The following is a 109,785-nucleotide window of genomic DNA, read 5'->3' as shown; positions in this document are numbered from 1 at the left end:
TATATTTTTTTAATAAAAATAAAATAAAATAGGCTAGGCATGGTGGCTCACTGAGCGAGACTCCATCTCAAAAAAAACCAAATAAATAAAACAAATAAATAAATAAATAAAATAAAGGAAAATAACAAGTGTTGTTGGTGGCCAGGTGTGGTGGCTCACCCCCGTAATCCTAGCACTTTGGGAGGCCAAGGCAGGTGGATCACGAGGTCAGGAGTTCAAGACCAGCCTGGCCAACACGGTGAAACACCATCTCTGCTAAACATACAAAAAATTAGCTGGGTGTGGTGGCATGCGCCTGTAATACCAGCTACTTGGGAGGCTGAGGCAGGAGAATTGCTTGAACCCAGGAGGCGGAGGTTGCAGTGAGCTGAGATTGCATCATTGCACTGGGCAACAGAGACTCTGTCTTGAAAAAAAAGAAAATGCAAGTGTTGTTGGCAAGGATGTAGATAAATTGGAACTCTCATACATTGTTGGAGGTAATGCAAAACGGTCCAGGTGCTATGGCAAAACAGTTTGGTGGTTCCTCAAAGGTAAAGAATTAGCATATTCCACTTCCAGTATATACCCAAAATTGGAAACAGGTACTCAAACAAGCACATATGCATTCATGTTCATAGCAACATTATTTGAAACAGTCCAAAAGGTAGAAACAGCCTACATGTCCATCAACAGATGAATGGATAAATTATAGTGCATACATACAATAGAATATTCATCCATAAACAGGAATAAAGTATTGATACATGCTGCAACATGGAGAAACTCCAAAACATTATGCTAAAGCAAATAAACCAGACACGAAAAGTCACAATTGTATGCAATTGTATGATTCTTTTTTTTTTTTTTGAGACAGAGTTTCACTCTTGTTGCCCAGGCTGGAGTGCAATGGCGCGATCTCGGCTCACTGGAACCTCCGCCTCCTGGGTTCAAGCGATTCTCCTGCTTCAGCCTCCCGAGTAGCTGGGATTACAGGTATGCGCCACCATGCCCAGCTAATTTTGTATTTTTAGTAAAGACAGGGTTTCTCCATGTTGGTCAGGCTGGTCTCGAACTCCCGACCTCGGGTGATCCACCCGCCTCAGTCTCCCAAAGTGCTGGGATTACAGGCTTGAGCCACCGTGCCTGGCTAATTTTTTTTTTTTTTTTTTTTTGAGATGGGGTCTCCCTTTGTCACCCAGGCTGGAGTGCAGTGGCACAGTCATGGCTGCCTGCAGCCTCAACCTCCTGGGCTCAAGCAATTCTCCCACCTCAGCCTCCTGAGTAGCTGGGACTGTAGGCATGCACCACCACACCAGGGTAATTTTTTTTTATTATTTTTAGTAGAAACAAAGTCTTGCTATGTTACCCAGGCTGATCTTAAACTCCTGAGCTCAAGCAATCCTCCTGCCTCGGTCTCCCAAAGTACTGGGATTGCAGGCATGAACCACCTTGCCCAGCCATAAAATGGTTGCTTTTAAGTTATATTAATTTCACCTAAATAAATTATTTTTTGAAAAAGAATGTGAAAAGATAACCCACAGAACGAGATAAAATATTTTCAAATCATATCTGATAATAAACTTGTATTCAGAATATAAAAATAACTCTTGCAACTCAATAATAAAAGACAAATAACCAAATTTAAAAATGGGCAAAGGAACTGAACAGACATTTCTCTGAAGAAGATATATAATCGGTCAATAAGTACATAAGAGATGCTCACCATCATTAACCATCAGGAAAATGCAAGTGGAAACCACAATGAGAGATACGATTTCACACCTACTAGGATGACTACAATTGCACAAAAGAAACCAAAACAGAAAAAAACACAAATGTTAGCGAGATTGCAGAGAAATTGGAACCCTTATACATTGCTGGTAGAAATATAAAATGGTACAGTCACTGTGGAAAACAGATGGGCAATTCCTCAAGAAACTAAACAGAGGCCAAGTGCCTGTAATCCCAGCACTTCAGAAGCTCAAGGCAAGAGAATTGCTTGAAGTCAGAAGTTTGAAACCCGCCTAGGCAACAAAGTGAGACTTCATTGCTACCGAAAAATTTTAAAATTAGCAGAGTGCAGTGTCGTGTGCCTGTAGTCCCATCTACTCGGGAGACAGAGGTGGGAGGATCACTTAAGCCCCAGGAGTTTAAGGATGCAGTGAGATATGACTGTGCCACTGCACTCCGGCCTGGGTGACAGAGCAAGACCCTGTCTCTGGGGAAAAAAAAAAGGTTAAACAGCTGGGAGCCATGGCTTGTAATCCCAGCTACTCGGGAGGCTGAGGCAGGAGAATCGCTTGAACCCAGGAGGCGGAGGTTCCAGTGAGCCGAGATCGTGCCATTGCGCTCCAGCCTGGGCAGCAAGAGTGAAACTCTGTCTCAAAAAAAAAAAAAAAAAAAAGAATCATACAATTGCATAAAATTGTGACTTTTTGTGTCTGGTTTATTTGCTTTAGCATAATGTTTTGGAGTTTCTCCACGTTGCAGCATGTATCAATACTTTATTCCTGTTTATGGATGAATATTCCATTGTACGTATGCAATACAATTTATCCATTCATGCCTATGCCGAGGCAGGAGGATTGCTGTGCCCAAGTTTCAGACAAGCCTAGGCAACATAGTGAGACCCTGTCTCTACAAACAAATTTTAAAATTAGCCAAGTGTGGTGGCACACACCTGTAGTCCCAGTTACTTGGGAGGCTGAGGTGGGAGGACGGCTGGAGCCCGGAAGGTTGAGGCTGCAGTGAGCTATGATCATGCCACTGCATTCCAGTCTGGGCAACAGAGTGAGACCCTGTCTCAAAAAAAAAAAAAAAAAAAAAAAGTATTGATACATGTTACAACATGAATCAACAGTGAAAACCTTTATGTTAAGTGAAAGAAGCCAGACACAAAGGCAACATATTATGTAGTTCTATTTATATGAAATGTACAGAATAGGCCATCCTGGCTAACATGGTGAAACCCCATCTCTACTAAAAATACAAAAAATTAGCCGGGCATGGTGGCGGGCTCCTGTAGTCCCAGCTGCTGAGGAGGATGGGGCAGGAGAATGGCGTAAACCTGGGAGGCAGAGCTTGCAGTGAGCCGAGATTGTGCCACTGCACTCCAGCCTGGGCGACAGAGGGAGACTCCGTCTCAAAAAGAAAAGAAAAGAAAAGAAAAGAAATGTACAGAATGGGGAAATCCATAGAGACAGAAAGTGGATTAGTGGTTGTTGCCAGAGGATGTGGGTTGGCAGGGGAGGGGAATGGAGACTGCATTACTTAGCATGATGAAGATGTTCTAAAATAAATTGTGGTGATAGTTGCACAACTCTGTGACTAGACTAAAATCTATTGAATTGTACACTTTAAATAAATGAATTGTATAATAGGTGTATTATATCTTAATAAAGCTGTTAAAGAAAGGTAGAGAGAGAAAGAGAGAAATAGAGGAATATTCCTGCTCTTCTTACACTTGACTGCCTTCCTAGGGTTCCCTGTAAACGCCTCCTGCTCGAATGGGAGCTCTAAGAAATGAGGGACCAGCTGAAGTTTCCACCAAAACCTATATGTCAGCATCCCCCACACAAAAAGCAGACCCTGGGTCAGGTAATTCGATGAAAAGGCACAGGCTCTGCAGTGGCAGAAATGGTAGTTTGGCACTCAACATTCTTTCCTCCTCCTAGCGTGGCTTCCTGGACTGCACAGATGGAAAGTGAAAAACTACGTTTCCCAGACTCCCTTGCAGCTAGGGCTCTGGATGTGAATGTGGATCTGCTAATCTAGATACATTAGGGTGAGATTTGGAAGGTGGAAGAAAAGAGGTTAAAGGCTTTGGATCAAAGCCATTTCTGCAGCAGTGTCAGCAGAAGTCTTAGGGTAAGGATTTGAAGCAACTTTTTTTTTTCTTGTTTTTGAGATGGAGTCTCACTCTGTTGCCCAGGCTGGAGTGCAATGGCGCGATCTTAAATCACGGCAACCTCTGCCTCCCGGGTTCAAGCGATTCTCCTGCCTCAGCCTCCCGAGTAGCTGGGATTACAGGTATCCACCACTACGTCTGGCTAATAAAGTTGTTTTTAAAAGTTGCTTCAGCCTGTGTGCAGTGGCTCATGCCTGTAATCCCAGCACTTTGGGAGGCTGAGGCGGGCAGATCACCTGAGGTCAGGAGTTCGAGACTAGCCTGGCCAACATGGCGAAACCCCATCTCTACTAAAAATACAAAAATTAGCCGGACGTGGTGGAGGGAACCTGTAATCCCAGTTACTCGGGAGGTTGAGGCAGGAGAATCACTTGAACCCTAGAGGCAGAGGTTGCAGTGAGCAGAGATCGCACCACTGCACTCCAGCCTGGGCGACAAGAGCAAGATTCCATCTCAAAAAAACAAAACAAAACAAAACTTTAATGGAATATAATAGATATACAAAAAACTGCTCATATTTAATGTGTACAGCTTGATGGGTATGGACATATGCATATATTTGCAAAACCATCACTACTTTCAAGGTAATAAACATATTCGTCACCTCCACAGGCTTCCTCGTGCTGTTGTTGTTGTTGTTTTGTGGTAAGAACACATAACATAAGATCTAGCCTCCTAACAAAAAAAATTTCTTTTTGAGACAGAATCTCACTCTGTCTCCCAGGCTGGAGTGCAGTGGCACAATCATGGCTCACTGAAGCCTCGACCTCTTGGGCTCAAGCGATCCTCCCACCTCAGCCTCCCTAGTAACTGGGACTACAGGCATGTGTCACCATGCCCAGTGGATTTTTTTTTCTTTTTTGAGATGGAGTTTCACTCTTGTCACCCAGGCTGCAGTGCAATGGCCCAATCTTGGCTCACTGCAACCTGCCACCTCTGCCTCCCGGGTTCAAGTGATTTTCCTGTCTCAGCCTCCCCAGTAGCTGGGATTACAGGCACCTGCCACCACACCCAGCTAATTTTGGTATTTTTAGTAGAGACGGGGTTTCATCACGTTCGCCAGGCTGATCTCGAACTTCTGACCTCAGGTGGTTGACCCGCCTCAGCCTCCCAAGTGCTGGGATTATAGGCGTGAGTCACCGCAGTGATGCAATCATAACTCACTGTAACCTTGACCTCCTAGGCTCAAACCGATCCTCCCACTTCAGCCTCCCACAGTGCTAAGATTACAGGTGTGAGCCACTGTGCCAGACAGAGAATGGATTTGAAGCCACATTGGTCTGATTCCAGAGCATGAGCCCTTTTATCAGTTCTCTGTACTTGGGCTTGTTACTTTTAACCCATGATTCATTTTCCTTTCAGCTTGGGGAAAGAGTTGGCATCCTCCTTTCAATGAGAAAGCATCTCAATGAGCAACCCCCTGGATTGGATGGGCCACCACCCCAGAAAACTGGGGCAATTTGGGTACCACAAGGAGGGACTGGAAGGCAGCAGGTCCTTTGCCAGGATGGGGCCATCATCTGCCAATCCTCATTGCTCACCCAAGAAGTCAGGAGAGAAAGATCCGTTTATTTGACTGACATTGACCAAAAACAAGAGGTGTGGTTGGTGCCACGGGGCTGCAGGAGGAACCGGGCCCAGAGCCTTCTTAAAGAAGCATGTGATCAACGGTGGGACACGGTGGCTTACGCCTGTAATTTCAGCACTTTGGGAGGCCAAGGCGGGTGGATCACCTGAGGTCAGGAGTTCAAGACGAACCTGGGCAACATGGTGAAACACCATCTCGACTAAAAATACAAAAAAATTAGCCGCCATGGTGGCACACGCCTGTAATCCCAGTTACTCGGGAGGCTGAGGCAGGAAAATCGCTTGAACCCAGGAGGTGGAGGTTGCAGTGAGCTGAGATTGCACTCCAGCCTGGGCAACAAGAGTGAAAGTCTGTTTCAAAAGAAAAAGAAGCACGTGATCTAGCAAGGAGTCAGGACCATGAATCCACCCTCTCCTGTCCATCAGCCAGCTGCAGAGCATTCCAAGGACACTCTCCCAGGGCCTCAGGGTTTTCATACCCTTGGAGAGGATCCCCAATCCCCATCTCATCAACGACCTCAAATTTAAGGTTCACTGGGCAACTTCCTCCCTGTAAAAGCCTCTTAGACCCCAATTCAGCAAGCTATCCTACCTCTGAGGGTCCCCAGCCCTTAGTGGAGACAGACACCTCCTCAGGTCTATTCCACTTTATGTCATGATGACAGGGGGAAGGGTATGAGGCCTGGATGACTTCTAAGCCCCATCATCAGCCACAGCCTACCTTGGGCAAGTTATTGAGCCTCTATGAACCTCTTTCTGCACCTGTGAAATAGGGTTGCTAATGCCCACCTTGTTGGAGAGGTCACCCACATAACGAATTTACTCAGGGCCTAACTACTATTCAACAGATGGCTATTTTCCCCTCCTGTCCCCTCTCCTGCCATTTCCTTCCAGATTATAGCGTCCTACAGGGCAGAAAAAGAGCCTGAGCATTTATTTACCCACATCCACACCCCCACACAGTCTCACATACATGGGTGCTGTCTGACAAAACCTGTGCAATGAATGAGTCAACAACCAGAAGCCCACAGCCGAAATCCCTCCATTCATTTTGTCGATTTGTATGGTGAATAAATGTGTCCTAAGTCTCAAACAGGTGCCGGGCCCCATGCTGGGGGCAAAGGATATAAAGGAGAGGGAAACAGGGTCCTTGCCCCCAAGGGGCCCCTGAACTGTGATGAAAGAGACAAGTCAGTCATGCATTACAGTCCAGTGCCATGGCTGGGCCATGGGTTTGGAAAATCCTGGATTCCTGGTGAAGGGACCATTGGGATTGCAGAAAGAAGACGCCGGACAGAACTGGGAGATTTGGATTCTAGCCTCATTCTGTCACTAGCTTTCTCTGGAAGTGTCTTCAAGTCACTTCCTTAGTTTCCACATCTTAAAATGAGTGCAAGGAAGAGGGGCACCTGCTTGCTGTTCAATGTCCCCTCAGAGACAGACTCTTGGGCAGAGGATTCTATGGGCCTGGGGCTGCTTTTGTAACACCAGAGCCTCCTGCTCCTGCACCCTTACCTTGTGCCCACTTGGGTTTGCCAAGCAGGGACCTTGTTCCCCACCACTGTCTACCCCTGGTGTTCCCTGACCAGTTGGGGGACTCAGCCTCTGGTCTTGCGGTTTCCCTCGAGCTAGCTGTCACAGCAGCTGTGTGTGCCAGTGAGGGGTCAGGCTTGGAGAGGGTAGTGGGCAAGGGGAAGGTATCACCTTCCAAAGTAACCTCTGAGGGGGAGGCTGGTGACCACTTTGAAGCAGACTGTCACCACCACCACCCTGTTCCCAGGAAACCCCCACAGGCTGAGGGAAGGAGGGGCTTTGAAGAAACATAGCCTGGTACAAGGCCTCCTGCAAAGAGGAGGACAACCTCAGGGCCTGAAGGGCCAGCCAGTTTTGGAGGGGCATCTGGGAGCAGAATGAGGAGGATGGGGCAGGGTTAGTGATTCTTTGTTTTGTTTTGTTTTGTTTTGTTTTGAGACAGGGTCTTGCTCTGTCATCCAGGTTGGAGTACAGTGATGCAATCACAGCACACTGCAACCTCAACCTCCCAGGCTCAAGCAATCCTCCCACCTCAGCCTCCTGCATAGCTGGGGCTGCAGGTACGTACCACCACTCCCAGCCAAAGTTAGCATTGAGAAGGTCAGGGGATCAGATTCTCAGAAAAAGCAGGTTCTGTGTCCTCCCCATCTGACCAGGGGTTCCCTTGGTTGAGTCCTGGTCTCACCTTGAGATAAGGAGGCCCCCACAGGGTGGGCTCTGTGCCTTCTATTAATATTAGATTCACCAGGCGTGGTGGCTCATGCCTGTAATCCCAGTATTTTGGGAGGCTAACGCAGGTGGATCACTTAAGATCAAGAGTTCAAGACCAGCCTGGCCAACATGGTAAAACCCTGCCTCTACTAAAAATACAAAAATTAGCCGGGCGTGGTAGCAGGCACCTATAATCCCAGCTACTTGGGAGGCTGAGGCAGGAGAATCACTTGAACCTGGGGGGACGGAGGTTGCTGTGAGCTGAGATTGTGCAACTTCCCTCCAGCCTAGGTGAAAAAGCGAAACTCCATATCAAAAAAAAAAAAAAAAAAAAAAAGGCAGGGCGCGGTGGCTCATGTCTGTAATCCCAGCACTTTGGGAGGCCGAAGCGGGCAGATCATGAGGTCAGGATATCGAGACCATCCTGGCTAACATGGTCAAACCCCGTCTCTACTAAAAATACAAAAAATTAGCCGGGCATGGTGGTGGGCGCCTGTAGTCCCAGCTACTCGGGAGGCCGAGGTAGGATAATGGCGTGAACCCAGGAGGTGGAGCTTGCAGTGAGCCGAGATCGTGCCACTGCACTCCAGCCTGGACAACAGAGTCAGACTCCATCTCAAAAAAATAAATAAATAAAAAAATCATTTGCACACATTACTTAACTCTTCCCAAGGAGAAGCCCTGAAGCTTAAGCTAAATCTACCTCTGTTCCACTCATTTCTGGAAGACAAGTTTTGAGTTTGATTACTTTGGAAAGGCCTCAGAGGTCTGCTGGCTCTCTGTCCTTGCCTTCTCTTTAAAAAAAAAAAAAAAAAAAGTGATTACCAGGAAAATTGCGCCTTGGGAAATGGAGGCCCCAGCTGTGTGTGTGCACGTGTGTGTGTGTGTCCACACGCGTGCATTCTATAATTTAAACGGTTAAACCTCCAACCAAAGCTGAATCCAGCTGTGCACAGGTTTCTCTGTTCATCCCTCTAAAGGGACCTTGATCTTTTCTGCTTCAAGGTCTGTATAAATTGTTCCCTCTGCCTGAAACACACTCTTAACACATACACACACATACAAATGCCCCCCCTTTACGTCTTTTCCACATTTTCTTTGGTCAAGATTTAGGCATCTGTTAAGTCTCTGTTTCAAAGTCAGTTTCTTAAGAAAGCTTTTTTCTGATCTCCTTTCCCTTAAATTAAATCACTATAACTGTTTGTTCACTATAATCCTGCCCTGCTGGTGCCACAAGGCCTGGAACCTCATTTGTCTGTGTATCTATCTTGTTCATACCTGTATTTTTCCAGTCTGTGGCATGGTGTCTGGCACAGAGTGGCACTCAAACAACGTTTCAATGTATGAATGAATGAATGAACAAAGGAACTTAGTGATGGTGGATGAGGAAAGGGGTCATGTGGGGTAAGGGTGTCCCCTGCTGGACATTGAGAGTACCCAGGTCATCTTCTCTGAGCTGGGAAGAATGACTTCTGGTCGTAAATTTCCTCCTTGAGAGGCAGCATTGGGGAACCTCACCTTATGCCCAGACTCCTGATGCGTGCCTTCTTCTTACCTCTATCAGCCCCCACACCACTCTCCTCCCAGCCTTCAGAGCATCCGTCCCCACCCCCAGTGCCCTGACCCATCCTCCCCGATGCTGCAGACCACGTCAGCTAAGCTGAGGAGCGCCACAGTGACTTCTGCATCCTCTCCACAATGAATATCCACCCCCTCTTGAACCTTTTGCTTTGAATAAGAATAGGCCCAGAGTCCTCCATCGATCCTCTTTCCCCCTCCTCCCAAATCAATCAATCAGTAGTGATTGGCTGGGGCACTGAGGTGGAGGTGGATGAGGAATGATGGGTGAAGAGTACAGAAAGTTGGTGGGGTGGGGTTGGGGTAGGTGAGTGTGTTTCTGAAACAGGGTCCCGCTAAAAGTATGGCAGAACAGTGGATTTCTCTGGAGGGGAATAGTTGGTGAGAAGACATCTGGGATGAGGTATTCAGAAAAAGGTGAATGAGGAATTCCTGACTACTGTCTTTTTTTTTTTTTTTTTTTTTTTAGATGGAGTCTTGCTCTTGTTGCCGAGGCTAGAGTGCAATGGCGCAACCTTGGCTCAACCACCTCCGCCTCCCGGGCTCAAGTGATTCTCCTGCCTCAGTCTCCCAAATAGCTGGGAATACAGGTGCCTGCCACCACGCCCAGCTAATTTTTTGTATTTTTAGTAGAGATGGGGTTTCACCATGGTAGCCAGACTGGTCTCGAGCTCCTGACCTCTGGTGATCCACCCGCCTCGGCTTCCCAAAGTGCTGGAATTATAGGAGTGAGCCACCACACCCAGCCTCTGACTACTGTCTTGGCTGACAAAAGGGTAAAATACCTCCAGTTTATATAAAGTGTGAGCACAATGGGAGGAGAGGGGGTTCATAAAAGATTGGACTAAGAGGAACATGGTGAGGAGCACGGGGGTTCTGTGAGGGGAGTCAGGGCTCAGTGCTAAGGACATGGACGGAGTAGAGAGGGCAAGAGGAAGCCTCTTGGCCGAGGGTAAAAAGGAGAAGTGGGTGGGGGTCAAGGAGAGATAGGGGTCACTTCTCTTCCAGTGAGGATGGGAAGAACCAGACCACACCTGTGACTCTCCACATGGTTCCCATCCCTGGCCCCTCCCCAAGCCATGCCCCAAAGTGGGGCTGGGGAAGAGCGACAGTTACTTAATGACCCTGAGTCCCACTAGCTCTTCTGGGCAGCCTATGGTCACTAGCGGGCCAAAGGGGACTGAAGCCGAAGTCCAAGTTATTGATCTCTGGCCCCAAAGGTCAGCTTCAGGGGCAGAGGGAGTGGTGTTGCCATGGTGGGAGACTCGAGGGACCCCACAACAGAGGGGCTGTGCTGCAGCCCAGTTTTCATGGTGCCCCATGATCCTATACACACACAAACACACACACACTCCCACACCCCTCTAACCTGTCTTGCTTGAAATTTCTGCCTGATGGGATGTCTCAGAATAGACTCTTGGGTGTCTAGCCTTTGGGGTGTCTAGGGAGTATAAAAGGAGAGCCTTAGATGGAATTATTTATTTACTACTACTCCTGTCCCCAAGACAAAGCCCTGGGAGTCCATGAACTCATTGGTGAATCCCATTTAAAAAAACACCAATCTGGTTGTCAAGAAGAAAGGATTGAAACAATTTTTGCTGTGTGGCCTGGACAAAGCATTTACCTTCTATGAGTCTTAGTTCTCTTATCTATAAATGAAGGGATTGAATCAGATGAGCTCTAAGTTCCCTTCTGGATAAGTGACCTAAGATTCTAAGGAATTAGAGGAGACAGGGCTGACAGTAGGGGTTAGGAGTAAGAACTAGGTTAGGTTCAGGAGATGGTAAAAACAAATTCTTGGACTTGGAAATAAAATCTGCATTCTAATTTTGGCCATTATTAACTGTGGAAACTGGGGCAAGTCATGCATTTATTAATTCAACAAATATTTAATAAGCAATTATGTTATCCCAAGCTTTGTGCTGCATACTGACACAATGAACAAAACGTAGTCCCTGGCTTATGGGGTTTACATTGTAGTGGCCAGTGAGAAAGAAAGACAAATAAGCAAATATATATAATACAGAGGGACAAATGCTCTGTCTTAGATGTGTAGAGTACTATAAAAAATGAGAAAGGGGGCCGGGGGCTGGGACTCACACCTGTAATCCCAGCAATTTTGGGAGGCCAAGGTCGGGGGGATCACCTGAGGTCAGGAGTTCGAGACCAGCCTGACCAACATGGTGAAACCTCGTCTCTACTAAAAATACAAAAATTAGCCAGTCATGGTGGCAGGCACCTGTAATCCCAGCTACTTGGGAGGCTGAGGAAGGAGAATTGCTTGAATCCAGGAGGCAGAGGTTGCAGTGAGCTGGTATCACACCACCGCACTCCAGCCTGGGCAACAGAGCTAGACTTCATCTCAAAAAAAACTGAAAAAAAAAAAAAAATAGGAAAGGGACTGGGAGCCATGGCTCACACCTATAATCCCAGTGCTTTGGGAGGCAGGAGGATTGGTTGAGGCCAGCAATTCAAGGCCAACCTGGGCAACATAAGGAGACCTCATCTTTATAAAAACATGTTTTTAATTTAAAAAACAGAGAATGGGGCCAGGCACGGTGGCTCACGCCTGTAATCCCAGCACTTTGGGAGGCCGAGGCAGGCGGATCACAACGTCAAGAGTTTGAGACCAGCCTGGCAAACATGGTGAAACCCCATCTCTACTAAAAATACAAAAATTAGCCAGGTGTGGTGGCGCTTGCCTGTAATCCCAGCTACTCAGGTGGCTGAGGTGGGAGGATTGCTTGAACCCAGGAGTCAGAGGCTGCAGTGAGCCGTGATCGCACCACTGCCCTCCAGCCCGGGAGACAGAGCAAGACTCTGTCTCAAAAATAAAAATGAAAGAGAATTAATAGTGATCAGCAAAGTGAAAGCAAGGGAAATGGTGCTTCAGGCAGGGGGTAATCATGGAGAAACCCTAGGGAGAAAGAGAGTCAAGCTATTGGAGGCCCTAGAGCGTGCATTGTGACAGAAGTGAGAAGGGGAAGGACAAGGAGTACAGTTGGCAGTAAGGCTGGTACTGGGCGCAGAGATCTGCCTCATCTGCAAAAATGCAATAACAATGTGCCCACCTTATCTCCCTCTTTTTCTGGCCGCCTTGTTTTCCAGGGTCTGGTGATATAATGAATGGGAAAATACTTTGGGGTCTGAAAAGCACTGTACAAAGTAGTACACAGACACTAGAAAAGAGCTGTGGATCACTGAGGATCAAGCTGGGTAAATCTGGCTTTGGGCTAACTTCCAGAAAAACAGTGGAAAATTAACCAAGATTGAGACATTGAGCCTTTAAAAACCTTAGGTCACAAAACTAGAGAAGATGAGGACTGGAGTTTGAACATAAAACATGACCCCAGAGTCTTTGCAAAAGAGGAAGGGGACTTGTTCTAAGGACTCCAGTGGATAGAAGCTATAGAGACTAGGTTGAATTCAATGGAAGAAATAACTTCTTATTTTTATTTATTTATTTTTTGAGGTGGAGTCTCGCTCTGCTGCCCAGGCTGGAGGGCAGTGGAATGATCTTGGCTCACTGCAACCTCCGCCTCCTGGGTTCAAGCAATTCTCCTGCCTCAGCCTCCCCAGTAGCTGGGATTACAGGCATGAGCCACCACGCTTGGATAATTTTATTTTTATTTTTATTTTTATTTATTTATTTATTTATTTATTTGTATTTTTAGTAGAGATGGGATTTCACCATGTTGCCCAGGCTGGTCTCGAATTCCTGACCTCAGGCGACCCTCCCGCCTCGGCCTCTCCAAGTGCTGGGATTACAGGTGTGAACCACTGCACCCGGGCAGAAGAAAGAACTTTCTAACAATCCCAACTATCTGTGGATGGGCAAGGCATTCACAACAGTAAGTTCCTTGTTGCTGGAAGTTTGCAAGCTGATCTGGACAATGGTTGGTGTCAAGCTTGGAGTATGGGAGAGGGTCAGCTGATCTGCAAGGTCTATTTGAGAGTCTTGGAATCAAGGATCTTGGAATGTCCATTCCCTTTATTCCATTCCCTCTCCTTTAATAGAACAGGAGTGGAGGCTCTTTTCAGAACTTCATGATGCTGCTTGCATTCAGGAGAGCCTGGAATGGAAAATGGACAGCTCCATGCATCTGTCTTTCTGTCATCCTTCCTCCACGATGGCTGAACCACAGGGACCCAGTGATAAGGAGAGGGAAGGGACAGACTCCTATCATTTGGAGGCCTTAAGTCTGGCATGGCTTTTTTTTTTTTTTTTTTTTTTTTTTTTTTGAGACTGTGGCCCAGGCTGGAGTGCAGTGGCACGATCTCGGCTCACTGCCACCTCCACCTCCCGGGTTCTTACCATTCTCCTGCCTCAGCCTCCCGAGTAGCTGGGACTACAGGCTCCCGCCACCACGCCTGGCTAATTTTTTGTATTTTTAGTAGAGACGGGGTTTCACCGTGTTAGCCAGGATGGTCTTGATCTCCTGACCTCGTGATCCGCCCGCCTTGGCCTCCCAAAGTGCTGGGATTACAAGCATGAGCCACCGCACCTTGCCATTCACAGAGCCCATTTTATAATAAAGTGTTGACTATCTCACTTAACTTATTGAATACTGGACTGAAAGTGCAAAACAGAATGATTGTATGGGTACTCAAAGTACAGTTTCTACTGAATATGTATCATTTTTGCTCCATCATAAAGTCAAAAAATGGCAGATTAAACCATCGTAAGTCAGGGACTATCTGTATTTTATTGTTGTCACTTGCTGGGGAAATTTGAAGAAGTTATTCAAACACTCTGAACTTCAATTTTCTCTTCTGTTAAATGGGGAGAGTAACACCTAACTCACAGGATAGTTGGAGGAAGCTGTGTCCAACACATAGCAGAAGTTGGCAGATGTTATCTTCTATGCTATTTATTTATTTGAGACAGGGTCTCTCTTTGTCACCCAGGCTGGAGTGCAGTGGTGCCATCTCAGCTCACTGCAACCTTCACCCCCCTGGGCTCAAGAGATCCTCCCACCTCAGCCTCCCGAGTAGCAGGGACTGTAGGCATGTGCCACCACACCTGGCTAATTTTTAAATTTTTTGTAAAGACAAGGTTTCACCATCTTGCCCGGGCTGGTCTCAAACTCCTGGGCTCAAGTGATCTGCCTGCCTGGGCCTCGCAAAGTGTTGGGATCTCAGGCGTGAGCCACTGCAGCCAGCCCACAAATGTTCTTTTCTTTTTTTTTTTTTGAGACAGAGTCTCGCTCTGTGGCCCAGGCTGGAGTGCAGTGGTGCAATCTCAGCTCACTTCAAGCTCTGCCTCCTGGGTTCACGCCATTCTCCTGCCTCAGCCTCCCAAGTAGCTGAGATTACAGGTGCCTGCCACCACAGCCGGCTAATTTTTTTTTGTCTATTTTAAGTAGAGACGAGGTTTCACCGTGTTAGTCAGGATGGTCCTGATCTGACCTCATGATCTGCCCTCCTTGGCCTCCCAAAGTGCTGGGATTACAGGTGTGAGCCACCATGCCCAGCCACAAATGTTATTTTCAATCTTTACACTAAAAGAAGAAAGTATGGGGGTGTGGGGGGCTGGGGGAGGGATAGCATTAGGAGAAATACCTAATGTAAATGACGAGTTGATGGGTGCAGCAAACCAACATGGCACATATATACCTATGTAACAAACCTGCACGTTGTGCACATGTACCCTAGAACTTAAAGTATAATAAAAAATTTAAAAAAAGAAGAAAGGATGGGAATCAGGGGTACTTCGACACCTTTTGTCCTATTCTCCATCTGTAAATGTCACAAACGCAGTGAGTACCAAGAGAGTGTAGAGATCATATATCCATTCTTCCGTTTGACAGATGGGAAACTGACACCCAGAGAGGAAGAGATTTGCTCAAGGCCCCACACAGTGAGTTAGTGACAAAGCTGGGATTGGAAACCAGAACTTTCTTACCATACCATACCATTCTATCTCTATTATTGACAAAATGTTGAATGAATGTATCATTGAAGATTGAATGAATGAAGTGAAGGTCTCTATATATGTTCCCAGGGACGTGGAGGATTTGCTGATATGGGAACCAACCTTTGCAGCAGTTGTTCCTCAGACAAGCTGTTCTGGTGCAATCCCTACTCACTGTATCCTCGACCTCCCAGACTCAGGTGACCCTCCCACCTTAGCCTCCTGAGTAGCTGGGACTACAAGCACATGCCACCATGCCCAGCTAATTTTTGTATTTTTTGTAGGGATGGGATTTCGCCATGTTGCCCAGGCTGATCTGGAACTCCTGGGCTCAAGTGATCCACCTGCCTCAGCCTCCCAAATTGCTAGGATTACAGGTGTGAGCCACCAAGCCTGGCCACAAGCTATTTTTTTTTTTTTTTTTTTTTTTTTTTTTTTTTTTTTGAGATAGCGTCTTGCTCTGTCGCCCAGGCTGGAGTGCAATGGCGTGATCTCGGCTCACGGCAACCTCCACCTCCCGGGTTCACGCCATTCTCCTGCCTCAGCCTCCCGAGTAGCTGGGACTACAGGCGCACACCACCACGCCCGGCTAATTTTTGTTGTATTTTTTAGCAGAGACAGGGTTTCACCATGTTAGCCAGGATGATCTCCACCTCCTGACCTCGTGATCCACCCGCCTTGGCCTCCCAAAGTGCTGGGATTACAGGCGTAAGCCACTGCGCCCGGCCCACAGGCTGTTCTTTTAAGCCTCTCTGCTTTTGTTTCAACTGTTCCTTTACTCTGGAATGCCCTGCCCACTCTGGCTTTCAAAATCGTATACAAGGTCTAACCCAATGCCACCTCATCTATGAAGCCTCCCATAACATATCCCATGTGTTAGCTTTCACTGGTTCCATAGTACGCTGTTATGTCCCAGCCACAATCTGATGCATTTGTCTAGTTATATATCTGTCTTCTCCACTAGTTTTCTCCCCACCAAACAGACAGGGGAGAGATGTGAATTTTTTAATTTTTAATTTTATTATTATTATTTTATAGAGACAAGGTCCCCCTGTGTTGCCCAGGCTGGTCTTGAACTCCTAGGCTCAAGGGATCCTCCTGCCTCATCCTCCCAAAGTGCTACGATTACAAGTGTGAGCCACCACGCCCCGCCAGAAATGTCAATTTGAACCTATATTCTCTGATTGAAAGGAGTATACAAGGAGGCCAGAAACCTAGTTATTGTTATTTACTAGCTATGGGAACTTGAACAAGTTATTTGGATTTTAGATCTTGTTCTCACATTTACAAAATGGAATGGATGAAAGACAAGGTCTGAAAATAGTAACTCCTAAGCCTCTTTTTCTTTTTTCTTTTTTTTTTTTGAGACAGAATCTCGCTCTGTCACCCAGGCTGGACAGGCTGGAGTGCAGTGGCACAATCTCGGCTCACTGCAAGCTCCACCTCCCAGGTTCACGCCATTCTCCTGCCTCAGCCTCACGAGTAGCTGGGACTACAGGCGCCCGCCACCACGCCCAGCTAATTTTTTGTATTTTTAGTAGAGACAGGGTTTCACCATGTTGGCCAGGATGGTCTTGATCTCCTGACCTTGTGATCCGCCCGCCTCGGCCTCCCAAAGTGCTGGGATTACAGGCGTGAGCCACCGTGCCCGGCCACCTCTTTTTCTTTCTCTCTCTCTCTTTTTTTTTTTTAAACAGACAAGGTCTCACTGTGTTGCCTAGGCTAGAATGCATCACACCTCACTATAACCTCAAATTCCTGGCCTCAAGGGATCCCCCCACTCCCACGTTGACCCCCTAAGTGCTGTGATGACAGGCATGAGCCACCCACTCAGCCTACCTACGCGGCTTTTTTTTTTTTTTTTTGAGACAGGGTCTCACTCTGTTGCCCAGGCTGGGGTGCAGTGGTGCAATCTCGGCTCACTGCAACCTCTGCCTCCCAAGTTGAAGCGATTCTCTTGCATCAGCTTCCTGAGTAGCTGGGACTACAGGTGTGCGCCACTACGCCCGGCTAATTTTTGTATTTGTAGTAGAGACAGGGTTTCATCATGTCGGCCAGGCTGGTCTCAAACTCCTGACCTCAGGTGATCCACCTGCCTCGGCCTCCCAAAGTGCTGGGATTACAGGCGTGAGCCGCCGTGCCTGGCCACCTAAACCTCTTCTAATGGAAGTGTAGATTATTGACTCTGAATGTTCATTCTAGAGTCAACCTACCAGACTTTGAATCCTGACTGTCACTTACTCTGTGAGTTTGAGTAAGCTACTTAACCCCTCTGTGCCTGTAAAATAAGAATAATAACAAAACCTGTCTCATAAGAGTTGTCAGGATTTGAACAGATAATTTATATATAAAGCACTTAGCACAGTACCTGGTGCACATGGTGAGCCTTTGAAAAGAGTAAGCTACCATTATTTTTTATTATTTTTATTCTACTAACTCTGGGTTCACAGCTCCAACTTTAATGTCCTCAGAGCAATGTGAGAGTCTGTCTTCATTCTAGGAGGGGCCTGCAGAGCAGAGTGATAAAGAGCATGGATCTGAAACCATCCAAAAGTAGGGGCAAAGTAACAACATGCTCAGAAATGTGGGATCCAGGAAATTGCACTCCCATTCACCCTTTCCTGGGCAGTTACTTGAAGATGTGCTTCTCAAGTGTGAAAAAAGAAATATGTTGACATGAGATCCAGAAAACACCGTCTCCAACCTGGAAAGCAGTGAGAAGGAGGCCCTAATGTGACCGCTGGAGGCAAGCCAGAATGGAGGGGGCTCTGGGAAAAAGGACTTAATGTAAAAGATAATATGATGGAGGCTTTGAAAACAACTGAGGGAGGCCAGGCATGGTGGCTCATACCTGTAATCTCAGCATTTGGGAGGCTGAGGCAGGTGGATCACCTGAGGTCAGGAGTTCGAGATCAGCCTGGCCAACATGGTGAAACCCTGTCTTTACTAAAAATACAAAAATTAGCCAGGTGTGGTGGCGGGCGCCTGTATTCCCAGCTACTTGGGAGGCTGAGGCAGTAAAATTGCTTGAATCCGGGAGGCAGATGTTGCAGTGAGCCGAGATTGCGCCATTGCACTCCAGACTGTGTGACAAGAGCAAAAACTCTGTCTCAAAAAAAAAAAAGAAAGCAAACAACTAAGGATGTTTTAATGACAAACAAGACAGTAAAGGGAGAAAGGCAGTTAGAGAGTCCAGGGAAAATAAAAAGTGGTGGAAGAAAGGAAATTTTCCTATAGTCCCAGCTACTTGGGAGGCCGAGGTGGGAAGATCGCTTGAGCTCAGGGGTTCGAGTCCAGCATGGAAAACATAGCCAGACCTCATCTCTAAAAACAAAATAAATAAAAAAAGAAAATTTTCACCTAGTATACTACTTGGCAATGCAATGAACATTTCCATAATCGTGACAGCATAAACATTGGTTATCAATTTAGTTGAAAGTTGTTATTTAACTATATTGGGAGGAAGGGGACAGGGGAGATGGGCCCTGTAAGAGAGGTGAGTCCTCATCTACCATAACAGGAAATCAATAGATAATATCTAAAATCGATCAATCAAGGAACAGACATGCATGCATATTATTTAGAGGTATAGAAATGTTCTCCAGAAGAAATGGCTGAAAGAGTGGTTGCTTCATGGGAGTGGAGGGGGTGGAGTGGCCAGAGGATTTTATTATAATTCTTTCAATATTAATTGAACCACATGACTTAATTACTTTACAGTATGTTTTAATTTTTAATTTTTGTGGGTACATAGGTGTACATATTTATGAGGAACTACAGTATTTCTTAAAAAGTAAAGAAGAAGAATATTGGAGTGAGCTCAACCTGGGATCCACCCCTTATGTTCCGTAAGTTGAGACAAGTCACTTAACTTCAATAAGTCTCGGTTTCCTCTCCAGTAAAGTGGGGACCATATTAGGATGTTTGAGGACTGAAAGGGACAATACACACAAAGCATTTGATGCATGCCTGGTGTATAATCAGCACACAATAAACAGTAACTGCAGAATCAGGGAAGAGTAGGTTCAAGGTTCAGACTAAAGTAGCATTGAGAAATGAAAGCATTTGGATACACCTGCCTCCTGCCTCCATGGCACATGACAACCATTGGATACAAACAAACGGGCACCAGGTGAATGATAGTTGTGTGGGTTGTGACCCACAAACCAGACTTGGGGATTGCTGGAAGGATCAGCAGCCATGAGGAAATCACAGTTGGGTATCATGAGTTCCACTGCAAGAGGACGCATGGAGAGTTACAGTTCCTGGACAGTGAGCTATAGCAGGATCATCATTTTCTCTTCCTGCCTATGCCTTGTGGGGGATGTGTCAAAAGAAAAAGATTTAGAGGCTGTCAGGGTGAGGGTCGGAGGTCAGCTGGGGTCAGGAAGTCTATTTCACTGAGGTCACTCTCGTCTCCTTTCAATCTAATGAAGCCATTATTGGTGAAAGCAAGTGCCTGGCATCCTGCTCTGTGAAGCAGGGCCAGCATGGGGAGCACACTGAAAGAAGGATGGGATCCCCTTGGCTTGTTCTCCTGCCACTGCCAACTCAATAGGCCTGAGAAGCAAGAGTCACACGATCCTGCTCAATGCAGGAAGCCCTGGTCCCTGAGTGGGATGAGGATGACAGCATGGGGCAAAAACAAATTGTTTCTCTGTGTAATAGGAATGGGGGAATGGGAGATCTCTCTCTCTCTCTCTCACACACACACACACACACACACACTCTGTCTCTCACACACACACTTACACAAATCATATCATCTAAAAATGTCAATGTCTGAACTGGAAGAAACATTTGTCTAACAACAAATCTAACTCTCATTATACCCTCAAAGGTACAACTGGGTGCTTTTCTTGAGATCACAGAGCAAATTAGCAGGCTGGGGCTGGGTGTGGGGCTCACACCTGTTATCTCAGCACTTTGGGAGGCCAAGACAGAAGGATTGCTTGAGCTGAGGAGTTCAAGATCAGCTTGGGCAACATAGTGAGACCTTCTTTCTACAAAGTTTTAAAAGTTTTTTTAAATTTAGCTGGGCATGGTGGTGCACACCTGTAGCCCCAGCTACTCAGGAGGCTGAGGTGGGAGGATTACTTGAGACTGGGAGATCAAGGCTGCAGTGAGCGTGATCGTGACACTATACTCCAACCTGGGCAACAGAGCCAGACTCTGTCTCAAAAACAAACAGAAGAAATTAGGCTGGAACACAAACAAAAATCAGGCTGAACTAGATGCATAGACACATTTTACTTAACTATTTGTTTATTGTCTGTCTCTCTCTTCTAGAATGTTAGCACTATGAGTCAGAAATTTCATCTGTATTGTTCACTAATGTATTTACTGTGCTCCAGATGGTGCTGCCTGATACACAATATATGTTTAATAAATATTTGTTAGGTATGTGAGTGAATGAATAGATGAATAAATAGAAATATATACTGTATTCCCTTCATGGTGAATTACAGAGTATACTGCCATACTTTGAAAACCTCTGTCCCGGCCGGGCGCAGTGGCTCATGCCTGTAATCCCAGCACTTTGGGAGGCCGAGGCGGGTGGATCACGAGGTCAGGAGATTGAGACCATCCTGGCTAACACGATGAAACCCATCTCTACTAAAAATACAAAAAATTAGCCAGGCGTGGTGGCAGGAGCCTGTAGTCCTAGCTACTCGGGAGACTGAGGCAGGAGAATGGCGTGAACCCAGGAGGCGGAGCTTGCAGTGAGCCGAGATAGCGCCACTGCACTCCAGCCTGGGCGACAAAGTGAGACTTCAACTCAAAAAAAAAAAAAAAGAAAAAGAAAACAGCTGCATAGGAAACATAGTTAACATACCATTTCCAAATGATGTCACTCTACAAATGTTTTGAAAGTGATAATACGTATTATTCATCCCATGGAATTACTATCTGGAGGGACACACTATGGGAAATATTTCTCTCCAATGCATACCGTCATTCATGTTAGAAGATGGTCAGGATATTACACTCCAAACACCAATCTGGACTCTACCACAGAATTCTCAGAGTACTTCAGAAATGGGAGCTGAGTGTGGATGATTACCCAGAAGAGGACTTGCTTTGGCTCTGGCCAGCTCTTTGACTTAGAAAGCCAAGGAGCTATGGGAAGAATGATCAGTAGAAATGACAGGCTATGCCGGGCATGGTGGCTCATGCCTGTAATCCAAGCACTTTGGGAGGCCGGGGCAGGCGGATCACCTGAGGTGAAGAGTTCAAGACCAGCTGGCAAACATGGTGAAACTCTGTCTCTACTTAAAAAAAAAAAATTAGCCAGGGATGGTGGTAGGCACCTGTAATCCCAGCTACTTGGTAGTCTGAGGCAGGAGAATTGCTTGAACTCAGGAGGCAGAGGTTGCAGTGAGCCGAGATCGTGCCATTGCACTCCAACCTGGGCAACTAGAATGAGATTCTGTCTAAAAAAAAAAAGGACAGGCTAGAGCTGTGGCCCATGGAAAAGAAATCACAAACTTGGGTCCTATATTTATCAATCAGGTGGAATATATAGTCTCCCTCCAGTCTTTTTGTCTGCCTGTATCTTTTTTCACTATTGGTAAAATGGTGATGGCACTAGTCATGATAACAACATACTAGAACTGTGGGAATAATGTGGGCTTTGGAGTCAAAGATATGTGAGTTCAAATCTGCCTCTGCCATGTATTAGTTGAGCAACATTAGGCAAGCTATTAATATATTCATTCAATTAAGCTTTAGTTTCCTCTCCTGTAAAGTACAAACTTAATACTTATTCTTCAGCATTACTGAGAGTCTTGAATGAGATTTTAAAAAGATGCCTGTATTCCTGATAAATGCTGGCTGTCGTTATTATTATCTAGCAGAATGCTCATTCCACAGAGGCAGGAATTTTTGTTTGTATTGCACTTTGATGTATTCTCAACAATTAGAAGAATGTCTGCCATGGAAGAAGTGCTCAACAAATATTTGTCAATTGTTGGATGGATTGTTATTATTATTAAGACCTCTTGCAGCTCTTTTATGAAGTTATAAACCTGCACAAAAGGAACTTAGCAAAATGCCTTAAGGAAAGGGATGTTCTTTGTGTTGATACTGGACACCCTTGTCTTCTCTAAAGACTACATTTACCCTCCTTTTACCTAGATATTATCACTCTCAGAAACCAGTACACAAGAAACCTGCAATGCTTAGCTATTTCAGTCTTGGCTTCCTAAGTAGACTATAACTTCTTGGAAGGCAGGAAATATTTTTTCTTTCCTTTTTTACTTTTGTATATCCTCATGCTACTTAGTGTGTACTACTTTTTACATGTCGGCTGGGCACGGTGGCTCTCACCTGTAATCCCAGCACTTTGGGAGGCCGAGGTGGGTGGATCACTAGGTCAGAAGTTCGAGACCAGCCTGGCCAATATGGTGAAACCTTGTCTCTACTAAAAATACAAAAATTAGCCTGGCATGGTGGCAGGCACCTGTAATCCCAGATACTTGGGAGGCTGAGGCAGGAGAATGGCTTGAACCCGGATGGCAGAGGTTGCAGTGAGCTGAAATCATGCCATTGCACTCTAGCCTGGGTGACAGAGTAAGACTCCATCTCAAAAAAAAAAAAAAAAAAAAAACGAAGAAGAAGAACTAACTACATGACAGGAACTGTTTCAAAAGCTTTACCTACATGATCTAACTTTATCCTCACAATATCTCTGAGACCTCAGTATTCTCATTATTCCCATAGGACAGAGGAAGAAACAGAGGAATATAGAGGTTAAGGAAGAGCTGTAAATAGTACAGCTGACATTCGAACATGGGTAATCTGACTCTAACGCCTTGTATTCCTATAAAAAGTGGTAATAATTAAGAAAATAAGGCCGGGAGCGGTGACTCACGCCTGTAATCCCAACACTTTGGGATGCCGAGGTGGGTGGATCACCTGAGGTCAGGAGTTCAATATCAGCCTGGCCAACATGGTAAAACCCTGTGCCTACTAAAAATACAAAAATTAGCCAGGCATGGTAGTGGGCACCTGTAATCCCAGCTACTCAGGAGGCTGAGGCAGGAGAATCACTTGAACCCGGGAGGCAGAGGTTGCAGTGAGCCAAGATCGCACCACTGCACTCCAGCCTGGGCAGTAGAGTGAGATTCTATCTCAAAAAAAAAAAAAAAAAAAAAAAAAAGAGAGAAAAGAAAATAATTTAAAAATAGAGATTAGTTTTTCTTCTACTTTGGTCTTCTTTGACTCAAAAAATATTGTCTCTTCTTTCCTAACCCTTTACAGCCATATTATGGAAAGTAGGTTTCCCATTTTTCCGAAGAGGAGTTTGAGATACCTGCATCACTCTCACAAAATCATATACTACTGGAAATCTCTCTCTCTCTCTCTCTCTCTCTCTCTCTCTCTTTGAGACAAGTCCTGGGTGAGTCTGTCACTCACGCTGGAGTGCAATGGCACTATCTCCTCACTGCAACCTCGGCCTCCTGGGCTCAAGCGATCCTCCCACCTCAGCCTCTCAAGTAGCTGGCATGCGCCACCACATCCCGTTAATTTTTGTATTTTTTTTAGAGATGGGGGTTCGTCATGTTGCCCAGGCTGGTCTCGAACTCCTGGCCTCAAGCAATCCTCCCACCTTGACCCCCCAAAATGCTGGGATTACAGGCGTGAGCCACCATGCCCGGTCGAAAATGCCATCTGTTTAGCATTCAAAAAAAGTCTCTTAGGCCGGGTACGGTGACTCATGCCTATAATCCCAGCACATGCCTATAATCTCAGCCTCGGGAGGCCGAGGCGGGCGGATTACTTGAGGTCAGGAGTTCAAGACCAGCCTGGCCAACATGGTAAAACCCCGTCTCTATAAAAATACAAAAATTGGACGGGCGTGGTGGCATGTGCCTGTAATCCCAGCTACGCGGGAGGCCGAGGCACGAGAATTGCTTGATCCCAGGAGGCGGACGTTGCTGTGAGCAGATATCGCGCCACTGCACTCCAGCCTGGGCAACACAGCAAATCTCCGTCCCCAAAAAAAAAAAGTGTCTTCATTCATCTGAAATGTGTCAGTGTTACCAGAGCGGGAACCGGCATTGAGGAAAATCAGGTTTTCTGGGAAGGACTTGGAGGTGGGAACTCAAGAAGCTATTCTCAAAACTGTGAGCTGAGAACCAAGACAGCGTGACTCAATTCAGCACCGTGGACAGAGCTACTGGAGTCCTCAGGACCCTGGACAGAGAAGCAGGCCGCGCATTCCCGGGGAACCGAATTCGCATCACTTGAGAACACACCAAGCGAAGCCAGAGCGTTCAACTCCCCTTTCCCTCCCTTTTCTTCAGCCAGACCTCAGCCACTTGCTCCTGAGTCTTAGGAACAGAGGTACAGGGAGCGAATATATTTTAAGGGCGCCACTAACAGCGGGAGATAAGACTTTTGGGAGGGGAGAATTATGTAAATAAAAATGGCTTTGGCTGATGTACTAGGAGAACTCTTGATAATTCTAAATTAGAGTCCTCAGTTGGGAGTGAGGCACTGCTAATAATATTTGTTAACGATATGTATTTTTTAGGCGGAGCAGCAAAGGGCCAATGTTGTCCTTTTTACCCCAGGAAGTCCCACCTCCCATTCCTTACGCTCAAGTTTTCTTTTCTTGGAGAGAGCACCCCGTAGGAGAGAAAGGGAAATAATTTCTGCAGTCTCTTGCTTTCCTCCCCATCTTCCCCTTCCCTACCCCCACTCATCCGGTCTCTCTGAAATACACATGTGCCCACATCCGCGCGTGCACACACACACACACAAACACACACACACAGCCACAGCGTGAGAATTCCAAAAGGTTCTGCACACTCGGTGGAGAAGATTGAATTCAGAGCAAGCGGATGCCCCCGAAAGCAGGCTCTGTCCCTTTAAATGGGTTGTAGTGGTGGGGGAGGGGAACTGGCCGGAGCTGGCATTGTCCAGTTTGAACTGAGCACCGGAAGTGAAGGGGCAGGGCCAGGGCCGTGCACTGAGCCCCGGGCCATTGTCCATCTCCGACCAGGGCAGTAGCCACCCCCACTAGCCAGCCGTCTTTATCTCCTAGAAGGGGAGGTTACCTCTTCAAATGAGGAGGCCCCCCAGTCCTGTTCCCCTACCACCCCACTATGGGAATGGAAGCGCATTTTAGGGTGGTTACTCTGAAACAAGGAGGGCCTGGGAATCTAAGAGTGTGAAGAGTAGAGAGGAAGTACCTCTACCCACCAGCCCACCCAGTCCCTCTCTCAGCAGTGGATGGGGATGGGGTGGGGGTAGGACGAGAAGGCAGCTGGCAGAGAAACAGCTTCAAGACTCTTTGGGTTCCTCCTGCTCTCCAGGGAGCTTACCTGGGGCTAACTTTAGACACATAGGTTTGGAGGGAGGAAAGAAGGAAGAATTCTTTACACCGAATCAATTAAAAACACTTTCTCTTTTCTAACTGGGGGAGGCCCAGAAAAACTCTGAGTCAGAAACTCTGGGAGGGAGACATTCAGATGTAGTCAGAGGCAGACAGACTTTGGAAGGCAGCGCTTTGATCAGGACAGATCAGCCCTGTGTGTCCCCAGCCTCTCCCCTGCTCCCCCATCCCGGGCTTCCTAGTGTCCAGAACTCCAGGTCTATCTAAGCACACGGTGGTGGGGGGTGAGAGCGGGTCAGCGCCAAGCAGCCGGGTCAGCTCAGAGGCCTGAGGGGGAAGAGAGGGGGAGGGGCGCTCAAGAGCTGGGGGAGGGGGAGGGCCCATTCATTTCTCCCTTGACAGGTGGTTTGTGTTTCTGATTGGCCAGCGCCGCCAGGCTCACACCTCCCTCCCCCAACTCTCTGGAATGTATAATTATCTGCGCGGGGGGTGGGGGTGGGGTGTGTGTGTGTGTGTGTGTGTGTGTGTGTGTGTGTGTGTGTGTGTGCAGTCACGTGGTTTTAAAACTACCCCCCCACCAGGTCCCCCACCTGTATCTGCTTTGGGGACCCCTATTGAGTCCAAAGTTCAGGATCCCAAATTCCGGGGTACTCAAGTCTTCTAGGGCAGACAGACCCATCTCCAGATATGCGTGTGGGGAGGGGGTGTCAAACCTCAAGGTTCTGAGAAGGGACACCCCAGAGGTGTCAGAGACCGGAGCAGTGGGGGAGGGCCGGAGCTGGAGCCGGAGGGAAAGGGAGGGGAAAGGAGAGGGAGGGGAGGGGAGGGGGCTGCCCGCAGGGGGTTGGGTCATTGTCTTTTAGAATTTGGGAGCCTTTGAAAAGCCGTGGGCCCTCCCACCGCTATTGTGCGGGGGAAGATGTAGCAGCTTCTTCTCCGAACCACCCCTTTGCCTTCGGACTTCTCCGGGGCCAGCAGCCGCCCGACCAGGGGCCCAGGGCCACGGGCTCAGCCGACGACCATGGGCTCCGTGTCCAACCAGCAGTTTGCAGGTTCGAGCTCGGGACTTAGCGGGGACACTTTAGGATGCACGGGCGGCCAGGAGCCACGTAGAAGGGAGGTGGGGAACTGAGTCCTAGGCTGTCCAAAGGACCCCAAGACGGTGCGGCCTCCTGCTTCATAGGGCCGTCTCTGGGGCAAGGAACCTTGGTGTCCCAGTGGCGTGCGCGCCAGACTACGTGGGTGAATGGAGGGTAGAGGCTTGTCCCGCCGTGAGTCTCCGGGAAACGCGTTGTGGGAAGAGGAGCAAAACTTTTGGGGCACTACTGTCCCCGTGTACGCTAGGGGAACGCGAGAGGCGGCAGGGATAGGTTTCTTCCCTTCTGTTGCTTGGTAGCTGCCCCCTCCTGGCTGTCCACTTGTGGGGCTGGACACTCGGGTCTCCCTGCCTGGGGCCCGAGACGGCCCTCCGATTCCGTGCCCCCCAGCTGAGTGCCCGGCCCTCCCTCTCTCCAGGTGGCTGCGCCAAGGCGGCAGAAGAGGCGCCCGAGGAGGCGCCGGAGGACGCGGCCCGGGCGGCGGACGAGCCTCAGCTGCTGCACGGTGCGGGCATCTGTAAGTGGTTCAACGTGCGCATGGGGTTCGGCTTCCTGTCCATGACCGCCCGCGCCGGGGTCGCCCTCGACCCCCCAGTGGACGTCTTTGTGCACCAGGTGAGACTGATTCCGGTAACTTTGCCCAGGGAAGGGCGTCTAGGCGCGCATATCCACGGGTGGGTTCCGGGCTCGCAGTTGAATTGAGGGCCATCGGGAGCCCTCATTATGCATCCCTGTCTTTGCTTCGGCACCCCAATTCTGAGTCCCTGTTAACTATCTCGCGGGGGAGTAGTGGGAGGCAGCACCAATTATCAGCACCCCCGCCCCCTTCCGGGAACCCCTCCGGCTTACCACGTGTCTATTACCTCTTTCCCCTGGGAAGGGGCAGGGGGCAGGGAGGTGACCCCATGTGGCAGAAACTAAGGTTGTATTGTGCTTGCCGGTGGGGGGAGGGCGAGCAGGCTGGCCAGGGAAGCACATGCCGGGCCTGAGCCGGGCGCCCAGCGCCTCCAACGTCTGAATGGAGCTCAGAAGGCGGGAGAGAGTGAGGGCAACTGGCTACTGGACCCAAGGAGCGTAAAGCCGAGAAGTCAGCCTCATCCCCTTTTTAATGCAGACTTCACCTGGCTGGTCACTAAAAACTGGATTTGGCAGATCCCTGAAGGATCCCTGTGGGGGCTTGAAAGCTCAGGACTGGGGTCTTTGCTGTCCAGTTCCCTGAGGAAGGAAAACCCAAGGAGCCCAGGCCTTCCTTACATTCCTGGGCCAGGCTGGGAGGGAAGTTGGTAGGTTGCAACCCCAAGTTCTCAGTTAAAGCAGGGCAGCACAGTAGGGGGTGAAATTCAGTGTCGCAGGGCAGGGGGTGAAGGGAGGCTGGCCTCTGGTCCTATTCTCCGCTTGGCATTTATGGCCCCAGACAGCCATTGATTGCTGTCTTAACATTCCTGGCCTCAAACAAGGAGCCAGAGACTTCAGAGTCTCCCTCCTCCCAGGCTTCCCCTTCCTGAATATCCTAGAGGCATTCCGGTGGTCCTGGGCCACTAGTTACCCATAAAGACCATGGAAAGGAAGTTGCTTGCTGCCTATGGCCCTTCCATCTTTGGAGGTTTGGGGCTGGATCTGGAAAGAAGAAATTGCTAATCCCAGATCGTGTAGGTTGACACCCAGGCCGGGCAGGGAGGGGTTACTTAAGGGAGGTTGGCTTTAGGAGATGTGGGGGAGGGGAAAGGAGGATGTGGGGATTAAGGGTTGGAGCCTGAAGGGATGGCATTCTTTGGGGGAGGGGGAGGGAAGGGAGATGCTGGGTGGACTAGTTGGAGGCAGCAGGGACGTCTTTGAGCACAGCCTTCAGTGGGGAACAAACAAGGGAAATAGATGCAGGGAGATGGGGAGCCACCACTTACTGTTGGGGCCATGGGGTCAGTGGGCTACTTGAACATCTGCCAAGAGGACCTGCAGCAGGATACTGAGCTGCCCCCTTGCAGCACCCTTATTCCCCCAACCCCCCATTAGACAGCTAGTTTCCCACTGGTGGCTTTTCTCCCTTCTCTGTCTCATTTACATATGTGAATGATAACCCACAGGAAGTAATTGTGGGAGAAAGAAGGGAATTGGCCTCTTTAGATCTATTAAATCACTTTATTACAGGAACCAGCTTTGAATGGCCCTCCTCAGCAGGGTAGCAAGCCTCCCCCGCTCTCCCATTTATCTGATCACAAAGAGATTAAAATCTTTCCTGGTCTGGGGACTGGACAGCTCCCCCAACTTTGGGAGGCTGGAATAAAAGAGTCAGACCCAACGTTTTCTCATCTCCCATCCAAAGGCTGCCAGATAGGGAGGGGCTGAGGGGAATGTATCCCCTCATCTTCTGGGTTCCTTGGTGATATACATACCCCAAGGAAGGTGTTTTTTTGTTTGTTTGTTTGTTTGTTTGAGCAAATGGGGACTTGGGCCTCAGCAGGCTTCACCTTAGGATCTAGAGCAATTGGGAAACTATTGGACGGCATAGAGCAGGCGTTGAGTCTACACTGTGCTGGGTCAGATGTACTGGCTTGGAAATACTCAGGATTTTAGGCTCTTGGAACATCCAGGAACCCATGGTTGAGTAAGTTGTCAAGAGGGAGCTGAGCTGGAAGAGAATTAAGAACTTGTCTCTCTAATCCCCAGCTCTTCCCATTCTACTCATAAAGCACAATGATGGGTGGAAATTCCCTGAGCCTTTACCTGATAGCTCTGATAATGGCAGCATGCCGGGAGGGCTTGGGTCAGGGGTCCTCCAACCCCACCTTAACCGTAAGTTAGATTAGTGATTCCAGTCTTTGCACTTTTTTTTTTTGTTTTGTTTTTTTGAGACGGCGTTTGACTCTTGTTGGCCAGGCTGGAGTGCAATGGCATGATCTCCACTCACTGCAACCTCCGCCTCCCAGGTTCAAGCAATTCTCCTGCCTCAGCCTCCTGAGTAGCTGGGATTACAGGCATGTGCCACCACGCTCGGCTAATTTTTTGTATTTTTAGTAAAGACAGGGTTTCTGCATGTTGGTCAGGCTGGTCTCGCACTCCTGACCTCAGATGATCCGCCCGCCTTGGCCTCCCAAAGTGCTGGGATTACAGGCGTGAGCCACCACCCTTTTGCATTTGTGAAATTAGAAATGACTCTCTGGAAATCTATGGTAAAGGAATTTAGTAAACACAGGATAAATTGTTTACTGGGGGAGGAGGAAAGTGTTCCCGAAGCAGAGAGTAAGAAATCTTTAACAAAACTTCCCATTCTTTGGCTGCTGGGGTTGGGCACCCTGGGGTTGGGGTGGGCTGGTGAGAAGGTAATTGTCCTAAGATAGCATCTACCAGAGGGTGGGAGTCAGGGAGCCCCTTTGCAAGTAAAGAGGCAGGGGGAAAAGCAATTTAAAAACGTTTTCTTTTCTCTTCCAAAGTTGAGGTTATTAGGATCCCAATGCCCTGTTAACTAATGTTCTTATGCTCTCTCCCAGATGCTGTAATATCCTCTTAAGAGTAGATGAGTGGGGGGAAAAGCCCACCCCCTAGGCAAAAACTAAGCAAAACAACAACAAAACACAAAGCAAAGAGATTTCTATAACAACTCTTTTCCTTAGGTACACATCTTTAGTTCTAGAAATCTGCCTGTCTCTAGAGTTAGGGAAATAGATAGCAAGCCCTTAAATTAGAGTTTCTCGACTTCAGCACTATTGACATGTTTTGAGCAGGATAATTTGTTCTGGGGAGTCTGTCCTATGTATTATAGGATGTACAGCAGTATTCCTGGTATCTACCCACCAGAAGCCAGTTGCATCTTAGGTGTGACAACCAAAAACATCTCCATACATTGTCAAATGTCCCCTTGGAGTCAAAATCTCATCCCTGCTTGAGAAACACAGTTATACAGGAAAGCTGGAGCAAGAAAGCTAAACTGTCAACTATTTTCCTGAGATTCATCAAGAATTCAAAAATCCTCATTTTGGGCCATTTTAAGAGTTTTGGCTTAACTCATGTTTCCTGTGGCTCAATTTGGAAATAAGAAAAGTTCCCTGCTTTCCCATAGCTCCTCAGGACCCCAGATATGTTTCAATCTCAAATATGTTAAAATTGGCTTTCTGGCTAAAATGCTATATTAGAAGACTTGGAGTCAAAAGAAAAGCCCAGATTTGACCAAGGGACCAAGTTGGGTTAGCAGAAAAGGTTTTCAATACCTAGACAACTGCTGAAATTGCCCTGAAGCATGTGGCCTACTTTTTCTGAAAGCCATGAGTGAGGAGGTGGTAAGAGCAACCTTGCACCTCTGATTACTCACCTCATGTCTAGTTATTGATGTACTGGTCTTCTACCCTTCTCTATGTAACCCATAAACTCTTTGAAGGGAGGAACTTAGCTGCCTGGTTAATTTTCTAGTATGCACTTGGTGGGCTGAGGAATGAATAAGAAAAGGGGCATCTTGAGGACCTTGGTGAATCAGAAGTACACTTAGCAGTCTGGGGTCCATGTTGGCAGAGATCTTTGTTCAGACAAAAAGACTAGAGATACTGAGGGGTGTCAACTGTAGCTGCTCGCTTTCTGGGCAGGGCACAACATAGAAAATATGGCCTGGGCACTACATAGCACTATGAAAGTTTGTGGAGTGAATATCGGTAGAGCACAACTCTGAGCCCAGAGAGTTTTTGTTGATAGAGTGGAAGCCATGGATTTAGTGGCATCCATGAGTTATTTCTGTCTTAATAAGAAAAGGCAGCTTAAAATAAATTGACTTGATTTTTCAGAAAGTTGGTAGAGAGGTAGGAAGATTCATGAAGACATTGTGGAATATTCTGGGATCCTCTTCTTTCTGAGACATGCTTCTAGACAATGTCTTTTTTTATTTTTATTTTTTGAGATAGAGTCTTGCTCTGTCATCCAGGCTGGAGTGCAGTGGCACGAACTCAGCTCACTGCAACTTCCAACATTTGGGTTCAAGCAATTCTCCTGCCTCAGCCTCCCAAGTAGCTGGGATTACAGATGTACACCACCACGCCTAGCTAATTTTAGTATTTTTAGTAGAGAAGGGGTTTCGCCATGTTGTCCAGGCTGGTCTCAAACTCCTGACCTCAAGTGATTCACCTGCTTGGGACTCCCAAAGTGCTGGGATTACAGGCATGAGCCACGGTGCCCGGCAACAGTGTAAAGTAAAGGCTGTGACATCATCCTGAACAAAGCTTCAAATATGGGACATTTCTACCCTGTGGTTGTTGACACTGCTGCCTGCCTTACAAGTGGTTTTCAGTAACATTCACCAGGGCCATTTAGTTTTTTGAACATTGCTAATCACACTCTGCTGGAATTCTTGTTTTTTGGAGTAACTGCCCTAGGTAAAACTACGCCTCCTATCTTCCTACAGGCATGAATAGCAACCACTGGCCACATAGTCAGAGTGGGAGGTCAAAGGAGTTGGGGGAGAATACACAGTTGATACAGACTTATTTAACATGATCTCAGCATCGAGGTTTTTTGTTTTGTTTTGTTTTGTTTTGTTTTTTGAGACGGAATCTCTCTCTGTTGCCCAGGCTGGAGTGCAGTGGCGCTCACTGCACTCCAGCTCACTGCAACCTCCGCCTCCCGGGTTCGAGCGATTCTCCTGCCTCAGCCACCCGAGTAGCTGGGATTACAGGCACCTGCCACCATGCCCAGCTAATTTTTTTGTATTTTTAGTAGAGACGGGGTTTCACCATGTTAGCCAGGCTGGTCTCGAACTCCTGACCTAGTGGTGATCCGCCTGCCTCGGCCTCCCAAAGTGTTGGGTTTACAGGCGTAAGCCACCACGACTGGCCCAGCGTGGAGTTATTTAATTTAGACAGGACTTGGCTTTTCTAAGCAGTAGAATATAAGAACTGAGTTTCTGGCCTAAAAGTCTAGGAACCTTTCATTCTTATCCCTGATCGAGCAGGTGGTTGGGTGGGGGCAGGGTGGAACGGGGAGGACAAGATGACTGCCCTAAGGAGCTGCGGAGATAAATCTACCTGAACACTTGAGTTCACAGCTCAGATCAGGTAGCTGGCTACTCAGTACCTCCTGGTATAGGCGCCCTCGGGCTTACCTTTGGGCAGACAGGCTGAGCAGCGCCATCTGGTGGAGAACTCCCTGCAGGAGCTACAAGGCCTGGCTATGGCTGAGCAGAGGGGATCAGAGGGATTGGCTGCCTGCAGCGTTCCGTTCCAGACACCCCTTTCACCACCCTCCTTGACACACACACCCTCCTTGACACACACACCATCAAATAACTGCTTCTGGGAGAACCGGTTGGTTCTCCCTTACCAAATCTTACCTCCAGGAATGAAGCTAAGATAGGGATGTGACACCACAGGACTGAGTCATTAAAATTATTTTCATCGGCTGTTTTTTTTAAACGTAGCTGCTAGAAAGTTTTCAATTATATATGTGACTTGCATCATATTGAATTGCACTGGCGAGAGTTAGGCCAGTTGCACTCAGCTCAGCTCTTGCCTCTTACTGAGACTTTAACCAAGGTGCTTATTAACCCCTCTGCCTCCATGTCCTCAAGCTGTAAAATGAGGGTCTTCATAACACCCCACTGCACCAGTTTGATACGAGGGTTAAATGAGTTACAACACGTAAAGTGGTTAGAATGCCACTTAGCCTACAGTAAGCATCAATTAGTAAACTGTTATTTTGCACAGTACTTAGACACTCAACAAATGCTTGTGCAAGCTAGGAACCTAGAATTGAGGTAGAGACCTGCACTACGGAATCTTCGGCTGGAATGGCCCTGGAAGAAGAGCTGGAATAGCCTCTTGCAGAAGAGCCAAGAACCCCAGCTTTAATCTGCACAACTGTAGCAAGTACCCTGAAATTCTGTTGCCACTTATGTAGAAAGAAGGACACTTAGGTTCCTTTGTGGTTTTTTTGTTTCCATTTTATTTTTGTTCATACTTTTTTCTTTTATAATGTTTGTTTTGTTTTTAACTTCACATTTCCTAAGTGACCCCTAAGGCTCATTCTATCTCTAAGCTTGTAAAGGCATAAATTGAAGCTGGGATGAGGTACTTGGTGTGGGTTGGATAGGGTAAGGCAGGCAATTACTGAGGTATTAAGAAGGGATCGGAAGGCCTAAGTACTTTTAACTGGAGAGATACCTTCCCTGCCATCAAAAAAACAAAAAGAAATGCTTTCTGTTGTCTGATGCCACATTCCCCAACACAGTAGGCCCATGTAGGCTCCCCACAGTCCTAACTTGAAGAAATTGGGAAAGGATGATATGAGTCATGCCTTCTCTCCCCCTCCCCTTTAAAATAATTTATCTGAATCAATAATTCAGGATTGGACTGAAGAGACCCAAGGGGAGGGGGTCCTGTTTGGTTCTATCCATGAAGTGGGCAGTGGGCAAGCCAGAGAAGGGAAGATGGCTGCTGATGGTGACTTTGGCAAGACTGCCTGGGGAAGGAAGGATTTTCTATATCTAGCTCTCTCACCGTGACCATAACCCCAACATAGAGAGGAAGGAAGAAACTGTTGAATGTGGGGAGGAGGGAGAGGGGGATGCAAGAGGGATCTGCTCCTTGGAACTCCAGGAATCTGACCACCAGAACCAGCCAGTGTCAACTCTTTGTTTCCTGGGGCTGGGCTCTACTGGGGGAGCTCAGGCCATGCCCCTCCCCCTAAGGTCTTTTCTTTTTGGAGGGGATGGGGAAGGGGGCGGGGCCCTGCTTTGTGTGTGGTTGGGGGTGGAATGGGGGTGGTACAAGAATTTCAGGCGCTTTTCAGATGCAGGCCCTGGGAGGCTGGCTCTGTGGGGCTGCACGCTGATTACCTATCTGATAAGAGAAGAATTCAAACTATGTGTTTTAGAAAGGGGCGGGGGAGGAGGGCAGGGAGCCACCCCTGGAGACCACCAGTTTAAATCTCTTGATTACATTGAGGTGCCTGCAGGGGTGGAGGTTTACTCTGTAAAAGTCTTAGACCTCAGATCCTCCAGTGATGACGTGAGTGACCTGAGAGGACTAGTCAATTTCTTGCTGTATGTCCCCATTTATATGATCCTCTTAAAATAAACCTATGAGGTGTCCATAGAGGAAGGTGTTACTCTCCAGTAAACTGGGGCTTAGAGAGGGGATATTCTTCTGAGTTTCTATAGCTAGTTAGGATAAAACCAGACGCTTGGCACTTAGTTCTCTCTGTTAACCCACGCCATCCAGTGTGAAGAGGTTGATAATTGCCACTCCCTGAGGATTTATGTGTGGCAGGCGAAGTGCTAACTACTTTTCATGTGTAAAACCTCACAGCACTACCGTAAAATTAGTATTTACTCCGTTTTTATAGATGATTAAAGAAAGGAGGGAACAGGCCATCAGACTCAATCAACCCTTGTTCTTAACTATTTACCTGCTGAATCACAGCTAGAACTAGGAGTGTCCCAGCCTAAGACAAGCTGGGCAAGTGAATGAAGCTGGAATTGCTTGGGTCCAGAAGGCTCTTGGTCTGGCTCCTCTAGGACCTCCCAACTCACCCACTAATTGCATTTCTTGTCCCACCCCGTTCAATAAAAAATAAGTCAAATCTAATACAATCTTTATTTTTTGAGATGGGTTCTTGCTCTGTCACCCAGGCAGGAGTGCAGTGGCGCGATCTCAGCTCACTGCAACCTCTGCCTCCCAGATTCAAGCGATCCTTCTACCTCAGCCTCCCAAGTAGCTGGTACCACAGGCACATGCCACCATGCTGAGCTAAGTTTTGTATTATTTTGTAGAGAACAGGGTTTCGCCATGTTGCCCAGGCTGGTCTCCAACTCCTGAGCCTCAAGCTCAGGATCCACCTGCCTCAGCCACCCAAATTGCTGGGATTACAGTTGTGAGCCACCATGCCCGACCTTACAAATCTGACTTTAAACTCAGGGTGGTTACTGTGCAACAGCGAGAGAGATATTGCACCCGGCCTGCAATATCATCTTAAAACAAAAATTTGGCCGGGCACGGTGTGTAATCCCAGCACTTTGGGAGGCTGAGGTGGGCGGATCATGAGGTCAGGAGTTTGAGACCAGCCTGGCCAATAAGGTGAAACCCTGTCTCTACTAGAAATACAAAAATTAGCTGGGTGTGGTGGCGTGTACCTGTAGTCCTAGCTACTCGGGAGGCTGAGGCAGAAGAATCGCTTAAACCCAGGAGGCGGAGGTTGCGGTGAGCTGAGATCATGTCACTGCACTTCAGCCTGGGCGACAGAGCAAGACTTTCTCAAAAAAAAAATAATAATAATAATAAGTGATGAGGAATCTGTGGTTCCCATCTTGATGAAGAGCATGTTTCATCTAAGTTCCAGTTTGGAATATTACCCCCCAGCCACCAGCATAAAATACTAATGCTACTTACTCATGTTCCCTTGAGCCAGGACTAGGTAAGTGCACAGTGATCCCTTTTGCTTCTCCATTTTCTATGATGACTACTCCTTGTTGACATACTTGACACTGTTGTTTTACTATAATAGATGAAGCTGTAATGAAGTCTATTCTGGGTAGGGTCTGAGATGCTGTCACCTCTGCTAATGTCAAGTTGGTGGTGCAGTAAGTGGCATGATAGAATGAGCCCTGAGCTTTAAATCAGGAACTCTGGGTTCATCTGACCCTGGCTTTGCTACAGAACTAGCTGTATGAATAACTACTTTTTTTTTTTTTTCTTGATGGCTGCTGGCTGTTTGCTAACTGCTTTATAAATATCAGTTTGGTACAAACATGCAGTGTTCTAATAGGATTATTCCATACATATTGTTCTAAATCTTGCTTTTTGTTTTTTCTTTTAACAATATTATTTGGTAATCTTTCTCAGCTGAATGATTAAAAATCTGCCTCCTGGTTCATTAATTCATTCAAAAATGTGCTAGGCATTATTTCAGGTACCAAAATGTGGCTGTGAACAAACCAAAGACTTTATGTTGTTTTTAATGGCTGCGTGGTATTCGTTATTATAGATGTACCATATTTATTCAACCATTCCCCTTCAAATAAACCGGTAGGTTATTTCCAATTTTTTTAAACCAACAGTGAGGTACTGAGTATATGTGTCATGCTAAGATTTCCTACTGACAGTCTACTTATATTATGTTGTGTAATTCTTTTTTCTTAGTGATTTATGGTATATTTTTGTAGTTTTACCAGTCTGAATCTGTCTTAACTTTTCAGTATTTTTCTTAACGATGAGGTGTTTAAATCCTCTGAAATGTATTTTGCATATGTATCATACAAAGTGTGTAGGAATATGACTTCCTTTCCAAATGGATTATTAATTTCTATAGCAGCATTTATTGAATTATTTTCCTTACTTACTGATTTCTCCATATATTCTCAGATCTCTGTGATTTTCCATTTTAATCTTCTGATCCATCTGCTTGGGTTATACTGTCTTTCGGTAACATTATTTTGATATAATTTCAAACTTTAAAAAGGCTGCAAGAACAATACCCAACACTCCCACATAACCTCTACCCAGATTCATTGACTCTTAACATTTTGCCCCATTTGCTTTATCATTATCTATCTTGGTACAGATAGTTTTTTTTTTTTAAACCATAAGTTGGAGACAGTAAGCACTTTTATCTCTAAATATTTCAGTGCATATTTCCCAAGAATGGGAATATTGATCTTTTTTTTTTTGAGACAGGGTCTCACTCTGTCACCCAGCCTGGAGCACAGTTGTGCGATCTCTGCTCACTGCAACCTCCGCTTCCTGGGCTCAAGGGATCCTCCCACCTCAGCCTCCCCAGTAGCTGGGACTACAGGCGTGTACCACTGTGCCTGGCTCATTTTTGTATTATTTTGTAGAGATGGGTTTTTGCCATATTGCCCAAGCTGGTCTTGAATTCCTGGGCTCAAGCAATCCACCCATCTTGGCCTCCCAAAGTGCTGGGGATTACAGGCATCAGCCACTGTGCCTGGCTGGGAATATCAATCTTACATCATTTCAGTACACTAATCATAATCAGGAAATTAAACACTGGTACATTTATCTATATACCATATGCAAATTTTGTCAATTGCCCTTTTTTTTTTCCTGTTTCAAGATCCAATCTGGAATCCTGGATTGCATGGAACCGTTCAGTTCTTCAGGCTTTGTCTTTTTATGACCTTGATATTTTTGAAGTCCTGTTTTATAGGAATGTCCCTCAGTTTGGGTTTGTCTGATGTTCCCTCAAGGTTAGATTCAGGATGTGCGTTTTTAAAGTCATAAGTCCTTAGTGCATCATATTAGAAGATATGTGTGTCCCATTCTAGGCAAAGCTAAACTCAAAGAACTTGACTAGGGTATTATCTGCCAGTTTTCTCCACTGTAAACTTGCTGTTTTTCCCTTTGTAGTTGCTACACTGCTGATTATATCCAATTTAAATTGTAATATCTGGTATTCTTGGCAATTTATATTTTCCCATAGCCTTTAGAATCACTGAATCTTTCAATCCAAGATCGTGGTATGTTTTTGCATTTTTTCCTTTAATATATTTGAGTTTTTTCTTCATATAGGCTTTTTACCTTGTTAAATGTATTCTGAGGGTTTTGGTGTTTTTGTTTGTTTCTGAGACAGGGTCTTACTTACTCTGTCGCCAAGGCTGAAATGCAGTGGCATAATCTTGGCTCACTACAACCTCCGCCTCATGGGCTCAAGCGATGCTCCCACCTCTGCTGGGATTACAGGGGTGAGCCAGAGTCTCGCTCCATCACCCAGCCTGGAGTACAGTGGTGCCATCTCTGCAACCTCTGCCTCCCGGGTTCAAACAATTGCCTCAGCCTCTCGAGTAGCTGAGATTACAGGTCTGCGCACCACACCCAGCTAACTTTTGTATTTTTTGTAGAAATGGCATTTCGTCACGTAGGCCAGGCTGGTGTTGAACTCCTGGATTCATGTGATCTGCCCACCTCAGCCTCCCCAAAGTGCTGGGATTACAGACAGGCATGAGCCACTGTGCCTGGCCTATTCTGTTTGTTTTTTTAACATGTTTTGCAGCCATTATTATGATTTCCTTTTTTTTTCTTTTTTCTGTTTTTTTTTGTTGTTGTTGTTCTTGTTGCCCAGGATAGAGTGGAATGGCGCAATCTCGGCTCACCGCAACCTCCACCTCCTGGGTTCAAGTGATTCTCCTACCTCAGCCTCCCAAGTAGCTGGGATTATAGGTGCCCACCACCACGCCCGGCTAATTTTGTATTTTTAGTAGTAGAGACAGGGTTTCTCCATGTTGGTCAGGCTGGTCTCAAACTCCTGACCTCAGGTGATACACCCGCCTCGGCTTCCCAAAGTGCTGGGATTACAGGCATGAGCCATTGCGCGTGGCCCATTAATATTATTTCTTAAATCATTGAGCATCTTGAGTTTGTTTTTTTGTTTGTTTGTTTGTTTTGCGACAGAGTCTTGCTCTGTCACCCAGGCTGGAGTACAGTGGCGTGATCTCGGCTCACTTCAAGCTCTGCCTCCCAGGTTCATGCCATTCTCCTGCCTCAGCCTCCGGAGTAGCTGGGACTACAGGTGCCCGCCACCACGCCTGGCTAATTTTTTGTATTTTTAGTAGAGAGGGGGTTTCACCGTGTTAGCCAGGGTGGTCTTGATCTCCTGACCTCGTGATCCCCTGCCTTGGCCTCCCAAAGTGCTGGGATTACAGGCATGAGGCAGCGTGCCCGGCCTTTTTTTTTTTTTTTTTTTAAATAAGGCATATAATATTGCTTTGATTATAAAAATACCACTTGATTTTGTATTTTTTCCAGTATTCTACTTATTTGGTCTTTTGATGATGGTATAAATACGAAGTGAGGCATTATGTGAAAAATGAATATTTCAGTGCTTTATAGCATGACGTTTTATTTTTATTTTATTTATTTATTTCTTTGAGATGGAGTCTTGCCCTGTCGACCAGGCTAGAGTACAGTGGCGTGATGGCTCACTGCAACCTCTGCCTCCGGGTTGAGCAATTCTCCTGCCCCAGCCGCACAAGTAGCTGGGATTACAGGCGCCCACCACCACACCCGGCTGATTTTTGTATTTTTAGTAGAGACAGGGTTTCACCATGTTGGCCAGGCTGGTCTCGAACTCCGGACCTCGTGATCCACCTCCAGACCTCGTGATCACCTCGTGATCCACCTGCTTCAGGCTCCCAAAGTGCTGGGGTTACAGGTGTAAGCCACCGTGTGCAGCTGAGCCACCATGCCCAGCTATTTTTACTTTATTTTATTTATTTATTTATTTTTGAGACGAAGTCTTGCTGTGTTGCCCAGGCTGGAGTGCAAAGGTGCCATCTTGGCTCACTGCAACCTCTATAGTGTGACACTTTAAATTTCATAATTTTATATTTGTTGAGTTCTTCCAAATGCTTGTATTTAGAAATTTTTGTTTGTTGTTGTTGTTTGTTTGTTTGTTTGTTTTTGAGACAAAGTCTCACTCTTTCGCCCAGGCTGGAGTGCAATAGTGTGATCTCGGCTCACTGCAACCTTTGCTTCCTGGGTTCAAGCAATTCTCCTGCCTCAGTCTCCCAAGTAGCTGGGATTACAGGTGCCCGCCACCACGCCCAGCTAATTTTTTTTTATTTTCAGTAGAGACAGAGTTTCACCATGTTGGCCAAGCTGGTCTTGAACTCCTGACTTCAGGTGATCCGCCCGCCTCAGCCTCTCAAAGTGCTAGGATTATAGGTTTGAGCCACCATACCCGGCCCTCTGTTCTATTTTATTAAGAACTTTAAACCTGAATAGCTACAAAAATGTCATGGCATCTGCTTATATAATTACGATTTTTGTTAATGTACTGGTAGACTTTGTTGTTCTTAATCGTAGTGACTCTTTGACTCAGTTTCCTTACCAGTAAAATAGGAGTACCATCACATTTGATTCCTACCCTACAGGAATAAGTGTTCTTTGTCTTTTGGTATAATAATGGGAACTAATGTTAAAATTTACTGCATTTCCCTTCACCAGAGTAAGCTGCACATGGAGGGGTTCCGGAGCTTGAAGGAGGGTGAGGCAGTGGAGTTCACCTTTAAGAAGTCAGCCAAGGGTCTGGAATCCATCCGTGTCACCGGACCTGGTGGAGTATTCTGTATCGGGAGTGAGAGGCGGCCAAAAGGGAAGAACATGCAGAAGCGCAGATCAAAAGGAGACAGGTATGGATTGGAAGCCAGCTTATATAGGTTGCTAAGGGCATCCCCTGTCTCCCAATCCTGTCACTTTTTGGGTCACACTGCAAAAGACAAAGGGAAGCCTGTGGTCCCTGGCAGCATCTGGAAGACTGAGCGCCTGCAATAGGTGTGGGCAAGGGCAGTAGGTGAGGAGGCCGCTGGGGGTAACTTAGTGCTTCTACTTGGAACAAGTAAGTTTGCTCTGTGGTCTCTAGCCTCAATTGTTAAGTGAGGCAGTGATACTAACATCCTAGGATGGTTTCAGAATTAAAAGAGATCATAGATTTGCAAATGGTGGGAAAAGATAGTATTATCTATATCTGTTGCTGCTTTACCAGGTCTGCAAATGGCTGGTTTCCTTAATCTTGCTCGAGCTTAAAGCCCCTTAGATCTGAACAGACACTATAATTTGGCTCTTTAATTTCTCCTATATTAAGGGTATGGAAGAATCTCTCCTATCCCCCAAGTTGCAGTTCCTAGTTGGGGTCAGTAACTTCTATTTCTGGTATCTTGGTATTTTCAAGCTGACATGAATTTGAAGAGATCACCTAGACAATTAGATGTGGAAAGGACTTAGAGATCATTTAGTAATAGTCCTCCTTTTGTAAGTGGGAAGTTTGGTCTCTGGGAAGGGAAGTAAGTGACAAACCTGTACCAGAGCCCAGGTGTCCTCATTCGTGGGAGGCACCTGGCCTCTTCTTGCTCCTTTCTCTTACTTTTACCATCTTGCTTTGTACTAGGTGCTACAACTGTGGAGGTCTAGACCATCATGCCAAGGAATGCAAGCTGCCACCCCAGCCCAAGAAGTGCCACTTCTGCCAGAGCATCAGCCATATGGTAGCCTCATGTCCGCTGAAGGCCCAGCAGGGCCCTAGTGCACAGGGAAAGCCAACCTACTTTCGGGAGGAAGAAGAAGAAATCCACAGCCCTGCCCTGCTCCCAGAGGCGCAGAATTGAGCTACAATGGGTGGGGGCTATTCTTTTGCTATCAGGAAGTTTCGAGGAGCAGGCAGAGTGGAGAAAGTGGGAATAGGGTGCATTGGGGCTAGTTGGCACTGCCATGTATCTCAGGCTTGGGTTCACACCATCACCCTTTCTTCCCTCTAGGTGGGGGGAAAGGGTGAGTCAAAGGAACTCCAACCATGCTCTGTCCAAATGCAAGTGAGGGTTCTGGGGGCAACCAGGAGGGGGGAATCACCCTACAACCTGCATACTTTTGAGTCTCCATCCCCAGAATTTCCAGCTTTTGAAAGTGGCCTGGATAGGGAAGTTGTTTTCCTTTTAAAGAAAGATATATAATAATTCCCATGCCAGAGTGAAATGATTAAGTATAAGACCAGATTCATGGAGCCAAGCCACTACATTCTGTGGAAGGGAATCCCTCAGGAGTAAGCAGTGGTTTTTTTCACATCTTGTATCCTCATACCCACTTTTGGGATAGGGTGCTGGCAACTGTCCCAAGCAATGGGTAATGATGATGGCAAAAAGGGTGTTTGGGGGAACAGCTGCAGACCTGCTGCTCTATGCTCACCCCCGCCCCATTCTGGGCCAATGTGATTTTATTTATTTGCTCCCTTGGATACTGCACCTTGGGTCCCACTTTCTCCAGGATGCCAACTGCACTAGCTGTGTGCGAATGACGTATCTTGTGCATTTTAACTTTTTTTTCCTTAATATAAATATTCTGGTTTTGTATTTTTGTATATTTTAATCTAAGGCCCTCATTTCCTGCACTGTGTTCTCAGGTACATGAGCAATCTCAGGGATAGCCAGCAGCAGCTCCAGGTCTGCGCAGCAGGAATACTTTTTGTTGTTTTTGCCACCATGGAGAGCAACTATTTGGAGTGCACAGCCTATTGAACTACCTCATCTTTGCCAATAAGAGCTGGCTTTTCTGCCATAGTGTCCTCTTGAAACCTCCTCTGCCTTGAAAATGTTTTATGGGAGACTAGGTTTTAACTGGGTTGCCCCATGACTTGATTGCCTTCTACTGGAAGATTGGGAATTAGTCTAAACAGGAAATGGTGGTACACAGAGGCTAGGAGAGGCTGGGCCAGGTGAAAAGCCCAGAGAGCAAGCCAAGATTAGGTGAGGGTTGTCTAATCCTAGGGCACAGGACGTGCTTTACATCTCCAGATCCATTCTTCACCAGATTAGGTTAGGCCTACCATGTACCACAGGGTGTGTGTATGTTTGTAAAACTAGAGTTGCTAAGGATAAGTTTAAAGACCAATACCCCTGTACTTAATCCTGTGCTGTCGAGGGATGGATATATGAAGTAAGGTAAGATCCTTAACCTTTCAAAATTCTCGGGTTCCAGGGAGACACATAAGCGAGGGCTTTGTGGTGCCTGGGGCCTGTGTCCTGCCCTGCTGCAGTAGTGATTAATAGTGTCATGGTAGCTAAAGGAGAAAAAGGGGGTTTCGTTTACATGCTGTGAGATCACCGCAAACCTACCTCACTGTGTTGAAACGGGACAAATGCAATAGAACGCATTGGGTGGTGTGTGTCTGATCCTGGGTTCTTGTCTCCCCTAAATGCTGCCCCCCAAATTACTGTATTTGTCTGGGCTTTGTAGGACTTCACTGAGTTGATTGCTAGGTGGCCTAGTTTGTGTAAATATAATGTATTGGTCTTTCTCCATGTTCTTTGGGGGTTTTGTTTACAAACTTCTTTTTGTATTGAGAGAAAAATAGCCAAAGTATCTTTGACAGAAGGTTCTGCACCAGGCAAAAAGATCTGAAACATTAGTTTGGGGGGCCCTCTTAAAGTGGGGATCTTGAATCATCCTTTCTTTTGTATTCCCCTTCCCCTATTACCTATTAGACCAGATCTTCTGTCCTAAAAACTTGTCTTCTACCCTGCCCTCTTTTCTGTTCACCCCCAAAAGAAAACTTACACACCCACACACACACACATTTAATGCTTGGAGCGTCTCCACAACCACACCCACACACACACACATTTAATGCTTGGAGTGTCTCCACAACTCTTAAACGATGTACGCAAAAATCCTGAAGCTAGGAAAACCCTCCATCCCTTGTTCTTCCCAACCTCCTAAGTCAAGACCATTACCATTTCTTTCTTTTTTTTTTTTTAAGATGGAGTCTCACTCTGTCGCCCAGGCTGGAGTGCAGTGGCATGATCGGCTCACTGCAGCCTCTGCCTCTTGGGTTCAAGCGATTCTCCTGCCTCAGCCTCCTGAGTAGCTGGGATTTCAGGCACCCGCCACGCCCAGCTAATTTTTGTATTTTTAGTAGAGACGGGGTCTCACCATGTTGTCCAGGCTGGTCTGGAACTCCTGACCTCAGGTGATCTGCCCACCTTGGCTTCTCAAAATGCTGGGATTACAGGCATGAGCCACCACGCTGGGCCGACCATTTCTTGATGTATTCATGCCAAACACTTAAGACACTGCTATAGCCCGGGCGCGGTGGCTCACGCCTGTAATCCCAGCACTTTGGAAGGCTGAGGCGGGCGGATCACAAGGTCAAGAGTTCAAAACCATCCTGGCCAACACAGTGAAACCCCGTCTCTACTAAAATACAAAAAAATTAGCCGGGTGTGGTGGCGCATACCTGTAGTCCTAGCTATTCAGGAGGCTGAGGCAGGGGAATCACTTGAACCCGGGAGGCAGAGGTTGCAGTGAGCTGAGATCGCACCACTGCACTCCAGCCTGGTTACAGAGCAAGACTCTGTCTCAAAAAAACAAAACAAAACAAAACAAAAAACACACTACTGTATTTTGGATGGATCAAACCTACTTAATTTTAATTTCTAATCCTAAAGTAAAGAGATGCAATTGGGGGCCTTCCATGTAAAAAGTGGGGTCAGGAGGCCAAGAAAGGGAATATGAATGTATATCCAAGTCACTCAGGAACTTTTATGCAGGTGCTAGAAACTTATGTCAAAGTGGCCACAAGATTGTTTAATAGGAGACGAACGAATGTAACTCCATGTTTACTGCTAGAAACCAAAGCTTTGTGTAAAATCTTGAATTTATGGGGAGGGAGGGTAGGAAAGCCTGTACCTGTCTGTTTTTCTCCTGATCCTTTTCCCTCATTCCTGAACTGCAGGAGACTGAGCCCCATTGGGCTTTGGTGACCCCATCACTGGGGTGTGTTTATTTGATGGTTGATTTTGCTGTACTGGGTACTTCCTTTCCCATTTTCTAATCATTTTTTAACACATGCTGACTCTTCCCTTCCCTTCTCCTTTCCCTGGGAAAATACAATGAATAAATAAAGACTTATTGGTACTCAAACTGTCATCCCCTTGTCAGATGTTTTTGCCCTTCCGATAACTCCCACTTTCTTGGATTGGGACTCAGAAGTCACAGAAGAACCATTACATTTTTCTGTTCAGCCAGTTTGTTAGGAATGAATCTTGAAAGTTCAGTCCTCTTAGCACCTCATTACAGTGGATTTTTGTTTCTAGTTAAGGCCTCTTGTCCTTTCCGTGGAAGCTTCCACATTCAAGAGGGGATTAGGGGCTTGGCATGCATAAGAATGGGGTTGCCTGTGCCACTGGCTGGGATGAAAGGATGGGGCCATGGCTTGGGGCATGAGACCCTAATAATACTTCATCCCCTACTCCTCAAAGCCTTTTACAAATCTTAATTAATTAACCCCTTGCAGCACCCCAAGGAGAGAAATGTGTTGTGGAACTGGGGAAATTGAGGCCAGAGGAGATTCACTGACTAGCTATAAATGCAACATTTTCTTTGAGCCAAAGTTTGCTAGCTTTTTAATGAACATCTAATTTTTTTATATATATCACAAGTCATCAAGCTAGAACACTGAATTTTAAACATCTATTCCCACTAAGGGAAGGAGGATTTTAAAAAGGAAAAAAAAAAACTTGATTGGAGGCAAACCAAGTATATTAACACAAAGTGCAAGGAAACAGGGAAACTGGTTTAAATCCTCAAGCCTGACATTATCAGAGCAAGGGTAAGAAGTTCAATACATCTACTCCAGGGACTTTGGGGCTCCTTAATTGTACCAAAAGTCAAAGCTGACAGTAGAACCTCATGAAGCAGCAGACTACTAGTGGACTTCGTTAAATTGTCTTGCTGCAAAATGAAGTAACTTGGACTGAAATTTACTCCCCAGGTTGCAAAGCAGGAAGGATGGAAAAGCTCAACACTATTCATTTCTACTCATCTCTAGGGCTTTCTTTCATCATGTTGCTGTGTTAAAATAACTCCTTTCATTAGAAAGAGTGTAAGACATAATCAATTAGAAATTGCCAATAAAATGTCTCTTCCTTGCCTCATTTCTTTAATAATATTGTAAAGTGAAATTCGACAAAAAGGTTCTTTGACAATTGTGAATTTTTATTCCACTCAAAACATAATACTACATAAAGTTGTATTATGCTTTGCAAGAAATACTGGTTGTGGCTGGGCGCGGTGGCTCACGCCTGTAATTCCAGCACTTTGGGAGGCCTAGGGAGGCAGATAACGAGGTCAAGAGATCGAAACCATCCTGGCCAAAATGGTGAAACCCTGTCTCTACTAAAAATACAAAAATTAGCCAGGCTTGGTGGCACTCGCCTGTAGTCCCAGCTACTCAGGAGGATGAAGCAGGAGAAACGCTTGAACCCGGGAGGCAGAGGTTGCAGTGAGCCGAGATTGCGCCACTGCACTCCAGCCTGGGCGACATAGCCAGACTCCGTCTCAAAATAAATAAATAAATAAATAAATAAAAATAATACTGGTTGTATAAGAATCTGTAAAGAATTTTTTCCTCCTTTTTCAATTTTGAGGAAATTGAACTACTAATTTCTTTTGCGAGCCTAGAATTCTTGCAACCCTTTTTTTTGTAAAGGTTCAGTAGAGCTAATGCCCTTAACTTTTCTACCAGGGTTAATTTCTGTTATTTTCATTTATGTACTGCCAAAGCGAGTACCTGTTATTTCAGAAGTCATGCTTTTTTTTTTTTTTTTTTTGAGACGGAGTTTCGCTCCTGTTGCCCAGGCTGGAGTGCAGTGGCCTGATCTTGGCTCACCGCAACCTCCGCCTCCTAGGTTCAAGCGATTCTCTTGCCTCACCCTCCCGAGTAACTGGGATAACAGGCGCCCGCCACCACGCCCGGCTCACTTTTTGTATTTTTAGTACAGACGGGGTTTCACGATGTTGGTCAGGCTGGTCTCAAACTCCTAACCTCAGGTGATCCGTTCGCCTCGGCCTCCCAAAGTGCTGGGATTACAGGCGTGAGCCACCGCGCCTGGCCTAGAAGTCATTCTTATGGCAGAGATCTTTCTGGCCTTACCCCTTCTCTTGTTCGTTGGGATAAGTCTTGGGAATCCACAAATCCTAAAATATGCGTGCCTTAAGTCGGCACAAAATAGATTAATATTCTGCGCGTCTGTAAGATTGGCTGCTGCTAGAAACTTCCCAGACGATTAAATCCACTAAATAAAACACGAAAAGGTAACGAGATAATTTGTAAGAGTATGCACCAGTGTTCTAATGAAGCCCGGTTCTGCGGCATTCCAAGGTAAGGACGCTGCCTTACCCAGTTTCTCAGCAGTCCTAAGCTGCCTTCGACGGCCGAGAAGCGCCTCGATTCTTGCCCCTGGCTCATTTCCCTGGCGCGTTTCCAGAGGCCTCCCAATCTGTGAGTCTACCGACCCCTCCATTCCCAACGCTGGGCTCAACCCGGTCTTCCCCAGCTGCTCCCCCAGCACGTGGCCTGGAGCCCAGCCTCCCGCCCCGCTCGGTCACGCGAGCCTGGCTCTCACCCTCACCCGCTTCCACACCCCGCGGGACTGAGAACCGCCCTCCCACTAGCTCGCAGGCGCAGGCGCAGGGCAGGGCCCCCTCAACTTGGGTGACGGAAGGGGCGTGACGCAGCGCCCAAAGATGACGTGTTCTTCTAGCGCCACGTCGTGAGGAAGTGCCGGCCCACTGAAGCGGTGGGGACGCGCCCAGCGGAGCGAATCAGGTGTCACTGAACTGAAGGGGTGAACTAGAGGAGAAGAGGGTGACTGGGCGGGGAGAAGCTGCGGGAGAAGCAAAGGGACGACTGAGGGAATAATCAGGAGACCACTGAGGCGTGAAGTACCGGGGGTGCGATAACTGAAGGGGTAAGTAACTGGGAGCGCAGAGTTGGAAACAGCTTAGGGGAAGATGGAGAAGGAAGAAACGGGGAATGATCAAGATGTGGGCACCATGATGTGGCAGGAAGCCGACTTAGATGTTCAGAAGAAGTCAGTGCAGATACGGAGGAAATGGGAATGGGAACAAGTCTGCAAAGCCAGGAGAACCGAAGAAAGGCTTTTGCCCTCCAGAGGTCTCATTGCGTTATAAAACTCTGGGTGGTAAAAGATTATAGGCTTAGACCAGTGTCTTTGGATTCTAATGCCGGCTGCTCTCCATAGTCCATCTGATTCCCCAGAAGTCAGTTATAGCTCATTGCAAACCTTGGTGACTTCTTATTTTCTTTCTTGTTTATCCAAGATTAGCTGGCTGGTGTTTGGTTGTTCTGGAGTGATCTTCTGACTGGAAAAGAACTATGTCATGGATCAAGGAAGGAGAACTGTCACTTTGGGAGCGGTTCTGTGCCAACATCATAAAGGTGAGCAATGGCCCAGAGCACCGGCTGGCCTTCTGGTCAGTTGGATAATCTTATATCAAAACCTGTTATTAAAGTTGAGCAGTTCATGATGTTAAGTGGAATTTAGCAAGGAAACCAAAGAGTCTTAGAATGGTAACTTCCAGGTCTACATTTCTGGTAGACTTTTGTCCTGACTCTGACATTTTCAGGAAGCCCAGGCCTCTTAATATCATTGGGCAGCCTAGACTGCTAAGTATTCCTTATAGAGAACTGAAATTTGTTTCCCTGGAACGTTGATCCATTGTTCCATGTACTGTCCTCTTGATTTAAATAGGTTAATCTTTGATATATTCTTTGATCTGGCAGTAGAGCAACGGTTAAGAGTTTGGGGGCTGGGCCTGGTTGCTCATGCCTGTAATCCCAGCAATTTGGGAGGCTGAGGTGGGCAGATTGTTTGAGCTCAGGAGTTGAGACCAGCCTGGGCAACATGGCAAAACCCCGGTTCTCCAAAAAATTAAAAAATTAGCAGGGCTTGGTGGTGTGCACCTGTAGTCCCAGCTACTCGGAAGGCTGAAGTGGGAGAATTTCTTGAGCCCAGGTCAAAGCTGCAGTGAGTCATGATTGTGCCACCACACTCCAGCCTGGGTGACAGAACGGGACTGTCTCAAAAAAAAGAGTTCAGAACGAGACTCTGTCTCAAAAAAAAAAAAAAAAAAAAAAGAGTTTGGGCTCTAGAGGCAGACAAACATGGGTGAAATTCCTGTTCTTTTTTTTATTTTGAGATGGAGTCTCACTCTGTCACCCAGGCTGGAGTGCAGTGGCGCAATCTTGGCTTACTGCAGCCTTCGTCTGCCAAGTTCAAGCAGTTCTCTTGCCTTAGCCTCCCAAGTAGCTGGGGTTACAGGCATGTGCTACCACACATGGCTAATTTTTATATTTTTAGTAGAGATGGGATTCTCATATTGGCCAGGCTGGTCTCGAACTCCTGACCTCAGGTGATCCACCTATCTCAGCCTCCCAAAGTGCTGGGATTATAGGACTGAGCCACTGCACCTGGCCTGAAAGTCCTGTTCTATCATTTAGTAATCATGTGACTTTAACAACTGTAGAATTGTTATGAGAATTTATGAGACATTAATATAAAGCAGTTAGCATAATGTCTAGCAGTTGTTAATTATTATTAGGATTGTCTTTCAGACATTTGAAGACTATTATCTCCTATCTTCCCCAAATCTTCCCTCAGCTTTTTCTCTAGGAATCACAGCAATATTATATCTGCCTAAGACAGGTTTGAGATTGGGGCCAGTCAGCTTGGTTTTGTTTTTCAGCCACAGGCTGTCAAGCAGCAGGTAGTAATGAATTTATGAGTCAGTAACCTTTATACAAGCCCCACACATGCTCACAAACAAATGCCAAGTGATCTCAAGCAGTCCAGGAAATGGGAAGTATCTCCTTGGGGAACCACTGCAGTGGTATGTTTGGAAGAACAAGCTGCATAACTTGAATGGATTTTGGGGGCTGGAAAGGCTGTATGTGAGAGACAAAAGTAGAAAAAGGAGAAGTATTGATGAGGAAGCAGTCAGAGAAGAGCCCTCCCAGGTGAGGAAAAATAGGCTAAGGAGTCCATTTGTGTTATGGGAGACAACTCAAAGCTGTTCCAAGCCAAATAAGGGTTTTGTTTTTTGTGGTTTCTTTTTTGAGATGGAGTCTTACTCTGTTGCCCAGGCTGGAGTGCAGTGGTGCAATCTTGGCTCACTGCAACCTCTGTCTCCTGGGTTCAAGCGATCCTCCCACCTCATCCTCCCCAAGCAGCTGGGATTATAGGTGCCGGCCACCATGCCTGGCTAATTTTTTTTTTTTTGCCTGGCTAATTTTTTTTTTTGTATTTTTAGTAGAGTTGGGGTTTCACCATGTTGGCCAGGCTGGTCTCGAACTCCTGGCCTCAAGTGATCTGCCCACCTCAGCCTCCTAAAGTGCTGGGATTACAGGCTTGAGCCACCACGTCCGGCCCCAAGTAAGTTTTGTTTGGCTCAAAAAAAGTCTTTTTTGTTTGCTTTGAAAAACAATTTTTTTTTTTTTTTTGAGACAGAGTCTCACTCTGTCACCCAGGCTGGAGTGCAGTGGCGCAATCTCGGCTCACTGTACCCTCTGCCTCCCCGGTTCAAACAATTCTCCTGCCTCAGCCTCCCGAGTAGCTGGGATTACAGGCGCCCGCCACCACGCCCGACTAATTTTTCTTTATTTTTAGTAGAGACAGGGTTTCACCATCTTGGCCAGGCTGGTCTTAAACTGCTGACCTCGTGACCCACTCGCCTCGGCCTCCCAAAGTGCTGGGATTACAGGCGTGAGCCACCGCGCCTGGCTGAAAAGCAAAATTTTAATAAAAATCCTGATGTTTGGTTTTCTTGCAAGATCACCAGATCCAGCAATGTTGTGCCCCAGTTCCTGTGTGTCAGCAGTTGGCTAGAGGTCAGGAATTAGTGCCTTTTTTTTTTTTTTTTTTTTTTTTGAGACAGAGTCTCACTCTGTCACCCAGGCTGGAATGCAGTGGCGCTATCTCGGCTCATTGCAACCTCTGCCTCCCGGGTTCAAGCCATTCTCCTGCTTCAGCCTCCTAAGCAGCTGGGATTACAGGCTCCCACCACCACACCTGGCTAATTTTTGTTTTTGTTTTTTTCTTTTTTCCAAGATGGAGTCTTGCTCTGTCGCCCAGGCTGGAGTGCAGTGGCATGATCTTGGCTCACTGCAACCTCCGCCTCCCAGGTTCAAGCAGTTCTCCTGCCTCAGCCTCCCAAGTAGCTGGGATTACAGGCATCTGCCACCATGCCTGGCTAATTTTTGTATTTTTAGTAGAGACGGGGTTTCACCATACTGGCCAGCCTGGTCTTGAATTCCTGACCTCGTGATCTGCCCGCCTTCGCCTCCCAAAGTGCTGAGATTACAGGCATGAGCCACTGTGCCCAGCCCTAATTTTCGCATTTTTAGTAGAGATGGGGTTTCAACATGTTGGCCAGGCTGGTCTTGAACTCTTGACCTCAAGTGATCCACCCACCTTGGCCTCCCAAAGTGCTGGGATTACAGACGTGAGCCACTGCGCCTGGCCCTATGAGTTCCTTTTTTCTGTAGAAGGTACCATCTTCATTTGACTATGCCCATCAAAATTTTTCCTGGCCAGACATGATAGCTCAAACCTGTAGTCCCAGCACTTTGGGAGGTCAAGTCGAGTGGATCTCTTGATCTCAGGAGTTCGAGAGCAGCCTGGGCAACATGGTGAGACCCCCGTCTCTACAAAAAATAAAAAAATTAGCTGGAGTGCGGTGGCGCCATCTCGGCTTACTGCAAGCTCTGCCTCCCGGGTTCACGCCATTCTCCTGCCTCGGCCTGCCGAATAGCTGGGACTACAGGCGCCCACCACCACGCCCGGCTAACTTTTTGTATTTTTAGTAGAGACGGGGTTTCACCGTGTTAGCCAGGATGGGCTCGATATCCTGACCTCGTGATCTGCCCGCCTCGGCCTCCCAAAGTGCTGGGATTACAGTTGTGAGCCACTGTGCCTGGCCTGAGTAAGACCCTGTTTCAAAGAAAAAAAAAATTTTTTTCCTTTTGCTTTCTAGTTGGAGACCAACTAAACCAAGCCTGTACTTAAGAGCATATGGTTGAAAGATTAACTCTGGAAGGAGATGGACATCAGTTTGAATCCCTATTTGCCTCTTCTTAACCGTGTGACTGGGCCGGGCGTGCTGGCTCACGCCTGTAATCCCAGCACTCTGGGAGGCTGAGGCAGGCGGATCATAAGGTCAGGAGATCAAGACCATCCTGGCTAACACGGTGAAACCCCGTCTCTACTAAAAATATAAAAAATTAGCCGGGCATGGTGGCGGGTGCCTGTAGTCCCAGCTACTCAGGAGGCTGAGGCAGGAGAATGGCGTGAACCCAGGAGGCGGAGGTTGCAATGAGCTGAGATCGTGCCACTGCACTCCAGCCTGGGCGACAGAGCGAGACTCCTTCTCAAAAAAAAAAAAAAACAAAAAACTATGTGACTTATGCAAGTCACTAGAACTCTCTGAGCTTGTTTTTCCACCTGTAAAATGAAGATAATACTTTTTACTTTATAGACTTCTATGATAAGATGAAGTATATTTGCATAGTATTTGGCATGTAGTAAGTGCTCAGTAAACATGTAAATAAAAATAAGTAGGCCAGCTATGGTGGCTCATGCCTTTTTTAATCCTAGCACTTTGGGAGGCTGATGAAGGAGGATTGCTTGAGCCCAGGAGTTCGAGACCTGGTTAACATAGGGAAACACACCATCTTTTTTTTTTTTTGAGACAGAGTCTCGTTGTGTCGCCCAGGCTGGAGTGCAGTGGCGCGATCTCAACTCACTGCAACCTCCACCTCCTGGGTTCAAGCGATTCTCCTGCCTCAGCCTCCCGAGTAGAGTAGCTGGGGCTACAGGCATGTGCCACCATGCCCGGCTAATTTTTGTATTTTTAATAGAGACTAGGTTTCACCATGTTGGCCAGGCTGGTCTCGAATGCCTGACCTCAAGTGATCCGCCCACCTCAGCCTCCCAAAGTGCTGGGATTACAAGCATGAGCCACCATGCCCGGCCGACCCCATCTCTTAAAAAAAAAAAAAAAAGAAAAGAAAAGAAAAGAAAAAAGGATAGGTAAGTGTGGTGGCATGTGCTGGTAGCCCTGGCTACTCAGCGGGAGGCAGAGGTGGGAGGATCACTTGAGCCCAGGAGGCCAAAGCTGCAGTCAGCTGTGATCATACCATTGCATTCCAGCCTGGGTGACTGAGTGAGATCCTGCCTCAAAATAAAGTAAGTAAGTAAGTAAACTTTAATGTCTTTTTACTGAGTTAAAAGCACAAAGTACCCAATTCCCTTCGTCAGGGTTTTCATCACATAGCCCAAACCTATCACCTTGGGGTGTAGTGTCTTCCTTTATCCCTGAAGAATATGAGACCTGTTCATCATTTGTCTTCCTATTCCACAGGCAGGCCCAATGCCAAAACACATTGCATTCATAATGGATGGGAACCGTCGCTATGCCAAGAAGTGCCAGGTGGAGCGGCAGGAAGGCCACTCACAGGGCTTCAACAAGCTAGCTGAGGTGGGTGTGTATGGCAGAGCCCAAAGTGAACAGTCTGTGGAGAGGTAGATTATAGCTAGAAAACCAGGCTCTGGGTTTGCTGTGGTTAGAGAGTGTTTTTTGTATCTGTCTCTGTATTTTATTGTTTGCTTGCTAGCTATAGGTCTCATCTTGACATTGGCCAGACGTGGTTGCTTTTGCCTGTAATCCCACACTTTGGGAGGCCAAGGCAGGAGGATTGCTTGAGCCCAGGGGTTCAGGACTAGCCCGGGTAACATAATCAGACCCTGTCTCTACAAAAAAATTTAAAAATTAGCCAGACTTGATGGTGCACACCTGTGCCTCCAGCTACTCAGGAGGCTGAGGTGGGAGGACTATCTGAGCCCAGGAAGCTTGAGGCTGCAATGAACAGAGATTGTGCCCCTGTACTCTAGCCTGGGTGACAGAGTGACACCATCTCAAGAAAAAATGACATAAAGAAGTAATCATCCAGTGAATGACCATAAAATACTGGAAATAAGAACAAAATTGCCTCTTATTTTAATCAATAGTTTATATTTTATGCTTCATCCAATCCTTATTGTATGCTCTACGTGACTTAACATTAATAAAATTGCATCTGTAGCTTCAGTAACCTTATTTTCACTTAACATTTTGGTTTTGTTTATTTGTTTGAGACAGAGTCTCACTCTGTTGCCCAGGCCAGAGTACAGTGCATGATCTCTGCTCACGGCAACCTCTGCCTCCCGGGTTCAAGTGATTTTCTGCCTCAGCCTCCTGAATAGTTGAGATTGAACACCCGTCACCACGTCCGACTAATTTTTTTGTATCTTTAGTAGAGATGGGGTTTCACCATGTTGGCCAGGCTGGTCTCGAACTCTTGACCTCAGGTGATCCACCCCTTCAGCCTCCCAAAGTGCTGGGATTACAGGCTTGAGCCACTCTACCCAGCCAACATTTGGGGAAGCATTTTTTAAGGTGTATATATAAGCTTTCTATCTGTATGTTTCAATGACTGTAGAACATTTTATCAAGAGGATCTGATATAATTTAACTGCTCCACTATTACTTGACATTACTATAAACATTATAAATAGTACTGTTTCAGCCTGGGCAACATGGTGAGATCCTGTCTCTACAAAAAAAAAAAAAAAAAATTAGCCAAGCATGATGGTGCATGCCTGTGGTCCCAGCTACTTACGAGACTGAGGTGGAAGGATGACTTGAACCCTGGAGGTTGAGGCTGCAGTGAGCTGTGTTCACGTCACCGCAATCCAACCTGGTGACAGAGCAAGACCTTGTCTAAAAAAAAAAAGTACTCTTTTTGGATAAATTCTTAGAAGTGACATTTCTGGATGAACATTGAGTGACTACTCATTCTGCTTTGCCAAGGCTGAGGGGTTTCTCAGGACACAGGTCTTTCAGTGCTAAAACTGGTGAAACTCCCCGGCAAACCAGGACATCACTCTACACAGAGGTCATGAACTTTTTATGGTATAATGCATGTTATAAATTGGAAAACATTAAGTTTAACAAAAGAATGGAATATGACAATCTTGGTGAAATTTTTAAGAAGAATGGAGGGCCGGGCGCGGTGGCTTATGCCTGTAATCCCAGCACTTTGGGAGGCTGAGGTGCGCGGATCATGAGGTTAGGAGATCAAGACCATCGTGGCTAACACGGTGAAACCCCGTCTCTATTAAAAATACAAAAAATTAGCCGGGCGTGGTGGCCGGCACCTGTAGTCCCAGTTACTCAGGAGGCTGAGGCAGGAGAATGGCATGAACCTGGGAGGCGGAGCTTACAGTGAGCCAAGATTGTGGCACTGCACTCCAGCCTGGGCAACAGAGCGAGACTCCGTCTCAAAAAAAAAAAAAAAAAAAAAAAGAATGGAAATATGGTCTGTAGTTCACAGGTCCCAGTGTCCTAGCACAGGGACACAGTTTGATGCCAGGGCTGTGATATTTTTTTCCTTGAGTAAATAGCAGTGGGGTTCTCACCAGAACCTTGTAGAAGTCTTTACGTTTGTTGACTCCAGCTTCTCTTTTGTAACTGAGAGGCAGTTTTGCCTAATGCTTAGGAGCTTAAGCTCTGGAGTCACTCAGAATTCATTGGCACCCCTGCTTTGTCACTGTCTGGCTTTGTGACCTGCAGCGAGTTATGTAGCTTCCCTTTGCCTCAGTTTCTTCATCTATAAAATGGGGTTAGCAATCTCTATCTCAGTAGATTATTTGAAGATAAATAAGATGGCACAATGAAAAGCATGTAGCATAGGCACTGACCTAAAGGAAGTGCTCAAAAAATTGAAACTTGTTATTAGCAACTGTATTGACTGATGTCAGTGGTGGGTTCCAACCCAGATGTGCCATCCACAGTGGCTGCCTTGCAAGGTCTTTAGGGCCTGAGGCTATTCAAGTGTCAGGTTCTCACTGGTAATTTTCCTAAGATGACAGTAGATTTGTTTGCTTGTATGTTTGTTAAGGGGTTAGAGAGGTAGCTCTTCAGCTTGTTTCTTCTGTTCTGTTTGAATGTCTTGAATGTCTTCTGTTGTCTACATTTAACCTCCAGCTCTCCATCTCTCAACATTGTTCTCTACCTCTCAACATTGTTCTCCACCTTTAGTGGTGCAGGATTAGAGCAGCCCCAAAGGACTAAGTTTTTTTCTTTTTTTTTTTTTTGAGACAGAGTCTTGCTCTGTCACCCAGGCTGGGGTGCAGTGGCACGATCTCAGTTCACTACAACCTCCGCCTCCCAGGTTCAAGTGATTCTCCTGCCTCAGCCTCCTGAGTAACTGGGATTACAGGCCTGCGCCACCACACCCGGCTAATTTTTGCATTTTTAGTAGAGACAGGGTTTCACCACGTTGGTCAGGCTGGTCTCGAACTCCTGACCTTGTGATCCGCCCGTCTTGGCCTCCCAAAGTGCTGGGATTATAGGTGTGAGCCACCACGTCCGGCCTGTTTTTTTTTGAGTTGAAGTCTCACTCTGTAGCCTAGGCTGGAGTGCAGTGGTGAGATCTCCACTCACCGGTTCAAGCGATTCTCCTGCCTCAGCCTCCCAAGTAGCTAGGATTACAGGTGTGCACCACCACACCCAGCTAAGTTTTTGTATTTTTAGTAGAAATGGGGTTTCACCATGTTGTCCAGGCTGGGCTTGAACTCCCAACCTCGGGTAATCTGCCCACCTTAGCCTCCCAAAGTGCTAGGGTTATAGGAGAGACCCACCACACCCAGCCAATTTCATTTCTTTTTGAGTTATAATTTCATATGGTGAACTGCACAGATTTTAGGTTTTGACAATTGCATTCATTTATCTAACCCATACCCCTGTCAAGATATAGGACTTGTGGCTTCCGGACTCAGTGGCTCATGCCTGTAATCCCAGCACTTTGGGAGGCCGAGGCAGGCAGATCACCTGAGGTCAGGAGTTTGAGACCAGCCTGGCCAGCATGGCGAAACCCCATCTCTACTAAAAATACAAAAAGTTAGCCGGGTGTGGTGGCACATGCCTGTAGGCCCAGCTACTCGGGAGGCTGAGGCAGGAGAATCACTTGAACGTAGGAGGTGGAGGTTGTAGTGAGCCAAGATTGCACCACTGCACTCCAGCCTGGGTGACAGAGCGAGACTCCAGCTTAAAAAAAAAAAAAAAAAAAAAAAGATGTAGGACATTTCCATCTCTCCAAAAAATTCCCTGGTGCCCCTTCTCAATCAACTTCTGTTCTACCTCCTCCTTTTCCTCTCTAGGCAACTACCGTACTGATTTCTGTAACTATAAATTTGTTTTTCCCGTTCTAGAACTCCATATAATGGAATCAGACAGTTGAGGATTTTTGACATATTCTTCAACTCTGATCCTGTTTTATCATTTGTAAAGTAGGCATGAAAACAGTAGTGTCATTTTAAAGTGGTTGTTCAAAGAATCAAATGAAATTATGTGAAAACCCTTTGCAGGCTATTAAATGCTACACAGCTGTCCAGTTGTTGCTTTTTTTCTTTTAACTCATCAGCCTCTCAACCTACCAGAATAATGAAGTTATGCTGTGAGTAATAACACCTTGTGTTTTTATATTGTTCGTTAGCCACCTTGTAAGGGATGGATTGTGATCCCATATTAAAGGTAAGGAGACTTCAACCTAGAGAAATTAAATGATTTGATTCCAGTCACATAAGTGCATGCTGGAGTCAGGGACTAGAGCCTATGTTTTACACTCTCAGTGCAGAGTTCTTTCTTGTAATGCACAGTGCCATCAGCATTCACTAAGATCACATTTTTCAGTTTCTTCAGTGGTGGTTTTCTGCTTATTTGATGCATTAATTCTGACATAAACACTGATGTTATCCTAGCTTCACCCAGCTTTGGGGAGGAGAAAAGTCTGTCTCCTATCTCCAACTCTGAGTCAGGACCAAAAAGTATCTCTTATTTCCCCTTCCCACTCTTCCTTGTATCCTAGCTCCTTGCCTTCTCCCCTCTCAGACTCTGCGGTGGTGTTTGAACCTGGGCATCCTAGAGGTGACGGTCTACGCATTCAGCATTGAGAACTTCAAACGCTCCAAGAGTGAGGTAGACGGGCTTATGGATCTGGCCCGGCAGAAGTTCAGCCGCTTGATGGAAGAACAGTAAGATGCTATCAGAGGGGAGAGCGTGTTCTTCCACCACCCCCAGCCTTATCCTAACCCTTGAAATTCTGTTATCTGAGGCTTACTTAAGGGACTTCCAACTCTTTTTAATGTTAGTTAGAGATCTTGGGTGGCAAATATCAGAAATACAAGATAGTCTTTCATTCTTTATTTCTAACTTTTTTTTTAAATAAAAAAGGGGGCATTTATTTGAGGATATTGAGGTGTGTCACATGATTTAAGAACAAGTACACCCAGCCTCAAGCAAAACTGAAACCAGGAATTAAATCCACTGGGTAGAACCTCTGTATTCATTCATTTCCACTTCTCTCTGCAGACCAGTTTTTTCTTGCTTCAAAAGAGCAGCTCAGAATCAATAAAATCCCTTAATTGGGATCCCTAAATTCTATCAGATTTCTACCCCAGAGCCAATAAACTATGGCCAAGGAAGTGGGAGTTAAAGAAAACATTGAAGAAGTCATTTTCTGCTGCACAGTGAACCCTAAAAAGTTACTGTACTCCCCCTGCATAGTCTTTTGGGAGGGATAGGATGATGCATAAGAGACATTTATGGGGAAGCATCAGTACCATTCTTAGCTGTCAGTAAGTTTAGGCTTAACTTAGGGAATAAAGCCACAGAGGGGCAAAGACAAAGTTCAGTGGAGACTGCTTGCTTCAAAGTATGGAGCCCTTACCAGCCAGAATTGCCCGAAAGTCTTAGTTACAACTGTTGTATGCCCAGCTCCTGCCTATACCGGGAAGATGAGAGAACAGTGAGCCTAGAACTCCAGTGAAGATGAGCCTAGAACAATGGGTGGTAGGGAGGGTAGCCAGGCTTCCTTCTGTCTATATTAGGATGGTGAGACTCTGGGCTACAGACATTGCTCCCCGGTCCCCAGCAGAGCCTGTGTGGCTCAGAGTTTACACCTAAGGAGCCGGGGATGGAGGCATGGGGGGCACATCCCACTAATCTTTCCTTTTTAAAGTGTTTACTATATGCCAGGCTTTGAGCCTAAAATACATTCTTACTCATCCTGTAATCACATTATACCATGACAAAGATATTATTAGCCGATTTTTAGAGAGAAGGAAAGTAGCTAACTAAAGAAGTTAAGGCATATATCCTGGGTCACACAGCTATCAGACAGGCAGAGCCAAGGTACACACCTGGATTTTTCTGACTCCAGAGCTGAGCTATCATCTACTACACTGTGTTCTGAGAGACAGGCCATATTACAATTCCTGCAAGATCAAAATGCATGGCAGAAGAGATGCTAATGAGATTGCGCTGATCAGTTAGTAGTAGAGAAAACTGTCTTTGTTTATCATGAAGTCCTGGCGAAGGCAAGAAGAAACTCAGAGGTGCTTTTCCATTAATGTGCCACAGAACCCCAAGGTGTGAGGAGGTATAGAAAGAACCTAGTGGGAGTGGGGTAGGGGGTGCTGAGTTGCATTTACCTATTTTATGTATTGGGCTTCTCTGTAGAATTTGATTTGAAGAAAGGGTTCTTTGGCTAAAAGAAGGTAGGAAAACCACTGGCCTGATTCTGTTTCATCAGTTGGGAAGCTAAACCCTAGTAAAGAGAAGAGGTTGAGCAAGGTGGCTCATGCCTGTAATCCCAGCACTTCTGGAGGCCAAGGAGGGCGCATTGCTTGAGTCCAGGAATTTGCTTGAGTCCAGCCTAGGCAACATGGCAAAACCCCATCCCTACAAAAAAATACAAAAAAATTAACGGGATGGTGGCACATGCCTATAATCCCAGCTATGCAGGAGGCTGAAGTGGGGGGATCACTGTGATGAGCCTGGGGAGGTTGAGGCTGCAATGAGCTGTGATCGATCCACTATGCTCCATCCTGTGCAACAGACCGAGACCCTGTCTCAGAAAAAATAATTAAAATAAAAATAAGTAAATTAAAATTTTAAAAAACAGAAGACAAGAGCTTACACATGGTCACACATCAAACTAGTGGCAGAACTATACCACAAGCTAGCAGGAGGAGCTGAATCAAGGTCTTCTAGTATACTTCCTTCAGTTAATCTCCCATTTTCCAAATGTGAAGCATTCGGTTTCTTCATAGCATTTCCAGATGAGAGAAGCTGGTTGAATTCATTCTCACTGTATGCAGAGTTTGGGAGTTACTGTATGGAAGCAATATAATGTCATAATTAAGAAGACAAGCTCTGGAGGCTGACTCCCTACCTGCAAATCCTGGTTCTCCATTCATCAGCTGTCCGAACAAATTACCTAACTTCCCTGTGCCTCAGTTTCTTCATCTGTAAAAGGGGAATAATAATGGTACATAACTCAGAGGTTGGTGTAAGGATGGAATGTGTTGGTACATGTAAAGCACTTAGACCAATATCTGGCATTTAGTAAACATAGAATGTTAGCTGTCACCATTATCATAATATTTCACTAGAACATAACAAAAGTACCCCATAATACAGCTCCTTCCCTTGAGGAGTTTACTCACTTCTCAAATGGGACAAACTTCACAGATACATAAAATGCAACTGCCCAAAAAGGACACATGAGGTCGTGTAATGTATAGTAAAGAGTTTGGGTTCTTGCTGGACATGGTGGCTCACACCTGTAATCCTAGCACTTTGGGAGGCTCAGGCAGGAGGATCACTTGAGGCCAGGAGTTTGAGACTACCTTGGGCAACATAGTGAGACGTCATCTTTACAAAAAATACAAAAATTAGCCGGGCATGGTGGTGCATGCCTTTAGTCCCAGCCACTTGGGAGGCTGAGGCAGGAGGATCGCTTGAGCCCAGGATTTGGAAGTTAACATTGAACCATGAGTATGTATACCACTGCACTCCAGCCTGGATGAGAGTAAGACCCTGTCTCCGAAAAAGGAAAAAAAAAATGTAGTTTGGGGCCGAGCGCGGTGGCTCATGCCTGTAATCTCAGCACTTGGGAGGCCGAGACAGGCAGATCACTTGAGGTCAAGAGTTCGAGACCAGCCTGGCCAACATGGTGAAACCTCGTCTCTACTAAAAATACAAAAATTAGCCAGGCATGGTGGTGGACGCCTGTAATCCCAGCTGCTTGGGAGGCTGAGGTGGGAGGATCGCTTAAACCCGGGATGCAGAGGTTGCAGTGAGTTGAGATCACGCCACTGCACTCCAGCCTGGGTGACAGAGCAAGACTCCATCTCAAGAAAAAGAATTTGGGTTCTCAAATCAGACAAACTGGGTTTCAATCCTGACAGAGCACTTGATGGCTATATGACCTTTGGCAGTCCCTATCTGACTGTCCTGTCTGAGCCTCGGCACTGAAGTTTCTTTCAGAGTTGTTGAAGGGATGCAATGAAATAATGCACGTAGAACAGGGTCTGATACACAGGAAAGCACTCAAAAAACTGGTGGTCAGTTATTACCTGAGCACCTTGCTCTCTCCAGCTCAGCAGGGGCCCTATCCCAATGCTGCCTCTTTTCCCTGATCAGGGAGAAACTGCAGAAGCATGGGGTGTGTATCCGGGTCCTGGGCGATCTGCACTTGTTGCCCTTGGATCTCCAGGAGCTGATTGCACAAGCTGTACAGGCCACGAAGAACTACAACAAGTAAGTTCTCAGATTTCCCTATGGGGAGCTGTTTCAATCTTTGATTCCCTGCTGGCTTTAGGGAGACGTCCTGGGCTTTCCTTGGTCTGGATTGGTGCAAGGGGCAATGAGAGAGTAGGTTGAGCAGCTTAAAGACTTTCTTCTTCTGTCTGCAGGGCACACCAGACATGATTCTGCAATAACATGTTATATGTGTGTATACTGACACATACGCAGTTTCTCTTTCCTCCTTTCTCTGCCCAGCCCCCACCAAATAAGTGTGTGTGTGTGTATGTTTTTACTTGACAGGGCATGGGGTCAGAATACAGCAGTTCTTATCCCTGTCTTCGAAGACAGATCCTTCAAGAAATTCTTTTTCTGTTCCACTCCTTTAACCTATGGATAGGATGACCTTGGGAGGTCATACAGACGTACAGGGGAATAGAGTTCAATAATCCAAACTCTGTGATGTGTAGCTTTGAAATATAACGTGTATTTTGGCAGTGGACTTGTTTTACATCAAATCTCCTTCCTATTTTCCTTTGTTTGTGCCAATATCACAGTAGAGTCTTCCTCTGAAAGCCGGTTGTACAGCAGAAGGGGAGAGGGTTAGGACGGCAATAGGAGCTATTTAGTGGCTGGGCACAGTGGCTCACGCCTGTCATCCTGAGCAGATGGATCACCTGAAGTCAGGAGTTCAAGACTAGCCTGGCCAACATGGTGAAACCCCATCTCTACTAAAAATACAAAAATTAGCCAGGTGTGGTGGTGCGCACCTGTAATCCCAGCTACTCGGGAGGCTGAGACAGAAGAATCGCTTGAACCCAGGAGGCGGAGGTTGCAGTGAGTCAAGATCACGCCATTGCACTTCAGCCTGGGCGACAAGAGCAAAACTGTCTCAAAAAAAAGGAGCCATTTAGTATTTGTCTTATTATAAAACTAGTTACATGTTTATTCCAAGAAAACTTGGAAACCACAAAAAATTCATAATTTCACCTTTCAGAGGTATCCACGGTTAACATTTGATGTGTATTTGTTTTTCTAGGGAAAGGCTGGAAGGGCTTCTCTGTAATCAGTGACTTCAGTCATCAGTCCCTGTCCCCCTTTGGTAAATTATTCTCTTCTTCCCTCCTCAGGTGTTTCCTGAATGTCTGTTTTGCATACACGTCCCGTCATGAGATCAGCAATGCTGTGAGAGAGATGGCCTGGGGGGTGGAGCAAGGCCTGTTGGATCCCAGGTATCCCGAGTTGTTTTGCATGGTAATTGCTAAGGAAAACAGGCCTGGGCCAGCATGGTAGCTCACGTCTGTAATCCCAGCACATTAGGAGGCTGAGGTGGGCAGTCCACTTGAGGCCGGCCAGGAGTTCAAGACCAGCCTGGCCAACATGGCAAAATTCCCTCTCTTCAACAACAACAACAAAAAACCAGGCCTGTACCAAACCATAAAGCCCCTCTGTGCCATGTACTTGGCCAGAGGTCTAATTAGGGGAGCATGTGGAAAGATTTAAGGGGATCTCCCAAATTTAGAGATTAGGATTGGCTTATTACAACCTGCTTCAGAACTAGAGTTCACCACACACCAAGAAACCCCAGAGAAAGAGCAAAGCAGATGACAAAGCCATGTTATTATTCCTTTACAAATTACACCCTCCTGGCCCTTTGGTAGTGTTTTTCCAAGAATGACTTTTCATGAATGCAGTTTGTTGGGGCTAGAGTTCTTTAGGTCTCTCATGTTCTATTTCCACACAAGATTCAGGTGTTTTTCTTTCTTTCTTTCTTTCTTTATTTTTTTTTGTGTGTGAGACAAAGTCTCACTCTGTCGCCCAGGCTGGAGTCCAGTGACGTGATCTCGGCTCACTGCAACCTCCGCCTCCCAGGTTCAAGCAATTCTTCTGCCTCAGCCTCCCAAGTAGCTGGGACTACAGGTGCACACCACCATGCCCAGCTAATTTTTGCATTTTTAGTTGAGACAGGTTTCACCATATTGGCCAGGCTAGTCTCGAACTCCTGACCTCGTGATCTGCCTGCCTCGGCCTCCCAAAGTGCTGGGATTACAGGCGTGAGTCACCACGCCCAGCCGATTCAGGGATTTTTCAAAAAGAAAATTATTAATTGTTGTCAACATAGTAGAATCTAATTATTAGAGGTGGAGGGACTTTTGAAGCCATTTAAATATTTGGTCCCTCTCATGTTATTATTTATGTAACTTTTAATAATATTTGTAAACTAACAGCAATAGTAAAATAATAGTAGCAAAAAATAACCCAGGAGATGTGTTGTGTTCTGTATTTCATTAAGTCATTAACCTTATGTGTGAGAGATTCAAGGCTGTTGTCCATTTTGTAGATGAGAAAACTGAGTTCAGCATTGAAGTGACTTGCCCAGGGTCACTCTACTAGTAAGTGCCAGAGCTGGGACTCATATCTAAAGCTGTTTGATTTTAGGGTTCTTATCCTTTACCTCTATTATGTGGGATCTTGGGAACCAGGAATTTTTCTGGTTCCCTTCCCGATTCGATTGACCTAGGAAACTAGATTAAAAATCAAAAAGTTACTTGGTGAGAATAGAATTAGATAAAAAGGAGACAAGACAGTTTTTGAGGCTATTTTATGAATGCCTCTCCTTCCTAACAGCTGGGTGACATTTCTCTGTCACATAGTTCATTCATTCAACAAATATTTTATTTTTATTTATTTATTTATTTTTATTTTTTATTTTATTTATTTTTTTGAGACGGAGTCTCACTCTGTCTCCAGGCTGGAGTGCAATGGCGAGATCTTGGCTCACTGCAACCTCCACTTCCCAGGTTCCAGCAATTCTTCCACCTCAGCTTCCCAAGTAGCTGGGATTACAGGCGCACACCACCATGCCCAGCTAATTTTTTCTATTTTTTAGTAGAGATGGGGTTTCACCATGTTGGCCAGGCTGGTCTTGAACTCCCAACCTCAAGTGATCTGTCTGCCTCAGCCTCCCAAAGTGCTGAGATTCCAGGCATGAGCCATCACTCCTGGCCCATTTTTATTTTTATTTTGAGACAGAGACTCATTCTATTGCCCAGGCTGGAGTACAGTGGTGTGATCTCGGCCCACTGTAGTCTGTGCCTCCCAGGCTCAAGCAATCCTCCCACTTCAGCCTTCCAAGTAGCTGGGACTACAGGTGTTTGCCACCATGCTAAGCTAATTCTTTTTTTGGAGACAGAGTCTCATTCTTGTCCAGGCTGGAGTGCAATGGTACAATCTCGGCTCACTGCAACCTCCGCATCCTGGGCTCAAGCGATTCTTCTGCCTCAGCCTCCTGAGTAGCTGGGATTACAGGGGCATGCCACCATGCCTAGCTAATTTTTGTATTTTTAGTAGAGATGGGGTTTCACTATGTTGGCCAGGCTGGTCTCAAACTCCCGACCTCAGGTAATCCGCCCACCTCAGCCTCCCAAAGTGCTGGGATTACAGGCGTGAGCCACCGCGCCCGGCGGTTTTAGACTTATATTACAGTGGATAGTGGTGCCCTTCACCATGCTAGGTAGCCCTGAGAGAAAATCCAGTTGAAAAGGGTCAGGAGTTTGGTTTTGGATATCCTGTACATGTTGAACAGAGATGTCAGGTCAACAGTTCAGAGAGGGATTGGTATAGTCAGGTCAACAGTCAGACAGAGATGTCAGGTCAACAGTTCAGACAGGGTTTATCTCTGTCGCCAGTATGGAAGCCATCTGTGTATAGGTTAACCTGAGCAAAGAGGGGATGAGAAAGCTAAGGAGAGTCTGTCTATCTGTGTGTTTATCTATTTAGAGATGGTCTCACACTGTCTCCCGGGCTGGAGTGCAGTGGGGCAATCAAAGCTTACTGAATCTTGGAACTCCTGGTCTCAAAGGAGCCTCTCAAGTACCCAGTACTACAGGCGTGCACCACCATACCCAGCTAACTTTTTATATTTATTTTTTGTAAAAACAGGGTCTGACTTTGTTGCCCAGGATGGTCTTGAACTCCTGGCCTCAAGTGGTCTTCTTGCCCTGGCCTCCCAAAATGCTGAGATTACAGGTGTGAGCCACTCTGCCCTGCCTGTTAAGGAGTCTAGAGTGAGAAGAAGAAAGAGCCTAGGATGGCATTTTTGAGGAACTCTACCCTTTACTGGCTGGGTAGAGGAGAATAAGCTTTATAAGCAAAAACACAGAAAAGCAGGAAGAAAACCAGGGCACCCAGCATTACATAAACCAAGAAAAGGGAGTTTGTTGGTGCAGGTTGGGAAGGGGTAGGGCACCCATGGAAACAATGGTGTCAAATGCTGTAGGGAGGTCAATTAAGATGTAGAGTGAAAATCAGCTGTTGTTAAAACAATTAAGAGACTGGTGGAGTTGGCAGAGGTAGAGAGCAGGCAGGAGGATGAGACAGAAAAGGGGTATAGAAATAGAAGCATGTTTTCAATAATTTTAAAATTCTTAGTTTGGAGGTACTTTCATAGTTCATTATATTTTTGTGCTTTATAATGAATGTTTCAAATGTTCTTGTATGTATGAAATAAATATTAAGGCACAAGTGTTGACACTAGAATGAAAGAAAGCCATTTGACAAGCAGATCTAATATGCATTATGCCTAGGACTCTGATCTTGACTCCTAGTCCAGCATGCTCTACCCTCATACGACATTGCAGTAACCACTGACCTTATCTTCTGCTTCTTGTCCAGCAAGTTTTTCCATATCCTTCTCTGTCCTGCATGGTTTAGTAACTTGCCTCTGTGGGGTTACTTATGCAGACAGGGTGTGGGTTGGGCAGTATCACCAGGGTCAGGAGGCCAATGTCTCAACCCACCAACTCCTGAAGCTTGGTGTGCTCAGACTGGGCTAATCAGGACCTGAGGCGGTACACTTTATATTATTCGGATTTAGACAAACCTACATTTATAACAAAGTCAGTGCGTTAATTACAATTAGGTTCTATGCTTCTAATAGCTGGAATTTTCCTGATTTCTCACTATCACCATCCAACTCCTCATTTTTCTTTCTTCCAGGGTATGTATGTATGTGTGTGTGTGTGTGTATGTGTGTGTGTGTTTGTTTTTTTGTTTTTTTGAGATGCAGTCTTGCTCTGTTGCCCAGGGTGAAGTGCAGTGGCATGCTCTCGGCTCACTGCAACCTCCACCTTACAAGTTCAAGCAATTTTCGTGCCTCAGCCTCCTGAGTAGCCAGGATTATAGGTGCACACCACTACACCCGGCTATTTTTTTTCTTTTTTTTTTTTTTTTTTTGAGATGGAGTCTCGCTCTGTCGCCCAGGCTGGAGTGCAGTGGCGCAATCTCAGCTCACTGCAACCTCTGCCTCCCGGGTTCATGCCATTCTCCTGCCTCAGCCTCCTGAGTAGCTGGGACTACGGTCGCCTGCCACCACGCCCGGCTAATTTTTTTGTATTTTTAGTAGAGACGGGTTTCACCATGTTAGCCAGGATGGTCTCGATCTCCTGACCTCGTGATCTGCCTGCCTCGGCCTCCCAAAGTGCTGGGATCACACCCGGCTATTTTTTGTACATTTAGTAGAGATGGGGTTTCACTGTGTTGACCAGGCTGATCTCGAACTCCTGACCTCAAGTGATCTGCCCTCCTTGGCCTCCCAAAGTCCTGGGATTACAGGTGTGAGCCATAGCACCTGGCCTGTTTCGTTTTGTTTTTGAGACAAGGTTTCACTCTGTTGCTGAGGCTGAAGTGCAGTGGTATGAACATGGCTCACTGCAGCCTAGACCTCCTGGGCTCAAGAGATCCTTCCACCTCAGCTTCCTGAGTATCTGGGACCACAGATACTGCTACCACATCTGGCTAATTTTTTGACTTTGTAGAGACAGGGTCTTGCCATGTTGTCCAGGCTGGTCTCAAACTCCTGAGCTCAAGTGATCCTCCTGCCTTGGCCTCCCAAAGTGCTGGGATTACAGGTTTGAACCACGGCACCTGACCGAGGTATATATGTATTTTTTTAGCAGTTAAATTAATAGATTGTTTTATGAGTCTGGAAATGATAGAAGAAGGAACTAGATTGAGACCGAAGGATAGTTAATAAATTCTATTCCACTGTGTTACCTTGAACGGGCTACTTGACTCCCTGTAGGCCTCTGTCTTTCTTATAAAACAATAGTGTTAATAGTAATTGCTAACACTTACTGAGCATTTACTCTGTTCCAAGGATTAAGTATTCCACATACATTTATCCTTAGACCCTATAAGGTAGATACTGTTTTTATGCCCATTTTAAAGATGAGAATACTGAGACATGGAGAGGAAAAGTAACTTGTGCAAGTTCACATAGTTGGCAAACCTTGGGGCCAAGATTTCAGCCTGGCTTCAGAGCCTGTGTTCTCATTCACTGTGGTATATTGACTTTCTCACAGCGAAGTTGAAATGAACAATAAGGCAGTAAAAAAGAAAAAAATTAGATGGGCATGGTGACTTATGCCTGTAATCCCAGGACTTTGGGAGGCTGAGGCAGGAAAATCGCTTGAGCCCTGGAGTTTGAGACCAGCCCTGGCAACACGGCAAGACCCTGTCTCTACAAAAATAAAACAGTTAGCTGGGTATGCTGGCACACACCTGTAGCTACTTGGGAGGCTGAGTGAGGAGGATTACTTGAGCCTAGCAGGTCGAGGCTGCAATGAGCTGTGGTTGCGCCATTGCTCTCTAGCCTGAACAACAGAGTGAAACCCTGTCTGAAACACACACACACACACACACTCACTTTTGACATAAATATTTATAACACATGAAATCACATAATGAATAGTTTACACTCTGAATCATGCTTTTATCATTCAATGTTACGAGTACTTTTCATGACCCATGTTTTTAATAATTCTTCATATCATTATTTATAATGGCTGTAAAATATATCTTGTGTTAATTTCTTTAACCAGTCTTCTATTTGTTGGGTATATAGGCAGTTTAATATTTCATTATTACAAATAATGCCACAATTAAATCTTTGACTGAACTTGCCTGCATTTTTTATTGTTTCCTCAGGATCTGAGTTTGAAAGTGCTCATTTCACCTTATTCTTGCCAAGATTTTTTAATTGTAAACTGTTCTGACCAGGTGCAGTGGCTCATACCTGTAATCCAGCACTTTAGGTGGCTGAGGCGGGTTGGATCGCTTGAGCTCATAAGTTTGAGACCAGCCTGGGCAAAATGGTAAAACCTCGTCTCTAAAAGTACAAAAATTAGCTGAGTGTGGTGGCATGCACCTATAGTCACAGCTACTTGGGAGGCTGAGGTGGAAGGGTGGCTTGAGCCCAGGAGGCTGAGGCTGCAGTGAGCCAAGATCACATCACTGCACTCCAGTCTGGGTAACAGCCAGATCCTGTCTCAAAAAATAAAACAAAAAAATAAACCTATTCTCATAGGTAAAAACTGATATTTTACCGTTATTTAATATAAATCATTTCCGAAAAGTCTTCACGTAGACAGCTTTAACTCACTATTCCATTTAGTGATGGATTTTTGTTGCCCAAAGTCTAAAGATGTTCCATTTTGATTTTGTCAGTTTCATCTTTCCACCCTAGAGTTACCCCCATTTTTTTTGTTTTTGAAATGGAGTCTTGCTCTGTCGCCCAGGCTGGAGTGCAGTGGTGCAATCTCGGCTCACTACAAGCTCCGCCTCCTGGGTTCACGCCATTCTCCTGCCTCAGCCTCCTGAGTAGCTGGGACTACAGGCGCCCGCCACCACACCCGGATAATTTTTTGTATTTTTAGTAGAGACAGGGTTTCATCGTGTTAGCCAGGATGGTCTTGACCTCCTGACCTCGTGATCCGCCCGCCTCGGCCTCCCAAAGTGCTGGGATTACAGGCGTGAGCCACTGCGCCTGGCCAACCCCTTTTTTTTTTTTTGAGACAGAGTCTGCTGTATCGCTCATGCTGGAATGCACTGGCACAATCTCAGCTTTTTGCATTAAGAATTCTGCCCACTGCCTAAAGTAGGTAGAAGAAACTCTTTGCAGATAAATTGTAAACTCAGAGAGACTGAGTCTCTGAAGTCACACTGCAAGTTGGTGGGACTGAAAATAATTTTTTATTATTATTCTTTATATAGCACTTTATAGTTCCCAAAGTGCACTCAAATCTATTATTTCATTTGATTTGACCCTCATGATAACCTATAAGGTGGATAGGACAAATGGGCCCTGTTTTTTTTCCCTTTTAATTACATTTATTTTAATGCTGAATTTACTCCTGTGCCATAAGTTTTTGTTTCTTCAGTTTCTTTGGGATATCTTTTTCTTCTGGGCAACCTCCTCTTCTGGTTTAGGAACAATCTGTTCCTTTTCAGTAAGGATCATCTCAATGTGGCAGGGAGAGCTCATGGATGGGTTAATCCAACCATGAGCTCTGTAGGTCCAGCGGCGCATCTTAGGTGCTTTGTTCACTTGGATATGCTCAATGACCAGAGAATCTACATTTAAACCCTTAAGTTCAGCATTACTCTCTGCATTTTTAAGCATGTGCAGCAAAAATTCAGCACTCTTTTTGGGCCACTGACCTTGTGTCCAGCCCCACTGCTTGGCCTGGGCACACCTGCCAACTCCACCATTGTAACGTCGGAATGGTACGCAATGTTTCTGTAAAGTGACATCTTTCAGGTACTTCGTGGCTTTTCGTATATGCATACCCTTGATGGCCTGGGCAGTTTCACGAATGTTCTTAAAGTAAACACGAAGATTGGAACCTCTTGATTTGCATGATATCATGAGGTTCTCCGGGTTAAGTGAATAGCGAACCATTTTCACAGATTACCTCAGGCCGCTTAGGGAAAGAGCAAATGGGCCCATTTTAAAGATAAGAGAATGAGAAATTATATGTATTGTACAGGGTCTCACATAACTTGGAGAATTAAGACCATGCTGCCAAGACAAGACTGTCAGATTACCAGAGAAATCTGAACCAGAGCCCTTCTTATTGCTCAATTATAAGTGAATACTGTTTCCTCTGTGATGATGATATGGAAAAGAAAGCTCTCTCTGTTGTTTGCCTTAGAGGACTGAGAGAGATGAGTAACTTGGCTGGGTGCAGTGGCTCACACCTGTAATCCCAGCACTTTGGGAGGCCGAGGGCAGGCAGATCACTTGAGCTCAGGAATTCAAGACCAGCCTGGCCAACATGGTGAAACCCCGTCTTTACTCAAAGTACAAAAATTAGCCAGGTGTGGTGGTGGCTGCCTGTAGTCCCAGCTACTTGGGAGGCTGAGGCAAGAGAATCACTTGAACCCGAGAGGTGGAGGTTGCGGGAGCCAAGATTGCACCACTGCACTCCAGCCTGGGTGACAGAGCAAGACTCCATCTCCAAAAAAAAAGATAACTTGCCTAAAGACACACAACTAGTAAGTGTAGAGTCTGGTTTTGAACACTCAGCCCAGATCTTTCTGCTTTCCTGACCATGCATCCAGAATCATGTTCCCACCAAGAAATTTTTGTCTTCTGGACCCTTTCCAAGATGTAACTCTTAACTACCTGGACATTCTGAATTCTGCTTCTGGGTAGTTGGTAGGACAGGTAAACAGCATTCTTGGAGCCAACAGACACCAGCCATGCAAATACCCTCTTTCTGTGGACAGGATAATTTTACTTCAGATAAATGCTTCCACTCACCAGTTTTCTTCAATTCTATCTCCTTTCTGACCATCTGTGTGCTTGGGAAAGTAGCTCTTATCAAACACAGGAGAACTGATCATATTGCTGTTTATTTAAAATCTGGTGTAATGTGGAATTTTTGCAATGTTTCAGGGTCCATATTACTTAAATAAGGTTTTAAAAATAAATTAGCTGAGCATGGTGTTGCACACCTGTGGTCCTAGCTACTTGGGAAGCTGAGGTAGGAGGATTGCTTGAGCATGGAAGGTGGAGGTTGCAGTGAGCTGAGATCACACCACTGCACTCCAGTCTGGGCAACAGAGGGAGACCCTGTCTGGAAAAAAAAATAAAATATGTTTTGTGTGTTTTTTGTTTTGAGACGGAGCCTCACTCTGTCACTCAGGCTGGAGTTCAGTGGCATAATCTGGGCTTACTGTAACCTCTGCCTCCTGGGTTCAAGCGATTCTCCTGCCTCAGCCTCCCAAGTAGCTGGGACTACAGGTATGCGCCACCACACCCAGCTAATTTTTGTACTTTTGGTAGAGATGGGGTTTCACCTTGTTGGCCAGGCTGGTCTCGAACTCCTGATCGCAGGTGATCTGCCTGCCTCAGCCTCCCAAAGTACTGGGATTACAGGCATGAGTCACCATGCCTGGCCAAAAAAAGTTATTTACATAAATTCAAACAATAACAGAAGTACATAAAGTAAAAAGAAATAGTCTTTTCTTCCTTACTTCTTATCCAATCCACTGTTAATAGTATGATGTATCTTTTTAGACTCTGTTCTTTGTTTATGTATACTTATATGCACGTGTGAATGTTTGAATGTGTGTGTGTTTTATACTATATATTCTCTGAAACTTGCCTTTTACATTTAACATTAGATTTTGGACATCTTTCCAAATCAGTGCATTTAGATGTATCTTTATTTTTAGAATGCAGTTGCATAGTATTTCATCAAATACTGGGCCATAGGATGTATGTATGTATTTTAAAAAACAAGATGTTTATAGCAAAAGACAACAGATATTTTTGTGGGTGCATCTGGTTTTAGGCCTGAGGCTAAATGACTTTCAGCAAATTATTCATCTTTGAGCCTCACTTTCCTTATCTGTAAAATGAGGATAGAAATACCTTATGTGTCTGCTGAGCATGGTGGCTCACGCCTATAATCCCAGCACTTTTGGAGGCCGAGCCGGGCGGATCACAAGTTCAGGAGATCGAGCCCATCCTGGCTAACATGGTGAAACCCTGTCTCTACTAAAAATACAAAAAAAAAAAAAAAAATTAGCCGGGTGTGGTGGCAGGCACCTATAGTCCCAGCTACTCGGGAGGCTGAGGCAGAATGGCATGAACCTGGGAGGCAGAGTTTGCAGTGAGCTGAAATCGTGCCACTGCACTCCAGCCTGGGGAACAGTGTGAGACTCGATATCTCAAAAAAATAAATACCTTATGTATCAGAACATGTCGAAAAAGGCAAAAAATAAAAAAGAGAAAAGAAATAATTTTACATTATATTCTCTAAAAAAAAAATAAAATACCTTACGTAGTTGTGAAGATTTAAATTCATTCATTAATTTAGCAAACATTTGTTGAGGGCCTTCTGTGTAGTACTGGCTAGTGTATTTGATGGTATTGTATAAACTGAGAAGCCTATATATGGAAATTCACCATGAGAATACTACAGAAAGAGAATACTATAGGATGTGTGCCTCTCTTTGTCTCTTCTTGCTCATCTTAGTGATATCTCTGAGTCTCTGCTTGATAAGTGCCTCTATACCAACCGCTCTCCTCATCCTGACATCTTGATACGGACTTCTGGAGAAGTGCGGCTGAGTGACTTCTTGCTATGGCAGGTAGGTCATTTCCAAGTACTATTATGTTTGTGTCATGGGGAAAACCAACCGTATCCACAGAATGGATTAGAGTGGTCCATCCCCACTCCCAAACAGGCTGGGGCCAGAGTATTTCTGGGGAAAGCTAAAATCTGGAGAAGCATCTCTAGGCTGTGTCTGATGATATTTGATGTCCATTCCTCATCTGTCACCGGCTTTGCGAATCCAACTGTAGTGAAAATTTCATTGTGCCCCTTTTCAAGGAATGGGACTTCTGTCTTGCATCCCTGAGCATAAGCTCTTGCCTTGGTAACCTGCCAGGGACCCTAGCCCCTCTGGGTTGGAAGCTTGCCTTGCAGTTACTAGTCCCTCCCCTTCAGGATAAAGGGCCATACCTATGCAAGCATGGTAAACAATATGCAAACACTCAAGTCTCCATCCCCTGTTAACTTGGTCCCTGGATAGCACATAACTAGGGGAAGTCCTTGTTCTGAGAGAGACTCCATTTGGAAGCAGCTCACATGATAAAGCTCCAGAAATTTTAATGGACCACAATCTTAAAAGTGAGCTAATGCGGGGCGTGGTGGCTCACGCCTGTAATCCTAGCACTTTGGGAGGCTGAGGCAGGCAGATCACTTGAGGTCAGGAGTTTGAGACCAGTCCAGCCAACATGGTGAACCCCTGTCTCTACTAAAAATACAAAAATTAGCCTGGCATGGTGGCAGGTGCCTGTAGTCCCAGCTACTTAGGTGGCTGAGGTGGGAGAATCACTTGAACCTAGGAGGCAGAGGTTGCAGTGAGGCGAGATGGTGCCACTGCACTCCAGCCTGGGCAACAGAGTGAGACTCTGTCTCAAAAAAAAAAAAAAAGAAAGAAGTACAATGTGCACCTATTGGTTCTGTGGCCCACCGTGCTGCTCAGATCACGTTTGAGAAGTTTACTGATTGGCTGAATTTTAAGAGACTACAGAGTCAGTTACTCAGTGTACAGATTAGTTACACTGACAAACTTGAGGACTTACTGGAAGAGGCCAAACTGGAAAGCAAGGAATCTCATGTCTTACAAAAAAATGAGGAAAGGATAGTGGTCTGCAAAAGGGAAGTAAGTGACAATGTATTCCCTTGGAAAAAAGTGTTGAGTTCCTTCTTTATGCTGGAAATATAGCAGTGACCGAGTCAGAAATGATGCCTACTGTCTTGAAACTTATAGTTTGCTAGCAAAGACAAACTCTGAACAAGTCGTTACAACCTTGGGAACTGATAACAGGCAGCTCTAATTTAGCCTTGAAATACCTGAAAGAATGTCACTTTGAAGAAGAAACAAACTTGTTCCAGAAAAAATACCTGGGACCTTGGTAGAAGTTGTAGGGAAGATGACATTGGTTTAGCATAAAAAGCCAAACAGGCTATCTGACAACTAGTTATCCCCCATGAGGTACTGAATTCCTCACCACTAGAGATATCAGGCAGTGGCTGTCGAGAGTGTTCCAAAGGGGATTCTTCATCAGTGATTATTATTAAAGTACACCTGGCTCTTTGCTATACATATGTTATCTCATTTAATCTAAACAGTACCCTGAAAATTAGGTATTCCTATTATCCAGTTTTACATTTGAGGAATCTCAGGCCCAGGTGAAATTACGCCTGCTCAAATAAATGGTAAATGGTTGGAGCCAAAATTCAAAGCCAGGCAGTCTGGCTCCAGAGCCCACGCTCTCAACCACTGTGCCCTGCTGCTGGTACTTAAAAATAACAGTGGCAGCTACCATTTGTTCATTGCTGACCTTTATCAGACAGTATATCTTCCAGATGCCCTCTAAGGGCCAAGAGCCAATAACATAATCCAGATGTTATTTCATAGTCCTAAAATTGGCTCTTAGAAAAATCCTGGTGGAAATGTTGATCTAGTCTCGTTTTAGTTCTGCTTTGCCACAGGCAGGTGATCTGGCTGCCTCAAGTGACTCCTCCTCCTACTAGTGAATGAATCAGGGCCAGCAGCAGCTGCAGCTACAGCTCAGGATGCCTGTAACATTCTCATCTCTGGGCTTCTGGGTCCTGCTTAGCCTGCTTTTTCCTTGGAGGACTGACCAGAGATGCGGCCCAGCAACATGTTACTAAATCATACTCTCCTCCCTACCTTTCCCAGACCTCTCACTCCTGCCTGGTGTTCCAACCCGTTCTGTGGCCAGAGTATACATTTTGGAACCTCTTCGAGGCCATCCTGCAGTTCCAGATGAACCATAGCGTGCTTCAGGTAAGAAAGAGTTCAGGGCTGGCCAGACGGGATGGGATGGAAGAAAAGATTAGCATTGATTGACAACCACCTTACTATACACCAGGCACTTCCTAATAAGATGATGATAATGATGATAGTAGCTACCACCTACTGAGTATCTACTACTTGTCAGGCACTGCGAACATTTTACATGCTGCGACTCATTTAATGTTCCCAAGAACCCAATGAGGGAAGTCTTATTAGCCCCTCCCTTATGTAAGTAAGCAAATAGAAATGATTTAGTTAAGGACACATAATCAGTAAGAGGTAGGAATAGGATTTGAGCTACAGGTCTTTTATCTTTTAAAGACTCAGGAAGAAAAGGCTTCTCAGAGAAACTGGCCATTATTCCTTTAAAGTATTACCCTAATAAAAGATTGTAGCAGTAGGGATTAAGAACTAAATAGCATTGTCTTTTCATTGTGTAAAACTATGTTGTGTCAAGACTTGAAGTTTGACTTTCAGTTTTCATCACCAAATCTTGAAACAGGTTTTATTAGCAGTCACCTGTATATGATTAGGTCTCTTTATAATAATGGTAGTGGTAGCTAACATATGAGGATCTACGAGGGCACTTAGGTGATTTCATGTAAGTTTTCTTATTTAACCTAACAACCCAGCAGTTTTGGTGTCCTCATTTTTCATATATGGAACCAGAGGGGCAGAGAGACTTAAGTAACTGTCCCAAGGAACCTGAATTTTATCTTTATTTATTTATTTATTTTGAGATGGGGTTTTGCTCTTGTTGCCCAGGCCGGAGTGCAGTGGTGCGATCTGGGCTCACTGCAACCTCCCCCTCCTGGGTTTGAATGATTCTTCTGTCTCAGCCTCCCAACTAGCTGGGATTACAGGCACGCGCCACCATGTCTGGCTAATTTTTGTATTTTCAGTAGAGACAGTGTTTCACCATGTTGGCCAGGCTGGTCTTGAACTCCTGACCTCAGGTGATCTGCCCACCTTGGCCTCCCAAAGTGCTGAGATTACAGGCGTGAGCCACCACGTCTGGCCTAAGGAGCCTGAATTTTAAAATCAAAGCTGGTGCTGCTTCTTCAGTCTGGAGAGGTAATGCCAGGAGGAAATAATGATGTGAGTCAGGGATTCTTAATCTCCTTGGTATTGGGGTCCCTTTGGATAATCTAATGAAAGCCACAGACAGAAAATTGCAGATCACTCAAATGTGGAATTTTGCATAGAATTGTAAACTTATCATGGAAACATATAGAATACTTTTTTTTTTTTTTCGAGACGGAGTTTCACTTTTGCAGCCCAGGCTGGAGTGCAATGGCGCAATCTCAGCTCACCGCAACCTCCGCCTCCCGAGTTCAAGTGATTCTCCTGCCTCACCCTCCCGAGTAACTGGGATTACAGGCATGCGCCACCGCTCCCAACTAATTTTGTATTTTTAGTAGAGATGGGGTTTCTCCATGTTGGTCAGGCTGGTCTTGAACTCCTTACCTCAGGTGATCCGCCCGCCTTGGCTTCCCAAAGTGATGGGATTACAGGCATGAGCCACCAAGCCCAGCCACACATAGAATACTTTAAGGGGGTTCACATAACTGCTGAAATCTGCCCCTGAATCCCAAGTCCATAACTCTTGGTATAAGTAAATCAAATCACAAGACTTGATCATGTATTTAATTACTTAGTCTCAGAATATGAGGAAATTGAAAGAAGTTTAGAATTAGTGAAAAGAAAAACAGCAAAGGCACAGTTATCCACTGTCAATGGGGAATGAATATCAGATTTTTCCATATGACCAAAGCTCCCTCTAAAACCTAAAACTTTACCCTTTTTTGATGGAAAAATTTCTAAAATGTATCTTGTACATAATTCATTGAAATCTATATACCAGGCACTTGCTAATAATGATGATGATTTGATAATCACATGCTATTTTTTTTTTTTTTTTTAGAAACAGGGTCTCACTCTGTTGCCCAGGCTGGAGTGCAGTTGTGCAACTTTGGCTTACTTCAGCCTCCCGAGTAGCTAGAACTATGGACACATACCACCATGCCTGGCTGATTTTTGTATTTTTTGTAGAGATAAGTTCTCACTATGTTGCCCAGGCTGGTCTTGAACTCTTAAGCTCAAGTGATCCTCCTGCTTTGGCCTCCCCAAGTGCTAGGATTATAGACATGAGCCACCATGCCTGGCCGTCATATTCTAATGATTATGATAATAGTAATTATCATCTTTAAACACTTCATTGTACAACAATATCCTTGAGGGGTAGGGCTGTTTGCTCTAAGTTAGATGGTCCCAGAATACCTGGGTTTGAGGTTTCATGTATATTTTTCTGTGTCCTCCCTCTTTCATTTCCTACTGCTGTCAACAGTTAATTTTGACAGTATCTCTCCTCTTCCATAGTATTTACTGTTTTAAATCAGCTATAGACAAGGAAACCAGTTAGTCAAGCTTGTTGGAATTATGTATATAAAATGAGAGTGAACTGGCTCTGCATGAAGCCCAGAGAAGCTTGGTGCATGAGTTTTTGTGTTTTTATCTCTAATTGGGCTGCTCAGAAGTCTTTTATAGTAATTTCACATTTCTCAGATACTTTGCATATGGTTGTCAGAGGAGTTAACTCAAGTTTCATTCATTCCATAAGTATTTATTGAGTAGTATGAATCAGGCACTGTATTAGGCACAGGAGAGTCAATAGGTAGCCAGAGGGACAAGATCTCTACCTTTGTGGAACTTGTATTCTTGAGGAGACAGAAATAAACAAGTAAACAAATATATAAGTTCCGATTGTAATAAGGCAGTGAAGAATACAGAGTGATGTGCTAGAAAGTAATGAAGAGAATGCAAAGAGACTGAGGTTAAAGTTTGGGTCTTGGAAGAACAAAAAAGAGGTCAACGTGCCAAGGGAGAAGGGCATGAAATGAGGCTAGAGTCAGACCTTGGCTCATATAGAGCCTTGTAGGTCATGGTAACAAAGCTGAAGGACTTTAATCAGGGGATGATGGGATCTGAGTTGCATTTTGTAAAAATCATTCAGAATTTTCAAGGGGCTGGAGTTAAAGCCAAGAGACAGAACTCCTGCAGTAGTCCAGGTGAAAGAGGATGTGCCTGGAGGTAGGGTGGTGGCAGTAGGGAAGAGGAGGAGTGAATGAAGAGAGGATAAAAACAAACGTTGAAATAGAAACAAGTGAAACTAACTATATCAAGGTGATAACATAACTCCCCAGAGAAAGGAATTAATTCAGCTTACCTGAACACAGTTCTCTGCTATTCATCTTTAGTGGAATTTCTTCTCAGGATAATACAAACTGCAACACAAAATTAAACATTACTTAAGAGGTTTATTGTTAGTGGCAATGTTGATAATGTAATTATGAAACTCTTGTTTCTTTTTTTTTGAAATGGAGTTTCGCTCTTGTTGCCCAGGCTGGAGTGCAATGGCATGATCTCGGCTCACTGCAACCTCCGCCTCCCAGGTTCAAGCGATTCTCCTGCCTCAGCCTCCCAAGTGGCTGGAATTACAGGCATGCGCCATCACACCCGGCTAATTTTATATTTTTAGTAGAGATGGGGTTTCTCCATGTTGGTCAGGCTGGTCTCAAACCCCCGACCTCAGGTGATCTGCCCGCCTCGGCCTCCCAAAGTGCTGGGATTACAGGTGTGAACCACCGCGCCCGGCCTGAAACTCTTGTTTCTTGTAAGCTAAAACAAATAAGTACAAATAATAATGTTATTAGGAACCAAGACACTTAGGTTGTGGCCATAGCAATTGGTTGTGTAGTTCTGCTGTTTCCTGGGATGGGGTGGAAGGTGTTTGAGGTCAACTATTATGTGTTCCATTTTTACCTATGGATCATATTTGCAAACTTTTTTTTTTTTTTTTTTTTTTGAGACGGAATCTCGCTCTGTCGCTGGAGCACAGTGGCATGATCTCGGCTCACTGCAACCTCTGCCTCCCGGATTCAAGCAATTCTGCCTCAGCCTCCCATGTAGCTGGGACTACAGTCACGTGCCACCACACTCAACTAATTTTTGGGTTTTTAGTAGAGACAGGGTTTCACCATGTTGGCCAGGCTGGTCTCAAAATCCTGACCTCAGGTGATCCACCCGCCTTGGCCTCCGAAAGTGCTAGGATTACAGGCATAAGCCACTGTGCCCGACCTATATTTGCAAACTTTTATTGAGCTCTTATCACATGTCAGGCATCCTTTCAGTAAATTCTATGAACTGCTTTAAGGCAGATACTATTATTATTGCCTCTGTTTTTAGAGCAAGGAATCCAAAGTTATAATAGAGATACTGATTATCTTGAAGCCTTCTCCAGCAGGAGCCCTTGGAGGTCCTGGCCAGGCTTTCTCTACCCCAGAGGCTTCAAAGCTCTGTTTCTAGAAATCATATCACCTTGGCAGATGCATTAAGGGGAGAATCCAGACTAACAGCATCCTCACCAGTTTGTTCTCAGACCAGAGAGGTCTTTCCAGGCTTTTCTCATGTCTCCCTTTTACAGACCCTGTATCATTGCCAAACTGGACTCTTCCCAGTTACTTGTTCCATGCCCTCCAGTTTCCTACCTGTATGTCTGTGCTTTTGCCCCATCACCCAAATTCCCATTTTAAAATCTGAGCTGCTCTGTCTCTAGGCCCTGCCCAATGTGTCCCTATTCTCTGCAGGAAGCCAGGGCAAGGGGCTAGGCTCTGGACCTAGAGTAGCTTACTGGGAGGAAGGCAGCGGGTGGATCGTAAGGGAAGCAGGGACTTGGCTACAAGTTGTGGGGAGCCAGACCTTGGTATCTGAATGGACCATGACAGTCTCCAGGTGGTCACCTAGCCCGTCTTAAAGGCTGGCAAAGGGAGATCTTGACTATGATGCAGTAGAACTTGTCAGCAAGGAGGCAGGGACAAATAGAGAATCAGGCCAGGGAGGGGGTGTGCGGCAGTGCAGAGCAGCTGATCCTCAATCACAAGTTGCATGGATGGTAGGTCCTTGAGAGGTCATTGATGGAGATGAGTAAAAAGTGTTCACCTCATCTCCAAGGATGATATTACAGAGGGAGAAGACACATGTTCCCACGAAGCTTCCTGTAGTACATTTGTCACAATTTAAACAGGCTGGATTGAACATTATATTTCTTGTGCTCTTCAGGTTGTCACTATCTTCTTCTCAGGATAAAAGCTTGAGTTATATATGTATGCATGTGGAAATGGGGTCTCGCCATGTTGCCCAGGCTGGTCTTGAGCACCTGGGCTCAAGCGAGCCTCCCACCTTAGCCTAAAAGCTTGAGTTAATGTCTCAGACATTCATGACTTTGAATATTGGCACTGCCTACATAGCTATATGACTGTACAGTTACTTAACCCCTCAGAGTATCATTTTCCTCACCTGTAAAATGAGAGAAGTAGCGTTTATAGTAATGCCTACCTTGCAGGTTTGTGATAGGGATTCAGTAAGCTAACACATGTCAAGTGCTGAGTGCAGTGCCTGGAACAGAGTTCATTTTCCAAGAATGGTGGCCAATATTGTTCCCCAGATGTGTGTCTCTTGGCCTCCCCTCAGACTCCTGTCTCTGGAAAAGCACCCTGCACATGCTGTCCCCAGTACAACTCCCCAGGCAAGGAGACTCTGAGGGTGCTTCAGAACATCATTTTTCTGGTAGGAGGTGTCCTTCTCTGCCTGAGGGCAGCCCTCAGAAATGCATTCCTCATGCTGCTGACCTGGGCTGGCTGGTTGCAGCTTGGGGAAGGACTTTTCATTGGCTAATGTTTTGAAGCCAAGGACCTGCAGCCTCTCTCCAGGTGCCAACAGAGTGGTAGAGGACTTTTATATTTAAGTACTGGAGGGACTATTACATCTTGTTCTCTGATTCTACCAAGGAGAGAGTAAGAGCAGAGAGGGATAATGCCCAGGAGGAATTTAGATTCATAGGTTAGAACCACATTTCTCAAAGTGAGCTTCTTGGAGCCCTTGCACCAAGGTTGGATAAGGTCTGTACAAAAAGTCTCTAAGGAAAGAATTAACACCCTCACTTACCCTGATTGGTCATTATACAAGGAGAGTAGACAAATGGTCAGGGAGAGAAAATTGACCTCTAGGACTTCTGTTAGCTTGGATTTCCCAAGGGTAAGTACTTGAGAAGAACTGGAAACACCTCTGAGATTGACAGGGTAGATCCAGACCATGTGGAAGCTGGATAGACAGGTATCCAGATACAGGCCACCAGTCTTTCCACCCCTAGAAAGTACAGCTTATACACAGGCACGAGATACACTTCACATTGTCCTCTCAAGAAGTTACCTTAGTGGAGAAGCCAAGGGAACTTCAGCCATCTCAGCCTTGCTGTCATTTTCTGTAAAATGACGAGCAGACACCCTCCCAACTCTGCTATCTGAACAATGAACTGCTAATTCCTGGCAGACAGGGGCCAGGCTCTGCCTGGGCTACAGCCCCCATTGCTGGCATGCACTCTGATGCCATCTGGAAGAAGCTTGCGCCTCATGAAGTGGCTTTAGCTAGCTCTGTATTTCCTCCCTCTGTTGCTGAGTGTCCCCCATCCTTTCTGTTCTGCCAGAAACTTAGACTACTTAGCCCAGTCCACAAGTGGTAGTGCTAGAACAGCTAACAGTTAATAGTCAAGCAGTAGGCTGAAAATTCATTATCTCATTTTTCCTCAAACAACCCAGTGAGGTGGGTACTCTTATCCCAGTTTTGCAGAGTAAGAAATAGCCTTAGAGAGGTGAGGGAGGCCTTAGACAGGAACTTCTCAACCCCAGTGCTCCAGGTGGACTTACTCTGGCCTCAACAGGCTGTTCGGTTCCATGCATCTTTGCTTATTACTCCCACTGCCGGAATATTCTCCCTGCCCCCCACACACCTCACCTCTGTTTGAATCCTCCTCATTGGTTAAAGGGCCAGCTCAAATTCTGTCTGTCCATGAAGGTCACTGCTCCGTGATGTTTATCAGCCACACTTGCTTTCTCCTCTGAACTTGCATGACCCTTACCATATCCTATTTTGCGTCGTGGCACTCTGTGTGTATGGCTGTATAATCAGCCTGTAAGCACCTGGATTGCTGGGATTGTGTCCTGCGCATCTCCATATCCTCAAAAAAATCCTGTATGTAGCACCCAGGGAGCCTCCTGACCAAGGCCTGGAAGAAGCCCTTCCAGCAAGATGGAGAGCTCTAGCGGCAACTGTTCAAGCCCGAAGTCTTCATAGCTCCACATGTAATTCATTGTAATAGCAGAAGAGAAGTACCCTTGAATGCCTGGGATTATTCAGGAGCCCGGGGGGGGGGATAGTCCAGAATTCTCATTTGTCATCCTTATTCATGCAGTAAACCTTTATTGCTGAGAGACAGCAAATCAGTTCCCTGCTCCATGTCTGTCTCCAGCAGAAAGTACCTCCCTCACAGCTCCATTGTGAGGGTCAAGTGAGGCAACAGATGAAGTGGTTGTGCACATGTAAGATATTCTTTAAACCATGAAGACAGAGCAGTCAAGGTGCTTACAGGCTGATTAGGACAAAAACATGTACACAAGTTTACCGTAATACAAGGTAGAATGTGGGAAGGGTCATCAGGGTATAGGATACCATAGGAAAATAGAGTTTCTCACACACGGAATAGGTTTGGCAGGAGGAGCTCTGGTGCAAAGGCTTTGCAGGTCAGTTAGACTGGCAGGAACAGAGAGGATCAGTGAGGCACAGGAAAGCCTTGGTTCTGCTCCAAAGGGATTTTCTGCTCTTCTATATCAGGAGCATCCTCACTGCTCTCCTGGGATCACGTGGTCAGTCAGTTGAGTGTTTCACATGTACAGGGCACCCCAAGTGCTGGAGAGGAAGAAGCCCAGTCTCTGCCCTCTAGTACTTGGGATGATAACTGCTGCCAGGGAGTATGATCACCACCTGGTGTCAGAGCTGGTTCCAAGAGGCCTGGAGGCTCTCAAACTTCCAAGGGCTTATTTTCTAACAGAAGGAGTGGACTATGAACACTAACACTTATTCTACTATGCAGAATGCAATAAGTGGCTTAAGAGAGTTGAACCTGCTTCTCAGAATGTTCATAGGAGGGTCATTTGCTGGAAGGATCAGGCTGGTCTTCATACAGGAGGCAAGTCTGGAGCTCTGAAAAATAGCCTAGGGAGTTGGGAGGATGGTACCCTCAGAAGAAAACCTGGGGAGATCAAAGGAAGTGACCCAAGGGACATGTCCCTGACAAGAATAGGACCTTTCTTGCAGCAGAGAATAGACAATAACAACTTGTAAAATTGCTGTTTCTAAGAGCCTGCTAATATCCTAGAGAGGATTTTGCATATGTTATCTCTAATCCTTAAAACCACTCTTCAAGGTAGGCACAACCCCCACTTTACAGATGAAGAAATGAGGTTAGGACAGGATTTGCCCAAAGCCACAAAGCCAGTTGATGGGGGAATCAGAAGTCAGACCCACATTTGCTTGGTTCCCTTCCAAGTGCATGAGAAAAACTTTAAGAAGTACAGACACTTCCACACAAAACAAACCAAGATGGACCCAGAACTGCCACTGCCCTGCCTGTACAACATGAGCACCACCCACTGCATACCTACTCCCAAGCTTTTCCAAATCTGGTACCTACTTTCCACCGTTCCACTTCACTTGGTCCACCCTGTGCCCCACCCCGTACCTCCTCCATCCCAGTTTCACCCACTCCTAAAAATGATCTCCCCACCCCAATCCCCACTTTTCTCTAGCAGAAGGCCCGAGACATGTATGCAGAGGAGCGGAAGAGGCAGCAGCTGGAGAGGGACCAGGCTACAGTGACAGAGCAGCTGCTGCGAGAGGGGCTCCAAGCCAGTGGGGACGCCCAGCTCCGAAGGACACGCTTGCACAAACTCTCGGCCAGACGGGAAGAGCGAGTCCAAGGCTTCCTGCAGGCCTTGGAACTCAAGCGAGCTGACTGGCTGGCCCGTCTGGGCACTGCATCAGCCTGAGTGAGGCTGGCCACCTGCCACTTTGCCCTGCCCTCTGCCTCCAGGGCTCCACTCCCCTTCCTTTTCTTGGTGAAAGGCACCTCCTTTCCTGATAATGAATTGTGTTCCCTTTGCTTGGCTGGGGAGCCCCCCAGGCCAGGTCTGCTGGCCATAGATACCTTTGGGCTGCCAGGGACAGGCTCCTGAGGAGGATTGAGGGTGAAAGTCTCCCACGAGTACACTAAACCTAGGTCTGGTCACCAATAGGGTTTGGAGAGCAAAGGGCCACAACTCTTCAGCTGCCTGTCTCTTAGATGCACTTTCTTTTTCCACCAGCACATCCTTCAACACACAGAATTTCAGGGAAGAGTTCTCCCCAAAACCCTAGCTCTTTACCCATCCATTTTAGCCTTCCACCCAGCTTCCACAAAAGATTTGGCTCTACCTTGGATCTGCTAGTAAATAACTAATAGGCAGCCAGTTATTTGGGTAAGGAAAAAAGGGGCGGGAGAGACAGAAAATTTGCCCATCTGCTGCTCCTCCCCCTTGGCTCTCCACCTGGGATTTGCTATTGAATCTCTACCCTCTCCCACCACGCAGTACTGATTGCTCACTGAAAGCCTCAGCACCCGCAATGGTGCACAGAAGCCAGGCGGGCGATTACAATCCAATTACCTATTGTCGACTCAGCCCACACAAGCTTTTCTCCTCCTCTTGCAGGGCATGGGGCCAGGCTCCACTCCCAAGTGAGACTGGCCCCCTCCATGGTACAGGGTAACAGAAGGGCCTGCAGGCCCTGGTGAATCGAATCCAGCACAGGCCTTCTCCCCTGTAACACAACAGGACTGAGCAGAACCAAACACTTCTTCCAACTGACTCTGCTCCCTGCCCTCACCATCTCAAACTCTGATTCCCACTCCACTCTTCGAGGTTTCTCTCAGCTTTTTGACCTGGCTCCCTAAGTAGGCCCCTAGATGATTTATTCTTGGCATGGCAAAGCTTGTTCTAGGTCCTCTGCTTGTGAGGGTCAAAGCTGTGTCCTTTCCCTTACCTCCCTCTGCCAGGACTTGCTGCAGAGCTGCTGAGAGGATTAGTGCCTTTGAAGAGCTGTCTGCCTGAGCAACTCTATTTCAGGTGCCCCACACCGGCAAGTAGCAGCCAGCAACACCAACCAAATGCTACTCTCTTTAGTAAAGTCCATTTTACTTTTTTTTTTTTTTTTTTTTTTTGAGACAGCATCTCACCCTGTCCTGGCTGGTCTCGAACTCCTGACCTCAGGTGATCCGCCGGCCTCACCCTCCCAAAGTGCTGGGATTACAGGCATGAGCAACCGTGCCAGACTTCCCATTTTACTTTCTGCAAGCTGTTTCCCTAGCAGCTCCCTCTAGGGGAGAGGTGAAATCTTGCAAGCTGTAGCAAGAGCACACAGGAAACCCCTAACTTTCCTATGCCCCACCCCCCTCTTCCCCTTTCTGTCCCGGGATACCTGGCGGCAAGAGACTTCTTGGCTATTGTCCATGCTCCCAGAATCAAGCATAAACGCCAGACACGGCGATTGAGAAGCCAATCAGTGAACCCTTTGGCAAAGCCCCCATCCACACCTGGCACTCCCCTCTACCAATCCCTGGCACAGGGTTCCTGGAGAGCAGGTGCTGTACATTTTCCAGCTTTACAATGGGGCTGTTGACAGCCATAATTAGGGAGGCATGAATTATGCGGCTATAATGCAGAGCCCTACAATTAAGGCGGGAATGAGGGGCTGGAGGCAGCAAACGGAATCTGCCCTATGAGCGTGGCTGTTGAGTCCTGTCTCCTGGGTCTGACTTTCCGTAATATGACTGGGGTACAGTAGAGGTGATTAATGGGGCTGGCATCTCTCTTTGGCCTGAGGTTCTGTATTCTGGGAAAGGTACACAGGGTGGAGTAGGGAGAAGCTGCCCCAGGAGGCGATGTAGGGGTGGAAAGAAGAGGCAGAGAGGTCGTCGTCGTCGCCCAGCAGCAAGGGCTGCAAAATAGAACTCGTGGTTGCTTTGGACAGGTATGATTTGTAGAAGCCAGGTTCAACCCTTGCCTCAAGAAATCAGATGGGACCAATTTAGTGTCCTTCCACCTGTGAGCCAAGCCCCCATCTGAGGACATCTATCGTATTGTGTTCTGGGTCTCAAATAGAATTTTTAAAGATTCTCAGATGTAAAACTTGTTTGCTAACTGCAACGGAAGAACACCTTGTTTTGCTGCTGCAATTGCCTACCCTCCCTCAGGTGCACTTGGCTAGCTCCAACACCCTGGCTTTGGACTAGGGGGCACTGGAAGAGCCCTTTTGCCATCACACCACCTGTTCCTCTACTTGTTTCCTAATCCCTGGGCGCTTTCCTCCACCCTGCTTTTCCTCGCGCAAGTGAAAGGCAGCCAGCTTGACAGTGTGGAAGGAGGGATTTCGCCAGCTGCGGCTGCAGTGCCCAGGCTTGGTGGCCGCGTCGGGTTGGGGCAGCCGGGCAAAATGTCTCCGAGAGGGGTAGAGTGTAGGGGGAAGGGAGTGCTGGTAGACCTCGACGGCCGCTCTCCACCATACTGTGGCGGGGTCTGGAGGTTTGGGAATACAGGGACCTTAAGGGAGCCACCCGACAGGCGTTGGGGGTGGGGGCTTCCGTAGCATTTGGGGAGGCGGCTGCGCAACGGGTGCTGAAAGGACAGCTCCTACCTGACCAACGGCACCCAAAAGGCACCTCTGCATGGAAAGTCTCCCCCTGAAACCCCTAGCCCACCTCGAGTGGGACCGTCTTTCAGGTGAGGTGCACGAAAGGCTTTCCCGAAGTGGCAGCTCGGAAAGATGCACGTCCGGCTGCGCCAAGCTGGTTTCCCCGCCTTTTTCCCACTTCGGCGTCAGCCTGGGCCCTGGGAACTGCAGCCTGTGTCTCCAGCCGCGCTTCCTCCTGCTTCCAGAGGAGCAGGACAGTGCAGCCAGGCTTCGCAAACCCCTCTTCTGGGGCCCCCAGCGGGAGCAGGAAGGAAAGCCGCTGAGATGCGCCCTGAGTGTCGCACGGCTTGGAGAAGTGGGTTGCTGGGTTGCATAAGGTGGAAGGAACTTGCTAGTTTGCAAAAGACAGCTCTTGGCGGGAGCCGGAACCCAGAGCCCGCCGACTCGCGCACCCCTCCTCATTTACTGCCTTCGACGCGCGCCTCCCCGACTACGCCCCCACCCCCTCGGCGCGCAGCCGTCTCCGCGCACTACCCCCCCCCCTCCACACACCCCCCTCCTCACTCCCTCCAGAGGAGGTGAGTTTAAACCCCGCCCACGTGACCCCAGCTGGGCCAATGAACGGCGGCGGGAGGTGAAATCCGGTTCTAACCGGTCCGGGGCTCCCAGCGCTATAAAAACTTTATAAACCCCCCGGAGCCCGAGCAGTGTGAAGAAGAAGAGGCAAGAACGACCCCCGGACCGACCAAAGCCCGCGCGCCGCTGCATCCCGCGTCCAGCACCTACGTCCCGCCGCCGTCGCCGCCGCCACCATGCCCAAGAGAAAGGTACGTGGCGCGAGGGCCCCAGGCGCCGGGCCGCCACTGCCGCCACCATCGCCGCCGCCGCCGCCTCCCTGGTGCAGGGAGCGAGAATCAGCGCCGAGCAGGAGCCAGCGCAGCCTCCCCGCGCGGGGGCTCGAGGCGGTGTCGGGCAGCTCGGGGCTAACCCTGAGCGGCTTGGCTGCCCGCGGGCGCCAGAGGCCATATTGGAGGAGCGGCGGCCGCGGCGGGAGGAGCCATGTTGGCGGCTGTTTATCCCGCTCTCCTCGGGCTCGCCGCCCCCGCCCCGTGCCCCCTCCCCCATCGCCAGGGCCCCTTCCCTCCCCTCCCTGCGGGCGGGCAATTCAAACCCGAAAGGGCGGGAAGGCGGCGCTCGGGGTTGGCGGGCGGGGGAAAGCGCTGCCGCCAAAAAACCGCCGCCGTGAGGGGGCGGGGCTTGTGCAGTATGGCCCCGCCCCCTCGCCCACGTTCCCGGCGCACGAGACGCGCGCTGCCGCCGCCCACGAGTTCTCGAGCTGCGCGCGCCTCCCTCTCCCGCCCTCGACGGCTGCCATAGCAACGGCGCTGGGCTCCGCCTCCGGAGGGGGTTTGTTTGCGCCATCTGCAGCTGTTGCTCCTGCCTGGCGCGGTGGTGCGGGCTCGGCTGCCCTTCCCGGCTGCGCCCCGGCTCAGCCCTCGCTTCTCGGGTCGGCGAGCCGGGGCTCCTGCGCGCGCTTCGTTCTTATACGAACGTCGGGCTCACTCATTTGTTTATGTCCTAGAAAAGTTGTGTGGACAACTGCTTTAATTTTCATTGTTAGCACTCTAAAGTTTAGGAAGTGACTAGGAACCACCTCAAAAGCTGCAGTTTTTTGTTCTTGTTTCTTATAGGCTGAAGGGGATGCTAAGGGAGATAAAGCCAAGGTGAAGGACGAAGTAAGTTATTATCTCTTCAAGGGTCAAAGCCTTGGACTAGCAGAGGCTACTGGACTCGGTGATTAACCGTAACCTGTGTCCTGAATTTACACTTCTATAATCTAGAGCAAATTGATACCAAACTTTCAAAGCGACTTACCTGTCCTATTTCTAACTTTCTCGTTGTCTTTAATAGCCACAGAGAAGATCCGCGAGGTTGTCTGCTGTAAGTGTATGCTTTTGAATTTTCGTATTTGTCCCTGAAACTAAAAAACATCAAAAAATAATTCCCTTTGCTTCCCATGAATCATGGTTAGTGCCTGGTTTTGAATCATTGCCTCTACTTGGGACTCTTGCTCCTTTGGGTTTTGCTGGCTCTGAAATTCTGATGCCTGTAGCCAAAGTGGGACATTTGAGTGGGCTTCTGGAGATCCAACATTCTAGAAGAAAGCCAACCACCAAAACTTTGAGGAGGAGGAAAAACTTCTCTACCCTTGGTACTTTTGGTTGGTTGTGGGTGGTTTTCTTCAGTCCATTGTGCTGATGTTCACTTTTTCCTCTCTTCCTGCCAAAAAAAGAAACCTGCTCCTCCAAAGCCAGAGCCCAAGCCTAAAAAGGCCCCTGCAAAGGTAAGTGCTAACATTGGAACTGATCATATTCACAGAATGAGGACTGTCCTTAGTGCCTTAACTTAATTAACATAATGGTGCCTCCATTAATGGAGATTATAAACTGTGTGGATAGCTTGCCTCGTCCCTGTCATTCATAACGTTGGTTTCCTGATCAAGAATTCTGTCGTTAGTTTGTAGGAAAATCTGCATTTAAATATTAAATATCCCAGGGTTTAAACTGATTTATTTTTCTGTTACTTAGGAAATTTTAAGTACTAAAGATTATAGCAAATTACAGATAATTTAGCCTAGTTTTGATCAGTTGTTCTTGTCAAATGGGTGAGGGTTTGTGTTTTATCTTGAGTAAACAATCCTACCTTGTGCAGAACTTTGCAGACCATACCTTGGTAATATGAAATGGGGAGAAACAGTTCTATTTTTTCCCCTTTTTCAGAAGGGAGAGAAGGTACCCAAAGGGAAAAAGGGAAAAGCTGATGCTGGCAAGGAGGGGAATAACCCTGCAGAAAATGGAGATGCCAAAACAGACCAGGTATAACTGCTGTTTCACCCTTTGTTAGATTTGCTCATTCAGTTAGTTGCTGATATCAAAAATTTAATTGCCCTTTTGTTGTATCACTCCAAATGTACCATTTGGTCCAGAGTCTGCTTGTAGCTTTCCTGTTAACTTAAATCCTGAATTCTTGAAATCTCTACTGTCAGCTGAAGGGCATTGTGTTTTATACTACATGAAGTTTTCAAGCTAGGAGTAACCTCAGGTCTTCTGGTGTTCTTCCTACCTCAATTTTACAATGAGGCCCAGAGGAGAGGTGACTTAGCAAAGTTACCTAGTAAGTCATTCTCAGAAGAAATACTGAGTCTCAGTACCTGAAAACTGAACTTTGGCCTGGGAGCAAAGTGATGCTGTAGGTGGAATGTGAACAAAGATAGTTTTGAAATCTACGCATTGCATTAATTTGTCTGTTTTCTTTTAGGCACAGAAAGCTGAAGGTGCTGGAGATGCCAAGTGAAGTGTGTGCATTTTTGATAACTGTGTACTTCTGGTGACTGTACAGTTTGAAATACTATTTTTTATCAAGTTTTATAAAAATGCAGAATTTTGTTTTACTTTTTTTTTTTTTTTAAAGCTATGTTGTTAGCACACAGAACACTTCATTGTTGTTTTTGGGGGAAGGGGGGCATATGTCACTAATAGAATGTCTCCAAAGCTGGATTGATGTGGAGAAAACACCTTTCCCTTCTAGTTTTGAGAGACTTCCTCTTGGCTCCCAGGAGGAGGGATTCCCTGACTTTGACACACATGGCCACCTTGGCACAAAAGCCTTGTGGTATGGAAAAACAAATTTGTTTTTATGTCCTCTTCTCCCTTTCCATCTTTCAGCATAGACTTAACTCCCTTAAGCCCAGACATCTGTTGGGACCTGACCCCTAGTCATTGGTTACCAGTGTGTCAGGCAATCTGGACTTTCCAGTGATGCCACTGAGATGGCACCTGTCAAAAGAGCAGTGGTTCCATTTCTAGATTGTGGATCTTCAGATAAATTCTGCCATTTTCATTTCACTTCCTGAAAGTCAGGGTCGGCTTGTGAAAAGTTGTTAAACAACATGCTAAATGTGAAATGTCAACCCTCACTCTAAACTTTCCCTGTTCAGAGCATCAGATGAAGACTTCATTGGGTTTTATAGTGGCTTTCTGATTTTTGGTAGTCCATTGAAGAAGGGAGTTTGAAAGTTGTTGTATACTGTTAACGATTGTCTGCCCATGTCCTGCCTGAAATACCATGATTGTTTATGGAAAGTATCTTTAATAAAGCTGGATACAGTTTGGCTTGGAATGCTGCCTCTGATCTTTTCCCACAAGTGGGGTAACCTGGTTTATCCAAGTCTCTTGGAACAGGGTACGTTCTGCTTTGAGGTACTCCATGTACAGTCTAATGATGATTTTTCACTGATTTATAGTCAGTTTCCAAAACACAGTGCTAGGTGCAGTTAGGAAGGATTCCAGGAGTAGACTTAGCTGATGGTGAAAGGCTGGGAGTATGGAGTGATTCTGTACTTGGTTATGCAGCATTCCCTGCAGTGTTTGTTTTTTGCATGACTCCGAATACATGAAGTGTAAAATGCAGATTTTTGGTAGATCTGAGGTTTTGGCTGGGTAGCTGACAGGAGCCTCTCTACTTCTATCTGCATTTGCAATCTCTATAAAATTAGCAACTTAATAGACTAATGTCAGAGAGTGTCCCTGTGCATGTGTACAGAATTGTCCATTTGTAAGGTAGATGACACTTTGCTCCTAAGTAGACCTGCAAACAAAGACAGAATGGGGTCTTTCCTGATTACTTTAGTTTGGAGATGCGGAGAACCCCATGTTTCTCTAAGTGAAATGGCAAGAAGCTATTTGTTAGAATATGGAACTGGTAACAAATTCATGTTTCACCTTGAATTTGCTTTCACAGACCTCCTGGCTGTATTGTTGGACAGGAATAAAGTAAATTGGAGACTATAATTGCTTTGTCCATTCTCTTAATCAAAAAAGTATCGCTGTTAAGTTCTTGAGGTTTTTTGTGTATTATCTCTCAAGTGTTGAGATGTTTGTGTAATATATGTATCACACTCATGGATGAGGAATCAGGCACAGGTGAAACTTGTTGGAGGTTATGTGTACATCTAATGAGCAGCAGAGTCAGGATTCAGACCCTCAACTAGACAAAAGTCATTTCTGACTTTTATTCAGGATAAAATACCATTTGTCCATGTAGCCAGTTACCAGCCATTTACTTTCATTATTGCTGCAGTCATTCATTCTAGGTTGTAGATGGGTAATTTTTATTCTAAAAGTGGTGTCCTCTTCCAGAGGAAACTTACAGACATCTTAGAGTGGTCAGGGGTGATGGGCTGGTGTTTGAGCAGAGGTTGCAGAATATGAGAAAGTTATAGCTGGGGTTCTTTGTGAGTGGTGAGTCCGCTAAGCCCTGGGCTATGCTAGCAGCTCTGCCTCATGCTCTTTAATTTTTGAGTCAGTCCTGTGAGATACAGGTGTAGCCCCATTTTGTAGTTGAGAGTGAGGCTCAGATGTGAAGCGACTGGCTGAGGTTAAACTTGATAGTCTGTTTTTTACTTATTTTCTGGCCCTCTTCTTGTTGCCATATAATTAGGATGAGTAGGGTAAGCTTGAACTTTTTGGAGTTTTTTTCTTTTTTTCTTTCCTGGAAAATACTGATTTGACTGGCTCTGGACCATGAAAGTGGCTGGGCCTAAAACCAAACCAGACATCAAAACATGTAAGGACCATTCTCCAAGACAGCCATGGTAGCATGCTCAGTGCGAGCCCTGTCTCCAGGCCCATTCTTAACGATCTTGGGAAAAGTCACCAGATGCTTGGGCTCTAAGTAAAAAAAGTAAAATAAATGGCACAAACTCAGGATTCATCTCCTGATTCAAGTCGCGAGGTCGGGCAGTTGTGAGGTCCCAGGTGGGCTTCCTATCTTTGTGCTCTGCTGCCCTCAACATGTTCTCCAGCCACCTCACCTTCAAGGCAGTTGCTCCAGACATTGTAATTTGCCATACCAATGGCAAGAGGCTGGAGGACTGCTCCTTTTTTCCCTGTATTTAAAAATAATGAAATATTTCCTACAAGCACCCCAGCAGCCTGTTTCATTGGGCAGATCTGGATTGCCTCTCCACTCCTAAACCAATCATAGCAAGAGGAATGACACCACAGAATCTGCCTAGACCAGTCAGAATTGTTAGAATTCAATAGAGGAGGGATGATGATAGAGGAAAATGGCTGTTGTGTGGACAGCCTGCTGCATGGTCTCTTGAGGCCTGGTCTGATTGATTGCAGCAGTTACACTGCTGAGAATTACCCCTCCCCTTCTTTAAGTTGAGAAATAATCATATACCATTAAAAGTCACCACTTTGGGGGGAGGGATAGCATTAGGAGACATACCTAATGCTCCTTAGCTTTGGGGGGAGGGATAGCATTAGGAGACATACCTAATGCTCCCATTAGGAGACATACCTAATGGGTACAGCACACCAACATGGCACATGTATACGTATGTAACAAACCTGCACATTGTGCACATGTACCCTAAAACTTAAAGTATAATAATAATAAAATTTAAAAAATAAATACACAACGCTCTTGGGGAAAAAAAAAAAGTCACCACTATATCATTATTTTAAGAGATGGAGTCTTATGTTGCCCAGGCTGGTATTCAACTCCTGGGCACAAAGCAGTCCTCCCACCCTGGCCTACCAAAGTGCTGGCTACCACACCCAGCCAAAATTCACAATTTTAAAGCATATACTACAGTGGTTTTAGTACATTCACAACATTGTGTAACTATTGCCACTATCTAATTCTGGAATATATACGTGTGTGTGTGTGTGTGTGTGTATATATATATATGTATTTTTTTTTTTTTTTTTTTTTTTTTTTTTTTTGAGGTGGGGTATCTCACTGTGTCACCCAGGCTGGTTTGCAGTGGTATGGTCTCAGCTTATTGCTCACTGCAGCATCTACTTCCCAGGCTCAAGCTCCCACCTCAGCCTCCCAAATAGCTAGGACCACAGGCACACACCATGCCTGGCTAATTTTTTGTGTTTTTGGTAGAGACAGGGTTTTGCCATGTTGCCCAGGCTAGTCTTGAACTCCTGACCTCCAGTGATCTTCCCGCCTTGGCCTCCCAAAGTGCTGGGATTATAGGCATGAACTACCCTGCCCAGCCTCTGAATATTTTCATCACCCCAAAAAAGCTCCATGCCTATTAGCAGTTAACTCCCCATTTCTTCCTCCCCCCATCCCTAGGCAATCACTAATTACTTTCTGTCTCTCTAGACCTTTTCTGGATATTTCATCTAAATGGAATCAATCTGTGTTTTTTCTCGGCTGGCTTCTTTGACTTAGCATGTTTTCAAGGTTCATCCATATCATATGTATTTGATAACTTGTACTGCCAAATAACATTCTATTGTATGGATATATCACATTGGATAAGTCACATTTTATTTACTCATCAGTTGATGTACATTTGGGTGATTTCCACTTTGGGACTATTGTGAATAATGCTGCTACAAATATCATATAGAAGTTTTTGTAGGCGTATGTTTCTAGTTCATTTGGGCACATACCTAGGAATGAAATTGCTGGGTCATATGGTAACTCGTACTTTTTTCTTTCTTTCATTTTTTTTTTGAGACGGAACTTCGCTCTCGTTGCCCAGGCTGGAGTGCAGTGGCATGATCTCGGCTCACTGCAACCTCCTCCTCCCAGGTTCAAGCAATTATTCTGCCTCAGCCTCCCAAGTAGCTGGGATTACAGGCATGTGCCACCACGCACGGCTAATTTTTTGTATTTTTAGTAGAGACGAGGTTTCTCCATGTTGGTCAGGCTGGTCTTGAACTTCTGACCTCAGGTGATCCACCTGCCTTGGCCTCCCAAAGTGCTGGGATTACAGGTGTGAGCCACCTTGCCCAGCCTTTTCTTTCTTTTTAAGACAGTTTTGCTTTTGTCACCCAGGCTGGAGTGCAGTGGCGTGATCTCAGCTCACCGCAACCTCCCCCTCCTGGGCAATTCTGCTGTCTCAGCCTCCCGAGTAGCTGGGATTACATGCATCCACCACCACACCCGGCTAATTGTTTGTATTTTTAGTAGAAACGGGGTTTCATCATGTTGGCCAGACTGGCCTCAAATTCCTGACCTCAGGTGATCTGCCCACCTTGGCCTCCCAAAGTGCTGGGATTACAAGTGTGAGCCACCATGCCTGGCCTCATTTATTTATTTATTATTTTTTATTTTTGGAGACAGAGTCTTGCTCTCTCTCCCAGGCTGGAGTACAGTGGTGCGATCTCTGGTCACTGCAACCTCTGCCTCCTGGATTCAAGCGATTCTCCTGCCTCAGCCTCCCGAGTAGCTGGGACTACAGGCGCCTGCCACCACACCTGGCTAATTTTTGTATTTTTAGTAGAGACAGAGTTTCACCATACTGGCCAGGCTGGTCTGGAACTCCTGACCTTGCCGTTGTGATCCGTCTGCCTCTGCCTCCCAAAGTGCTGGGATTACAGGCATGAGTGGGAGCCACCGTGCTGGCTTTTTTCTTTCTTTTTTTTTTTTTTTGAGACAGAGTCTTGCTGTCTCCCCCAGGCTGGAGTGCAATGGTGCAATCTCAGCTCACTGCAACCTCTGCCTCCCAGGTTCAGGTGATTCTCTTGCCTCAGCCTCCTGAGTAGCTGGGATTACACGCACCCGACATCACGCCCAGCTAATTTTTGTATTTTTATAGAGAGGGGTTTCACCATGTTGGCCACCAGGCTGGTCTTGAACTCCTGACCTCAGGTGATCTGCCCACCTCAGTCTCCCAAAGTGCTGGGATTACAGGTGTGAGCCACTGTGCCCAGCCTGTGTATCTTTTTTTAAAGAAGTGTCTATTCACATCCTTTGCCAAGTTATAATTAGGGAGTGTGTGTGTGTGTTTAACATGCTCCTCAGGAAAGTATTCTTTCTGGGTTGTTTTTATTGTTGAAGTGTAAGAGTTCTTTTCTCTTACTTTTCTTTTTTTTTTTTTGAGAGGGAGTCTTGCTCTGTCACCCAGGCTGGAGTGCAGTGGCATGATCTCAGCTCACTGCAACTTCTGCCTCCTGGGTTCAAGCAATTCTCCCTGCCTCAGCCTCCAGAGTAGCTGGGATTACAGATGACCACGACTGTGCCCGGCTAATTTTTTTCTATTTTCAGTAGAGACGGGTATTCACCATTTTGGCCAGGCTGGTCTCGAACTCCTGACCTCAGGTGATCCGCCTGCCTCAGCCTCCCAAAATGCTGGGATTACAGGCATGAGCCACCTTTTCTATTCTTTCTTTTCTTTTATTTTCAGATGGTCTCGCTGTGTCCCCCAAGCTAGAGTGCAATGGTGTGATCTCGGCTCACTGCAACCTCTGCCTCTCAGGCTCAAGAGATTCTTATGCCTCAGCCTCCCAAGTAGCTGGGATTACAGGCAATGCACAACCACGCCTGGCTAATTCTTGTATTTTTAGTAGAGACGGGGTTTTGCAATGTTGGCCAGGCTGATCTTGAACTTCTGACCTCAGATGATCCGCCCACCTCAGCCTCCCAAAGTACTGGGATTACAGGTGTGAGCTCCTGCCCCTGGCCTCAGAGTTCTTTATGTATATGTGTGTGTATGTGTGTGTGTGTGTGTGTGTGTGTGTGTATAGTTTTTGATTTTTGAGACAGGATCTAACTGTCTCCGAGGCTGGAGTGTAGTTGTGCAAACACAGCTCACTGCAGTGTTGATCTGGGCTCAAACAATCCCCCCTTGTAGCCAGGACTACAGGCGCACACAGCACCACATCCAGCTAGTTTTTTGTTTTGGCGGGGTTTTTGAGGCAAAATCTCAACTCTGTCACCCAGGCTGGAGTACAGTGGTGCAATCTTCATTCATTGCAAACTCCGCCTCCCGGGTTCAAGCGATTCTTATGCCTCAGTCTTCCAAGCAGTTGGGATTACAGGCGTGCGCCACCGTGCCCAGATAATTTTTTTTGAGACTGAGTCTTGCTCTGTCACCAGGCTGGAGTGTAGTAGTGGGATCTCAGCTTACTGCAACCTCCGCCTCCCGGGTTCAAGCGATTCTCCTGTTTCAGCCTTCCAAGTAGCTGGGATTAACAGGCGCCTGCCACCATGCCCAGCTAATTTTTGTATTTTTAGTAGAGACGGGGGTTTCACCATGTTGGCCAGGCTGGTCTTGAACTCCTGACCTTAGGTGATCTGCCCGCCTCCCAAAGTGCTGGGATTACAGCCTTGAGCCACCAAGCCTTTTTTTTTTTGGAGATGGAGTCTCCCCCATGTCACCCAGGCTGGAGTGCAGTGATGCGATCTCGGCTCACCGTTAACCTTCGCCTCCTGGGTTCAAGCAATTATCCTGCCTCAGCCTCCTGAGTAGCTGGGATTACAGGTGTCTGTCACCACACCCAGCTAATTTTTGTATTTTTTAGTAGAGATGGGGTTTCGCCATGTTGACCAGGCTGGTCTTGAACTCCTGACTTAAGGTGATCCCCCCACCTCAGCCTCCCAAAGTGCTGGGATTACAGGCATGAGCCACCAACCCTGGCCTAATTTTTGTATTTTTAGTAGAGACGGGGTTTCACCATGTTGGCCAGGCTGATCTCAAACTTCTGGCCTCAAGTGATCTGCCCTCCTCAGCTTCCCAAAGTGCTGGGGATTAGTGGCATGAGCCACCACACCAAGCCTGAGTTCTTTATATAGTTTCCATATTAGATACTTATAATATCCGTAATCCCCTCATTCTCTGTGTGTGTGTGTTTTGTTTTGTCTTTGAGATAAGAGTCCTGCTCTGTCACCCGGCCTGGAGTGCAGTAGCATGAACACTGCTCACTGCAGCTTCAGTCTCTGAGCTCAGGTGATACTCCCACTTCAGCCTCCTGAATAGCTGGGACTACAGACATGTGTCATGACGCCCAGCTAATTTTTAAATTTTTTGTAGAGACGGAGTCTAACCATGTCGCCTAGGCTGGTCTTGAACTCAAGCAGTCCTCCTGCCTCAGCCTCCTTAAGCGCTGGGATTACAGGAGTAGCCACTGCGCCTGGCCCTTCTTCACTTTCTTAATACTGTCCTTTGACAAACCAAGTTTTTAATTGTGATGAAGTCCCGTTTACTTATTTTTGGTTACTTGTGCTTTTAGTGTTATATCTAAGAAACCATTGCCTAGTCCACAGTCATGAAGATTTACACCCATGTTCTCCAAGAGTTTTAAATAGTTTTAGCTCTTCACTTTAGGTCTTTGATCTATTTTGAGTTAATTTTTGTATAGTGTGTGAGGTAGGAGTCCAAGCATTTCCTCCTTTTAAAAACTTTTCTAGCCCTCTTCCTGGGCTAGAACTTCTAGTTTCTGAGACAGCATTCCTCCAGCCCCTTTGCAATCCCCTCCTCTTCAGTTTTTCCTCATGATGTCATCGAGCGACTCACATTTGCATCCCTCCCAGTCTCTCTTGAGGTCAGTATTTCCATCAGCCTCCTGTGTAGTCCCATCCGGATGTACCACAGGCACCCCAAACTCAACATGACCAAAATTCAACTCTCCTTGCTCTTCACAAACCCACCTCCTCTAGTTCCCCTCAATCTTTTACAAGTATTACAGGAAAGAGGTCTTGATCCAGACCCCAAGAGAGGGTTCTTGGATCTCGAGCAAGAAAGAATTCAAGGCGAATCCACAGTGCAAAGCAAAAGCAAGTTTATTAAGAAAGTAAAGGAGGCTGGGTGCAGTGACTCACACCTGTAATCCCAACACTTTGGGAGGTCAAGGCGGGTGGATCACCTGAGATCAGGAGTTGGAGACTGGCCTGACCAATATGGTGAAACCCCATTTCTGCTAAAAAATAATAAAATTAGCTAGGCGTGGGTGGCGGGTGCCTGTAGTCCCAGCTACTGGGGGGGCTGAGACAGGAGAATTGCTTGAACCCAGGTGGCGGAGGTTGCAGTGAGCCGAGATCGCTCCACTGCATTCCAGCCTGGGCAACAGAGCGAGACTCTGTCTCAAAAAAAATAAACATTAAAAATAAAAGAAAGGAATAAAAGAATGGCTACTCCATAGACAGAGCAGCCCTAAGGTCTGCTGGTTGCCCATTTTTTTGGTTTTTTTTTTGATGATATGCTAAACAAGGGGTGGGTTATTCATGCCTCCCCTTTTTAGACCTTATAGGGTAACTTCCTGACATTGCCATGGCATTTGTAAACTGTCATGACACTGGTGGTGAGGACGACCAGAGGTCACTCTCATTGCCATCTTGGTTTGGGTGAGATTTAGCTGGCCTCTTTACTGCAACCTGTTTTATCAGCAAGGTCTTTATGACCTGTATCTTATGCTGTCCTCCTGTCTCATCCTGTGACTTAGAATGCCTTAACCATCTGGGAATGAAGTCCAGCAGGTCTCAGCCTCATTTTACCTAGTTCCTATTTAAGATGGAGTTGCTCTGGTTCACATGCCCGTAACAAAAGCACCACCACCCATTCCACCCCTCAAGCTAGAAACCTGAAAGTTATCCCAGATTCATCTCTCACTCCCCATCATCGCATATTTTCAGTGAGTGTGTTAAGTCATGATGACTTGACTTTGAAAAAAATGTCTTTTTTTGGTCATGGAAAATTTCAAATATGTGCAAAAGTAGGATAATACAATGAGTCCCATACTATCCACCACACAACTTCAACACTTAGTAACTTGTCGCAGTTCTTGTTTATACCACTGTCCACATTAATTTCTTAATATTATGAAATACCCAAATTTTAAAATTTCTAACTGTCCAAGTATCTTCTTTTAAAAATGCCCTTGTTTGCCGGGCGCAGTGGCTCACGCCTGTAATCCCACCACTTTGGGAGGCTGAGGTGAGTGGATCATGAGATCAGGAGATCAAGACCATCCTGGCTAACATGGTGAAACCCCGTCTCTACTAAAAATACAAAAAAAATTAGCCGGGCATGGTGGCGGGCACCTGTAGTCCCAGCTACTCAGGAGGCTGGGGCAGGAGAATGGCACGAACCCAGGAGTTGGAGCTTGCAGTGAGCCAAGATCGTGCCACTGCACTCCACCCTGGGCAACTGAGCAAGACTCCGTCATCCTCTTGCCTTGGCCTCCTGAAGTCCAAGGATTACAGGCGTGAGCCACCACACCCAGCCCATTAACCTAACTCACCTTTTCTCCACCAGTCCCCTCCTGTCTTCACATACCTTCTTTGTCAGCTTAGATTCTATGGTCCAGCACGAAGAGAGTTAGACACTGAACTCCCTTCTCTATCACACTTAACCCAGCACTTAGCTGGCACCTGTACCCAAACAGCTGGACATTGCATAAGAGTACTACACCACGTGCTAACTAGACGCACCTCATAGTTACAACCGCAGATTTCAAATGGGCCCTCAACACTGCCAAACTCTCCAATTACTTTTCCTAATATAGGCACCTTTTCTGTCTTGGATAAACTATTTGACACCTTCACCTTATCTCCCATCGCTAACCTCCTGCTTTCTTCACCCACATCAGCAATTTCCCTTCATACTTCATGGTGATAGAAGATGTGGTGAGAAAAGAGCTACCTCGTCTTCCCACCACCTCCTCTACTACCTACCTGCAGCACAGTGCACACGCCCCTTGGGTCCCCTCCTATTATGGGGGAAATCTCTAAAGCCAAACTTTCAACTTGTGATCGGGACCTATCCCTCTGCTCCTCTGAGACTAAGCCCACACAGGTACCTCTTCGCTTGCCTTATCCATTTCTTCTATTGGATCATTCTTGCATCTCCCAAATAAAGTGTCAGCTTTAAAAATTTTTTTTTTTTTTTTTTTTTTTTTTTTTTTTTGAGATTGAGTCTCGCTCTGTCGCCCAGGCTGGAGTGCAGTGGCGCGATCTTGGCTCACTGCAAGCTCCGCCTCCCGGGTTCACGCCATTCTCCTGCCTCAGCCTCCCAAGTAGCTGGGACTACAGGCGCCCACCACCACACCTGGCTAATATTTTTGTATTTTTAGTGGAGACGGGGTTTCACCGTGTTCGCCAGGATGGTCTTGATCTCCTGACCTCGTGATCCGCCCACCTTGACCTCCCAAAGTGCTGGGATTACAGGCATGAGCCACTGGGCCTGGCCTAAATTTTTAAAACATATTTTTAGGGGGCATACATGAAGTTGCATTACGTGGATACTTTGGGTAGTGTTGAAGTCTGGGCTTTTAGTGCAACCATCACCTGAAGAGTGTGCACCTGTGCACTGTATTCATCAGGTAATTTCTCTCTTTTTTTTTTTTCTGAGATGGAGTTTCACTCTTGTTGCCCAGGCTAGAGTGCCCAGGCACAATCTCGGCTCACGGCAACCTCTGCCTCCCAGGTTCAAGTGATTCTCCTGCCTCAGCCTCCCGAGTAGCTGGGATTACAGGCATGCACCACCACACCCGGCTAATTTTGTAATTTTAGTAGAGACGGGGCTTCTCCATGTTGGTCAGGCTGGTCTCGAACTCCCGACATCAGGTGATCCGCGCACCTCGGCCTCCCAAAGTGCTGGGATTAGAGGCGTGAGCCACTACGCCCAGCCTCCATCAGGTAATTTCTCATCCCTCACCACCCTCCCACCTTTCCAAGTCTAGTATCAGCATTTAATCCTTTCCTCAGCCACCTCTTTCTGAAGGGCTAAGGGTAACACCAGGATGAGACACAACCTAGTCCACGCCACCATTATCTCTTGGGGACCAGTGCATCAGCATACCTGTGAACTTAGCAATGGAGTTCTTGGGCCCTGCTTCAGACTCACAGAGTCAGAATCCCTGGAGATGGGGCCTAGGACCATGGCTTTAAAAACTGTTTAGGGCCGGGCACAGGCTCACACCTGTAATCCTAGCACTTTGGAGGCTGAGGCAGGTGGATCACGAGGTCAGGAGTTTGAGCCCAGCCAGTTCGAGACCAGCCTGGCCAACATGGTGAAACCCATCTCTACTAAAAATACAAAAACTTGGCCGGGCGCAGTGGCTCACGCCTGTAATCCCAGCACTTTGGGAGGCCGAGGCAGGTGGATCACGAGGTCAGGATATCCAGACCATCCTGGCTAACATGGTGAAACCCTGTCTCTACTAAAAATACAAGAAATTAGCCAGGCATAGTGGCGGGCGCCTGTAGTCCCAGCTACTTGGGAGGCTGAGGCAGGAGAATGGTGTGAACCCGGGAGGCGGAGCTTGCAGTGACCCGAGATCACGCCACTGCACTCCAGCCTAGGCGACAGAGCGAGACTCCATCTCAAAAACAAAACAAAATAAAACAAAACTAGCTGGGCATGGTGGCACAAGCCTGTAATCCCAGCTACTTGGGAGGCTGAGGCAGGAGAATTGCTTGAACCCGGGAGCAGATGTTGCAGTGAGCCAAGATTGCACTACTGCACTCCAGCCTGGGCGACAGAGTGAGACTCCATCTCAGAAAAACAAAAAACAAACAAAAACTGTTTAGGTGGCTGGTCATGGTGGCTCATGCCTGTAACCCCAGCTCTTTGGGAGGCCAAGGCAGGAGGATCACTTGAGCTCAGGAGTTTGAGACCAGCCTGGGCAACATAGTGGGACCTTGTCTCTACAAAATTTTTAAAAATTAGCTGCCCATGGTGGCATGCACCTGTAATCCCAGCTACTTGGGAGACTTAGGTGAGTGGATTGATTGAGCCCAGGAGGTGGAGGCTGCAGTGAGCCATGATCACACCACTGTACTCCAGCCTAGGCAACAGAGTGAGACCCTATCTCAAAAAAAAAAAAAAAAAAAAAACTGTTTAGGTGATTGTTGTGCCCGCTGAAGTATGAGAAAGATTTTCTTGGGGGGAAAAAGTTTCTAGAGGAGAAGGATTTATTGCTGCCTCCCTGTTTGCTTCCTCCTTGAGATATTTATGAGGATCTGAAGCTTGGAGCTGCAACAACCACCTTGTGACCCTGAGGCCAAATGCCAATACACTGAGGATGGCAGAGCAGAGGAAAGCCTGGGACAGCACGGAGCTGTCAAGCCAACTTCAGAGCTCCCACCCTCCAGATACTTAGTGAAGTCAAATGCCTTTCTTTTTGTCAGGTACAGTAGTCCCCCCTAATCCGCTGTTTGCCTTTCCGTGGTTTCAGTTGCCCAAGGTCTGAAAATTTTAATTGGAAAGTTCCAGAAATAATAATTTTAAATTATGTGCCATTCTGAGTAGCATGATGAAATCTTGCACCATCTCTCTCCCTCTTGCCTAAGACATTAATCATTCCTTTGTCCAGCATATCCATACTGTCTGTGCTTCCTGCCCATTGGTCACTTCAGAGCCGTCTCGGTTATCAGATCGCCGGCCGAGGTACTGCGGTGCTTGTGTTCAGGTAGCCCTTATTTTAATAATGGCCTCAGGCTGGTCACAGGGGCTCACGCCTCTAATCCCAGCACTTTGGGAGGCCAAGGCGGGCGGATCACGAGGTCAGGAGATTGAGACCATCCTGGCTAACACGGTGAAACCCCGTCTCTACTAAAAATACAAAAAATTAGCTGGGTGTGGTGGCAGGTGCCTGTAGTCCCAGCTACTCGGGAGGCTGAGGCAGGAGAATGGCATGAACCTGGAGGCGGCGCTTGCAGTGAGCTGAGATTGTGCCACTGCACTCCAGCGTGGGCAACAGAGCAAGACTCCATCTTAAAAAAGAAAAAAGAAAAAAATGGCCTCAAAGCACAGGAGGAGTGATACTCATAATGTGGATATGACAAAGAGAAGCCGCAAAGTGCTTTCTTTAAGTGAAAAGGCGAAAGTTCTCTACTTCAGGAAAAAAAAAAAATCAGGCCCGGCACGGTGGCTCAAGCCTGTAATTCCAGCACTTTGGGAGACCGAGGAGGGCAGATCACGAGGTCGGGAGATCAAGACCAGTCTGGCCAACATGGTGAAACCCTGTATCTACTAAAAAGAATACAAAAATTAGCAGATGCATGCTTGTAATCCCAGCTACTTGGGAGGCTGAGGCAGGAGAATGGCTTGAATCCGGGAGGCAGAGGTTGCAGTGAGCTGAGATCGTGCCATTATACTCCAGCCTGGGTGACAGAGTGAGACTCGGTCTAAAAACAAAAACAACAACAACAACAACAAAAATATATATATACTGAGGTTGCTAAGATTACAGTAAGAATGACTCTTTTTTTTTTTTTTTTTTTTGAGAGAGAGTTTCGCTTTTGTTGCCCAGGCCAGAGTGCAGTGGCACAATCTAGGCTCACCACAACCTTCACCTCTCAGGTTCAAGCGATTCTCCTGCCTCAGCCTCCCGAGTAGCTGGGATTACAGGCATGTGTCACCACGCCTGGCTAATTTTGTATTTTTAGTAGAGACAGGGTTTCTCCATGTTGGTCAGGCTGGTCTCGAACTCCCGACCTCAGGTGATCCCCCCACCTCAGCCTCCCAAAGTGCTGGGATTACAGGCATGAGCCACCGTGCCTGGCCAATTTCCCATTTCTTTTCAGTTTCACATGGCTACTAGAAATCTGAAGACTGCACGTGTGCTTGCATTATATTTCTATTTGACAGTGCTGCTTTATGTGCATTGCTACTCCACACACGTGTAACATTTATTGAATAGCTTATCTGTGTCAGGCACTAGGCTAGGCATGGGGGATGCACCAGTGAACAAAATCCTTGCCCTTATAGAGCTTCCATTCTAAGTAATTTAATTTTTTAGCAACAACCTTACCAGGTAAAAACTATTGTTATCCCCTGTAATTTAATTTAATTAATTTTTTTTGAGACAGGGCCTCAGTCTGTCACCCAGGCTGGAGTGCAATGGTGGGATCATAGCTCACTGCAAGTCGACCTGGGCTCAAGCAATCCCCCCACCTCTGCCTCCTGACTACAGATGAGCACCATCACATCCAGCTAATTAAAAAAAATTTTTTTTGTAGAGACGGGGTCTTCCTATGTTGCTCAGGCTGGTCTGGAACTCCTGGGCTCAAGCAGTCCTCCAACTTCGGTCTCACAAAGTGCTAGGATTACAGGTGTGAGCCACCATGCCCAACCCCATTTTATTTTATTTTTATATTTTAATTATTTTTTTGAGACAGAGTCTTGGCTGGGCATGGTGGTTCACGCCTGTAATCCCAGCACTTAGGGAGGACTGAGGCAGGAGGATCACTTGAGCCCAGGAGTTCAAGACCAGCCTGGCCAAGATGATGAGACCCCATCTCTAAAAAAATAAAAATAAAAAAACAATAAAAAACCTTTTTTTAATTAAAAAAAATGTTTAAAGAGACAGAGCCTTGCTCTGTCACCCAGACTGGATCATAGCTCACTGCAGCCTCCAACTCCTGGACTCAAGTGATCCTCCACCTCAGCCTCCCGAGTAGCTAGGACCACAGGCATGCACCACTATGCCTGGCTAGTTTTATTATTTCTTGTAGAGACTGGGTCTTGCTATGTTGCCCAGGCTGTTTGTTATTCCCTTTTATAAATGAGGAAACTGAAATGCAGAAAAGTTAAATAATTTCCCCAAAGTCACAGAGCCAATGAGTGGTCGAGCTGGGACTTGAATTCGGGCATTTTGAGTTCATCAATTAAGTTCTTAACTGCTGTGTGCCATGGATACCCATAATATGCAGTATTATAATTTGTCAAACCAGGCCTTGACTGTTGGATGCTATACAGGAACCAAACAATGTTATGAGACCAAGTCACCTGTGATTGAGGGCAAATACAAGAGGTTGAAAAGAGACAAGCTTCAAGTCTGAGGTCATAAGCAGGGCCACAGGTGGGACAATGAGGGACATAAGCTGGGGGTGGAGCTTGGCTGGAAAGCATTGAAGAGACCCTAAGTAGGGGGAAGAGGAGGGCTGGTTTGTCATAGCAGCAGCGCCTGGTCGTGGTAGCCCAACAGGCTGAAGGACCCATATGGGATAGGACTGACGCTTGGAGAGGAGACGGCATTAAATGTGCAGCACACAGTAGGGCCAAGGCACCAAGGAGAAGCACAGCAAGAACCCCCACAAGCCAGGCCTTGTGCTAACAAACCTCTAACATGCATTTGATCAGCCAGCGAGTCACTCAATAAATATGGACTGGGTGTCTATGGGCCACCAATCTCAAGTCAACAACCTCAGAAGAGTTCTAAGAAGAGAGTTTTTCCCCAATTATTTTACAGCTGAATAACATGGGGCTCAGGGAGGTGAAGTGACTTAGCCAAGGTAAATTAGTAAGGTAGTGGAGAGCTGAATGCAAACCTGAAGCCACCTGGTTCCAGGACCCTTACCACCCCAGGCCTGCCTTTGTGCCCCAACTTCCCCTCTCTGGCCATCCCAAGTACACTGGAGATTGGGGTGGAGGTTGGGGTCTATAACTAGCTCCTAAGCCGCAGTTGCAGGTGGGCTCTGGCCCAGCACAGGAGATGGGAGGAGAGGGGGTGACCCTCATTCCTGGATTTCTGTTTTTTTTGGTTGTTTGTTTGTTTGTTTTGAGACACCATCTCATTCTGTTGCCCAGGCTGGAGTGCAGTGGCGTGATCTCAGCTCACTGCAACCTCTGCCTCCCAGGTTCAAGCAATTCTCTTGCCTCAGCCTCCCAAGTAGCTGGGTTTACAAGCGCCTGCCACCATACCCAGTTAATTTTTATACTTTTAGTAGAGACAGGGTTTTACCACGTTAGCCAGGTTAGCCAGGCTAGTCTCAAACTCCTGACCTCAGGTGATCCAGCTGCCTCGGCCTCCCAAAATGTTGAGATTACAGGCGTGAGCCACTGCACCCATCTGTTTGTTTGTTTTGAGACGGAGTCTTTTTCTGTCGCCCAGGCTGGAGTGCAGTGTTGTGATCTTGGCCCACTGCAACATCCACCTCCCTGGTTCAAGCGATTCTCCTGCCTTAGCCTCTCCAGTAGCTGGGATTAGAGGCATGCGCCACCACGCCTGACTAATTTTTGTATTTTTAGTAGAGATGGGGTTTCACCATGTTGGCCAGGCTAGTCTCAAACTCCTGATCTCAAATGATCTGCCCACCTCAGCCTCCCAAAGTTCTGGGATTACAGGCATGAGCTGCCATGCCCAGCCTCATTCTGGAGTTTCTAAGGGAGTTGTGTGCGTGTCTTAGATCTGGAAGAAGAGCATTGTGGATCTCCTGGTGAAGGAAATTTTCTCAACCTGTCCACAAAGGGGTCGACAGCATGCTGGGAGGCACAGTGGGAAGACCCTAGGCTCTGGGTCTGAGTAGGCTTAGGTTCTAATCCTGGCTCTGCCCCTGACTGTGTGACCTTGGGCAAGTCACCTCTCCTCTCTGAGGCCTGGCTTCCTCATCCATTGAATGAAGGTCATAGGAAATTATATTTCCTCTTGTCTTCAGTCCCAGGCCAGAACAAAGAAGACCCTCGACTCCTCTGTGCCCACCACTGACCAGAGTCAGAGAAACAGTGGACCCGGACTGAGCAGAGAGGCTTCAGGAAGGGAAGAAATAGCACTCATACAGTGGTCTCCACATGCTCATTTAATCCCCACAATGACCCTCTCTCAGAGCTTCTGCTCCTCTTGTGCCCGGACTGTGCCTCTCCCTCCCAGGTGTGACCATGCGTCCTCTGTGGTCTCCCCTCAGCCTCTTCCCTGTCCCACCACTTTTGCAAGATGACACTTTAGTTCATTCCACAACTATTTATTGAGCCCTCTTCTGTGTGCCAGGTCCAGTCCTAGGTGCTGGGGACACAATGACAAGCAAAACAGGCAGGTTCCTTCGCTCATGAAGCCTACATTCTATGAGGGAGTCTGACATTCAGCACAGAACCCCAACAACTGCAGACTGAGGTAAGAGTTCTGCAGAAGACCGGGCGTGGTGGCTCACACCTGTAATCCCAGCATTTTGGGAGGCTGAGGTGGGCGGATCACCTTAGGTCAGGAGTTCAAAACCAGCCTGACCAACATGGAGAAACCCCATCTTTACTAAAAATACAGAATTAGCTGGGCGTGGTGGCGCATGCCTGCAATCCCAGCTACTGGGGAGGCTGAGGCAGGAGAATCGCTTGAACCTGGGAGGCTGAGGTTGCCGTGAGCTGAGATAGCGCCATTGCACTCCAGCCTGGGCAACAAGAACGAAACTCCGTCTCAAAAAAAAAAAAGAGTTCTGCAGAAAAAGAACGGGTATAAGAATTTGACTGAGGCCTCCTGAGGTCAGGACAGACGGTGGAGTGGCCAGGTTGAAGGAGTGGGGCGAGGGAAAGGGAATGTTAGGCAGAGGGAAGTGCTTGAGTGAGGAGGCCAGTGTGGGGGGTGTGGTGGGAGACAGGCCAGGAAGTGGAGGGGCCCGATGATGCAGGTAAGACTCTCACCTGGTCATTCCCCTGCTCCCACACCACCTGTGGCTCCCTTTGGCTACACACTCATAGCCCTCAGAGGACCTGAAGGTCATCCTGGACTCCTCTCTCTTCCATTCCATAAATATTTTATACAATGTCTGTGATGGCCAGGAGCCATGTTAGGCTCTGGATATGTAAACATCAGGGAATAAAATGGACATGGGGCCTCTCCTCCTGGAGGTCACAGTCTCTCTGAATCCTAAATGGCTCCTTCTAGCTTTATAGCCATGACCTTTCCAATCAACCCCATCCCTCACCTTGATCTCAGTGGCTTCCTCACTGTCTCCCAGACTCCCTGCTTGTTCCTGGACAATCTCTTCTCTGCACAGCAGCAAGACGCATATTTTATTTTTTTGAGAAAGGGTCTGGCTCTGTCGCCCAGACGGGAGTGTAGTAAGACACATATTTAAAGACACAAATCTACGTTTTTCAAGCCTAAGTATTCCTGCCTGTTCTCATCTTGGCCCCCTATTTGTTTCCTTTGTAGCTCTCACAGTCTGTAATTATTAATCTGTGTATTGGTTTAGGCGAGAATAGAGGCTCTGCAAATTGAACATACACATCCAATTTCACTTCCTCCCAAAACTTCACTGAAACTACAGTAAAGAGATTCTTTTTAAGGCATAAACCCACTAAGACGGGGAGAATGAGGGAGGAGACAAATGCACAGCATTTGGAGGCTGGGAAGCAGATGGTCAGGTGGTCACTACACAGCAAACCCATGAAAACTGTACCCTAAACTGGATGTGGGGAAAGAGGAGAACCCACCCAGTCCAGATCACAGACTCCCCCAAAGGCTCAGGCACCTGTTTATGGGGGTGAGGAGGAATAAAATAAGGAGGAGTTGGACTCTGCTGTTTAAGGATGAAAATTATCAGGTCCCTGGGTGGCTTCCCTAATCCTGGCGGAACACTGGAGGTTTATTCTCTGAGAGGAGAACACAGGATCACTGGAATGAGAGATCACAGGCACGGTTGAGGGCAGGGGTATCCTCCCCAAATCAGGAGATGAAGTGAACACACACACTGTGAATGCTGAGACCCCACACCAACCCTGTTTCCCAAATTGGCTCCCAGAAAGCTGGCCGCCATGGCTTTGCTCCCTAGGCAAGAGAGCAGGAAAAGTGTTGTCTAAAGGAAACCTGACCAAGCCAAGAAGAAAGACCTACCGTTAACATCTTCAGAGAGAGAAGAGAAGAGATTACATCCATGATGCAAGAAGAGGATGTTATTTTATTTATTTACTTTTTTGGGAGACAGAATCTTGCTCTGTCACCCAGGCTGGAGTATAGTGGCGTGATCTTGGCTGCAACGTCCGCCTCCTGGGTTCAAGCAATTGTTCTGTCCCATCCTCCCAAGTAGCTGGGATTACAGGTGCACACCACAATGCCCAGCTAATTTTTGTATTTTTTAATACAAAAATACACCGTGCCCAGCCGAAGAGGATGTTATTTTAAAAAGAAACAGTCAAGGCCGGGCACGGTGACTCACGCCTGTAATCCCAGTACTTTGGGAGGCTGAGGCAGGCAGATCACAAGGTCAGGAGTTCAAGACCAGCCTGGCCAAGATGGTGAAACCCCGTCTCTACTAAAAATACAAAAATTAGCCAGGCATGGTGGCGCACACCTGTAATCCCAGCTACTCGGGAGACTGAGACAGGAGAATCACTTGAACCAGGGAGG

General features: G+C 46.5%; 4 protein-coding genes and 1 long non-coding RNA gene across 11 annotated transcripts; 3 read left to right on the top strand and 2 right to left on the bottom strand.

Annotated features, from left to right (window-relative positions):
• Positions 1-25,575: 25,575 nt before the first annotated feature.
• LIN28A (lin-28 homolog A) lies at positions 25,576-43,836 on the top strand. The gene is made up of 4 exons (XM_063657990.1): positions 25,576-26,606; positions 27,070-27,266; positions 40,583-40,767; positions 41,523-43,836. Exons 1-4 carry the CDS (start codon positions 26,576-26,578, stop codon positions 41,737-41,739), a joined length of 630 nt encoding a protein of 209 aa, XP_063514060.1. The 5' UTR covers positions 25,576-26,575; the 3' UTR covers positions 41,740-43,836.
• Positions 43,837-47,642: 3,806 nt separating this feature from the next.
• DHDDS (dehydrodolichyl diphosphate synthase subunit) lies at positions 47,643-86,409 on the top strand. Of its 6 annotated transcripts, none has more exons than XM_054499080.2 (9): positions 47,643-47,874; positions 48,253-48,365; positions 53,345-53,461; positions 57,914-58,056; positions 61,511-61,627; positions 62,743-62,844; positions 72,940-73,054; positions 75,179-75,286; positions 83,995-86,409. In XM_054499080.2, exons 2-9 carry the CDS (start codon positions 48,303-48,305, stop codon positions 84,232-84,234), a joined length of 1,005 nt encoding a protein of 334 aa, XP_054355055.1. In that variant the 5' UTR covers positions 47,643-47,874; positions 48,253-48,302; the 3' UTR covers positions 84,235-86,409. The 6 variants fall into 6 exon arrangements, with proteins under 6 accessions (XP_054355055.1, XP_054355073.1, XP_054355049.1 ...); XM_054499098.2 differs by lacking the exon at positions 83,995-86,409 and adding an exon at positions 79,164-79,521 and having other exon boundaries at positions 48,248-48,365; XM_054499074.2 differs by having other exon boundaries at positions 47,653-47,874; positions 48,248-48,365.
• On the bottom strand, positions 58,226-83,999 carry LOC129042804 (uncharacterized). 2 transcript variants are annotated; one of them, XR_010124968.1, is made up of 5 exons: positions 82,145-83,999; positions 78,522-78,579; positions 60,258-60,331; positions 59,224-60,173; positions 58,226-58,805 (listed from the first exon to the last, which is right to left on the bottom strand). It is a non-coding gene; the product is annotated as an uncharacterized LOC129042804 (long non-coding RNA). The 2 variants fall into 2 exon arrangements; XR_008504209.2 differs by having other exon boundaries at positions 58,226-59,764; positions 60,003-60,173.
• LOC134737525 (large ribosomal subunit protein uL22-like) lies at positions 69,774-70,367 on the bottom strand. Its single transcript, XM_063657994.1, has one exon. It carries the CDS (start codon positions 70,350-70,352, stop codon positions 69,828-69,830), a length of 525 nt encoding a protein of 174 aa, XP_063514064.1. The 5' UTR covers positions 70,353-70,367; the 3' UTR covers positions 69,774-69,827.
• Positions 86,410-87,465: 1,056 nt separating the features above from the next.
• On the top strand, positions 87,466-91,090 carry HMGN2 (high mobility group nucleosomal binding domain 2). The gene is made up of 6 exons (XM_054499143.2): positions 87,466-87,738; positions 88,603-88,647; positions 88,823-88,852; positions 89,205-89,255; positions 89,692-89,787; positions 90,230-91,090. Exons 1-6 carry the CDS (start codon positions 87,724-87,726, stop codon positions 90,263-90,265), a joined length of 273 nt encoding a protein of 90 aa, XP_054355118.1. The 5' UTR covers positions 87,466-87,723; the 3' UTR covers positions 90,266-91,090.
• The last annotated feature ends 18,695 nt before the right edge of the window (positions 91,091-109,785 follow it).

This window comes from Pongo pygmaeus, chromosome 1 (genome assembly GCF_028885625.2).
Source record: "Pongo pygmaeus isolate AG05252 chromosome 1, NHGRI_mPonPyg2-v2.0_pri, whole genome shotgun sequence".
Classification (NCBI taxonomy): Eukaryota; Metazoa; Chordata; class Mammalia; order Primates; family Hominidae; genus Pongo; species Pongo pygmaeus.
The sequence above is the reverse complement of the archived record's forward strand: the minus strand, read 5'-3'. Positions and strand labels throughout refer to the sequence as shown.

Bases quoted from the DNA above. Each gene is read 5' to 3' on its own strand.
- LIN28A (XM_063657990.1), top strand. From the start codon at position 26,576: ATGGGCTCCGTGTCCAACCAGCAGTTTGCAG. The intron at 26,607-27,069 runs GTTCGAGCTCGG...CCCTCTCTCCAG, and splicing joins GTCCAACCAGCAGTTTGCAG to GTGGCTGCGCCAAGGCGGCA. The intron at 40,768-41,522 runs GTATGGATTGGA...GCTTTGTACTAG, and splicing joins CGCAGATCAAAAGGAGACAG to GTGCTACAACTGTGGAGGTC.
- DHDDS (XM_054499080.2), top strand. From the start codon at position 48,303: ATGTCATGGATCAAGGAAGGAGAACTGTCACTTTGGGAGCGGTTCTGT. The intron at 58,057-61,510 runs GTAAGATGCTAT...TTCCCTGATCAG, and splicing joins AGCCGCTTGATGGAAGAACA to GGAGAAACTGCAGAAGCATG. The intron at 75,287-83,994 runs GTAAGAAAGAGT...ACTTTTCTCTAG, and splicing joins TGAACCATAGCGTGCTTCAG to CAGAAGGCCCGAGACATGTA.
- LOC134737525 (XM_063657994.1), bottom strand. From the start codon at position 70,352: ATGGTTCGCTATTCACTTAACCCGGAGAACCTCATGATATCATGCAAA.
- HMGN2 (XM_054499143.2), top strand. The intron at 88,648-88,822 runs GTAAGTTATTAT...TGTCTTTAATAG, and splicing joins AAGCCAAGGTGAAGGACGAA to CCACAGAGAAGATCCGCGAG. The intron at 89,788-90,229 runs GTATAACTGCTG...GTTTTCTTTTAG, and splicing joins GAGATGCCAAAACAGACCAG to GCACAGAAAGCTGAAGGTGC.